The sequence below is a fragment of the Melanerpes formicivorus genome, unplaced genomic scaffold (genome assembly GCF_026170545.1).
Source record: "Melanerpes formicivorus ecotype bairdi unplaced genomic scaffold, bMelFor1.0.p_v2 SCAF_11, whole genome shotgun sequence".
NCBI lineage: Eukaryota > Metazoa > Chordata > Aves > Piciformes > Picidae > Melanerpes > Melanerpes formicivorus.
The window spans coordinates 5,806,790-5,940,453 of record NW_027142363.1 but is presented as its reverse complement, the minus strand read 5'-3'; the positions used below and the strand labels follow the sequence as shown (position 1 = coordinate 5,940,453).

General features: G+C 42.1%; 1 protein-coding gene across 3 annotated transcripts; it reads right to left on the bottom strand.

Moving 5' to 3' along the window:
- Positions 1-12,174: 12,174 nt before the first annotated feature.
- USP25 (ubiquitin specific peptidase 25) lies at positions 12,175-109,064 on the bottom strand. 3 transcript variants are annotated; one of them, XM_068144444.1, is made up of 27 exons: positions 108,921-109,064; positions 87,078-87,155; positions 85,770-85,914; positions 75,174-75,297; positions 69,101-69,263; positions 53,180-53,266; positions 47,707-47,844; positions 46,711-46,787; positions 45,564-45,637; positions 44,193-44,341; positions 42,438-42,565; positions 41,620-41,715; positions 41,165-41,326; positions 39,439-39,647; positions 38,694-38,764; positions 34,667-34,895; positions 33,637-33,834; positions 32,066-32,205; positions 28,896-29,009; positions 26,614-26,709; positions 23,076-23,254; positions 21,865-21,943; positions 19,836-19,915; positions 15,649-15,772; positions 13,799-13,994; positions 12,608-12,805; positions 12,175-12,485 (listed from the first exon to the last, which is right to left on the bottom strand). In XM_068144444.1, the coding sequence occupies exons 1-26, from the start codon at positions 108,963-108,965 to the stop codon at positions 12,633-12,635; spliced, it is 3,354 nt and encodes a 1,117-aa protein (XP_068000545.1). In that variant the 5' UTR covers positions 108,966-109,064; the 3' UTR covers positions 12,175-12,485; positions 12,608-12,632. The 3 variants fall into 3 exon arrangements, with proteins under 3 accessions (XP_068000545.1, XP_068000544.1, XP_068000546.1); XM_068144443.1 differs by having other exon boundaries at positions 12,175-12,805; positions 108,921-109,063; XM_068144445.1 differs by lacking the exons at positions 26,614-26,709; positions 28,896-29,009 and having other exon boundaries at positions 12,175-12,805; positions 108,921-109,061.
- Between the last annotated feature and the right edge of the window lie 24,600 nt (positions 109,065-133,664).

The following is a 133,664-nucleotide window of genomic DNA, read 5'->3' as shown; positions in this document are numbered from 1 at the left end:
ATTCCATCTCTCAGTCTGGCATTCCATAGCGACAAGCTGTTCACTTGAGGCTGACTACAGGCAAATTTGCTTGAAAAAAAAAAGAGCAAAGATGATCCATAAAAGAACAAAGTGTTGTTACTGCATGTGCTAACTCCATCCTTGAGTTTTGGTAAAACTCCTCTCTGAATATTCTGCAGTTGTTCAGCAAAGGGAAGTTACTGCTGCTTTTCAGTCAACCCTGTGGAAGTGGAACTACGGAAAAAGCTCAGCACCAGAAGCATTATGTTTTTCCTTCTAGTCAGTGCCAGGATTTGAATAGAGCAGGCCAGCACCTGAGAACTGCTGTCAGCCCTTAAGCTTTCCACGTTCAAAGTGACAGAAGTCCAGCAGCAGCAGGCTGAGAGCCATATGATGTACTGACAGCAATTCACAGAGTGACACAGCTAGCACAGTAAAGCTGAGCTCCGGGTAGCAGGTAGGACATCACCTACAGTCAGGAAAGCAGAAAGGAAAGCAGCAAGCACAGAGCAGCTTCTGTGTTGATTAAATCCATTAAATAGGAGCTCTTTGGCACAGACACTACAAACAGCCCAGTGCTGGCCTTAGTTCCCTAGCTCCTGAAAAGTGCTGTGACTAACAAACAGTGAAAAAGTATTTATCATGGCGAGAAAGAAAATGCAACAAGTCTTGAGACTTTATAAACTTCTTGTTGATACATGAAAAACTGAATGTCAGAAGGATTTTGGGGGGGGGGAACAAACTGACCCTCACTTCACTACAACCTCGTTTCAGGTAAAGAGCAATAAGGTCTCCCTGCAGTCTCCTTTTGTCCAGGCTGTGACAGTTCTAGGTTATGCCTTTAAGAAAGGGACAGTTACTGGAATGCTCTGGGTGAATGTTTTGGTGTAATAAGGAAAACAAAGATAAGTCTAAACGAATTTCATTGGTAGATTGGTAGAATGCAACTTTAAATTTTAGCAACCCCAGTTCCCTCAGCTGCTCTTTATAATACACGTGCTCTAGACCCTGCTCCAGCATGCACAGTGGAGTGCCATTTTTGCCTTGCACACATGGGACTGAGTGGCACAGAGAAGAAAAACATTGAGCACAACTTAAATTTCCATCAAGAATTAAAAAGCTGTCAACAACCTTCATCCACAAACTGTAAAATACTAATTGTACCTTCCAATACATCCAGAAAATAATATTATGCTGCTTTGTAGCTTTTTTGAAGCAATCCCTGGCCAGTCTCTTTCAGTACCCTGAAATGGGCATCTCTGGGTTTTGTGTAAAAGGAAGTTCTTAACTGTCTGCAGGATGAAGAAACGCAGTAATAGATGCCACAGAAAAGGCCAACAAAAGGCAAGACAGAGTCAAAGGAGAGAAAAACTCTTTAGGGAGAATTTTCTTTCTTTATTCATTCTCCCAGTAAAATTGTAGCTAGTTTTGCAAGTAGTAAGTGATGCAGAGGGTAGGAGCATGACCCCAGCCCAGTGTTACATGCTCAGAACCTGCTATTGTGCAGTCACTGCCAGAGCACCCCCTTCCTCCCCTGCATTTTTTGTCACAGCAGAGCTGGGCACCAGACATTTTCCCTGTTCTCACTTCCCTGTTCTCTGCTTGTCAGCCCTGCAAGTGGAACTAACAGCTGGCTGCAGTTTAGCTCAGTATATGCTGACATACCACTCTGGAGAGCCTATTTAAAAGGTTAATGACTTTTTAAATCCAATTAGAGAGCCTAATTAGCTAAAGTAATCTTTGATCTGCCTACCAAGTTTCAAACTAGGTGAACACAATAAAGATTAATCTTTTATTCCTTTTTTCAAAAGGCACCAAATAGGATGTTGGAGACCTTCCCAGCCACCTCTTTTTTTTCAGGTAAGCACTGCAGTGATGCCTTCTGCAGAGCAACCTCACATACAGCAAAATGTTCAAGCTACAGACTTTGTGTACCAGTGTCATGACTTAAGCATTGTGATGTTGACACTTCAACCCTGACAAGCAGATAGGGGATGCTGCCATTCATGCTGGAATATAGACAGAACTGCAGTTTTTTGAGCAGCTAGTGTGGCACACTGGGTGAAAGAAATGTCTCATTTGAATGGAAAATACCAGCTAAAGATAGGGTGCTTCAAATTATAGACATCAATTTGATTTCTTCACTCCAGTATCTCTGCAGAATTTTTCCCTTGTGAACTAGACCAAGTCAAACCACCATGCTCTCACTGCTGCTTCTTTACATGTATGCATTTCCAAAGAGCCAACAAACCTGTTACTAACCCACTAACAAGTTCCTAGTTAACCATCTTTAGGTATTGAAATGAAACCCTGTTCCACCATTTCATGAACTACTCTTTCTCTTCCCTGCTAGGCATCAGTAGTAGCTATCAAAACCAGCCAACCAAAACCCAACCAAAGAAAAAACACCCAACACCCAACGAATAGAATGGAATGGAATGGAATGGAATGGAATGGAATGGAATGGAATGGAATGGAATGGAATGGAATGGAATGGAATAGAATAGAATAGAATAGACCAGACCAGACCAGACCAGGCTGGAAGAGACCTTCAAGATCATCGCATCCAACCCATCAACCAATCCAACCCACCTAAACAACTAAACCATGGCACCCCATCAAGTCTCCTCCTGAACACCTGCCCAAACAAACAAATCCCAACCAACAAAAAAACCCAAGACCCTCCAAACAACTTCCCAACCAACCAATGAAAACCAAACCAAAACCCAAAACCAAACCAGAAGTATTTTCCTAGAAACTGAAACTTAACTCACCAAAACACAAGACTTCAACTACAGCTCCTAAAATCCTCCAGTACATGGCTATCCTGGATATGTCATTAGCACCCAGCTTCAAAGTAGAAAGATGAAATTCACAACACATCAGATTATTCTTAAAATTCATATTGTAATGAATTGTCCTCAATCCTGACATTCAAAAGTATCCCAGGGTCTCAGAAAGCCTCTCCAGTTCCCTAGGAAAACCTTTCCTAGGAGCTGGAACATCCTGCCCAAGCCATGGGATTGGTAGCAATCAAAAAGTGAATTTCAGAGCAAAAGGATCAGCTGGACAAGAGGTTGCACACTACCAGTGGCTGCCCATTTCAAAGTCAAAAGGCTGTTTAATATGAATGGCAACACTCACTACAGCCATTGGAACAAACCGCTGGGAGAAGCTGTGTACTCTGACAAAATACCTCATCACCTCAGGCTCTCTCTGCTAAAACCTACACCTTATTTCCAGCCCAAGAAAAAATGATAATAAATGAAAACATTAGTAACAATTCACATGAAGGCATCAGCAAAACCTGTAAAATCATTATTTTCCCTAGTTGCATGCACTAAGTGTCAAACAAAGAAAGTACTGTCCATGGAGCTTGTAAATATGCTGCTTTGCCTGGGCAGAGCAAAGCACGGCATTAACTGCTGAAAAATCAAAGGCACTTTAAAACACCTCCAGCTCTGCAATGACTCGAGTGGCTTTTGCGTTCATTCGAGAGCAAACCGTGGACAAGGTCCGCACAGAACCCCTCCTACAGACCTCGCCCGAAGAGGTGCGCGGCTGCCACCGGGGACCCCTCCGACCTGCAGCAGAGAGAGGAAAGTGCAACAATGGGCAAACCACCCTCTGCTCCCGCGGCCACCGGCTGGTACCTGGAGCGGGGCCGTCTGGGGGCGGCCGGTGACCGGCAGATGTCCCCCTAGCTGCGCGGAAAGGCCGCCCTGCCCTGGAGGGGACACCGGGCATCGCAGGCGTCTCGTCGGGCACTGCTCGCTACCCCTCGCACCGGGACCAAAGCCCTCTGAGGTCCGGCGGTGTGCACTGCAGCCAGCCTCGGTTACACGGCTCAAGAGTAGCCCACTCCTTTGGAAATGTCTTTGAGACAGGAACAAGGAAAGGAGAACAAAGATGCTATCCACACAAGTGCCCTCCCTAGGGTTGTGGCATTTGTCTGGTTTTACCTAATGGCTTCTATGTTCTTAGAAAAGATACTTAGCTTTCCTCATCTTAGGAGACACTGCATCAAAGGGCCAAATTATTTCATTACCTAATTAGGAAACACGGTTATGACTCTTCTCAGTCAGTGACAACTCCATCATTTTACATTTCAGTTAAAACAATTTCAGAAGGCACAAAGCACTACAGAGCCTCTTTAAGAAGTGCAGGCAACACAGACATGTCACTGTCCTTAGTGGGAAAGGTAAGAACAACAGCAAACAAACCCCAGTACTCTTTTACATGCCCAGTGCAAGGAATTTGAGTAACCAAACTAGACCAACAAAAAGGAGAAAGAGAGTAAATACTTAGGACACAGCAGTATAAATCTTTGTAGGCAAAGGACTCCAGTCTAGAGGTGGATACTGAAGCAAGAAATCATCAGTTCAAGCACCTCACAACCACCACAAAACTAAAATCACCAGAAGCTGAGAGTGGAACAAGTGTCTGCACTAGATACAATGACAGGTCTTAATTTTGTGATCAAAGGCGCCAGAGGTAAGATTTTTTTCTTCCAAAATGCAAAGAGAAATTGCATGTATTCCAAACACAACAGTGGCCAAAACAGACTGTGAGCACAGAAGTGCAGAGAGAAGTCTTTTGAGCATCAGAACTCAACTTAGACTTCTCAGAAGAATATTATGTCCCTCAAGAGAAGAGGGATTGTTAATTGACTTTTGTGGGGAAGGGCATTTTGGTTGGAATTTGGTGGTGTGGGAACCTGGAGAAGAGAAGGCTCCAAGGTGACCTAATTGTGGCCTTCCAGTATCTGAAGGGGGCCTACAGAAAGGCTGGGGAGGGACTTCTCAGGATCTCAGGTAATGATAGGACTAGGGGGAATGGAATGAAGCTGGAGGTGGGGAGATTCAGGCTGGATGTGAGGAGGAAGTTCTTCCCCATGAGAGTGGTGAAGCCCTGGAATGGGTTGTCCAGGGAGGTGGTTGAGGGCCCCGTCCCTGGGGGTGTTTAAGCCCAGGCTGGATGAGGCTCTGGCCAGCCTGATCTAGTGTGGGGTGTCCCTGCCCATGGCAGGGGGGTTGGAACTAGATGATCCTTGTGGTCCCTTCCAACCCTGACTGATACAATGATACTATGATACTAAGACTCAGCTTCACGGGATGCAAAACTTAACAAATCTGTCCAAACAAAAAACCTTCATAAGCAATTACAGAAAAGTGTGTGAGCCATGAAAAGTCACAAGACTTTCAGTTCCAAAGATCAACATTTCTCTCTAAATCCTACCTCTCCAGCACCTTCCCTAAGAAAGCATGAGGTTGACTTTAAATTGTCTCATTTAACATTAACCGCCTTTGGTTAAAACTAGTTTGAAAATGTTTGGGGTTTTCCTGATCCATATCAATGTTTACTATGTAACATTTACCTCCACCTTATGATCCTGAATTTTGTACAGTTTTAAAAAACCCAATCCCTCCCCATACTCCCATGAGTTTTCCAAGTCCTTAGCCCACAGTTCAAGTTTCACTGTTACAGACTAAGGTCACACACAAAATCTTGTTTCTTGTAGGAAGTCTGAAGAAATTACAGTATCACAGTATCACTAAAGTTGGAAGAGACCTCGAGGATCATCGAGTCCAACCTGTCACCACAGACCTCATGACTAGACCATGGCACCAAGTGCCACGTCCAATCCCCTCTTGAACACCTCCAGGGACAGTGACTCCATCACCTCCCTGGGCAGCACATTCCAATGGCTAACGACTCTCTCAGTGAAGAACTTTCTCCTCACCTTGAGTCTAAACCTCCCCTGGTGCAGCTTGAGACTGTGTCCCCTTGTTCTGGTGCTGGTTGCCTGGGAGAAGAGACAAACCTCTTCTAGACTACAACCAGGTAGTTGTAGAGGGCAATGAGGTCACCCCTGAGCCTCCTGTTCTCTGGGCTAAACAACCCCAGCTCCCTCAGCCCCTCCTCATAGGGCTTGATCTCTCCCTGCTGCCTGCATATCCATACAATACAAATGGGTTTAGAGAACTTTAATGCAGATAATGAGGAAGATACAGTCCCACAGTGACAGGAAATAATCTAGATACAGAACACAGATTATGAGTCAGCACCCACAGACGCCAACTCAAACCTCCAAAGCAAGACACAGCTGTTTTTTTGCTAGAAATGGCTTTTGACTGTAGTTTTAATAATTCAAGATGAAACACGAGGATCAGGGTAAACTGAAGATTATTCAGCATCAGGAACAGCCTCTACAGACTTCACAAACCTGGACAGGTAATGCTGAGACACAGTGCATGAGACACCCCTCATGCTTCTTAAGTGTCAGTTCAGAGAGTGCTTGGCTAAGTCAGTCTCAAAAAAACCCAAGTTTGGTTTTTCTTTAATATGTTAAAAGAGAACATGGAAAAGGTCTACAGTTTGAGCTATGCATAAATCTTACTGCAAGTCTAGGGAGATCCTCTTACCCCTCTACCCTGCCCTGGCAAGACCACATCTGGAATAACAGCATTCCAGTTTGGGGCTCCTAAATTCAAGAGACAGGGATTTGCTGGAGAGTCCAATGGAGAGCTATGAGAATGATTGCAGGACTTGGAACATCTCTCCTATGAAGAAAGCCAGAGAACTGGGACTGTTTAGTCTTGAGAAGGCTCAGAGGGGATCTTATCAATGCCTACAAGTATCTGAGGGATGGGCAGCAAGAAGTAGCAAGTCTCTTTTTGGTGGCATCTAGTGGTGGGACAAGGAACAACAGGTGCAAGCTAGAACAGAGGAGGTTCCACCTCAGCACGAGGAGACCCTTTATGGCGAGGGTGACAGAGCACTGGAACAGGCTGCCCAGAGAGGTTGTGGAGCCTCCTATTCTGGCCACTCTCAAAAAATGCTTGGATGTGTTCCTAATAAGTCCTTCCCTAGGTGTTCCTGCTTTGGCAGGGGACTGGACTCTGTGATCTCTAGTGGTCCCTCCCAGCCCCTAATATTCTGTGATTCAGGCTCTCAAACACTTAGTAGCTAGACAACATGTGTGTGGACAGTATTATCTGACCCATAGACCCTGTACAGGCACATATACCAGAGCAGTTCCAAGAAAACCACTCAGGGGGGTGTAGAGGTGAAAACCAAAGCCCACACTGCTCAGATGGAAACAATCTTGGTCTGCATCACTAACTCTGTCTAGTAGCAAAGACGTGGTAGTTAGACCAGCTGATGGTGATGCACAAACTAGAAAGCCTGGGAAGTGATTTCAATGGGGAACATGGGGCAGGGGTGGAGAGGCAAAAAAAAGACTAAAAATCTTTATTTGGGAGGTACTTCAAGAAAAATATGGAGCAAAAAATGAAGGCTTACCCTAGCTGTAACATTCATGATGAATCCATCCTGTGGATGCCATTCTGAAAATAATCCTTTCTCACTGCATGTTTCCCAGACTGTGGGAAAGGGATTTGGGTAGGTCATAACTAGCAGAAAGCAAATCAATGTGTTCTTTCAAAGTGCTGCCTCAAGCAGCTGTTCCTGAGCAGTGCAAGCCTTGTCCTGCTACTTACAACAAAGATCATGGTGAAGAAAAGTTCATAGTCAAGTCCAAGATTTGAAACACATGAGAAGAAAGGTGGAGCACATGTGTACAGTAGTGATGGCTGGAGCTCTGCCATCACTAAAGGTGTCTGCAGAAGTCTTGTGGATTTGCTCCCATAAGGGTAACAATGGAAACAGAAAAGCTGAATCAAGCAGGAATATTCTGCTGATGGAAACTCAGCTAGAGGAACACCAGTGCTATTTAGTTTGCCTACAAAGAAGATGCTTCTTAGGAATTAAGAATGTTTGCAGTTCCTAGCATCAAGCCTGAGATTTCAAAAGATCTTTAGGGACACAAAGCTGCACAATGAAAATTATCTGTTTCACTTGAGGGAACCATTCTCATTTGAATTCTACCTACTGCATTTTGGGGAAAGACCTCTGTGGGTAAGAGGTTTTTTGTATCTGTCTGAATATCCTCTCCAGAAGCCAAGTAATGTAAAGATGCAACTACTCCCTCTCTCCAATGCCATGACTGACACCCATTTTTCTTGCATCCTTCTAGACACAAAACCAGAGTACTATTTCTTTTTTTAATTCACAGTACACATATTGGAAAATGCTGCACAGAGGAGGCTATTCATGATATAGAGTGGTGCATTTTGTCAACATATTTGTGTTTAATAGAAGGCCTCCCACAGACATCTGGACTGAGTGGATTTTGAGAAAAAGAAACAGCACAAAATGAAGATCATACAGCAGTCACCATCTCTCTTGATAGACCTTTGTGTTTCTATGACATAATCAGGTTGTTTCCTGTGTGCTGCTGGTTGCGTTGGGTACCTTTCTGGAGATGCAGTCCTCACATGCATACTGGAGTGGCCTAAAAAGAATCTGAAAGGTATTTAATACACACATTATAAGGCTGGGTTGTTTGGGGTTTTATGGTTTTAATCCCTGAACATAGAAGTACATGCTTTTGATTGTGCTCAGCCTTCATGTTTTCTAGAGCAAACCTGCTCATTACCCCAGCCACTCGCTGCAGTTAAGGCACAAATTGTCCACAAAGCAAAGGTGACTTGGTAATAGAGGTCTAAGTCTCCCCCCTTGCTTCTGGTGTCAATTCAGTATCACCACATCTAAGAAGTACAAATTCACTCCATCAGTCCTCTTCGTCTGTTCAGATATATTCTGCTTCTACTCATGGTCTTCTGGTAGGCTGGAACTAACAGATCTGCTATAGCAGCTTTAACTAGAAATGATAAGATATTAGATACTACCAAATATCAGTTAAAGCAAAGCAGTAACAGAAGTCAGCTGAAAGGAAGACACATGGCTGGGGAGAAAACAAAAGAGCACATAAGTGAAAGACTGCAATGCTTTATGAGTCCTTCATGTTTCAAAGCAACAACTAGTAGAAAAAAACAACAAAACTCTTCCATTTAATTAATGGCAGTGGTGATTCAGTAGGTGTATTTGGATTAAAGTCCTGCAATCTTTGTGCTCTATAACATGAAAAAAAACGATAAAAAGAACACAATTTCCGCACCAAAGAGGAACATCTATTCACAACATTCAGTCACAGGTAGGCAAATGAACCGTACTGCTTTGCTGCCTCACACAGTCATGGGCACAGGTTTTGTGCTAGGCATCACAAATCCAAGCTCTCAGCTATCTTGCTGCAGTGGCAAAAAAGCAAGGTCTTAAAGAAAAAGCAGTACCTTGATAATTTAGCTGAAGGTTTAAAATTCATGCAAGATATATAAGGTAGTCAAATAGTAAACCACAAATTTATTTTTGCTCTAACAGACCTTCTCCTCAGTTCAAATGCAAAACCAAAACCAAGTTATTGCAAACGAATACACACGTCTCTTCAGTACCATCAGCTACAAATGGATTATTTTCACACTTAAGATAACCAAAAAGGCACAAGAAAAGCTGAAACAAAAAGAACAAGTAATCTTGTCCTTGATTGCTTCCTTTCAGTTTAAAAATCTTAGGTACACTTCCCCAGTGAAACACTTTCTTCTTCTTTTTGGTTTAGAAAGAGTGCCTTTCCCTTTGTCCTTGTCGTGGAAGACTACACAGATGATGAGGGCAACTTGGCTTCTGCGTGGCTGGAGGGGAACTTCCCTTAAACATCTTCCCAAACATTAAAATTCAAAATCTGTTAGCCACAGGGAAATCAAATTGCTCCTTCACTTTAATTGCTTTCACCATTACAGTATCACAGTATCACAGTATAACTAAGGTTGGAAGAGACCTCGAGGATCATCGAGTCCAACCCATCAACACAGACCCCATGACTAGACCATGGCACCAAGTGCCATGTCCAATCTCCTCTTGAACACCTCCAGGGATGGTGACTCCACCACCTCCCTGGGCAGCACATTCCAATGATGAACGACTCGCTCGGTGAAGAACTTCCTCCTCACCTTGAGTCTAAACCTCCCCTGGTGCAGCTTGAGACTGTGTCCCCTTGTTCTGGTGCTGGTTGCCTGGGAGAAGAGATGAACCCCTTCCTGGCTACAACCACCTTTCATGTAGTTGTAGAGGGCAATGAGGTCACCCCTGAGCCTCCTCTTCCATCATTGCAGAAGGCAAACAAAGAGCCTTATCTGTTCAAAACCTTGCTTAGAAATTAAGAGTGCTGAGTTTCTTGAGCTCCACATCAAAGTGCAACAGATGTAAAAGATGAAATTTTTACAATGCCTCTTAAACCATTTCATAACACACATTATTTTTCTTCCTTGAGAGGTGGCATTTCACACAGCAACAGTTTCAGACCTACAGAAAGGCTCCTGACTAGTAATGCACTAGCAAGAGTTCAGTATTCCTCTCGTAAAAATATTTGTTGACATAAATGAATACTTTGACAAATATTGAAATACTTTGACAATATTGAAAACAGAAGAAGCATCCCTAAACAGATTTTGAATTGAGGGTCACACTCTACTTACTGCATATGGTGAAGCAGCATCCCTCAAAAGGGAGCAGCTGTAAAGACTGACACGTACCCACTGAACTCTGCCACTCCTTGCATATGAGATGCCTACATTCATTCCCTATTATATCGTTGTGCCTTCTCCTACACTGTATTTCTCTGTGGTCTGAGCTTAATCACTCCTCTCTCTTTTATTTGTGGCTATTCAAACAAACAGCCAACAGTGTGCCCAGGTGGCCAGGAGGGCCAATAGCATCCTGGCCTGCATTAGGAATAGTGTGGCCAGCAGGAGCAGGGAGGTCATAGTGCCCCTGTACTCTGCTTTGGTTAGGCCGCACCTTGAGTCCTGTGTCCAGTTCTGGGCCCCTCACTTTAAGAAGGACATCGAAACACTTGAGCGTGTCCAGAGAAGGGCAACAAGGCTGAGGAGAGGCCTTGAACACAAGCCCTATGAGGAGAGGCTGAGGGAGCTGGGATTGTTTAGCCTGGAGAAGAGGAGGCTCAGGGGTGACCTTATTGCCCTCTACAACTACCTGAAGGGTGGTTGTAGCCAGGAAGGGGTTGGCCTCTTCTCCCAGGCAACCAGCACCAGAACAAGGGGACACAGTCTCAAGCTGTGCCAGGGGAGGTTTAGACTCGAGGTGAGGAGGAAGTTCTTCACTGAGCGAGTCATTCGTCATTGGATCGGGTTGCCCAGGGAGGTGGTTGAGTCATCGACCCTGGAGGCGTTCAGGGGGAGATTGGACGTGGCACTTGGTGCCATGGTCTAGTCATGGGGTCTGTGTTGATAGGTTGGACTCGATGATCCTCAAGGTCCTTTCCAACCTAAGTGATACTGTGATACTGTGAAACACCACTTGAAAGCCTGAAATGAAGGGGTGAGGGACGCTCCAATAAAACCATACAAACAAATATTCACATCTTTTACTCTTTGAACACAAAATGCTCTCTGTAAAGTTGGAATCAAAGTAGTGCCAGGTAACAGGAGTACCTAAGGGTGCATTAAATTGCTTTTTTTTCCCACAAAATAATGACTTCTTTTCATTAAAACCAGACAGTGTTTCAGTGCTACAAAACAAGTCCTATGGATCTTTTTTTCCTTTCGCTTCCAATAGGAGTTCCATGAGGACGGACAAATGATTTCTGAGATAGTTTGTTGCGACAGCAGGAACTCATTTCAAGGTAGGAATTAACAGAAGGTTTTATTTCTGGTCAATTACATGACTAAAATACCCATTTTTTTTTTAAAAAAAAAAAAAATTGATTAATTCTTAAGCTTGACAAATCCCCAGTTTTTCAAAACCTTTATTTCCTCTGCTTCAACCAGTTTCTAGAAATTTGGCTCTGAGGATGTAATATATTTCTACTCAAAATAATCCCCGCCCCCCCCCGCCCTCCCTATTTTTTTTCCCCCCTAAGAATAGAAGGAAGGTGCCATTATTGTTTTGCTTCAGAAGCCAGTCCCTACTATCAGAGAAGACCTGGCACAGCCACACACACATACATAAAAGTGTTCAGGTGCAGTATCATACAGATCAGATACAAAAAAAAAACCAAACCCCATAGTGTATAATACTTTTGACAGCTTTTCAACATATTCACATACAGTAATCTCCGACTACCTGTAACTGAAGTGGCCATAAATCCTGAAGAACCTCGTCTAAAAAAATGGAGTAACTCCTCAATAGGCTGTATCTCTTCTAAAAATACCCGTATTTTACACTACTATACAAGGTATCTGCTTGCAAACACAGAAGTAGCCATAAATAAAACTTTATTCTTTCATTTCATTTACAAGCTACCAAGTACCATGTATTTACACAGCACTGGACACTTAAAAGTAGTTTGCAGTCACAAAATGATCCAGGCAGCTGTTGAGAAAGTAGAGGATCTTAAGAGAAAAGCAAAGTAATACTGTAACAGAGAAGTGGCCAAAAAAAAAAAGCAGTTTTGCCATAATGATCGATCAGACTTGCATGTTGCATCGATTCGGGTGGAAACGACTGAGCGCCATGCGATTCTCAGCTGTGTTTGCAGTCTGGCTAAGGTTGGGACAAGTCATTTCTCTCTTTTTGCAGTTATTGAAATGAAAAAAAAAAAAGAAAAGAAAAAAAAAAGTTAAAAACTATAGCAGCAACAAGCAAACCCTGTGACAGGAAGGCAAGGTTTAAGAACTAAAAAAGTTTATACAATGTGCTCAGGAAGGTTGCAGAATTTATCTTCCGTCGGCTGGAGTTCGACTGAGAGACAACATGATTCGGGCGTATCTTTCACACAGTTCATGTGTGGAGTAGGAGGGTAACTTTGGCGGGTCATTGAAACCTTTGATCTCTGTAGAACAATCTAGCAGTTTTGGCAGGAAATCTGTCAGCTTTTCTTGCAAGTTAGCTGCAAATAAAACAAGAAAAAAAACCAAACATAAGCACTTAGAATAGAATAGAATGGAATTAAGCAGGTTGGAAAAGACCTTCGAGATCATCCGAGTCCAACCTATCACCCAACACCATCTGATCAACTAAACCATGGCACCCAAGTGCCTTATCCAGTCCCTTTTTAAACACTTCCAGTGATGGTGACTCCACCACCTCCCTGGGCAGCCTATACCAATGGCTAATCACACTTTCTATGAAGAACTTATTCCTAACATTCAGCCTAAACCTCCCCTGGTGCAGCTTGAGACTGTGTCCTCTTGTTCTGGTGCTGGTTGCCTGGGAGAAGAGACCAACCCCCACCTGGCTACAACCTCCCTTCAGGTAGTTGTAGACAGCAATAAGGTCTCCTCTGAGCCTCCTCTTCTCTAGGCTAAGCAACCCCAGCTCCCTCAGCCTCTCCTCACAGGGCTGTGCTCCAAACCCCTCACCAGCCTTGTTGCCCTTCTCTGGACACGCTCCAGCAACTCAACATCTTTCCTAAACTGAGGGGCCCAGAACTGGACACAAGACTCAAGGTGTGGCCTTGTGTCTGCATGAGCAAGTTTGCCTTTTTCTGTCCAGCACTGCCTTTGTTTTTTTAATTTCTAATTGAGGGGTGGGAAGAGGAGGAAGTTTCTCTGGGAACAATCCACTTTCTTCGGGTCTGCCAGCAAGAGCTAGGGTATACCAATTACTTGTAAGATGTTAATACAAATGCCCCTTCAGGTGGTGTAATAACACAAACATTTTTCCATCTGGAAAGCATGTTCCCTTTAAGGCTTAACCCCCCAGTGCAACACAGGGAAAAGCTCTTTATTTAAATGTGCATGAGAATGTTCAGAAGTCAGGGCAACTCAAAAGACACCAGGCAAGGCACAAAAGATGTAAGACTGAGTTCAAGGCACTGAAAACACCACAGCTATAGGAAAGGTCTGCAAGGGCCTTTTACCTTAATGAATAAATGACTTACGTTCCATTTCTTGTCCAAGATAGGAACACCAACGGTTTCTCATATCTTCCACAGCGACAATATCTTTTTCTTCCATTTCATCCACCAGCAGCAATGGCAAACACGGGACAATAAGCTCATTCATAATGATCAGGCCATTATTTACTTCCTGATCATCTCCTGATTCAAACAGTGCTGCAGCATGTTCATTTAGTTTCTTCATGAACCACCACAAGAAAGGAAAACCTTTAAGTACACAGCATTTCACATTCCACCATGCATCAGTTTCTCTTTGTTTTAAAGCACAGACTTACTACAAAGCTACTTAGTAATTTGCATTAGCCACATTTGCACTTTAACATTTCCATCAGTGATCCATACACTCTAGCAAACCATTTGGACTTGTGCTACCCCTCAAGACACTTCATGTGATACCTGCCAACTCAACCTTTGTAGCTCTCCTCTTCTGCTTTTTAATGACTGAGGTCCTGTCATCTGCTTTAGTTTTCTCACTGTTGCTAAGTGACATAATCAAGGAAAAACTTCCTTTCTTTCCTGATGATGCCTTTTCCAGCATTTGTTTCCCCCCCAAACTGTGGCAACAGGGTGAGTCTGATCACCAGACTGACTTGTTCCTACCTGGCCCAGAAATTATGGACATGAACACAGTATTTAAAATAATACAGATAATTGATTATTCCAAAAAACTGGAATAATGCTTTGCCTCTCAGTTTTTGCCCTTTTCTTCTTTTCCTTACACAATTCTAAGTATGAACTTGAGAAATGAAAGGAGTTTTTTGCTGGTTGTGGCACTGTTTTATATAGCGACAACACTTAGAATAGAATAGAATGGAATATAATAGAATTAACCAGGTTGGAAAAGACCTTTGAGATCATCGAGTCCAACCTATCACCCAACACTATCTAATCAACTAAACCATGGCATCAAATGCCCCATCCAGTCCCTTTTTAAACACCTCCAGTGATGGTGATTCCACCACCTCCCTGGGCAGCACATTGCAATGGCTAACAGCTCTCTCTATGAAGAATTTCTTCCTAACATCCAGCCTAAACCTCCCCAGCACAACTTGAGACTGTGTCCTCTTGCTCTGTCACAGGTTGCCTGGGATAAGAGACCAACCCCCACCTGGCTACAACCTCCCTTCAGGTAGCTGTAGACAGCAAGAAGGTCTCCCCTGAGCCTCCTCTTCTCCAGGTTAAGTAACCCCAGCTCCCTCAGCCTCTCCTCACAGGGCTGTGCTCCAAACCCCTACCCAGCTTTGTTGCCCTTCTCTGGACACCTTCCAGCAACTCAACATCTTTCCTAAATGGAGAGGCCCAGAACTGGATGCAGGACTCAAGGTGTGGCCTAACCAGTGCAGTGTACAGGGGCAGAACAACTTCCCTGCTCCTGCTGGCCACACCATGCCTGATACAGGCCAGGATGCCATTGGCCTTCTTGGCCACCTGGGCACACTGCTGCCTCATGTTCAGCTTGCTATCGACCAGTACCCCCAGGTCCCTTTCTGCCTGGCTGCTCTCCAGCCACTCTGACCCCAGCCTGTACCACTGCATGGGGTTATTGTAGCCAATGTGTAAAACCTGGCACTTAGATGTGTTCAATCTCATGCCCTTGGACTCTGCCCATCTGTCCAGCCTGGCAAGGTCCCTCTGCAGAGCTATCCTATCCTGTAACTTATGAACGCCTGCCCCCAGCTTGGTACCATCTGCAAACTTACTGATGATGGACTCAATCCCCTCATCCAGATTATTGATAAAGATATTACTTACTAATTTACTACTACTTACTAATTTGGTTAAAGCTATGCAGCAAGTTCAACTTTTGGAAACATACTTCACCCTTCACTTACTAGCAAACATTCTCGTCTGTAGTGAGATATCAGCTCTTCATCGTGCCCCCTGTATGGGCCTTTGGACAAGAGTTCTTTGTTATTCTGGTAAGCATAGATTAGGTAGAGCAAGGCTTCCATATAGCTGAAGTAAAGAAATAAAAGCATTAGATTGCAACACCCAGGTACCACCTGTTTCAAGGTTAACTACTGCCCTCTCCAAAGGATAGGTACTTACTGCTTTGACTGTAAGTCCATTCCTCCCCACCAATCCCTTCAAAATGTTTGGGGGTTTTGGTTGGTTGGTTTGGGTGGTTTTGTTGTTGGCTTTTTCTTTTTATCTGTTCTAGCACATCAGTTTGTCTTTGATGCACATTGGAATAATTTCTTTTATTATCAGGTGAGATCACTTCCACATGGAGTCTGATCCAAAGCTCACTGAATGGGTATCACCTCGCTCACTCCAAAAGAGCTTTGGATTAGCCTTGGGTATGTATTTTTATTCTCTGACTTAGAGAAACATAGTTATGACAGACAGCCACTGAAAGCAGCTACCCTAAACCCAGTTAGAAATCTCATTGTTATTTAAGCTAATAAATAAACAAACAAATAAATAAAAATCTAGGAAGAGAGGTTTCCTAATGGAGTAGTTAGAGGAACAGTGCACTCACTGATTACAAATGACTACAGGAAGTCATTGTTAAAGTTTAAACTACCAAAACCAAACCATCAAGCTGCTAAAAACTGCATGAGCACACAGAAAGCACATCTTAAAAATAAATGTCAGAATATTCCAAAGCAGACAAACTCAAGCCTTAACAGACAACATAAAAAGATGGGAGAAGGCTACTTGAAATAGCAATGGTTCCTTAAAGCTTTACCTTCTAATAGTCCTGTTTAGAACAAGATGAACCCCAACACCGCAATTCAGAATCTACCATGAAGCTGTTTCTTCCACCATGAAATCTACTCATAGCTTCTTGCAATCCTAAATACTTGTTGCTTATGGAAATTTAAGTACAGTCATTGTTGTCCAATTTTTTTGGTCTCAAAATCCAAAGCTATGCTTTTATGAAAAGTAATGCTCCTCCAAAGCACATTTCTTCTACCCATGAAAAACCTTTGCACTACTGACCACCAACACAAACAACCAGCTATTTAAAATCATTATTGTACATCCAAGCTCAGAGTCCTTATATATCTCAAGTGTCTGCAGAGTAAAGCTACAGTGTAAATTAGCTAACAGATTCTGTCTTCTCACACCTTAAGTGTATATAAGCTCCAGCCTAGGAAGCCTAAGCCTAAAATCACTGATGCTGCTCACAGAATTATGGAGCTTACTAGGTATACACTTTGGAAAAGATGCAGAAAGCATGGAATGCCTCAATTTTAGCACTGCTTTGAAAGAGGCATTTCAGTCAAAAGTAAAAAACTCTGCTGGGTTTCCAAGAAACTTTGAAGTAACTGTTAAGTTCTACAGTGCGTTCACTTTCCAGTTGCCACCACAAGAGTGAGCTGCAGGTAAAATTCTTGCTGAGGTTCATTAGCTCCCTGTGTTCATCTTACCCTTTGCAGGTTCCTACTCTATGGTACAGTCAGAGGAAATATGCTTGCAAAACCTTTTAATTCTCCGTCTGCAGCGAGTCACAGAATCACAGAATGCTAGGAGTTGGAAAGGACCTCCAGAGATCATCAAGTCTGGTCCCCCTGACAAAGGAGGATCACCTAGGGCAGGCCACACAAACACATCCAGGCAGGTTTTGAAAGTCTCCAGAGAAGGAAACTTCACAACCTCTCCGGGCAGCCTGTTCCAGTGCTCTGTAACCCTCACTGTAAGGAAGTGTCTCCTCATGTTCTAGCTTGTACCCATTGTTTCTATCACTGAGCACCACTGAAAGAAGACTGGCACCTTCATCTTGACACCCATGGCTCAGATATTTATAGATGTTAAGATCTCTTCTCAGCCTTCTCAAGACTAAACCATCACAGTTCTGTCTTCATAGGAGATATGTTCAAGAAAAAAGAAAGAGGGCCTTGCCAACCACCACAAGGGACTATGAGTGAACACTGAAAGTAGGCATGAAAAAGATAAACCAACCTGCTTCTTTAATGTTAATTCTGTGTCTGTTCAACACAATGCAATTACTTAAGGAAATCAGAGACCACCTGGATAAAGGCTGAGTTTTGGCTATAGGGGTCTAAAATCAAGACTAAAACTAAGAAAAGTTAACCAAGTGAAGGAGATAGTTTCTTTTAAAAGCCTCAAACCCATCCTGCTAATGAAGGTCATATTTCAATCATGAAAGTCTATGTTTTCACAAATGTTTTTGAAGCTACCTTTTTATGATTTCTGTGTTATAAGGGAATTGGAAGAGTATCATAACTTAGTCTCATTTTCAGAATAAGGGTACTGCCCTCAGGAGCATACAAGATGTTAAACTCAATAATTAGCTCAGCCTTTTGGGAACATGCAGCTGAAACATGGGTGCATAATTGCAGTAGATGCCTTAGGAGCAGGTCATCCCAGATCCCCAACTCAAAGCACTCTAGTCTTGACTGTCATTGTATTAAGTACCTCTAGAACCATTTATGAAACTGCTTTTCTTGCCAACTGGAGCAAATGCTATACTTCCTTAGGTGTCAGACAAGTCTAAACATACTGTAATTTTTACTTCTGACCAGTTAAGTCTGGTCATTATAAGCTTGTTTCCTGAATTAAAGGTATATCTGGTAACAAATGACTCACTCTAACTCTGCAAACTAATGGAAAACTACACCAAAAATGCTATTCAGTACAGAAGAGACACCTGTGCTTCCTTCCCTTCTCTCCCCTGGCATCATCAGAATAGATTATAAGAGATGGACTAGTGAAAAAAAGTCCATGACATTTTTGCCTCCTAAATGGATTGAACAATGCCAGAGTGTTTCTTTTGCAAAGAAGCCAGCTAATCTTCTGACCAACATTTGCACATAAGCTGGTTAAGCCTATGTACATACTGACCAAGTGGTATACTGCAATTTAGAGTATTGATGAATGCACTATTTGTTACATGGTAGCAACCAGAAGACAAACCAAGACTATGGGCTCATTGTGTTAGCTGTTATACAAAAGACACAGCTTGTCACAAAGACAAGGCAGCGCCTTCTACAATCAATTTTCATATTTTATTTGGGGCCTTTGTTTTGTGGAACCATACAGAAAAAGAGAGAGAAATAAGAAGCAATTTACTACACAACATACAGACATTACAAGAGTAAAATTGATTCCCACTATAATTTCCTTCCTTAGTTATACAGGAAAAAGCAGGGATTGACCACATAACTGTTTTCACAATCCAGAATTTGTATCATTTGATACAAAAAGCTTCATTTTCACACCACACATGTCAGCCACTGGATAGTCTGCAGCTAATTATTTCATTCCTTTGTCTGGGAATGGGAGGAAAAGGTAATTTGGAACAGCTCTGTTTCAAAGACTCATCTACAGGATGTTTAGAGGCACTGATACTGTAATCACCACCCTTGATGCACATGCAAATTTGAGGGAGAAAATAAAAGTAGCTGTAATGCATTCAGTACCTAAAAGTCACCAATTTTATACAGCCACAATTCCTGATAGTTGAAAAAGAGAAGAGAATGAATCACCACTGCCTCGTGGAGCTAAGAAGAATCAGTTATGCCTATGGTAATTAGGCATAATAAGTTTTCCTCAAACATGTTCTTTTCTTTCCTGACCTTTAAAGCCCATCACAGGTGAAACTGGCTCTGACAAACACAGAAGGCAAAACTTTGCTCCTGTATGAGACCCAATTAAAACCAGTCAAGATGGGGGCATGACTAATGGCAATTGCTGATGAAAGCAACTAAGTATATGTGCACTTACGGTGGCAGAGAGGAAAGATTTTTATGGCTGAGGGGAGACCCAGAGCACTTATGATTGGGAAAGGTAGAGGAACATGCGTGCATGTGGACAGTGCTCTGAGAAGAGTCCATGGCTTGGTAGGAGATTGGAAGTGGAGATTAATAGGAAGTTGAGGGGAAACTTGAAGGTAGATGCAAGACTGAAAACATTAATGGACTGAATAAATATTTAACTAAAATTAAGAACACAGTAAACAATTCTTAATTTAAAACCCAGCCTTACTTATCAATATTACATTTTGCCTTCCAATCACTCCACTACATTTGAGGTCTACACTACCACTTACCTCTTTTTTTGGAAAAACTCCAATCCTACCATGAGAAACATGGTTGTTTCCCTGAAATTTTTATAGTCTTGATGCCATCTCTGCATATAAGAAAGGGTACACAATGTAATTCACAAACATGAAACACAATCCTAATCTTTTTATTAATTATTAATACTTTTACACACTTAGTGCTGAGTGCTCCTAAGTGTCCTAAGTGTTAAGGATCCCTAGTAAGCTTGCATGTGGATAAACTCCACATGAATCCACCCTCCCTCAATATAAAGTACTAAATCATTTCTAGATGAGATTATTTTAACAGACTATTACCATTTGAAAGGGACACAAAGCATCTTCAGAGAACCACAGCCAAAATTGTTTAAGATCTTTGTCTTCTCAGAAATAGTTGAGAAGCTAATAGCCTTTTTCTTCTTTCCAACGTTACACTCAGCTATTGACTCAGGAAGTGTTAGAAAGCTTTTTCATACACTAAATGTTAAGCTTACCTTTCAGTATAAGAATGACATAGGAGAAGCCTGAATTCTTTATGTGCAAAGGAACAACTCAAATGCAAATCAGACTGTAGAGATGTCTGTACTGGAGCAGCAGATTTATCTTACTGCATCACCATTTATACAAAGCAGCTACTGGTACACTTTTTAGGTAAATGCTCCAAGTGAGAAGGGTGCTTTTACTGCAGGGGATTAGTACCCAAATTTCAATTGCTCATTAAAGATAAAATAGAGGACAGCACACTGTAATACATAGCCTCTTACAGATTGAGCACATAGAGTACTAGAAGTGCCTGGGAAAATCCCAGGTAGACCTTTGCTTCAAAATCTGTTCCCATCCCACGCTATGTCTTCCTAAGAGGTTTATCCAGTCCCTGCAAAGGCTTCTTCAAGCATTTACAGCTGAAACTCACTACATAGGACAAACACTGACAATCTTTAGTGAAACCAACCAACCATCTAGCTCAGGAGCTACAAAAGTGGCATACATCTGCAGGGGAATAGAAGACACCTCCCCTCCCCCACTCTTAAAACTAAGGCCAGAAATATTTATTCTACCTGTGCAATGCCATTCATAGAATGGTAAAATACTGAGCCTTGCACAGCTTTGCACCAGAAACCCCACTATGCAAGGCCTTTCCCTCACAGATTAGGGAGGACACACTGTAACGTGGTAACATCTACCGCAGGTCTTGAATCAGGTAATAAGAAATGACAAGTCATATTTTTCAGTGGGTTTGTTGAAAGAAAGATTATTCCCAAAGTCCTCCTGAAAAAGGTGTTTGGACCTAATAGGTATTAAGTGGTGCACTGCAATGTGGCTAGGGCATAAATATTCACTGTAGAAAGGCCTTAATGAACAGTATTAAGCATAACTTGAATCAATGCTAAACCAGCTACAGACTCAACTTTAAAAAGGAGATTAATTATTTTGACAAATACTAGTGATAATTATTTAATGTCTAAGATTAGCTCTTCCCCCCCCCCCCCCCCCCCCCCCCCCCCCCCCCCCTTTCCTAGTTTTTCCTATATAGGGGAGGAAAAATAAAGTGCATAAACTAGTTATGTATGATTTTGGTAAACAACAAAATCTGGTGCAGTAAGTGAGTAAGAGTGGCTGCAAAGATAGCTGGAGGAAAAGCAGAAAATATGCCTGTGACCCAGTCTTCCAGATGCGTAAGGCTGGGCTTAGACCACACTCATTCCTTCACTGTTAGCTGTTTTAGACAGAGAATGCCAGTTGGCTTATATGGCAATAAGATAGGGAACACTGCTAGAGACATTGAGACATGTTAAGCAGTATGTAGAGACCCAAACTTCACATTTATTTATAGCTCAGGTCACTGGAATTACAGATGTGGGGAAAAAAAGCAGCTTTAGATCAACTGACCAGAGCAGCTTTTCTACAAGTAAATTGTCCTTCAGCAACCAGTTTTAACTTCTCGGTGTAAGGCAAGAACAAATTTGAAAGGACAAAATTTATCTTACTGATAACTGTTTCACATTATAATTTCATTTAAAGCATAAAAGGTACTGACCTCATATTCCTCCATGTTTACTTCATCTGGCTTTATCATTTCAAGTTTAGCTTGAGCAACCTTCATGATGTTACGGCACCTTACAAAAAGCAACAAGGAATCGTGGAATACTATTAGAAAATCACAAAGGTGACACAAAGCAGCCTCAAGCAGTATAAGCTACAGCCTTATGCAAAACAGTATCAAAATGCTGTGGAAAATATGCTTTTCATTACAATCAGTAGGAAAGGGCATATTTTTGAAGTACATGTGATGGAGCACTCTGCTATTAAAGAATTACTTCTTGGTTTATCTTGCTAAATTGCCACATGACTCAGCCTTAAAGTTCAGATGGCTTGAGATTCCCCACTATTTACTTTGCAAAAGAAACATGAGAGGTTTATTCACTACACAGAAATCAGACTAATGTTCTCTACTTTTCTATGTATGTATTTATATGCATAAGTAAATATATGGATTATTGATTGGAAAAGAGACGCTGTCTTGCTTTCAATTAAGTTACCCATCTAGCTTGCAAGTCTATGCTGTCTGCTGCTGACTTTCAGGGTGGTGAAGAAATGAAAATTACACAGCCTTACACAGGGTTTTGAACAAAGATGCAGAAATCAATGTGGGATGGGATGGGATGGGATGGGATGGGATGGGATGGGATGGGATGGGATGGAATGGGATGGAATGGAATGGAATGGAATGGAAAGGAAAGGAAAGGAAAGGGATGGAATGGAATGGAATGGAATGGAATGGAATGGAATGGAATGGAATGGAATGGAATGGCATGGAAATGGAATGGCATGGCATGGCATGGCATGGCATGGCATGGCATGGCATGGCATGGCATGGCATGGAATGAACCAGGTTGGAAGAGACCTTTGAGATCATCAAGTCCAACCTACTACCCAACACTATCAAATCAACTAAACCATGGCACCAAGCACCCCATCCAGTCTCTTCCTAAACACCTCCAGTGATGGTGATTTGACCTTGTTTCATGTCAATGGAAATCCAACTTCTTTTTTGTTCTTTTTATAGATATTCTTATAAAGATTATACTTTTTACAAAAGGTACACACAAGCTATTGACTAGAAGGCAAAGCCAAACAAAGATAATAGCCTTCCCTCTATTACATGCACTATCTGAATACATTTGGACATCTCCACACCACAGAGAACGCTCATGAGCGCAATAAAATGAGACAGACAGATCTTTTTACCTTTCATCAAAGCTAAGGTTGTGATCTCCAAACTGCTCCAGTAATGTTCTTTCAATTATCTTCTTTGGTGCTTGATTTTGGATGAAGTAAACAATTGCATGACGCAAGCGGTAGTCACATTCAGGAGGCGGATCTTCCTGGGCTAATTTCAGCAAACGTGTGTATTCCAATTTAATTGCCTAAAGAATTTTAAAAACATGCATTATTCTTTCAGGCTTTTAATTCCTACATGTCACAGACAGGATAATTCATGTCTCATGGCCTTTTACATAAAAAATGATTATTTGTTTTTAATTACAGTTTGATGCTCCACCCTTCTGACCACCCAACAAAAGCACACTCTCCTCCCCCTCCAGACAAATGGTAAAGTTGTTGCTGTGTCTCCCTAACTAAGCCTGCCAAAATCCCAGGTACACCTTTGTTTCAAAATCTCTTCCCATCCTATGCTACATCTTCCTAAGAGGTTTATCCAGTCCCTGGAAAGGCTTCTTCAAGCATTTACAGCTGAAAATCAGTGTAAGATTTGAGACGCTTTAAAGAATCTTCTAACATTTTGTGAGTTAAAAATTGCACCTCTAATACACAGTTAAAATGCAACCATATGAATAAATGAAAGTCTACAGAAATTTTACTGAGTGTATATGATTTTGGAGACACTAAAAGGGGAACAGAAAGCATCTTTCAACAAAAATCAAATTGCAGGATTCCTAAAGAACATAATTCTTCATTATGAACAGTATTAGCCTCCTACAGGGCAGGACAAAATTCTCATTGAATATTTTAGAGAGAGTTTAGAGGTCATCAGCAGCATTTACTCTTCCAGCTCTGACAGCACATTAGATTTTTAATGAACATCATCTGTTATGTTCATTACATTTTATTCACTGAAACTAAACAGCAGAAACAAGAGTAACAAGAAAATAATTAGAAAGATTGTGACAAATGTCATTACATTCCATAACTGATCTCTCAAAATAGGGAGGTGATGAGATGGTTTGCTAACACTAGATGTCAGCTAGAAACAAGTGACTTAAGACAGTAGCTTCACAAGAGCAGTGTTTCAATATAAGATATGCACAAAGCTTGGTGCCATGGTTTAGTTGTTTGGGTGGGTTGGATTGGTTGATGGGTTGGACACGATGATCTTGAAGGTCTCTTCCAACCTGGTTTATTCTATGTAATATTCTGTGTAATTCTACATAATATTCTATGTAAAGTAAAGCTCCAAAGCAGACAGAAAAATATTCAGTATTTCAAATCCCTTTGTGTTGAAATACCTGGCAGCAGCAGGTAATGTCTTGACATTTAACTACCAGGAATTTGGCTTCCCATTCTCTACCAACACACATTTTGTTGCAGGAGTAAACACGTGGCTTATTTGTACAGGCTTAAACGCCAAGGATGTGGAGAACTTCAAACCAAGAGAATGGTCTGCCATAACATTTTAAAATACTAACCTTATGCATTACCATTAATAAGAAAGTTTGGGTGAACAGATTATAAATACCTGAAGTCACAGAGAGCTTCTACTATCTTACATTAGAAAACTAACATGAATAACTAAGCAATTAAACCCAGTTTATCAGGGTAGGCCAAAACAAAAACCAATTGCTGTTAGCCATTTCACTTTTCAGAAAGTAAGTAGGGGAAAAAAATCAATACAAATTCTGGGGTTTTTTATATGCATATTTAAACAAAATGGTATAGTACAGATTTGGAAATGCTATGTACAATGGGAAAATAGTGCTATTTCTTTACAGAAAACACAGCAAAATGGGGCAGGAGGAAAAAAAATTAGATGCTTTCATCTTCTTAATGTTATATGAAGCTCTTAAGGATAATATTCTGCAAGAAACTTACTGCTATTTCTAAAGAACAATGATTGGAAAAGGTCATTGATCAAGAAATATCTTAATGGATCTGTATTAGTCACATCTCAAGCCTGACATCTGAAGGGGAAATGAAAGCTTGGCAGTAACAATGTCTCTGTCAAATGTTTCCACCTGGGTTACACAAAAATAAAGACAGCATAGCAAAACCCCCACTATTTCCTGTAAACATGAATTCTACACAAAGCAAGCAGATGAAGAAAACCAGAATAGAATAGTATTAAAAATTATCACAGAAGCTATTACTGTAAGTTTGTAACATGAGATTTCATCCGATGCACTTCAATATATGTTCATATAATATGTTCATACTAATGTATTAATCAAAAAACAAAGCATGCTGCACCTCTTCTACACCACTACAAACATTATTCATCAAGAAACGAGTAAGGCTACCTCTCTACTCTAAGCTCTAGATTAGTATTAGAACATTCTCTCTCCAAGACAAATTGTCCCCCATGAAGTGGCAATGTTTAAACATTCAACGTTTCACCTCAGCTTTGTTTCGGTAGCTCCGAAATGCTGAACGCGTTATTTTGTGCTGCGTTTCTGTTTCAAAATGATCAAAACACCTTTCCTGTTTAAAAAAACAGTAACAACCCAGGACTGAATCTCAAACAAAATCCATGTCACTGAACAGCAGCTATGGCAGATGTTTCTCCATTCGCTGAGGGAGGCAGGGTTAACAGCAACAGCTCTGCCAACGAGTGCCAACAAGGTCATAACCTTCTCTGAGTATCCATTACAAAACCCCATACAAACACACTGAATGACAAACCTGTGAGATTTCTGGTCCCTTTCAAGGGCCTCGGAGAACTTTTGTTGGTAGTGGGGGTTTGTTTATTTTCCTTCTTTGTGGGTTTTTTTTGTTTGTTTGTTGGGGTTTTTCAATTATTTTGACAATTTCTTCGAGTGCAACTAAGCCGCAACAGTTACAACGAAAACAGACTGCTGCTTTGCAAGATTATTCCCCCTCTCCCGATCACATTTCACAGGATTTTACATGACATTAAAGTAATCCTGTTTCTAACACCCTCAAAATTCAGAAGATCACAAGCTAAAAATGCTCAGACATTTGAGGCAACTAACACATTTTAAAATCTGGTATCACTCTGAGGAGAAGAAAAAAAAAAGCCACAAAAAGCCTCATGTCTAAATTCCCTGCAATAAAACTCTGCATAAATAAATAACATTGATATCCATGCAGTTACAGAGAAGAAATTTAGATTCACTAAAACATTTTTAGCAAGCACAAAATCAGAACATGTCTTGGAAGTAAAAAAACAACTGACTGCACACTGATGTCCCAGAGAGAGAAATCTGATGTCCCCAAAGTCTAGTGAACATATGGCTTTTGATACTAGCAGGGGGAAAATAATACATATTCTTATTGATTACACATCTAGGTTTCATGATACATGCTACTATATTTAGAAAGCTACAATGCAGAAAGCTGCTGATATCAAGGTAGTGTACTGTTGAATTAACAGGGAAATCACTGCCTACTTCACAAGGGAAAAATAGAGGACTGGTGTCATAGATGAGTACATATAAATGCTGGAATAGACTTAATATGCATCAAAGGGCAGAGGGAGAAGGGGTATCTATACACAAGAAGTCAGAGGAGAAGTTGAAAATGTTAGTTGTACCTTAAAGAACCCTGCTTCTGGCCCACACCTGTCATAAACATTCCTGGCTTTACCTATAGCCATGATAATACCTTGCATGTTCGGGGTCAGCATGACCTGCCACAAGGGATTGAAGGTAAAAGTTTTGAGTGATTAATAATTTATCGACCAAATTCAATATGCTTATAGTCTCATGCAAGATAAAAAAAGCAACTTAATGCATGCATACATTGAAACAGCACATTTCCATACAAATGTGGTGTGCATATCCTGCAAATCACTCATGGCATGTGTATATGTTTTTGTTGGAACAACATATGATTAAAGGAAGCTTACACCAAGAAAAAAAGAAACAGGAAAAAAAGAAGAATTGATCTGTACAAATACAATTTAAAAGTTACATGGCAAAACTTCCCAGGAAAGGAACACACATCTTTCAGCATTAGTATCCATCTGAAACTGCATATTGAATGAGTGCCACTCATGACCACCCTTAAAAACCCCAAACAAAACAAAGTTTCCAGTAGAAAAATCACCCAGTCACACTTTATACATATTATATATATGGATAGATATATATATACACACACACAGAGCCTGCATTTTATGTATCTTTCTACATCAAAATATAGCACACATTGGAATGTGCTGCCCAGGGAGATGGTGGAGTCACCAGCCCTGGAAGTGTTCAACAGGGGTTTGGACGTGGCACTTGGTGCCATGGTTTAGTAGTCATGAGGTCTTGGGTGACAGGTTGGACTTGATGCTCTTTGAGACCTTTTCCAACCTTATTGATTCTATAATTCTATGATTCTATGAAATGCAATTGGGCTCTGAAACATTAAAAAAACCCACCCAAAATCTTAAAAATCAAACCCAAGACATTTTAATACAAAATCAGACATCAGTCACACATCTTATAGCTGTTCAGATCAGCTACATACAAACGATTTGATACATCTAGGTTACTCAGAAAGGCCTTTCCCCTTTGTTATCTGGGTGCAAAGACAAACACTCCATCACTCTCTCTGCCCAAGGTATAAGCAGCACAGCAACTGGCACAACAAATGATGACGAACCCTAAACTCTCTGGAAAAGTTTGCCACACATAAGAACAATATCAAATGGGGTGGAAAAAAAAGGGGGGGGGGGGGGGGGGGAGAAGGGGGGAAAGAGTGAAAATGCTTACAAAAGGAATGGGGAAATATAGAAGAAAGTTCTCATCTTCTAGAAAGATGATGGCATAGCAACAACCATGGAAAAAAAAAAGGAATAAAAAACCCCCAAACCAAGAACCAAACAACCAACCAAAACACACACACACAAAAAAGTTCAAGTTATAAGGTAAAGCTAAATCCTCATTTCTTTAAAGGAGGAGACTACTTGTCTGTGAGAAGACAAATTCAGTGTGTTGATGTCCATAAAATCTTTTTATACCCCATCCCATACTTTCACTTACAAGCAATGACAATTCCAGGGCAGAATGAGCTGAAATAGCCATTCTCCTAGGGAAGCAAAAGTTCCCCATAGCCCACCAAGAACACAGACACCTGAGAATAAGGGGCTGTATCAACACTAGCCCCAAACAAAATAAACATGGAGTAAGCAGATGTCAAGGCAGGACAATTTGGTGACCTGGTGTGTTGCTTTCTGCTGCTAAAACAGAGCAGTGGAAAATAATGTCTCTCAGGATAACACGGGCCTTTCATCTGTTATCAAGTAGTACCAGGTACAGGCACCACCCTGGGTCTAAATTGGGGAGGAAAAAGAATGTGGGGATTTGTTTTTTTTCTTTAACTTTGAAAGAGCCAGCTCCATATGCCATATCAGTTCCAGGTTTTTTCCATTTATAATTTAATCCTTGAAGTCTGAAAAGGTAAACCTTGGCAAATAAGGGATTGGACTTGAACATTAGCTTTATTGGACTGACAAGGAAGCACAAACATTAAGAACATCACTCATTATCCTGTCTCTTTTTAACCAACGTAGTAGAAGCCAGTCTATCAGCAGCATTTCAAAGGCTGTCTGGCCTAACACAATCATTCAACTTCCACAGCTAAGAAGACAAATATACCTCCAGTGTACATGGTACCATGCAAAGCGTGCCCAATTAAGAGGAGCCAGTGCTTTCCTTTTGTATTTCATTGCAAATTAAAGACATCGTTCAGGTTACGAATTGCTAAGCATTTAGTTCTGCAGAAATCTGTTAGGTGTCACAATGTGCAAACATGCCAAAAACTCTCGTCAGGCAGCGCAAGAAAGCACCGAGGAGGAGCGGTGCACACAACTGCAATCAGATGTACCTCATCGTCATAACCCCCCTCCTCTGACTGAATCACAAAAGTCCCTACATCGGGAATCGCCACCTCTACAACTCGCTGGTTAGGAGCTGGTTGAGCTGGGGCATTATCAGAGCTCTGCAGAAGAAAACCATGATCAGTATGTGCATGAGGAAAAAGAAACAAATGAATCAGAAAACAGAGGGACATTACGGGAAGAGGCAAACGGGGAGGCCGATCAAGTGAAACGCTGTGCACTGTTGGAGTGCTGAAAGGAAACACAAGTATCACATACCCTAGTCACAGCTCCTGCATTTATTTCAAGCAGTGCATTTTAAAATTAAGCCTTAACTATTAGAAATATTTTATTTCTCCTTCAGTGTCTAATTCCACCTTTACAGCTTTAGTACCCCATTACAAACTGAAGACAGTCATTAAAGAATAGAGCTATGAACCACTTCTTTTTTCGCCATTTCACAAAAACATTGCTGAATGTAGCTGAAATATTTGGTGAATTCCTACTGAGGGATGGCAGCAAGGCAAAGACCAGCATATCCTGACACTCTATGAAAGGAAAAAAAGATGGCCTGTAGCCATCAAGATATAGGAAAAAATATTTAAAGGTGCATTACATTCAACAGTTTGAGGGTTTTTAGAAGAGTGATTAGATGTAAAAATCAGGGAAAGATTATGTTAGTCACTTAAATTCTTGCTGTGTTAAAATAAGTCATAACCAACAATGGAGACAAATCTCAGCTCCTACGGTCTATCATTGTACAATAGCCAGGTTGTAATATTATAACATGAACTTTGACTCCAATCTAAGCCATGACAGAGTGCCATGTCACTTGTTTTGCAACTATTACAACAGTCTCATTTTTTTAACAAGTACTCTAGAAATACACAGTGTCTGTTTACACCCAGAACTGTATAAATACAAAGGAAAATTGTGCAATCAGAGGGCAGAAAATAGGACAGAAGGGTAGAAAATGGACTCAAATTATCATGTAGTGGCTAATCTACAATTCTGTTAGTTCCACATCCTGATGTTGGCTTTCCCTCTTCTAAAACAAACAAACAAGAGGTGGAGGAAAGGAATATATGCCTGCATGCCAGAATGTATATGGAAGTATAGCAATCAAAAAGCATGCCAATACACTGGGAAGGAAGCACGATTCTGCCTCAGTTAAACCTGGCATACAGAGAGCAGCTTCTAAGCATTAAAAGACTACTTTAACATCAGCTAGAAATTTGCTTTAGATTCTAACAGCTGAAATATATGTGTTTATAAACAAAATAGTTTGCAAAGTTTGAGATCTTTGGGTTTATTCATCTACCTTGTTGCAGAACAATGCAGTGAAAATACTGGGAGTAAGACAACCTGCATCTCTCTCACTAAGCCTATCATGATATTCCCCATATGGTTTCTCAGCCACAGTCTAATAAAGTCCTAACTTTGATAACTGTGCAAAATGTCACTAATGTAAGTTAAAACACCCCATCTGCAGAATTAATTCTGTAAGATCTTTCTGCATCCCATCAGGACTGGAAGCCCATTGATCCCAGAAAGTCCAAATGCTTTAGCTGGAGGTAACTGTCTTTAAATTGGCTCTCCTTAAGCTTTTGTGTGTTCTGGGAAACAAAAAGTAGTTAGATACCTGGAGTACTGTGTCCAGTTCTGGGCTCCCTGGTTGAAGAGGGATAGGGATATACTCAAACAAGTCCAGCAGAGGGCTATGAGAGGGCTGTCTTATTAATGTTTACAAATATCTGAAGGGTGGATGCCAAGAAGATGCTAGTCTCTTTTCAGTGGTACCCTGTGACAGGACATGGGGCAGTGGATTCAAACTGGAACACAGGAAGTTCTGCCCCAACAGGAGCAAAGACTTCTTTACTGTAAGGTGACAGAGCACTGGAACAGGCTGCCCAGAGAAGTTTTCTCCTTCTAGAGAGGCTTTCAAGACCCATCTGGATGCATTTCTGTGGGATGTGCCCCAGGTGATCCTGATCGATCTACGGACGTCTCTTCCAACCCCTACCATTCTATGATTCTATGATAGGCAGTCTCTTAAACCATTAGTTGTAGAGCATCTTTTCATCCAGGGTTAGATTAGTTTTCCCCTTGGCTCTCATTTCAGTTTAGCACAGAAAGCATATTTCTCTGCTCTCCTGACACCACAGGAGAGAAGGATGGAATATGTATCAGATGACAGACAACTTGTTGACTCTCACATTTTCAAAGGTTTTAAGAGAACATTCCTGTTGGCCAATGATATTTTGGGCTAGCCTGCTTTTATTTAATGAGGATTCATATCTGAATTAAGCAAGCAGGATGATTCAAATTTTGCACAGATCTGAATTGTCTGCATCTCCAGTGGTTACTAAGGGTGCCTAAGCAAGCTGCAGTGTATATTTCATATGTTGTATCCTTATGTTCCAAGACAGATGCATGTATTGCTTTAGAAACATTTACTTCTGTGGAAAATACATTGTTAATTCATCTATATATGATAGGAAAGCAGGGGGAAAAATTTGCTGAAAGAAAAATTTATCAGTATTAGTTTTACTAACTCATGAAGTAGTTAAATTCCCTTTTCCTCTTGTTATGTTGTGTTAACTGAAGACAGAATCACCCAACACTAATTCTTATACACATTCTAATACATGCCTCTGAATCACCAACCCCCCTCCACACTTCCATCAACTTGTGAATCTGCATAAAAAGCTACAGAATACTGCTAGAAAAAGATCTTAGTTTTGAAAGCTGCTTTGACTCCCCTAGGTCTTTCAAGGGAAGTCAATTAGAATCTTGTATTTCTCAGACGAAAGCCTGGATGTGTAAAGAAGTATTTCTCAAGTCTTTTACATGGAATATAAATGTTAACTCCTCAAAATTAAATGGAAACAGCCAATATTTTGAAAAGATGGTGGGCCCAAATACAACTATCACTGGAAAAATGCACTGTGACAAGTACTTTAGTCACATACAAAATATTAAGATGTCCTCTTTCTACTGCACTCAACTACTGTAGTACACATCTTCTGGATGGACTTTAGTGTTGGGACAGCCCTTGACAAAACAGTGATTTTTCAGTTCAAAGTTCACACACATGTACTCCTGTTTATCAGCTATTACACCATGTAGTTACACAACAAAAGCAAAAGCAGTATTGCAAGCTGAAAAATACCCTCACCGTATCCATTATAGCTTCTGGACCTCTATCTTCTTGTTCAGCTAAAGCTTTATTGATTGCTTGTATAGAATCTTCTTTTAAGTGCTTTGAAGTACCACTTCTTGATGGCTGCTCTAAATATTCTGGTTCTCCTGCTTGAACTTTGTGACAGAAATAAGATAACAAATGTGTGTGTTAACATAAGCATGAATACTCAATTGATTAGTTTTGTTTGGATCACTGCCTCACAGATAAGGTAATCCACACAGAAAATGCAGGGTAGGTCACACCATTCAAACACAACTTCACACCAGTCTGTCTCTCAAGTCATCTGGACCCATGATTTTTTATGAGGAACAACAAACCTAAAGGACTGTTAAGGCTCTTGAGTGAGAGGTGTTCATCAATCATACAGAGGATGACTGAGAACAAAGTTAAGATTCTGCTTAGACTTTCTGTGGGGTACAGACCCAATATATGGAACAGCCTACAGCCACTTGAGTGCCAGATGTGTTTTTCCTTTGGAAAATAATCAATACAGTATATTTTTCTGACTTAAGGGAAATCTCAGGGACTCCTGTACTTGAGGGCAAAAAAAACTGATTAGCATAAATAATGTCTTATATTCCTCACCCAATGAAAGCAAATTTTGGCAGATGAAACATTCATTTAGTACTTTCCATCACTAGCAAAAGAACTAGTCTCAAAGTGGTTTGTGAAGTCAAAACACACATGAAGTCACTGCTCCATAGTTTGTAGTCATAGGCAGGTATGAGAAATACACATTCAGTCTTATTAACTCAAAGCACTGCAATGAAATGTGGACAGCAGCCCCAGTACACAAATCCATCACATTATCTTCTACAAAACACACATACAGCCTTCTCCAATGGAGCCAAGGGTTGATATAACCTAAAACTTCACGGCTTTTTCTGTGTCAAAGCAGGCATGTATTTTACAGCCAGATTGCCAGTGCTCTTTATTAGCTAGGTTCCTAACAGTATTGGCCTCACTGTTGCTGCTCAGAGTCTCTTTCACAGTTTTAACACCCTCACTTTTCACCTGCTACTGCTAACTCTCTTCAATACATCACACCAAGTAAATTGTACTTCTCTTTAGATCTAAATTCTTTCCTAATTTAAAATGAGGAGGTAGGTCTTCCACTCAATCCCTCTGAATAGAAGATTACACATCACTTATTGACTATAAGAACTCTGTGAGACTGGTGAGATTTGTTTATAACTACCTATTTTAAAAGGCCAAAGTGGATATAGAAAGAAGAAAAGAGGAAAAAAATATTACTAAAAGCTAAGCACCACTGGGAGAGAAAAGGCAGAAGAACCAGTAAGGGTTTTTTTGTGGGGTTTTTGTTTCTTTGGGATTTGTATGTGTGTTTTGTTGTTTTTAATTAAACAAACCCACTAAAATAGGAAGCTTCCAAAATGGCAAAAACAGTTTACCTGTAAACAGTAACAGTAAACAGTTCAAGATTACACAAAGTAACCTTTTCTTCCCTTCTTCAACTACAAAATATATACAGACCTAATGATATCTGGTTCTATTGCTTTTACAAATTTGAAGCAGCAGCTAACCTGGAGCAGGTGAGGGTGCTGGTGCCCTGGGTATCTGAGATAGCAGCTTCTCCTGCTGTGCTTTCTGAGCAAGTTCTGCATCCCACTCCTCAAGTTCTTTCTCAAAACGTTTATTGTCTTCCTTGACATAGTCCCTTAGATCAGAAGGCAGTGTGTCCATTCCAACAAGGATCTGTCCTGTTTCTTTATTAAACTCCTCTGTAGCATCATGAAACATAAATTTCAAAAAGAAGGTATGGGAAAAAATAAAGTATAATCAACAAATTGCTAGAAACATCCAACACAGCACCAATACCCCCAAACTGCTTTCACACATTGAGTACCGTGTCCAGTTCTGGGCCCCTCAGGTTAGGAAAGATGTTGCTGCTGGAACATGTCCAGAGAAGGGCAACAAAGCTGGGGAGGGGTTTGGAGCACAAGCCCTATGAGGAGGGGCTGAGGGAGCTGGGGTTGCTTAGCCTGGAGAGGAGGAGGCTCAGAGGAGACCTTATTGCTGTCTACAACTACCTGGAGGGAGGTGGCAGACAGGGGGGGAGTTGGTCTCTTCTCCCAGGCAGCCAGCACCAGAACAAGAGAACACAGTCTCAGGCTGCGCCAGGGGAGGTTTAGGTTGGATGCTAGGAAGAAGTTCTATACAGAGAGAATGATTGCTCATTGGAATGGGCTGCCCGGGGAGGTGGTGGAGTCACCGTCATTGGAGGTGTTTAGGAGGAGACTTGATGGGGCGCTTGGTGCCATGGTTTAGTTGATTAGATGGTGTTGGATGATAGGTTGGACTCAATGATCTCAAAGGTGTTTTCCAACCTGGTCTGGTCTGGTCTGGTCTATTCTATTCTATTCTATTCTATTCCACAAGTTGAGAGCAATTGTTCCACCCACAACAACCCCAGTCTAACAGTTTCAAGTATAAACAGGACTTTCAGTGGTTACTAAAACCATTTAAAAATCTGGAAATCCACGTGAAAGAAGTTTGGTTTATCAATACATTCAGCTATTCTGCATCATGCAGGAAGTGTATTCATAATGTTACCTTGTATCAAGTATTGCTCCTTATCATTGATATACATTAAACAATATGCACTGGCATTCCTGTAGCCACCAAAAGAGTCCCGTTCCAATTCTTCCCAGGTTGATTTTGTCACAGAAATATCATTGTATTTCATCCACCGGCCCTGGTGGTGGTCATAAATATATGCCCAGTAGTGTCCTGCATTAGCTTGACCTTCATGAACTAGAACAGCGTGCAATCGATAAGGAACCTTAAAACAAACAAACAAAAACACCCAAATGTCACACTTGGCATCATTTAGTTCGTAGATCCTGCCAGCAAACAATTGTTAAACAGGATCAGAACACAACACAGAGAGGAAACAAGAAGGTAAAACCAACAGCCCATTAAACAAAAGAACTTTGAACTATTTTACTTACCACTAGTAGATACAGGAGACCTTAAAAACATTAGCAAGTCCATAGCACAAAAGTCTGCCCTGTTGTCTTTACTGTCACTTAATTCCTCCTTATTCCTACATTCTTTGTGTCTACAAAACCCCCTTAGATATGTCAGTGTCTTGTGTGCCAATGATTTGGTCCCATAAACCTGGTAAACTTGTCCCTAAAGTCTGGAAAGGCATATGCAAATTCAATGTAATAAACTCTGTAAGGTTTATCAGTCAGAGAGTTTATTTAAAGGAGTATCTGAGAGTTGAATATTTCCATTATTCAAAGACAAAATTCTTACATTAGAACAGAATTTCAGCTATTTTCCAATGTTTTACATATCAGTATCAGTAAAAGCACTAAGAGAAGCATGGACCACATGAAGACATCCTCTCCTCCTCTTGAGGCAGAGAGTTCTACTGTTTCTAGCATCAGTAGAAAAAGTATCCCATTAAATTTAGTTTCTAAGTAGTTAGAAGTCTGAAGAAGAGAGATGCATAAGCAGAATGAATGAGTGCTTCCTTCCTTACAAGTCTTTTTAAAGCATCCTAGTGATCAGCTCATCGTAAGGTGCCAAAACAACACATCCAACAAAAAAGAGAAAGTTGATTTTCCCCAACATGCACAGTATGTGTGAATGACAAAAAAGGATGAAAAACATGTAAGAATCTTTTACTGGTGTCAGTCTGGCCTGCAGAAAAACAGCCTATTTAATACATGGTGTATTTATTGCAAGTATCACTTGAGTATCACAATAATCAGTAGCCATAAATACATATGGAACTGTAACCTGAGAAACTCCTTAGAGTTATTTTTAACCTGATCATTTTCTTCCAGGCTATATTGCAACCCCCTTGGACTGTTGAGGTAACTGTACAGCAGCTGGAATCCAAAAGTCTGTCATCCCAGAGAGCAAACCACTCTGTAAATCTCTCAAATGCAAGAAGTACACAAAGAAGAAATTCTAGCAAATCCTTAAATCTGAATGCTTTGGAGTTTTAAACATCTGTTATCAAACCAGTGTGAGAGTCTTCTTAAAATAATTGCAAGCCCATCCATATGCACATAAATATATGCAGATCCTAATTAAAGAACAGGGAAGTCCAGGTAATGACCAGGCTGGACGAGGCTCTGGCCAGCCTGATCTAGTGTGGGGTGTCCCTGCCCATGGCAGGGGGGGTGGAACTAGATGATCCTTGTGGTCCCTTCCAACCCTGACTGATACTATCAAGTCAGGTCTCTGCAGACTTCAACAAAAAATTTCCTCACCCTAAAACTGGCCATGAAAAATCCCAGGTGAACTGAAATGATTTTATTTAAAACCTTGCTAGCTGGGTCAGCTTGAGGGCCCCTACTCTCTCCTCCAGCTGTCAGTCACCCATGGTGAGTGTCCAGGAAGATTTCCCTACAGAGGTCTGTGACTGGGGACCAGGCAAGCTTAGGGCCAACAAGCATATCTTGTGACAAGGCATTATATCAACACTCATTAACAGCACAGGGCAACACAAGTAAATAGCCAGCATCAAACTTCCTAGCTTAATAGTCATCAAACAGAAATGGGCTTTCAGCAGCCTCATCACATGTAGCTGCAGAACAGATGTATCAGAGCTAATATATCAAAGATGATGAATTCCCACAGGAAAAACAGAAGTGCCTCATTTCCCCAGAGCAAGTTGATGGAATATGATGGAAATAAGCAAGTGATGAAATCTAGTCACTCAGGAGGATGAGACAATATAAGAAACTCAGGAAGGTGTTTCATATGGCAATTTGACCAAGCTTTTATGGACAACTGTAGTTTCCTTAGAATCAAAGATGACACAAGGAGTAAATGAGGTGCTTCTTAAATAGTTTGTACAAACATTAGGAAGCATCCTGCAAGGACAGTATATTTTCCTTCAAAAGATTAGTTCTATGTACTCAGACCCTACCAGCTCACAAGAGAAAAGCTTTCAGTCCTACAACTGTATCATTCAGAGGAAAACATCTATCCTGTGAAACTACTGGAGAAGGGGAGCTATCCAATTGCCCAGACTCAGAGGTAGGCAGGGGAAAGCAGACAGCTGTATGCACCTGCCTCCTTCCTACTGTGCTGAACACACAGAGGAACACAAACAGCTGAGCTACAGAAGCCTTCACTTCTTGCCTGTGATGGGTTCAGTACCCACTTCAGTACCAAACAATAATTAAGGCACATCTCTGCTTTCAGGCATGGCACAGGAAGCCTCTCTATGAATCTACACTTGGAATCCATCTTCAAAGTCCTCTGTTTCTGGAATTCTGTTTCAAAACCAGCACCAACAAAAATCTGGTCTAGATTTTGCAAGTCTGCACAAGGACAAAGTGTTTTACTAAACAATCCCCTTTCTTCATTGTAATAACTGCTGACCTCACTAGCCAGAGGTATTTTCTCCAGCAACACTCAAGCCGACACAGCTAGGCTATTTGGATGCAAGGTGACGAAATTGCTTCTCTCATTTTACCATGAGACAACTTACCATGAGACAACACGTAAACTTCCTCCTGTAACATAAATACCAAGACAAAAAAAAAAGCATGCCTGCCAGTAGCAAGCTTAAAGAAAGCCATCCAGGCAAGCCTGCCTGAAACCCATAACATCAAGTCAGCTGCCAGGAACTATTACAAGCCAAGTACAAAATGAAAAGGTACATGAAGAAAACAGTAGCACTATTAGCCACAAATAAAAATCAGGAGCCTTGAATTCCCAAGTATCAATATAGAATCTGCAATACACAAAGGCAAGAAGCATCAAAGCAGAAACTTAATAGATTCATAGTATCATAGAATCAGTCAGAGTTGGAAGGGACCACAAGGATCATCTAGTTCCAACCCCCCTGCCATGGGCAGGGACACCCCACACTAGATCAGGCTGGACAGAGCCTCATCCAGCCTGGGCTTAAATACCTCCAGGGATGGGGCCTCAACCACCTCCCTGGACAACCCATTCCAGGGCTTCACCACTCTCATGGGGAAGAACTTCCTCCTCACATCCAGCCTGAATCTCCCCACCTCCAGCTTCATTCCATTCCCCCTAGTCCTATCACTACCTGACATCCTGAGAAGTCCTTCCCCAGCCTTCCTGTAGGCCCCCTTCAGATACTGGAAGGCCACAATTAGGTCACCTTGGAGCCTTCTCTTCTCCAGACTGAACAGCCCCAACTCCTTCAGTCTGTCCTCACAGGAGAGGTGCTCCAGCCCTCTGACCATCCTTGTGGCCCTTCTCTGGACCCGTTCCAGCACGGGTCAGATTCTTGTGTCTAATGTTTTGGCACCTTAAAGCCATAACATTTCCCAGCAATGTGGTCACACCTGAAGTTCTGTGTTTGATTCAAAAAGCTTGGTCAGAGATAGTACACATTTGGGCTTCTCATCACAAAGTTGCTTAACCTTAAGAACGTCATCTGTAAAATACCGGAATTTGTACATCTGTCTGTGCCTGACTAAAAGGTTTGCAAAACCCATGATGAACTGCCAGTGAAATGTCTCAAATGACTACATATAATTGTTGTAGATTTGCTCTGTCTTTAAGCAGTTAAGAACTTCTGGTGAAGTGACAAACAGGATCTATTTGAATTATCTCATGCAGACACTGTACTTACTTGGACCATTGTTTTGTCGGAGTACATCAATTCAATTGTCCGATGTATCCTAGATATACTCTCTTGTAAATCTGAAAGAAGAAGAAGAAAAAGAAGCTCTCTTCCATGAAGCTGCACATGGCAACATCTTTATTTTATCTCATTAAAAGCCAAACAAGGGTGTATTTCACATTTGGTACATCTGTTTACTTGTTTCCATGCCACACACTAAACCTTCCTGAATGACAAAGCAGAGTGATTGACAATATGCTGCCTCTTGTTTCCTAGAGCTCAAGCAAGCCCAACCCCACTGGAACTACTCACCTTGCTGCCCTCCGAGCAAAGGAACAGACTGCAAGCTCTACCCACTCCAGAAAGGCTTTGCTTAGAAACATGCTGAACTTTCTCTTACAGGAGAAGTCACTCTGCATGCAGAGCACTAGATCAAAGCATAGGCCCAGTCACTATCACACTGACAGCTGAGACATCTGCAAAGGCACTCTTCAGCATGGATCTCACCTCTGTTTCATACTACTCACCCAACACCACACACAGAAACCTGCACTGAAACACCCATGTATGCTTCACTCACTCAGTTTGCACCTTCAATTTACACACCCCCAGTCTAACACAGTCTCTAACTTGCCCTCTCATGTCGAAGTATGAAATACCAACCCAACAGACATCTGGACATTAAGGCAATTTTCCCCACTTCCACAAATCCTTTGCAACAGCAAACACACTCCCCTCCAGCTTGTGGCATTACCTCTAGTGTCATTCTCTACTTCAGTCCTCCAGCGATGTAGACAGCCCTCTAAGACAGACAGCTCTTCCTCAGTGATGTGCCTTGGTGCCGGATGCATGGGCAGGTCAGGAGGGATTCGTGATTGTGTGAATGGTTTGTGTATTACTGATCTCTGTACAGGAGATGTGCTTGGAACATCTGAAGAGGAAGGCCCCTGCTGCTCTATTGTGCTGTGTTCATTGAAAACACAAAATATTGAAAAAAGTGACACCATAAATGTAAGCTTTTCACCTGAAAACAGACATTTTAAAGGTAAGCATTTCTAACAGTGCAGTCCAGGGAAGGTACCACAGGGAATTACTATGGAAATTCTGAAAGCTCTGTGTTGTGCTACACATTAGCACAATAACAACTCTGGATGCCATTACTGAAGATAACGGGTTTGGATTGGCTCAGTCAGGCCAGCTTGCTTTACCTGAAATGCTGTTCAACATTTTCAAGTAAGGTCATGTAAGTATTTACAGCACACAAGAAATTTAGCACCAAACCATCTAAGCTTGTTCCAAACAAGCAGCCATCTTAGGAGACTTCTACAAGAGCAACAGAATATTCAAAATGAAAACCTGCTACAGACTTTTCTCTTCCCAGCAACAAGATCACCTATATGTAACCTATATGTAACCTATATGTACACCTATGTGTAACAAGAATCTAAAGATCTTTCTAGCAAGCCACTGACTTTTTACTTTGTGCGTAACATCATGACAGAGCCTGAGGAACCTGGCTTCTTCATTAGTTTGGAAAGTTCTGTGAACATTAAGGGCTGGCAAAGTCATTCCACTTAACAGGCTGTTGTGTTTCTGAAGATTGACAAAAACCTAAAGGTTTTTGCAGAACAAATGTCTATATGGGGAGCCTCAAGTGTATTATTTTTGATATGGTATTTCATACCAGCAATGGTAGCTTTCAAAAGTCTGTCTCTTCAATCATCATGATTTCTACTGGTATTTTACCAGTAAGACATCTGAAACATTTCTAAGGCTTTTAAGATTCATTTACTTCTCTTCTCTGAAATGCAGAGTTAATTATCTTGACTGGACCAGAACCTAGAACTCTACTTTTCAAAGTTAGGTACTGTTGTTAGCATCCACCTAGAGAAGTCCTATGCTGTTACACTCTAATAACTGTTACTAATAGTTACTAGCTTCAATAATAATAAAAACAATTTTATTGGACCTTTATTTCCCTGATATTTTACTCCAACTTTTCAAGTTCCTGACAAACTCAGTGAGCAATGTGAGCTGCAAAGCAGAAAAGAAGCTTAACTCTCAGGCAAAAATTACCAGGTAAGTGATACACCAGAAACCTTGAAGATCTGCAGCACATACACCTTGCCCATATCAGATTCTTAAACCACACACTTGGGAAGCAGTGAGTTCCCCAGATATTGTATTCATTTGGAATTGTAGATGGGATTGTGCTCTGTTTGAAAAATAGTAGTTCTCCACACCAAGACATTTTTATTAGCATAAGAGACAAATCCAGATTATTGACATTACTTATGCCTGTTGTGCTGAAAAATGCTTCTAAGAAGAGAGCAGAAACTTTATGCTATACTCCCTAAGAGATGCCTGATTTCATTAGTCTGGTGAACAAAGCAGTTAAATTTCCTCCCTGCTCAGCAGCCATGTTTGCATTGAGGGGGTGATTGGCCTCTCACCTTGGGAGAGCAGGAGACAGCCCTTACCTGGGCGAGGTCTGGACTGGCAGTGTGCCACTGGCAGGGGCACTAGCACCTAAGTCATCAACCGGAGATGTGCACACTGGCTTGCTGGAAGCAAACTCCAAGGCATACTGCAGGACATCTACCAAGGGGAATCGTTTAGGACCAGAACCATAGCTTAAATATCTGTTAACCATAAAACACATTAATGCCATGACTCACAGATACACAAAAAAAACCCACCACCAACAATCCACAACCAAAAATTTCTGGTTGGTTGCAACTAAATACAGCAAGACTTTCCTAGCATGTTTCATGCATCAGAATCACCACACTTACACACAGCTTCTAAGGAAAAGGATTCAAGAGAGATACAGAAGGAAAACCTAGAGCAAACAGTTATACACAAAGCATATAGCTGGAAGGAGATCTTCTATGTAGCCCTTAATATTATTTTCATTTAGAGTCATCTACAGTACCGTTCTAATCTCTGTTGTAGAACTGTGAGGTACTCTTTGAGTCTTTTGATTTCATCCCGTTTAATTCTTGTTATTTCTCTGTTTTTGTGCATATACCTGTGAAACAGGACGTTTAGAAAGAGGTGTCAGCCCACAGTATCCCAACACTGAAACTGAAGTCCATACCCATCAGCCATACCACATAATACTAATAAAAACTCATGCTCCCTAAAACCCACAGCATGTTGAAACAGTAAAACAGAAAACAGTAAAACCTCTTACAGCTTCTATAAGATGCTTCTCCCTCCATGTCAAAAGCTCTCTTCGTACCACAGATGATAAACACATATTAGAAAGCTTCCTCATTAAGTCACTTAAGAAGCAGCTACATAGCAATAGTCCTGTTTCATTATTTAGGCTCACAAATCAAATTCAGCATCTAACTGAAAGTTGTTGTGGTACTTCACCTCTACACAAACAGCATGCACTGGCACTGACAATCGTCTTCAAACCAGGCAGTCTAACTGAAACACCATGAAGCATCTGCCTTCTCACTCTCTTTCTCAAATGGGCCCACAAACAGTATGACTTCTTAAGAGTATTTTGCCTGTGTACAGAAATACCTAGCAATAAATCAAAGACTGAAGTGCAAGCAGGTTTTGGCACAAAGTAGTTCTATTTTCTGAAAGAGGTGAAAGTCATGAAAATGTTTACATGTCTATCTAGAACAAAAAAAAGTTTCTATGATTTAATAGATGAAATGAATCAGCAATTTTACCAAACTCACAAGACTTAGTTAATATTCACACTAGGACTTTGTTGGTAATATTATACTGTACCTGTCCAGATACAAAATTGGAGGAAATTCTAATTTGTTGTGTATCTTCTCTGGTCTCCCCAAAGCCTGGTTAAACTCAAATCTTGATAGTTCAAAAGTTAAGACAGGAGGAAGCTCAGTGAACCAGTGCTGGAAAAAAAGAAACCCAGAAAAGCCCACAATGAATGCCTTCCAGAGAGCAGAACTGCAGTAACAGCAGCACAGTACCTGCAGACTGACATATGCATGGGACAAACTGGCCTGAGAGGGTGGATCAGCATAATCTTTCTGAAGTTCCCACATTTCCTCTTCACTGTGAACACAGATAGTTTGTCACTCATGCTCCACCACAGCTCTTCAACTCATTTACAGCTATCTGCATCAAAGCAGAGCAGACTTGAGGGTTTCCTCCTTTCACAATTGTACTAAATGTGGCTGATGCCTGAATCTACCTGCCTTGCCAGCTGGCCTGCTCTCTGAACTCTTCAATGGTACTGAAAGAGTTGTTGACAACTGTATCAAGTGCTCTTCCCACTAGTTCCCTTAGACTCAAGTTTCTGACCCTTTCATTCACCTGGTATCACTCAAAGTTTGTAACAACCTCCTCTGAAACAGTACCAGCAACTACTGTGGTCTGGGTGAGACAAGTTCTCTCAGAGCTGCAAAAGTGATACTTCTTGAAATCTTTCTAAAAACCTGTCCTGAGGGTTCTGCTCATGTCTCTGTCACTGATAATCCATCCGTGGACCAACCCAATCATCACTTCATCTGAGGTTTTGTTGTACACTCAGTCGAGATCCAGCCTTAGTCCTCACTTCATTCCTTACACAGTTTCTCAGCTACAAGACAAGTTTAAAGATTTCACATCTTTAAAACAACTGCAACGAAACATGAGCTCTGTGAAGAGAAAGTAGCTCAACCTTTACAGGCAATGGGGATTCCCCTATTTGCACATCAATAACCCACAAGCTGATTATTAGAGAGAGCTCTGCCAGAGAAAGATGATGGGTCTGTACAAGCATGCTTGCAGTAAGAGGGGATGTTTCAGAATACATCACCTTGGTTCTACAACTGCTATCAGTCCAATTATCTCTTCTCCCCTAACCTGTGACTTCTGCACAAGAAATCTCATTCATCACTTCATTCCAACATCATACATTGTGTACTCCACTTGACGTGGCTCCATCTGAATCCCTCCATCCATGCTTCCAGTGTGCTCTGACAACAGCTCTCCAGGGAGAGCAGCAGTCCATAAGAGCAAGTATTGTCTGTCTATCACCATGAGCAGCAAGGACAATTGCCCATCATAGGGAACCAAGAGGACACTGGGGAAACATTAGCAAAAAGGGGAGAGGGAAGGCGGCTAGGGTGCTGAGGAGTCACATGACAGAGGCACAGAGGAATAACAGCAATGCTCTAAAGCAATGGTCAAACACACAAGCTCATGGTTGCTGTTTACAGCGTGACACAAGCAGCAAGTCAGTCAAGCAGTGGTCAGCTACCACAGGACACTACACTCATGACCTCTCTGGAGACTAAATATCAGACAGCAGGTGGGAACCAGCCTGTGTCAAATCACCACTGTGGGCACTTAACTGTGCCAACTTTTAATAAACATGAACTTTGTATCATATCAAAAATACTCCAGATGCTCCAAAAGCCATGCAGACCTCTTGGTTAACAATGCAGTTATGTCAGACTTCAGAACCTGAATAACAGCAAGTCACATAAACAACCATGAGCCACAAAGAGAAAAAAGCAGAAGCAAACAACTCACCTCCTGACCAGACCTTGCAGAGTTTTCTGAATGGAGTGATTCAATTTCTCCTTCAATCATTGCAGCTTCTAGGCACTCATGCAGATCTTTGAAGCCATTAACTTGGAGTGGATACTGGCCAAACATTTCTGTGTTTTCAAATTTTTTACCTACACAGAAGAAATTAAACAGTTGAGGTTTCAGGGGGGAAAAAACCAAACAAACAACTTGAAAAAAAACCCCTAACAATCCTACATCACCTGACCTGATCTACTGACCTATTCCCACATTTTCTTACTGACCAATTATAGGTATGAAAATGGGTTAGTAGAAAAATTCACTTGAACACAATATTGCAAATGAATGTATTTCACTCTTCAGCCCCTTTTTATGCTTCTGCATCTATTAGCAATATGCAAACCTCAAAATACCTTGGCACCACAAATGCATGGGAAGCTTTGCACATACAAATCTAAGTCCTTCTGCAAATAGCAGTTCGGTAATACAACCCTACACTGAATCATCAAAGCAAGCAGGAGTGCTGGCATGAAAAAGCCCTTTGTGTGAAGTACATTCTGCAAAACTGATTTCTGTCCTGAGAACAGAATTATAATTCAGTAACAGTGAATAATGATGGAAGTTCTAACATGAGGAGAAATAAGGGTGACAAGTGAATTCAACCTACAATTTCAACTTATTTCTTATTTAGATATACCCTTCCAGGCTGAGGAACAACCTGTAAGCACCTTTGAAGATTACAGCTGCTTCATTCAAATGCATCTCAGCAGTCATTCACTACTGGAAGGGGGGACAGAATCATCAACATCACAAATGCTTTTCAACTGCTGGTCATCTAGAAGTAGAGAACAATGCAGTTCTGCAGATCTACTCATTATATGCTAATAAGATAAAGGGAGGCTTGTTGTCAGACTTTTCCTCCTCAGTACTCCCTCCAACACTGCTCTTGAGCAGGTCTGTACTGACTAGTCTTCAGCTAACTGTACTTTTAACAGGGTGAGTTATCCATACCAGAAATTGTGCCAAACAAAATGCAGTAACTGAAATTTTTGGTTGTATTAAATGAAGTAGAGAGACTGTAAGAGACCTGCTCAATGAAGTATAGTAACTGGTCTGCATTACAAAAGTGGCAGAAGTGCCATGACAATAATTCCTTGCAAGCCTTTTACTCAGCATCTCACTGTAACCACTGCATCTCCCTGCTTTCAGTCTCGTATTCTCAGCACAAGCCTTTTGTCACAGAACAAATACATATTCCCCAAGTATATTTCTGAAGAAGCAACTAATATGCTACAACTGCATCATTCAGCCGTGTACAGAGACAAGTACTGACCAGACAGGAGCACAGAAGTCCAAGTTAATTCAGATGCATACCTTCAAGTACACCTACTGCTAGAAATCGTCCATAGAACAACTCTACCATTGGGTTCTTTGGTTTCTCTCCATCCCTGCAAAAACAAAGTGTGTTAGTGCAACAAACACAAAGTCATGAACTACTATAAAACTACATCCAGAATATTCTAAATTCATAATGGAAGCACTGCCTATTTTACTCAGTTACTGTTCATGCCCTATGAGGAGAGGCTGAGGGAGCTGGGGTTGCTTAGCCTGGAGAAGAGGAGGCTCAGGGCAGCCCTTATTGCTGTCTACAGCTATCTGAAGGGAGGTTGTGGACTAGTGGGGGTTGGTCTCTTCTCCCAGGCAGCCACCAACAGAACAAGAGGACACAGTTTCAAGCTGCACCAGGGGAGCTTTAGGATGGGTGTTAGGAAGAAGTTCTTCACAGAAAGAGAGATTGGCCTTGGAATGGGCTGTCCAGGGAGGTAGTAGAGTCACCATCACTGTTTAAGGAGAGACTGGATGAGGCACTTAGTGCCATGGTTGAGTTGATTAGATGGTGTTGGATGATAGATTGGACTTGATGATCTCAAAGATCTTTTCCAACCTGGTTAATTCCATTCTATTCTGTTTATCTTTGCACATTCTTCTAATGACAGTAACAATGATTCACACACTTGCAAGAGATATATTCTGAAACTAAAGTTTTAGAAGTGCTTAATTCTGGAAAAAAATAATAATCTGGTTTAGAGAATCTAAGTGCTTAAATTGCACAGAGATGTCCTGCAACACTCAAGAAACACTTCTGCATTATTCAGAAGGCAGTTTGTAGCTCTTCACTTATACAATCAAGTATTTACGTCTGAAGAGAAAAAAGAGCAAAGTTTGGACACATTAAAGCATAAGACTGAAAAGCAAAACTGCATTCAGTGTTTGGTTATATATTTCACAAAACTGTATCTCTACTCTTTTTATACTTCAGACTTCATTCAGCAAGCTTTCCAACATGAAGGCGAAGAAACAAACCCCATGAAAAATCGAAGGTATCAGCACATATGGAAAAAACAAACATGAACTTAAATAACTTATGGAGTTGAATTTGTTCTGCCCATACAGTGAGAACTGGAATTTTGGTTGTTTGCTTTGCCTTTTCAATACACAGAGCTGGAAAAAAAAATCTTACCTCTCTTCTTCAGCTTTTATTTGGAAGGCATCTTCTAGCCAGTCTAATAATTTGTGTGTAAATTCACTAACATCTTGCTGTTGAGAAACATAAAATCATCAGTGTATGTTCATGTATGTAACAGAATACCATGTACAAAACCAGTGTAGCAGTACTCCTCTCCACAGGAGCTCTAAAAGCACAACAGCACATAATTGATTAGGTTGTAAAAGACCTTTAAATAAGTCTCCCACCAAACCATGTCTAAGACTATGCTATACTACTATTTTCTTTTCTTTCCTTTCTTTTTAATGGGTGACTCTTAGAGCACACTAAGGCTCTGCTGCTCGTCAGCCATTACATTGTCCTGCGATCCTTGTTACTTGGGCTCAGTTTTCAAACCATATTAGTCCAAAGGCATCTTATGAAGCCCATTGTTCAAATGCCTTGGTACCTAACAAGTGGTGACTAACATTGCTTTGATCGAGCACTAAATTCAGCATGCAGTTGTAGTTAAAACATCTCAGCCACAGAACCTCATATAGGAAAAATAAAGCATCTGGGGAAAAAAAAAGGCATTTCTCAGAAGACCAAAATGCACCTACTATTATCTAGATAAGAATCCTGAATATGAATATCAAGCTCCTCCACAGCAGTGTCTACACAGACAAACAGGATTGTGCCAGCCGTGGATGTACTGTTAGAACTCTTTCCAAAACCACAGCCTTAGAAGTTAATCTAAACCCTTAAAGCAAGAATGTGGGACTGTTAGGTAATTTGTAAAATAAAAGGCATAAAGTCTACTGAATAAAATAGTCATGATTGTCTGGAATTATTTTACTGTCTTTGCTTTAATTAATTTATAAAAGCAATTAGCACACGATACTAGAGGAAAAGTTCAAAGAATGAGATAATTAGAAGTTTCTTTTCTGTGGACACTTTGAATTTTTGTTGTCCATTGCCATCTGACTCTACAAAAACATAAATAAGCTTGAATGAAAAATACACAGAACTTACCTGCTGTGAATCATTTGATTTAAAAGCATCTTTAAGGATTTCAACTGCTCTTGAAGGGTCAACGTATTTTCTCTTCGAACCAACTAGAAGTGCAAACAAGTACCTCAATTCACGCATGAAAGGCAGGTTCCTATGCTCCTGTATTTGAAGAATTAAAAATGCTTAACAAAATGGTAACTAAGGTCTGCTTCACAGAAGCATTAGCCAGTGAACTAAGCATGCATATATGATGATGACAGGCTGGATAAGCTTACTTGCAGTGCTATCGAGGTAGTGTTGCCTGCCTTTCACTTGTCAGTATTACAAAATAAGGTAGTTTTCTAGGTAGGAAATCATATCTCTGAAACTGAAAGCTACCTGAGACCACATGTAGATATAGTAGTTTAACTTGAAATGGGGCTGTATGGACACATGGACATGCTGAGTTGCATTTAAGAGAGAACTCTCTATTTCCGAGCCTAACAAAGCCTAAAGTCACACAGTGAAATATTATGCACTGATTTTATTGAATAGAATAGAATTTAATAGAACAAACCAGGTTGGAAGAGACCTTCAAGATCATCATGTCCAACCTATCAACCAATCCACCCACCTAAACAACTAAACCATGGCACCAAGCACCCCATCAAGTCTCCTCCTGAACACCTCCAATGATGGTGACTCCACCACCTCCTTGGGCAGCCCATTCCAATGGGCAATCACTCTCTCTGTATAGAACTTCTTCCTAACATCCAGCCTAAACCTCCCCTGGTGCAGCCTGAGACTGTGTCCTCTTGTTCTGGTGCTAGTTGCCTGGGAGAAGAGACCAACATCTGCCTGTCTACAACCTCCCTTCAGGTAGTTGTAGAGAGCAGTAAGGTCACCCCTGAGTCTCCTCCTCTCTGGGCTAAGCAACCCCAGCTCCCTCAGCCTCTCCTCATAGGGCTTGTGTTCCAAACCCCTCACCAACTTTGTATTGACCTTATTATTCCCTATACCTCTGGCAGAATTCCTTCTGAGCATATGGACTGCCAAGTACCTTTTTAAGTTTATTTGAACTGAAAACTAAAATTACAAGGTGTACACAAATCATTATTACTTCTCTTGACAAGAGTCAGTGAAATAGCCTGCTCTCTTTTCTAGGTGTTTTTTTAAGTGTAATTCCTGGAGAATATGGAGTTCTTTTTCTGGCTTCCAGGAGTCAGGCAGAAGAAATACTGTCTGCCTGTATAAAGCAAAGTCAGCTGAAACACAGATCTGTCATACCATAGATTAAACCACCAGTTATAAATGCTGTGGAGACTGGGTATCACTCCTGCCCCTGAGCAGATGACAAATACTTGTGAAATTAAAACCCATATTAATATCCCTTTGTATTTAGAACACAGTACCATTCAAAGGCAGCACAGATTTCAGGTGCTGGTCAAACTGGAATTACTTGATGACAAATTATTTCACATCCTCAAACAGAAGACTCGTTTAGTTACTCCTGTGTCAATCCAGTATGTACTAAGCTTTTTGGTACACAGAACCTGTTTTATTTTAGCTCTAAAAATTGTGTAGAGAACTGAGAAATGCTCTGCATTAATAGCTAGAAAAATTACTTTCAGCTATGCAAATTGCCAAGTTCTACTTGCTCTCCTAGTCCACCTTGTGAAACAGCTACCATATTGTAAGCAGTGTTCACAGAAAAGGCTGAAGACTTCATCAAATGCCACTTGGATTAGACATTAAATCATTGTAATGGAAGAATAAAATCAGACTGACGTTTACATATTTAAAGCAGTTTGCAACAACAAAACAGAATTGTGTGATTTTTTTTTTCCCCTTACTATTTTCACTAAGTAATCTACTAGAAATTCTTAGGATTTCAAGTTTTAGATACACATTTTATCAAGATGCTTAAGAGGATAACTTAAATGCATAATATAGAGATGACTGGCTACAGAATGCTACAGATTTCACCTTTCTTTTGTTAAATTTACCAAACAATTTACAACGATTGGTGTGTAGCTTTAGGTTGAACATCTGGCTACTGATGTCAATATGATTTCTCAGAACAAAGACACTTATAAGGCCTATAAACGTTCTCTAAAGCTAGAAAAATCCTTGGTTTTGAGAAGGCTTGATGTAATGCATTAGGTATGATCCTTGGCAAGGTTATTTGGGTATTACCACAAGAGTGCTTGGTTAAAATAGAATAAAATAGAATTAACCAGGTAGGAGAAGACCTTTGAGATCATCAAGTCCAACCTATCATCCAACACTATCTAATCAACTCAACCATGGCACCAAGTGTCCCATCCAGTCTCTTCCTGAACACCTCCAGTGATGGTGACTCCATCACCTCCCTGGGCAGCACATTCCAATGGCCAATCACTCTTTCTATGAAGAACTTCTTCCTAACATCCAGCCTAAACCTCCCCTGGTGCGGCTTGAGACTGTGTCCTCTTGTTCTGGTGCTGCTTGCCTGGGAGAAGAGACCAAGCCCACCTGGCTACAACCTGTAGCTTCAGGTATGTAGACAGCAATAAGGGCTCCCCTGAGCCTCCCCTTCTGCAGGCTAAACAACCACAGCTCCCTCAGCCTCTCCTCACTGGACTTGTGCTTCAAACCCCTCACCAGATTTGTTGCCCTTCTCTGGACACGTTCCAGCAGCTCAACATCTTTCCTAAACTGAAGGGCCCAGAAATGGACAGAGGATTCCAGGTGTGGCCTAACCAGTGCTGAGTATAGGGGCAGAATGACTTCCCTGCTCCTGCTGGCCACACTATTCCTGATATGGGCCAGGATGCCACTGGCCTTCTTGGCCACCTGGGCACACTGCTGGCTCATGTTCAGCCTACTGTCAACCTGTAAAATCTTCAAAATCTTCAAGTGGATGCAAGTCAGTCCCCAGGACAAGATAGAGTTTCACAAAGAACTTTCACATTAAAACAAATGATCACAGCACAGCATGTGGATCTCAATCTGAGTGCATACGAGTAGGTGCACAAACAGAACAAGAAAAAAAAACAGGAGAAACATTTAAATAAAAACTAGGTGGAAAGTTCATAATATAAAACATTCTCTGATTTATTACCTATTCCACATGAATAAATTTCTTAATACACCGCTGTTGGAGCAATTCATGACTAAGAAATGTTTCTAAACCTACTTGTTTAATACATAGCGAACATTCATTATTGTCAATCAGTGTATCAGGACATCAGCATAATCATCATGTTGAAACAGAGGGAAGGATGTGCTAACCTGCAGCACAAGAAGCCACTTCCTCTGGCTTCTTCCTGTGTCCTGAAGATATCATTGAGGCCAAATATTTGACTGGTCTCAATGCAAAAAAGATCTTTTCACATGACAGCAGCACAAGATAAGACAACAGGGTGAGCAAAGAAGCTTGCAATAACTACAGGGAACCATATTTGTTGCCCAGATGGCAAGTGAGAAACCAAGGGATCAAAATTAATAGCAAATGAAAAAGAACAAAACCAGATGGCATATTTTAAGTGTATGCTCAAGTTTAAAATCCAGCAAAACAAAGTCCATTTTGCTGAGGCAAACAGGGTGGAGTTGTTTGCGCTTTTCGAAGTAAAAATTTATACCAATGACTTGTGGATCAAAAATTTTACATCTGAAACCATTAACAGCATTTGAACTCAACATGTTGATTGGAAAGGACAAAAACATCTCACTGTGCCATCAACATTCCCTGCAGTACAACCACATTTCAATTTCAAATCAAGGGTCTGTCATAACCTTAGCATTAAATTCTACTTTCCACCAACTGGCAGAACAAGAGGACACAAACCAAAGTCTGCAAATCTGAAACTAAAAATCTGTCTTTATTAGGAAGAGAAATGTAACCCCATGTAGTGTTCATTCACATGCAACACTTAATTCTAGGTTAAAAATAAAAGCAAAACTAAATTGAGATAGTCTTAAAAGCAAGTAAGCAGAGAGAAGTCCGTTCCGGGGCTTGCCTTTTTTTGTCAGCTGGGAGCTTACATTACAACTTTACATCAATTTATCTCTACTTGCTTTCACCTTATAAAGAAAAAAACAGTACTAATTTTGGGGTCACACATGCTTTTTTCTTCTATTTGCCTAAGTTCCAGCTAGTGAAGTCTTGCCTTTTCTCACACTGTGCCCAAAATATGTTTCAGCACTAAGACAATCCTTTTGCAGCTGCAGACAAGAGAGATGAGAACACCAATTATTACTGCTATTTAATTCCAAAGTTTAATTTAATAAGAAATGGGTGATGAAACTCATGACAGCTCAGAAGACAGTCCTGTGAGGAGTGGCTGAGGGAACTGGGGCTGTTTATATTCCAGAGGAGGCTGCAGGGAGACCTTACTGCTCTCTACAACTATCTGAAAGGAGGTTGTAGTGAGGGGAAAGAAAGTCAGTCTCTTCTCCAAAGTTACTAGTGATAGAATAAGAGGAAATGCCTTCAAGCTGTGCCAGGGGAGGTTTAGATTGGATATTAGGGGGAAAAAAACTTTCACTGAAAGGGTAGTCAGGCATTGGAACAGGCTGCCCAGGGAGGTGGTCAAGTCACTATCCCTGGAGGTGTTTAAACGACATGTAAACCTGGCACTTTGGGACATGGCTGACTGGGCATAGTGGGGATGGGTTGATGATCTGACTTAATGATGGTGAAGGTCTTTTCAACATTAATGATTCTATGACTGATGTCAGAGATTCTCACTAGCAGGCTTGCAAAAAGAAAGGTTTCTGCACAAGGTTACTTGCCTACTGTCACCACTGCACACACCTTTAACATTTCATGGTCAGAATTTCAAAAGGCATTTGGCTGTTACTGTCAGTGCTCGAGCAAGACATCTTCCAAAGACAACAGTTTACTATTATCTATAGTGCACCACCTCTTAAATGCCAACTACTTTTTATACCCTGAAAACTGAAGGTGAAGAACACTGAAGAATATTTCCAAAACAAATGATATGATGAATAATGTAGTATTTTTTATTTTTAGACTGACTTTCTGCTTGACATTTCCATACAACTCTCTGATAAAGCAAGACATTATTCTCTCTTTCTTATGAAAATACACCTTCCTTATTAAAATACACCTTCCTGTCACTCTCTTGAGCCCTATTTCCAAAGGGACAAAAGGAAACTGTGTAAATTTTGGACACATGAAAGTTCACTGCTCTGTAAGCCCTTGCTAAAAACTAGGAGCTCAAATGCCTTCTTCCTTTCTGATACGTAACATAGAAACCAAGGTGTCTTCTCTTCCAACCTGGTCTATTCCATTCCATTCCATTCCATTCCATTCCATTCCATTCCATTCCATTCCATTCCATTCCATTCCATTCCATTCCATTCCATTCCATTCCATTCCATTCCATTCCATTCCATTCCATTCATGTATGTCTCCTCAGAGAGATTGATGAAGAACAAAAACTGGGTCTGTTTTGTGCCTCTGTACATGACCATTCAGCAAAGGGCAGTTGTTAGCTGCTGATTTTACCTTTTGATTTCGGGGTAAGTCTTGAGCATTTGCAGGAGGACTGAAATTCAACACTAGTCTTCGAAACTCCAGTAGGTTAAACAATGACTGAAAAGGGGAAAAAAAAAAACCACAAACCAAAACAAGACATAAGTATATATGTTTAAAGTTTAAGCGTTTTCACAGTCAATTCAGAATTCTTCCAAACACCCCTTAGTGAAATAAATGGAACATTAGACGTATGCAGTGCTAACACTTCATGTCAGAAGCCAGATTATTTCACTTAACTTGGCTAAAAATCATTTTCACACACACACACAGAGTATCACGCAGTATCACCATGGTTGGAAGAGACCTCAAAGATCATCAAGTCCAACCTGTTCACCACAGACCTCATGACTAGACCATGGCACCCAGTGCCACATCCAATCCCCTCTTGACCCCCTCCAGGGACGGTGACTCCACCACCTCCCTGGGCAGCACATTGCAATGACAAATTTTCAGTAGAGGACAAATATTTTTTCCACAAAAGCAGCTGAATCAAAACTCCACTTCTTTACACTTCATCACAAAAAAAGGAACCATTTTCAATGACAGCTTAATTACTTATTAAAAGAACTGCATTAATTGTATAAATGTCAGTTTTCAAGCTGAAATTCAAACCTCTTTAGCCATGTAAAATTCATCTTGTAGCCTCTGTCATCTACCTCCTCAGAGAGTGTGCATTTTTGTGTGCACAACTTAAATGCATTTAAAATTATCCACACTTGTTGCATCCTGTCTACTCCCCCCTTTATTGTAGGATCTGAATTATGTGAGTTGAAGTAAGAAAACTGGGTTATAACCCATCTCTGCAGGTAAGGAACTGATCACATGCTCATTTTATGGAAAAGAGGACATGAAAACAGGTATCTACAGTCAAAGAACTTCACAGGGTTACACAGAGCCTGGAGCCAAGCGTGCAAGAGCAAGATGACTCTGGGTTGCAAAAATAAAAGCCCAAACTGAAGTCCTCAGCACTTGCGTAACTGCACCATGGCTTTTCTGTACAGGCAAAAAGCACTTAAACTAAAGGTCACTTCATTACCACACACCAGCATCTTGACAAAGAAAGGGCAGCAGGCTAGGTCTCAAGTATTTTAAGCATGCTCATCAGAGAAACACAAAGATCTCACCTCCTGCCTAAACCTTTTGGTTTTATAATCTACAATTAACTTCTTTTTCCCCTCTGTTGATCACATATTAGCTATTTATTTTGGAAAGTTAGTTTGCCTACCCCAGCAACTGACTCTGATCCAGCAACTTGTCCTACATAGGTGAAGGCTTAAGTCACAGACCATGGCAGGCTTAATAGGATTTCAACCCCCCAGTGTTAAGAAAGCAAAACTCAAATTGCATTTCTTCTAACCAAAAAAAACCCAACCCAAATAGCAACAAAAAAAACCCAAAAGCCTCCAACCAAGAGCTTTCTGGTCTTGATAAATCAATACAGACAACTGAGTAATCTTTTCTTTGCACACATACTCCCCCCACACACTTTTTTTATGTTATGCTACTCAAAATGTAGGTTCCCCTTTCACCCATCCTTTCAGAGAAGGGAGATTAAAGCAGAGTTGTTTACTTAGTGAAAGCACAGAAAATGTTAATATTTAAATCAAGTGTCATTCTAAACCTTGATACTAATGGAAATAATGTCTCATGATGTAACTGCATTCCACTGGTGGATTCTTCATCAAGCAAAACATAGCAATGTCTTATGTGCAAAATAAACCAGCTGCTGAAATGTAATGTCTAAAGACTTACTCTGCTCCATAATTAATCCAAATTCCACTCAAGTGCCAAGCTGCTGAGCTGGCCAATTTCGTAACAGATATACATGAATCAAGTACAGAAGACTGTACTAAAGTTCAGAATTTTTGCCTGGCACTCAACCCACAAGTTTTTCACAAGAACTCTCTTCCTTTAATCCAGAGCTTGAAACTGTGAACGTGCAGGTCCATGCTTTACTAAGCTGAACGAACCAAACTGATTTCTGAAAGCTGCTGAATATAATCAAGAGGATTGTCTGAGATGCTCTCTTATAATTTCCCAATGTAAGTGTAAACAGGTAACTGTACCTGAGACCGATTTCTGCGCCCAAAGATAAAGAGATATAGAGACAGGGAACTACCAGAGAGACTCCAAAGGACGGCTACAAAGATAAAGAGGGGACTGGGGTACCTCTCTTACAAGGAAAGAATGAGACACTTGAGGCTCTTTAGCCTGAAGAAGACAGAGAGGTGATCTTATCAGTGCTTGCAAACAAGTGTCTAAAGGGTGGGTATCAAGAATATGGGGACAGTCTACCTTCAGTGGTGCCCAGTGACAGGACAAGGGGCAACAGGCACAAACTAGAACACAGAAGGTTCCACCTGAACACATGGAAGAACTTCTTTGAGGGTATTGGAGCACTTGAACAGGCTGCCCAGAGAGGTTGTGCCTGGATGAGTTCCTGTGCAGCTGAATTCAGGTGAATTTGCTTTGGCTGGGTAGGGGTGGGTTAGGAGCTGAACTGGATGGTCTCCAAAGGTCCTTTCCAACACCTAACATTCCATGATTCTGTGAAACAAGCTCACCTAAGCACTCACAGCAGCAGAGATCTCCCACAGCCAACCACACAGTGCTTCAGAAAGGGGCTATGCAAAACAATTCCCAGTTTGCTGAGCTCTCTGTTGACTAGGCTCCATACATGCAGAGTAGGTGACACCATGGAGCAGAAGCTGTTCTTCTGTAGCCACCTAGATACAAAGCAGAGACTGCTCCTGGCCTGATTGCAGACTGCTGGCCCCAGGCCAAAGCACTGGCCTTCTAAACACGTTGCATGGGCAGCACTTCATCTCTTACCCACTTGGCTTCAGCTACAGAAAAGTGTCAGGAATCCCAGAGCAAGAAAGCAGGCTGGATCTAAAAGGTGGATACTTCACATCTACTGGCCTTGATCAAATATTTGAAGAAAATGTACCAATGCAAAGTATGCAAAACTTACACATGCAAGAAAATATTCTAAAAGCTGTGGGCTTCCCCCCCACCCCCAGTATACTTAAACCCATTTAAAAGCTGTCATCTGGAAACTTGGCCAAGCTAAAGCAAGTTGTATCAACACAATTTATCATGAAAATTAACAGATTTTTAGAACACCTGCCTCCTAGTATGCCAGTTTGGAGGCTAAACAAGATAGTAAAAATAAACAACAACAAAAATCCAGTGTCAATTTAGGGAGGTCAAATATCCTGTGGCTCTCCCCTGCTACAGGTGGTGATGATGCAGACATATTTTCTGTCACGTCAGAGAAAGTCAGGCAGAGCTTCAGCCTCAAGACTGCAAAATACTAAAATCATTCACTTTTCTAAGTATATATATAGAGTCCAAATACAGAATATAGAATAGAATAAACCAGGTAGGAAGAGACCTTCAAGATCATCGCATCCAACCTATCATCCAACCCACTTAATCAACTAAACCATATAAACTGTTTTGGTTTCACCTGAAACACCCTAATTGTCTCTTTTCCCTCCTTAATGCCTAAGATTATCAAACACAAGGCCCTTGGCAGAATTTAGGTTGCCTGAGTAAAGTATTAATTCCTAGCATTCAAGAACTGAGATGCTGCCTTAATACTCCAAGAATCTAAATTAGTCAGCATATTAAGCCTATTAAAAAATTGGCATGCAACACAGATCATTAAAAGCCATCAAGCAGAGTCCTAAAATAGTAGAGTTACTGGCATCAACAATACTTGGAGAGTAGGAAAACAGGACTTCTGCATTAGATTAAAGAAATGGCCTATCAAGCTGCTACACAAAGCTTCAGCCAGGGTCTCTGATAGATTCTTGCAAGTTCTGTAAGCACAGGGGACTAAATATATCTTTCAGTAAGATGCATAAGAATCTTTTGTTTTCCTTGACTGGCAAGTTTGTGTTTGTTTCCACCACTGAAAACAAAGAAAAGAAAAAAAACAACCTGCCCAACAACTGGGGAATGGTTAATATTGATCACCTTTATGTAAGCTTACATGGAAACTTTGGTTTCATAATACTAAGAACAGAGCTATTTTCCCATTCAGATCACAAAGGTTAAGCTTGGAAGGAAGGATCTTCAAACTGTTCTGTGAACCATTTATTAAAGCAATTCAGACTACTAATTCTAGACCAGTCAGTAAGATCCCCAAAACATTCTCATTTGGCAGAAAATCATCTAGGATGATTAAGAATGAATCTATTTCACCAGTGTTGTAATGTAGAAAATCTAAACTTCTAAGGTGATAAGTAAGTAAAATGTATTAATGAACAAACAACCCCTCAAAAATAGCAGTAAAACCCAAATCACAGTTACTAATGAGGCTTAGTAAGTAAAAATAACAGAATATCTATCTACTGGACCACAGCTGGAACAGTGCCATTGTGAAATGCATTGCAGGTTTCTCTCAGAGAAGTCCCCAAACCCCTGCAATTTCCCTTCCTGCAGCAGGCCTGTTTGATGGCTCCCTTTCACCGAAGCAAAGGGCAACAACAGGCAAGGATGCCACGACTCGTGGAGTTGTGCATAACAAGACCTGCATGTCAGCAGCCAGTGCTGGTCAGGAATTTGTCTGGATTAGTGCAAAGGCTTGAGATTTAACAGGAGAAAAATACAAAACCCAACTTCCATTCTGGCAAAGAAAATTTAGGAAGAGCTTACTTTGGCTAGTAACCAAAACCTAAGTATATCTTAACAGTACAGCTTGAAAAGCAGCTCTTCAGCACAGGGAAAGAAAAGTGTGCATTCCTAGGGAGCTTCTAAATAAATTCCTCCAGGTACTGGCATTTAGCTAAAGCATGGTCTTGTGTAAGTTGAAAGATTATATATGCATTAACATTATGCAACACCCATTTGCCTCATTTAGTCATCCGAGGCCTTTAATGCATTTCCAATTTCACATTTATTCGGGTTTTAAAGCCAAAAAGCAGAGAGGCCATGTCTACCTGCATTTTGTACAGCCAGCAAAGAGCAAGCATGAAGAACACCTTATTAAAGTTCAAAAAATAGAAAGCAAAACCAGAGCTTTGCTATATTATTAAGTGTATTACTTGAAAGGCTTTGCCTCTTCCAACATGACAAATTAGACTTAGTCTCTCACTTCACTTTATGAAGAGTTTTGGTGCTTTACTGTATATAGAACTAGTTTTAGTGGGGTAGATGAGACACATTAGGGTTAAACTTTTATTCATATCAATAGTCTACATCAAGGAAAATGGAGAAGTCTGTGGAATGGATGCTCACACTGCACACATTACCATATGTTCCTTCCAGTAAGATGAAGAACTTGAAAATTGCTAGTTATATTTGACATGCTGAGAGTTCAAACTAAAAGCACTCCCAAACAGTACACTAGGCTTATTACTGACTTAACACTCCTGCATGGCTCACATTGAATATTAGTGTCCAGCAGAACTCCATATTGCAAAACCATGAGCAACTTCACTGGCAGCTAAATTCACTTCTTCACAACTTTCAGGTCTTTTGAACTTTATACCACTAATTAGGGAGAGTCACTTCTCCCTCCTCTTTAGGGCCTTCCCCAATTTTTCTATTTACTGATCCATTTTATATCTTACCTTTCATTTCTGCTCTTGAACCTACTGCTCTCATAACAAAATCCATTAAATAGTTGGTTCTTGGAACTGCACTGACCACTCTACTGCACTACACTCCCTTCCATCCATCATCTCCTTGTAACTCACACTGGAGCTGCCTCCTACTCCACCTGTGCATGTGTTATTCACAAAGTGGTAAATCCTGTTTTCAAAATAGAGACTAATGACAGGCATTAAATGTGGTCATCAGGCCTATATTTGAGCCTTTGCATGCACTGCATAGCAGTAAGTCAGTAAACAGAAGCATAACAAGAATTCTTCCTATAATGCTTAAACTCAGAGGAGACCATCCTGCTGTCTACATCTCCCTGAAGGGAGGCTGTAGACAGGTGGGGGCTGGTCTCTTCTCCCAGGCAACCACCACCACAACAAGAGGACACAGTCTCAAGCTGCACCAGGGGAGGTTTAGGCTGGATGTTAGGAAGGAGTTCTTCCCAGAAAGAGTGATTGCCCATTGGAATGTGCTGCCCAAGGAGGTGGTGGAGTCACCATCCCTGGAGGTGTTTAGGAAGAGACTGGATGGGGCACTTGTGCCATGGTTTAGTTGATTAGCCAGTGCTGGATGACAGATTGGACTTGATGATCTCAAAGGCCATTTCCAACCTGGTTAATTCTATTCTCTTCTACTACACTTGAAACTGACTGCTGTTAGGCATGCAAATTAGTTCAAACATCTTACAATGCAGAAAATAATTATTCTAACAAGACCATAGAGAATTTAAAATATATACTTTCTCTTAAGCACACAGTAGCCCTGTTTTGACTTCTACCTTTTAAAGAAAAAACTAAGGAAGTCACACAAAAAAAAATCCTGATACTGTTGCTTTCCATACACTGAGAATTTGGCACAATCAGAACCAGAATAAACCAGAATAAACCAAACCAGGTTGGAAGACCTTCAAGATCATCACGTCCAACCCATCAACCAATCCAACCCACCTAAACAACTAAACCATGGCACCAAGCACCCCATCAAGTCTCCTCCTGAACACCTCCAATGATGGTGACTCCACCACCTCCCCAGGCAGCCCATTCCAATGGGCAATCACTCTCCCTGTATAGAACTTCTTCCTAACATCCAACCTAAACCTCCCCTGGCGCAGCCTGAGACTGTGAAGCTTTCCTGAAAATCCTCATATTCAGGATAAAACTACATGTAAAGAAGTGGGGAAAAAAAAGAGACAAACACAGCTTCAGAGCTGTGACTTGAGCAGGCTCCTGTTCAAATTTCATTGTGAAATGTATAGAAAGTGGAGTTTCTTCTCTCTCCCTCCAGGAACACCGAACTCCTGAGGATAGACAGGTAGGACGCTGTGTGTCTGAACTTCAGCAGACAACCCCACATGTACAGTACTAAGAGAGGAAAACATTTAGCATTTTCAAAGTCACAGAGAGATTACATGCCAGATCTTAAAAGCTTTGATAAGTACCTCAAAAAAAAAAGACATTATTTATAAACAGTCAACCTATCAGCATTCCAAACTGCCGAAGACCAAGATATAGAATACAGTTTTAAGCTGTTATGTTTCGCTTTTCCAAAACCCTAACGTGTAAGATGGAGGAAGATGGAAAAACAGCTCTCCTACTATTTGATCTAGAAAGTCAAACTAACTCAAACCCTCTAGAAGACTGGGGTTAAGCCAGTATTTTAAACAAACAGCCTCCATTTAGAAAACATTTAATTGTTTATAGCAACAAACTGAGAACATTACTGCAATTCAGAAGACCGATAAGTATGTGTACAGAAAAATTCACTCCAACTTTCAAGTCAACTTCAAGTCAAGGAAAGAATACTTTTCTTGGCACACACTAAAAAAATGCTGTTTATCCACTCCTCTATTTTATGTCCAAAGCAAGGAGAAAAATAAATAAATAAATAAATAAATATCCTGTTAGGACATAAAATAACAGCCAGCCTTTCCTTACATGGTCAAAGTTTTCCACTTCTTGCCTAAATGCAGGAAAACATGAAGCAAGTTTGTGCTACAACTTTAAATAACACATCTAAACTATGCAAAGGCACTCTTAAACCTGGGAATTACACATAGGATCACAACATGTATTCTGTATCCTTTAATTAAATGGTCAACTATTTACTAGTCAAATCCAAGGCCACCAGCCACTAAAGCTTTCTAACCCTTCACAACAGGAACTTCATGTTACCATTTAACACTAAATAAAAGGTGAGCACTTGAAAAGAAAACAACAAAAGGAACCCAAGGGAACTGGAGATGACAAAGAGGAACAAAGAGCAGGAAAAGGAATGTCCAGTCAGCAAATATCACAGGATGACTAAACTTGGAAGTGACAGGTCGATCTTTACTCTAGAAGGAGACAGAGAGACAGAGGGAGGGAAAGCAAGAAACTAAAGTTCCAACATAATTGCTCCTCTGCCCATGAAACTCTAGGCAAGAGTTTATATCATGTTTCCACCCCAGCCCTGCCCCACTCTGTTCCACAGAGAAAATAGTGAAAAGAAAATATTCCATCCATAAGCATTTTAACTCAAATGAAGAACTGTGCATTAAATGCTCTTCTCTGTGCAACCTTTCATTGTGTGCCCAGGAAAGCAATGGAGCCATGTACAATGTGTGTCTGTGCATACACATATATACACACCCACACAGAGATACACACATGTAATTCATATTACACAGTATCAGGCTTTTTAGTATTAATGCACTACTACATCATCCATCACAGGTTGGACTCAAAGATCTTTGAGGTCTCTTCCATCCTTGGTGATACTGTGATACTGTGATACTATTCCTTCTATTCAACATAAGTAGGAAAAGCCAAACAATGATAAAGTTAGATACTTGTGCTACACTGATGCAAGGATGGTAAGAACAGTAGCTGAGGCACCAGCTGTAATGAAAATACCTTTGATTCTCACCCATCAAGCTGGCTAATTTCTTCCCAGAACAGCTAGGATCAAATGAAATCCTAACCCCAAATATGCTGACATAAGGAAGGCAAGAAGCTTGTTCCTAAACACAGTGTAACAGTAAAATGCCAGAAGTGGTTGTACAGTCCCTGAAAATAAAACACAGTTGTGGAGATTTATGCTTGTAAGACAGTAGCTTACTAATCCTTTGTTCTGCAAGCTATGTACGGCTGGGGGTGGAGGAAAAGTCTCATTTTTGAATGGCTAACCAGATTCTGACAGACTCCCAGAGAAAATTAGGGTGGAGATGCCAAACCCCAGCTGTTATTCTGGAACAGCTTATTCAGTAATGAGTTTGGGTGGAGCTACAATCCAGACAGGCCTTTGGGAAGTCATGACACAAAGGAAAACACTGAACCTAGTACTTTAAGTATGGAACTGGGAGGGGGAGGGAAATAGAGCAGCCATCTACACTCCATATTTCCTCTGATTCCATACATCCTTTCTTACTTCCATGGGAAATTTATCTTAGTGAACTGTGTGGATAATAGAAACTAAACAACCATCTAGTCAGTAGCTTCCACAACACCTACTTCATAGAATCATAGAAGGGTCTGGGTTGGAAAGAACCTCCAAAAGTCATCTAATCCAACCCCCTCTGCAATAAGCAGGGGCATCCTTGACTAGATCAGGCTACCCAGAGCCCTGTCAAGCCTCACTTTGAAGATCTCCAGGGATGGGGTCTCAACAAACTTCCCAGGTAACCTCTTTCAGCGTTCCACTACCTTCATGGTAAAGAACCTGTTCCTAATAATCTAAATCTGCTCTTCTCTAGTTTGAAGCCATTGCCTCTTATCCTATCACTACAGGCATTTGTAATCAGCCTCTCTCCACCCTTCTTGTAGATCCCCTTCAGGTACTGGAAGGCTGCTCTTAGGTGTCTCCAGAGTCTCCTCTTCTCCAGGCTGAACAACCCCAGTTCCCTCAGCCTGTCTTCATAGCAGAGGTACTTCATGTCCCTCCTCTGGACTCACTCCATCAGCTCTGCGTCCTTCCTATATTGAGGGCTCCAGACCAGGATGCAATATTCCAGGTGAGGTCTCACCAGAGCAAAGTGGCAGAATCACCTCAGTTGATCTGCTGGCCATGCATCTGTTTCAAGGCACAAGTACTGCCAGGGCATCCTCACACATGACTGAAAATCTACTAGGTACTCCAAGAGACAGTTAAGTCCTGCACTGCACCTTAAAGCAAATCACCTGGGAGACAACTTGCACAGTCATCCATATAGACACAATTCCAACAGCACATCCACATCTTACAAGCTAACCACCTTCTACATCCTATGTCCTGCAAACCTGTAACTCATGCTCAGCACTGACACAAAGCAGCTGCCTCAGAGGCTCAATAAACATCTTATTTATAATCCATTTCCAGAATATGAACTCTTAAAACCAAGGAAAAATAGTGAAATTTCTCTTTTACAAGGAAGACACTGAAATCTACTGCGAAAAATGAAGTGAAAAAAGAAGTAGGATATTCAAGTTTTGGTTTTTTGAAGCACTTGGTATCTTAAGTTCTATTTCAAGAGCAGGCATAGGTAGTTATTTAACACATCCAACTGCCGGGTTCTGCACAATGGCCACAACCCCATGCAGAGCTACAGGCTGGGGTCAGAGTGGCTGAGAGCAGCCAGGCAGAGAGGGACCTGGGGGTACTGGTCGATGGTAGGCTGAACATGAGCCTGCAGTGTGCCCAGGCAGCCAAGAGGGCAAATGGCATCCTGGCCTGCATCAGTGTGGCCAGCAGGAGCAGGGAGGTCATTCTGCCCCTGGACACTGCACTGGTTAGGCCACACCTCGAGTACTGTGTCCAGCTCTGGGCCCCTCAGTTTAGGAAGGAGGTTGAATTGCTGGAGCGTGTCCAGAGAAGGGCAACAAAGTTGGTGAGGGCTTTGGAACACAAGCCCTATGAGGAGAGGCTGAGGGAGCTGGGGTTGCTCAGCCTGGAGAAGAGGAGACTCAGGGGTGACCTTATTGCTCTCTACAACTACCTGAAGGGAGGTTGTAGACAGGCAGAGGTTGGTCTCTTCTCCCAGGCAGCCAGCACCAGAACAAAAGGACACAGTCTCAGGCTGTGCCAGGGGAGGTTCAGGTTGGATGTTAGGAAGAAGTTCTATACAGAAAGAGTGATTGCCCATTGGAATGGGCTGCCTGGGGAGGTGGTGGAGTCACCATCATTGGAGGTGTCCAGGAGGAGACTTGATGGGGTGCTTGGTGCCATGGGTTAGTTGTTTAGGTGGGTTGGATTGGTTGATGGGTTGGACACGGTGATCTTGAAGGTCTCTTCCACCCTGGTTTGGTTTATTCTAAATAAATGGTTTATGAGAAAACCCTTTTTCATAAGAAGAGCAACATTCAAACATCCTCCTAGAAATATTGTAAATCCTAATAAATTAGGAATCCTCCTATGAAGGCCTATATTCAGGTGAAATCCTGTCAAAAATGTGAGTTTATTACAAGTTCAAGTGGGAAAATTGTTGGGTGACTTGATTTGTTTCTTGGCAGGTAAAGAAGCGAACATGCTTTAATTTTGGTTTGATATATTTTGGGGGGGGCATAGTTTTACATTCAAGTTATTATCAAGTCAAAAGCTTTCAACAGCACAACAGACTTTTAGAAGTCAAACTGTGGGGAAAAAAAGTTACTGTTTGTTCTAATGATGCCAAATAGAGCTGTTGAAAGAAAAACTTGCCTTCAAGCTAGCTGAAGACAGACTCTTCTTTCCCCCTATAGAAGAGGATGACTTCCATATGTGCATGTTTTTCTAACACTCAAAGAAATACAGATTAAAAGGTAGTATTTCTAGCAGTGTTTAAATCTTGATATGGTTTGCTGTTACTCACTGCAAGTATCTTAAGGAATTTCATGCTCAGTGCAAATAGTCAAAGGCAGTCATTAATGGTCTGTTGTAAGTGGTAGCTAGAAAAACAATAGACATTGCATAAGGAAGCTGTCAAAATGTCAAAAGCTTTTCTTTTGATCCTGCCCTTAGCAAGCACCCCTTAAATAGAAGGATAAGAAAAAAGTTTCTCTCTCTGCACTATAGCTTTAGATTATATTACACAATATATCATTGCCACTGACAGTAGTTAACCTTTAGATGTTGTTGACCTATGTGATGTGTCAGGTTTCAACAGACCCCTAAAGAAAGCTTCAAAATACTCCTACATAGTCAGTTGAAACCAAGGAGTCAATCTAGCCTGTGGAAAAATAAGTATGGTATTAGCTAATGCTCAAAATTATCAGGCATTAAATTGCATGCAAAGCCTGGTTGAAACTTAACATCTTCCTGGCTAGCAGACAATACTAATAACCTACATTTTCAGCCAACTAGAGTTACAAATCTTCCAATGCTTTACTTCAGTTATCTTCTGTAAAGCTAAATAGACAAGTTTTACTGTCTGTTAGGATCAAGCCATTGCAACTCCAAATGCCAAAGATTTTCACACAATATGGGTGGTGACTCTAAGAACTAGATAGCCCTCTTTAAAAGACATTTTCAATGAATTATGGTGCATATTAGGTATAAACAACTTGAGATCATGGGTCTGACATTGGTTTTTATATTCTCTAGCCTCTGCTCTTACCTCTGTGGTTAAGGAGTTAAAAAACAAGTTTCCTTGTAAACATTTGTTTAAATATTTGCAATTTTCTATGCAAAAATGTTTCTTTTAGAGAGATGCACACACACATAAAATCAGCCATCTGGAAATTTGGGACTGCTATGGACATAAAACCCAACTGTGTGATAGAGAAGGCAAAATGCCACATCATATCAGCTTCAGAAAGAACTTCATGGAAATGAAAATGCTTCTCTGTATTAGCACCAGGCCAACGCTTCTGCTATTGGAAAAAGAGCTCTGCATGTAAAGAAATCAATAAAGGAGGAGAGATGAACAAGGAAGACATCAAAAGATTTCTGAGAAAGAGAAAATTCAAACACCTGCTAGAATAGAATAAAATAGAATAGAATAGAATAGACCAGACCAGACCAGACCAGGTTAGAAGGGACCTTCAAGATCATCGCATCCAACCCATCAACCAATCCAACCCACCTAAACAACTAACCCATGGCACCAAGCACCCCATCAAGTCTCCTCCTGAACACCTCCAAAGATGGTGACTCCACCACCTCCCCAGGCAGCCCATTCCAATGGGCAATCACTCTCTCTGTATAGAACTTCCTCCTAACCTACAGCCTAAACCTCCCCTGGCACAGCCTGAGACTCTGTCCTCTTGTTCTGGTGCTGGCTGCCTGGGAGAAGAGACCAACCTCTGCCCGTCTACAACCTCCCTTCAGGTAGTTGTAGAGAGCAATAAGGTCACCCCTGAGTCTCCTCTTCTCCAGGTTAAGCAACCCCAGCTCCCTCAGCCTCTCCTCACAGGGCTGTGTTCCAAACCCCTCACCAACTTTGTTGCCCTTCTCTGGAGCCGCTCCAGCAAGTCACAGAAAGGAAAGGATCTTAAGAACGTAAAAAAGTTGGTGGGATAGCAGGTAGTAAAACCAATAAAGAAGACTTTCCATTTCATTGTCTACAGTGTTACCTAAGAATTACCTGCAGATAAGTAAATCCTGCTCATTAAAAGAGATGCAAACAAACAAAAAAACAACCTATCACCAAAAAAACCACCCAAAAACCAGAAACAAAAAACTAAACCCACAATGCCACACTCAGCACCAAGAGCAATCCATTGTATGTAATCTACTTGGATTTCAGGTAATTTCTGAATAAATCATCCAACTAAAGCTTTTAATCTAGCAATTATGTGGTGAGGCACAGACAATCAGATCCAACCTGAATGGAAATTACTGTAGATTCACAAAATCTGGGCTGGTAAGCAAAGTTCAGAAGTGATCTAGAAAAGAGAGCAAGCAGCAAGATGACCAAGCTTGCTCAGTACAAAGATATGCAACGTAGTAAAAACAAAAGCTGGCAAGGATGAACTGATAGGATCATATAGGGCTGAGTGACTATGTGGTAAGAAAGCTGAGCTCCACAAAGGTAAGTTAACAGTGAGGTACATGGTGGAAAGTGACACTAACATTTATAGGAAAACCTGGCCACTAATCTAACTAGTGTAACTCAAAAGTCTGCACACATAACTGATAGTCCCTTGAAAGTATCAGTTCAGTGCAGAATAAACTAATTAAGAAAGGGAGGCAGAATGAAACAGAAAACATTACTACAGAAGCACAGGCTAATTCAGCTCAGAAGGAACTAACAGACATCTCTTGTCAAACTTCCTGTGTGCAAAGCAGGAAGGCCTGTGATACCACGAGGCTGCTCAGGGCTTTTTCCTGGCATGTCTTAAAAGTCATCAAGGTCCAACAGAATCTGTACAGCCTCTCTGGGAAGCCTCCACTGCCCATTGAATAAATGGGGAATAAATGCTTCTTACATCCAGCCTGAATCTCTCTTACCTCAATTTACTTCCATTAGCTCTCATCCTCCCAATATGCACTGCTGTGAAAAGCCTGGCTCCATCTTCACAGTGGACCATCCCATATCTTCCCAGACTGACTTTCTGGCCTGTCTGCCTTTAATCAGGAGCTTCTTTTGATTCTCCAGGACTTTTCAAAGATGATAGAGAACAACCTTACTAAGACTTCCCCCCATTCTCTCAGCACCACTGAATGCAGCTCAGTGGGTCCTGTGGATTTATGCAGGTAGTGTCCTTGAGTAATTTCTGATTCTATCATAGTATCAGTCAGGGTTGGAAGGGACCACAAGGATCATCTAGTTCCAACCCCCCCTGCCATGGGCAGGGACACCCCACACTAGATCAGGATGGCCAGAGCCTCATCCAGCCTGGGCTTAAACACCTCCAGGGATGGGGCCTCAACCACCTCCCTGGACAACCCATTCCAGGGCTTCACCACTCTCATGGTGAAGAACCTCCTCCTCACATCCAGCCCTCACATCCATCCAATCCTTAACCACTGCTCAGAGTTCTCCTTGCCAACTAAACACTATGGTCAGTTCTTCATGCAATAGGAAGCACACCTATGGAATTCCCACCCAAAGGAATCCATGTATGTAAGAAGTATACAAAGTTCAAGGAAAACAGTACATAAAATAGAGGCCCACTGTAGATTACCAATTAAAATTGCAAAGGATTAAGACAATCCAAGATGAAAGCATTTGGTGGCTAGCAAGGGCTTTAACAGACCAGTACCATGCATATTGTTTGTACTCCTCTGCAAGCATCCATTTGAGGAAACTGCTAGGCAGAATGTTTATCTGAATGGACTCAGCCTGAAGTACAACAGCCATCAGTATGAAAGTAACAATATGACTTTATTTGAAGTGCTTCAGCCTGACAGTAATTTGTTAAAAATGAGTACTAAATGTTTCGATTCCTCTCAAAATGTCAAACTATGAAAGGCTCTAATAGGCTGAATTTGCTTCATGAAGACTAAAAATAAATTTCACCCTGTTGTATTTGAGTTTCACCCACAGCTTCCTGTGGATTTGGATGCTTTTTGAATATATTTATGGATTATTTACAGAAACACATACAGACTTAGCAATCACTTCTTTAAAACAAAACCCTCTTAAAAGATGGATTCATAAACTCCATTTACAATGAATGATCAATATGAGAACATTAGATTTCACAAGACAACTTGCAGTGCTAGTGCTGCTCATTTCTCTCTTGACCCTATCTTTGAACAAGCAAATTTTAACAAGGTAGCTTTTAAGTAAGCTACACAAAAACAGACTAAGAGCACACATATTGGCTGGAGTAGGGCAACCCAAAACAGACAACTGCATCCACATCAGACCTTCACCTCCCTCCTTCTATTAGGTGTTCCCTTTTTTAACCCTTCTCAGCTATTTCTTTACAGCTATTCTAGCAAGCACCCTATAATTGAGGGTCTCTCATTTCCTCTACCTACCTCCATAGTTAGCTATCCCCTTTCAGTCATTTGCATGTGCTCCTTTCAATATACAAGGTCTGTTCCTCATCTGTAATCCAATTCTCATACATTTTTAGGCGTCCACTATTGTCATTCATGCCAGCATGAGCTGCAGACACTCAGGATCTTCAGAGACTCAGCTCCCTGTCTTCAACAACTTTTCAATGAAAAACATTTTGAAGCTTCACTTAAGTTGCACTACAGCACTTTCTGCACATCAATCAGACATATGGATGAACACGGTAAGAGATGTAAGAAATGAGCAATGCTCAAAGCCACCTCATGGAATGGCCTAAACTTTGCAAGTAAACAAATGCCTTAAAGTTATCCACTTAAAATAACTCACCTCACAATAAACACAATTAATAATATACACAGCTAACTGGAGAGAGTGCTTACCTGAATGACAGCACTAAACCAGCACGTGTTGCCAACATTCTTTAATCCTACTGGGCAGTTGTCTTGCCGCTTTCGATCGTAAGGATTTGGAGAGTCACTCCATATCTCTGGATGTGTTCTTTTTAAACTTGCTTTATTTTCTGCAATACTGGCTTCTAGAACTCTTCAGGAACAGAAGGGAAGGAAAAATGTGAGAAAAGGAAAAAAAAAAGGGGAAAAAACCCCAACAAAAACCAAACAACAAAACAAACCATAACAGAACACTCCAAGTTCTAATACAGACATCTTAAATACAGCGTTCACTAACTTACTGAGCTGGGTTTTAAACTTATATGCAGTAATATCCCTTCAAAAGTAAGATGTTATTTTACTTTTTAGCTGCTACAGTAATTCCATTAAGTTCTGGAAAATGGTATTAGTGAGTGGGTTAATCTGTGAGAGCTGCAGACAGGTAGGCATAAGAGCCACGTCTGTAAAGCCATCGATTATTTAGGAGCAAGATTCAAACAGGGTAGACAACAATAAATTTTAGGGAACACTACTAGTGCAGTGCTTTCACCTGAAAATGGTTTTACTGGCACAAAGTCACCAGTATGTATTTTACTGACAGGAAACCAAAGCTAGCTATGCAACTTTCAAAAATGGAAGGTTTTTGAGTTTCCATGTTTGAAACTTCGGCAACTGTATCCATCAGTTTACACAGCAAGTAACTACTGTGAGTCCTGGAAAGACATCTCCCCACAATGTTTCAAATGCACCTAGCAAGTTAATTGTACACTTCAGTGATCCCACTCTTTGCAGGAAACTGTTGCTAGGTGAATGTCCATATGCTGAATGTCCGTATTTCACATGTCAGTAAGACCTGATGCTCCCAAACTCACACTTCACTCGACACAGTATCTCTATGTATGCACATATCCTTAGACTGGTGACAAAGAATACCTTAAAGGTAATTTGTGGTAGCCACATATTCTAAGTAGCAAGGTGGAGATCATATTGAGATCATATAATAATGGCTCTAACTCATAACCAAAGTTACCTAGCATGTAGTAGTACTTGCACTACTGACACAGCAGTCACTATGCCAAATTATCTAGTCCAATTCTCACACAAAAGGCCAAGCTGCTCCTAGCTACTACATTCATCAAGCAGAAGAGTTCAGGAGCTGCATGACAAGCATCTAAGCACTTTAAGTAGCATGAAGACTCAGTAAACATAAAAAAGGGCATGCTTGGGTTGGTATGAAAATGTGGAGATCCCAAAGGACAAAGTTTGAATAGCATAAGGGCAAAAAAAAAACAACCAACAACCAGAAATGTGCTGTGGGGGATGGAGGACGGACCAAAAAGGCCACAGAACAGAATCCCTCAGTTTCCCAACTGTAAAGTTTTGTTTCAAGCTACACTCTTGTCAAAGTACTAAAAGATGTTTTACAAGATATACAAGAACTATGAAGTATTAAATGAGTTTACTGGACACCACTGTTCTGGGGACATCCTAATTTGTGTAGAAGCACTCAGAATCGGAGTGTCAGTACCTCTCTCAGGCATCAACTAAAACTTGCAGTTTCCAACATTTAGATTTTGACAGATAGCCTTGCAAGCAGCTCTGAAAGGATAGGCACATAAACCTCTAAGATTTTCTGCTTTGACAGCTTCTCAGAGAGTGCACAGGGACCAAACCAGACTCTTCAGCAGCCGCTAGTTGTAAGAATCTTATCTCCTAAGGGAACCCCAAGACGTAAAGAAACAGACCAAGCTCTTCTCCCTTCTCATAGATACCACCTTTCAAAGTGTTAGCTGACCAGTGTGTATCTGCTTTGAGAGTACAACTCATTTGATGGGGACATTAAAAATTCATTCAAACCCCCCCCCCCCCAAACCAAACCTCATGTCATATATATTTCAAATCATTCCCATTCAAGTACAATTACTCCAACTCTCATTTACACTAAATTGAAGGGACCTTTAAAGCTGACAGACTGTGACAGACTGGAATAAATTTAGAATTAATTATCTTGCAACATGACTACAGTATCTACTTCATACCCCTTATGTTTCAGGGAAACAATCAAAACTTTACTGCAAAATATTTCAAGATTTCCATTTCAGAACAATAAATATTCTCAAACTGAAACAGCTCCCTGACCCCAAAGGGCATTACCATTTATCAACTTAATTACCTAACATTTCTTCCTTGTGCTGTTATTTCTTTTGAAGGTGAAGGATTTCCACATTTCTAGCTCCACTTCAAACCTCTTTTCATGTCTTAAGCATCTTATTCCCAAAGCTTGATGGTATTTTTCCTTAATTTCATTTAGAACATTTATCTGTCCTCAGATAGCACATGCAATAGCTGCACACCCTATGAGCCATATTAATTTTCAGCCATAATGATACCTGTGATGCAAATTGAAATAAAAGCAAGCACAGTAAACAGAAACCTAAATATTAGCTCAAAAGCTACAGAGTGTATTAACTAATGTAGTGAGAACACTTCTTACACAATAATTTTCTCTATATTCTATTCATACAGTCCTAATTTAGGAGACAATCTTGGCAAAGAATCTTACACACTGCTCTCATAAAATGAGTATCCTTCCAAGAAGCCAGTATCAGGATTTAGCAGTTCTGATTATGCAGCAGAAATGCCCTCTTTGCAGCCCACACAGACCACAGCAGCAGTTGCTAGCAGCAGAGCTATAAACTTCCTGCAGGGTACAGCATTTCTGCAGCCTCATAGGTCCAAGACTTCACCACCTCCAAGTGTTGGAATCTTGTTTGGAAGGAAACTCCAGAGTGAAGGTTAGTTAATGCCAGGCTTTGCAAGGGACATAAAAGCAGCATTTGATTTCTCTCTGTAACAAGCCGGGTACAGCCACACGGCTTTAGAAAGCTGCCTGAATGGGGCCAGTCAGACAATGCAATAAGCCTTGGGCAAAGTGAGTCTACAGCACAAAAGTTCAGCCCACACATTTTGGGGAAGTTCACTAAAAATGCTGCAGAAAAGCCTGCTGTGGCAGACTACTCCTCTAAACCAAGGAAAGGTCTTTATACTCTAACTGTCTTGCAACTGGACATCTGGGAATATCCCCAAACCTACATCCCTCCCCATTTTTAATCTATACATATGATGCTTAAGTACAGAACAGAGTCCCCAGAAGTTTCAATTATCATGTTTGGAGGTTGTGCATATCTTTACACACTTCTAGTTTTGGTTCTCATTTTAATACAGCTACTGCCCTAGGCACAATTCAGGCCAGTTAGTTTTCCCCTCTAGTCACACCTTGGCAGCTTCCTCTATGAAGCCCTTTATAGCCAGTTGCATTCTCCTTTAATGCATGAAAAATAATAAAACCAGATAATTTTCCTGTTAGAGAATACACTGATCATGCACATTTCCCTGCAAGATTTAACATGAGAACAGTGAAAAACTTTAAGTGTGCCTTGTATACGATGTTCAGCTTGGACACTTGGCTATTTCATCTGCCCTCCTCGCAACACCTAAGCAGTAACCGCATCTGTCTTCACTAAGTAGCACAAGTAAATTACATTCAGGAAGCCAAATTCTGTGCACATTACAACATTGATTATACAAGCCTAGAAACTCCATTAATGCTTCCTTGGAAACCTTAACAAAAATCAGTGCACATTAAGTTCCAAAGCACTACGAATGCCTTTGAGAGAAAAAAACCCAAACCAATACACAAACCAAAAACCCACAAACCCACCACCTTCACACCAAAGACTGCACATGTCCTACACTGTTCAAATGAAAGATTTCCATAGTTTGATTTAATTATTATTAACTTCCTATTTGGTCTCTGTTTCTTTTTTAACCTAGGGGGGAAAAAAACAAAAGTAAATGGCTGCAGCTTGCCTTGTTTACAACCACAGTGTTCCACATTTTGTTTTGAGAAGTCTTGTACAGATATTGTGCTTTCTCTTGGAATGCCAACATTCTTCTGCAGGGTGTTAACTACAAAGTACTTGAAATTTTTTGATTATTTTTTTTCCACAGCCTGAAGTTCTGTCATTAAGGAAGCTGACTGAACAGCTCAGATCAAGAACTCAAGAATTCAGAACTTCCTGTATTTGTACAGCTCAGCTATAATTTGCCATCAGCTCAGGGTGTATCTCGGTATGTAGCTGAGCTGATCTCAGTGCTGCTAAAATCCCAAGATTCTCAGTCTTCTCTGCCTCCACTCACAAGCCAAGTCCTATTCCCCTTCTTGTGCCATGATACATTCTGAGTCTTTCAGTCAATATTTTTGTAGGGCTTTCAGAGAAAAATTCATGCAACAAATGCTCAAAAGAATACTACATCAAGTAAAGGAAATGTGGTAGGGTGTATAAGCCATATCCCCCTTGGTAGCAACAAGCTCTTAGTTTGGCACATGCTGTCATATGTTATCTTGCCATCATATACACAGCTCAGTTTCATCAGAAGACCAATATTTTCTCTGTATATAACCAAACATTGTCTACATGTCTTTGCACACACAGAAACAAAATAGCAATCTTCAGTATTTTCTGCCACCAGAAAACATAACACTATCATTTAAGGAGAATGCACTTATAGTTATGGACCAAGCAGGTAAGACCAAAAAAGCCTTTTTAATCTGAGAAGTGAAAAAACAAAGTCTACAGGCAAAGTCCTTAAGCTTTGAGGCTCTGGAGGAGTGAGCACAGCAGAAGCAGTCAAAGCTTATAGAAGGGGGGGGGGGGGGAAATCCATATCCAGAAATAGGTCCATCTTTCTGAGTGCCTGCCTGAATCACAACCCTGTCATTATGACAATTGTGCCTTTCAAGAAGGAACATGCAAGAGCTGAACTTCTGAATCAGAATGGGACATAACTTCCACCACAGTCTTGTACAATGCACATGCTCAGGTCTTAGCTTAAAAAAAATAATTAGAAACAAACCAACCCACCCCAACCAAAACACAACCCCTTAAAATCTTTTCCCTATTGTTACTGACAATATAAAACCCTTTCAGCCCACCTTTCTCTTCTAAGATGCAACAAGATGGCTTTCACAATAAATGATGGGAGGGGTATGTTTATTCTCACCATTACTACATGTGTTTTTCAAGAGGGAAAAGAATGTGACCGTGGATACAGTAACACTCTCTACATTCTCAGAGCTGAACTTTTCTGGTAAGCCTTTTAGCCTGTCACATGCAGTGAACTGAAAAAAAGAATTATGGTGGTGAATGTCTCCTGTCTAAATTTTTTTTCACATAGAAATTAGTCCTTTACAAGGAGCAGTACTTAACCTTCTAACACAAGGAACACATCATTGTCCTTTTCCTCTAGAACAAGGCGAGCCTCAAATCAGTGAAAAAAACTCCCTCCCACACAATCCTACACTCTGCCTGAGCTCAACTCCCAAAGGTTTCATAATATATCTATGTACATAAACACACACTGTGCAAAAAAGTTGTTGTAAAACCTGATCAAAAGGAAGCTTGCAAACTCTGATCACATCCAAGTTGAGAAAGTTACAGTCAGAAAACTTAAAGTAGTTAACTTCACTCAAAGCTTATACATCCTATTTGTTAAATAGGTTAATAACAGTTTATCAGCTAAAACACAGCAGCTGCTCTTAGAACACACAAGTCATAGCATTACTAGCCCCTTCCTCAATCTCAGCCTTAGCATAAAGGTAAGAAAATGTTATTGTAAAATCAACACTGCAAAAAATAAAGAGACAAAGAATTTATTAGCTTCTTCATTAGATTTTTTTTTCCCACTGCTTTTTACCTGATACCCAAGAAAAAGTTTTAGGCCCTATTTAAATATGGTTATATATCCTCTATCTCCATCCACTTCCCCCAGTATTTAAACAAATACATCAACATGAAACATACTATTAAATCCTAGCTCACAAATAATAGTCTATTTTCCAGGGTAAAACATACAATACATGAAAGCAATATCCTGAATCCAGGTGTATCAGTAGCACAAGCAAAAGTAAACAAGTTATTCTTTGTTAAGTTAAAAGTTAAAAAAGCAATACAGGCCAATCTCCAAGTCTTTAAGTTCTGCTTTATATAAGTTGTTTGTTTACCTGCTAATGGCTTGTTCCTCATCTGTTATTCCAGTCTCCCTGAATGCCCTGTTTGATTCCTCCAAACTCAAGGCAATTGCCCTCTGAAGATCATCTTTATCATCTCCAGTGAGATCAATCACATCTGAAAAGCAAAACTATCTTTCTCAAAATTAAAAGTGAAACAGAATGAAAGGCAAATCTTACTGTAGAGGAGAGAGAGCCCATGTGGATTGCTGAGCGCCATTCCAGTTCACCCCTCCTGTATCCTGCCCTCTCCAAACACTAACCTCAACAGCTCCCTTCCTCCTCTCTGAGCCAGATAAAAACCTCAGCAGCTTGCTCTTCCTAAGATATGACAGGCAATAGGCTTCTTTCCTCCTAATGTCCTTAAATTGCACAAAGCTATGGGACACACTTTTGAATCCATGGTTTCTGAAAGCCTTCTTAAAGCAATACACTGAAATGCATTACTGAAAAGCTATTATAACCATGCACTGAAATGCACTGAAAAGCTATCATAACCAGCTGCTTGCAGGGAACACATGATGAAGACAACCTTCTCTCTAAGAGGATACCTTAACAGAGCACAGTTGTTTTCCTCTCCTCACAGAGGAACATGTGCAGCTTTCTCAGTACAGCTCCAAATTCTACAAGTGTTCCTGTGCACTGGTGAACCAATTACTTTTAGGTGGTTTCATAATGTGAGAGTTCCTTACTTAACCTAATTCTTTTATATTTTGTCTGTGCATCTCTTTTCTGAACATACTTAAATCCAACTTCTGTTTACTGGAAGTATCCATACTTGGGCACATGGGGAATGCTGGATAAAGTACCCACCAGGTAAAGAGAATTTAAAAAGATAGTTCTGCCTTCCTCTCCAGCTCCCATTAGCTAAAGAATGAGATAGTAATGTCCCTCCATAAACCTCCTTGTTTTCTAAAGGCAGCAACAGCACTCCTCCTCCAAAGCAAGGAGAGATTTCACATCAAACCAGAACACAAATCACCCTTCCATCGGGCACAGCCATGCTTTCAGAGCAGCCAGGGCTGACACGAATGTTCCTGCACAAGACCTTCAGAAAAGCCAAGATCTTTGGTTACTGTGATATCAAAGGCCTAAAGTTTCATTTTGCAAGTGAGCCAGACAGAAAGAGAAGGGAAACTGCAAGAGACTTATATAATACAGGACAGATAGGCAGACAAAGGATTGCCTGGTTTCAGTCTCCCACCTCCAAGGCCAAAGTTTGCTGAAGAGCTATGAAAGGCACTACTCTCCAGGCTGGAGTTTGGATATTGGAATCTAAAAGACTCTGGGAGAAAGAGATACAGTTTTTAAATTGATGACTGCTCACAGACAGAGATAAGCAGTTTGTCTCCATTTCTCATTGCACAGGCCAGCTCAGTTACTTACATCCAAAGAGCTTCTTCACCTGGCTTCCAACTTTTCTCCTGGATGGGCTGGCTCACAGAAGAGAGCTTTCCCTGTTTCCCTGGCCGTACTTGTTCTGTGACATTTCTTATTAGATTGGAACAAAACACTGAACTTACAATACAAAAGTCACTGCCATAGTTGTGTATGAATAGAAAATGAGATGACTTGTTCTCACAGAAAGCTGAAGTTGAAGAGAAATTCTTTAAGAAACTTTTCTGTTAATGCCAGCCTCTTTAAAAACTTGTTTTCAACTCAGCCCTGCTTCCTCCAAAATAAAGATGGTTGAACTGCTGTTTTATTTAGTGAGCCTTTAGTGAGCACTCTTTCCTGCTTCCTTTGCCCAAATAAACTGGACAATCTATCACGACCTGGAAGTATGGAAAACCACTATGATCACAAAAACAGCACTTCACAATGTTATTATGTCTTTCATAGTTAGCTCAGCAGATCTTCCAACACAGCACAAGGACACTTCAACTCAGACACCAGAAATTCTCTTTCAGAAAAGCTAAAGCAATTGCAAGAACCACCAGCAGAAGTCTCATTCAGAAGAGTTTGGTACTATGAGCAGCCTGGATCACATGCAAGAATGGCTCTGTCCTACAGGCTGAGAGCAGGAGAAAAGCTAGAAAGACTGACCATGAAGAGAGGATCCCATAACCAAACACTACCTGTTACACTCCAAACTGTGGTGCTTACGTTGTTGTTTCTACCCATTTGCAGATCATCACACACAAGCACCTAATTTCTACTGGAGACAAGCTGTTTTTCTGAAAGCCTAATAGTGGCCACAACTGAAGACTGAGTACACCTCAATCCAGCAGCCACAGATGCTGATGAGTAAGTACAGAACTACTCCAATCGCTTACTCACAGAGGGGAATATTCCTTTAGCTAGTCTTTAGCCAGGTATGAGTGATTAAATTCTTACACAACAATAAAAAAGAAAGTTATTATTAAAAAGGAAGCTCCTTGACATGGAAAGTATTTTTCAGTAAAGAACTGGTAACCTAGCTGAAAATGTTGTGATAGCTCCCACTATGATACAAAAACCCACCCCAAAAACACCTAAACCAACAACTACCAAGGTCAACTTCAATTCACACTTTCATTAAATTACTAAACTTCTTTGCACGTCTCCTGCTCCGAAATCTTTATTAACCTATACCACCACTCTGTGTGTTCAGAGGTTATTACCATTCCACTTGCTTGCAAAAGGCTTAGCAACACAAGTCTCCTTTGGCAAGTTTTTTGGAGCAGGCAATACAGGATTCTCTTTAGAAATATTGTTTGCACATACACATCGCCCCTGATCTACATGAAAACAGACAATGCAGTGAAGATCTGCTGCCAGATACTACCACAGCATGCAAATGGTGCAACTCATTGATGTCACAGAGGGTTTTACCTACTATAACTCAAGTCAAAAAAAATAAACAATCTAAATACCTGCTGAACTTACACTCTGCAAGCTTTTCATTTATAGCAAATGTAAAATAAAAATGCTTTGGAGATTTAGGCTAACATATCTGGGCCCCTCAGTTTAAGAAGGACATGAAGACACTTGAACATGTCCAGAGAAGGGCTACAAGGCTGGGGAGAGGCCTTGAACACAAGCCCTATGAGGAGAGGCTGAGGGAGCTGGGATTGTTTAGCCTGGAGAAGAGGAGGCTCAGGGGTGACCTCATTGCTCTCTACAACTACCTGAAAGGTGGTTGTAGCCAGGAAGGGGTTGGTCTCTTCTTCCAGGCACCTAGCACCAGAACAAGAGGACACAGTCTCAAGCTGTGCCAGGGGAGGTTTAGACTCGAGGTGAGGAGAAAGTTCTTCACCGAGCGAGTCATTCATCATTGGAATGTGCTGCCCAGGGAGGTGGTGGAGTCACCGTCCCTGGAGGTGTTCAGAAGGAGACTGGATGTGGCACTTGGTGCCATGGTCTAGTCATGAGGTCTGTGTTGATAGGTTGGACTCAACGGTCCTCGAGGTCTCTTCCAACCTTAGTTATACTGTGATACTGTGATATCTTAGCTCCCATTTGCTTTACTTGGAACAGGAACAAGGTCTGTTTCAGCATCTCATCTGACACAGTAACTCATTAAGCTACAAAAGTTCACCTATGACTTGAATCCTAAACCACAGGATTACAAGGAGATCTCAACAGAAAGGCGATCTCAATAGAGGCTGTTAACAGAACAGAAGCTGCTAACAGGAGGGGGAACCATCTGAGACTAAAGTCTTCTTTTCAAAACAGAACAAACAAAACCAACAAAATCAGCTTGTCTGCACATCTTGCATTTCAGTCAGTTTGCTATAGATTACTCAGTCAAACATATACTAGATGAAAGTCATGCAGACTTGGGTTTTGTTCTGTTGTAAAATATCTTCATGCTCTGTCAATTCTTAGATGGGGATTTTCTTTTAATGAAAAGATGTGCCATTTTCAGACAGCTGTCCTACAAGTATGATCACTTTGCTGTAGAGCTGCCAAACAGAAAGGGACCTGGGGGTGCTGACTGACAGCCGGGTAAACATAAGCCAGCAGTGTGCCCAGGTGGCCAAGAAGGCCAATGGCATCCTGGCCTGCATCAAGAACAGTGTGGCCAGCAGGAGCAGGGAAGTCATTGTGCCCCTGTACTCTGCACTGGTTAGGCCACACCTTCAGTCCTGTGTCCAGTTCTGGGCCCCTCAGTTTAAGAAGGACATTGAGACACTTGAACGTGTCCAGAGAAGGGCAACAAGGCTGGGGAGAGGCCTCGAGCACAAGCCCTACGAGGAGAGGCCGAAGGAGCTGGTATTGTTTAGCCTGCAGAAGAGGAGGCTCAGTGGAGACCTTCTTGCTGTCTACAACTACCTGAAGGGAGGTTGTACCCCGATGGGGGTTGGTCTCTTCTCCCAGGCAACCAGCACCAGAACAAGAGGACACAGTCTCAAGCTGTGCCAGGGAAAGTTTAGGCTCAAGGTGAGGAGAAAGTTCTTCACCGAGAGAGTCACTGGTGACTGGATGTGCTGCCCAGGGAGGTGGTGGAGTCACCCTCCCTGGAGGATGCAATAATGTGTGCTTCTGGTAGATACAATGCAGAGTTTGACATCTTCTGTAATTCTATAAAACAATTTTAAGTTGCAGATTGAAATTTGTGACAAACATACTAGTGCATATAGAGTAAGTGCACACTACCTGTCACAGAATGGCCTGGGCTGGAAGGGACCTCCAAAGGTCATCTGGTCCAACCCTCTCTGCAATGAGCAGGGGCATCCTCAAGTGTATCAGGTTGCCCAGAGCCCTGTAGAGCCTCACCTTGAATATCACCAGAGATGGAGCCTCAACTACCTCCCTGGGAAAACCTCTTCCAGTGTTCCACTATCCCCATCTATCTTTCATTTCTAAACAAATTCTTATCAGTCTGTTTACTCTGGAAGTTTCTATCATTATTTAAATAAATGGTTCTTACTTGGTTACTGCCCAGGTCATTAAAATAATTACTGTGTTATTGACTTGTTACTTATACCAGGAGGAGCCAGAGAGTAGGAACTTCAAACTTAAGTAGGCTGGGAAACTCAGTATGAGGGACAGATCTGCAGTAGCAATTAAAGCCAAGGACAAGCAGTAAGCAACCACAGTGATGCAACCACTGGTATGGGGAGAGGAAGATGAAGGGGCAGACCTGATGGGCTCAATGGATGGACACCAAGTATGGAAATGCAGCAGTAAGGCTCCCTTGTCAACACATCAACAATACAGCAAGGAAAAAAAGAAAACAGATAAAGAAAAAAGAAGGAAGGGAAAAAAAAGAATCAAAAAGAAAACTAGGTTGACACTCCATCAGTTCTGTTTAAGCAGAGTTAAGCAAGATGCCATATTCTACCATCTATTCTGTGATGTAAAACATCATGATGGTCTTGGGCTCCTAAGTGAAAAAGAATTTAATCAGGTGTATATGCCAAATTAGGTTAAAACTGGATAGGCAAAGCATGCACAGCATCCCAGCAGCTGCACAGACAACCTAAATGGCTCTCCTGACAATAAAGCTAGCAAAATGTTGGCCATCACAATCTTGCAGGAATTTCCTCATGTCATATGATGGTAGCACCTTAAAACTGATAATGCTGACATTGGCAGGGATAGCTAAGAGCAAGATAGTCACGGAACAAAGGAACAAGAGACTCTCCAAAATGAAAGGAGGACCTCTAGCTACAAGACTCCTGAAATTTTGAAGCAAAGGTCCTGCCATGTAAAGCTGGAGACACCCCTAGGAACCTCTACGGAGATGACAAAAACAATGCCTGACATACAAGGATACATTCTGAACACATAGTGATAGCTGAGGTAAGGTGACAGAAGAAGCCAGTGTTAAATTCTACTCACAGAAAGAATGAAATGCACAGCTATAGAACAAGGACTGATTAGGACTAGTGGCAAGAATGACCTAGGAGCTACAGCTGATTGCTGTTCAACCTACAATTCACATCATCACAGTACCAAAGAAAATATGAAGTCTTACCCCAAGGTGTTTAAGCCCAGGCTGGATGAGGCTCTGGGCAGCCTGATCTAGTGTGGGGTGTCCCTGCCCATGGCAGGGGGGTTGGAACTAGATGATCCTTGTGGTCCCTTCCAACCCTGACTGATACTATGATACTATGATACAAGGTATACTGTCAGAAGTATATTGTCAGAGTACTACAGGGACATTTATGGATATTCATCCATTTCTCCTAAAAACTCAGATGAAATCTTACTGTTTTTGAGTTCATCAGAAAGGCAGAACCATTAGAGAAGGTCTGGTAGAGAGGAAAAATATTAATAATAGGCACAAGACTATATGATACATTGCCTTCAAGGATGCAACACTCCCTCTGAGACAAAAGGAATTAAGTGTACTATAACCTCCACAGGGGATAGCACAAAGAATAAAGAAATTAACCTAAAGCAAGAAGGACTTTATGAGTCTAGAAGGAAGGACAATGAGCACCAAAACAGACTACCCAACAAACTTTTCAGAGTCTCAAGAATGGCATGTCTATTAAGAAATGTTATACAAGCATCATTGCAGGAGGTTCTAGGGGCATTGGAAAAGGTTAACTGAATGACTTTTGAAACCTACACAAAGACTCAAACTCTAAAAGAGGAGGATACAAAAAGCTAGGTCCCCAGCAGCAATGAGGTCTACAGCCCTCAAGCTCTATGTGTGGCATGTTACAGACACATTGTGCTACATCCTTACAAAGGGGCTTGAGTTTTCTGTTTCAACTTTAAAATATGCAAAGGCTAATAATTGAGGTTTTGTGGAAAAGAAATATGAATCTTGCCTTGACAGCTAGTTCATTTGAAAACAGTGCAACTACAGTATGTATCTTTTCTTGATTCTGCTGCTGCCTTTAACCTTGGGTTCTCCAAGTTACTCAAACACAAAGAAGGAAACGGATGCTTAGTAAGGCAAGAGGTTACTGTGCAGCCATAGATGAAAATGCACTGAACTACTTCAAATGGGAAAAAAGTTTTCTAGAGAAATCAATAAATTGAAAATATTTCCAAAGTACTACACAACTGCTTTTCTTTTGCTTCAAGTGTAGGGCCTAGGATACATGCTACTAAGCATAACATTGATGTGGCCTTAGATTAAAAGGTGTCCATTTGTGCATTGTAGCCCTACTGCTTAAGCTCTTTCTGCTCACCCACAGACTGCAGATAGCAAAAATAATAAAAATCCAAGAGTGTAACCCCACCTCTGCAAAGGGATCAGACAGAGCATTCATCACTCCTAGTGTACAGAGTTCTGCTTGCAGGTACTCTCACATGCCATTTTGGACAGGATAAGGAGGCAAGCATCATCAGATCCTGGGCTGCATCAGAAGTGTGGCCAGCAGGTTGAGGGAGGTGATCCTCCCCCTCTACTCAGCCCTGGTGAGACCCCACCTGGAGTACTGTGTCCAGTTCTGGAGCCCCTATAACAAGAGGGATGTGGAGGTGCTGGAAGGTGTCCAGAGAAGGGCCACAAGGATGATCAGAGGGCTGGAGCACCTCTCCTGTGAGGACAGACTGAAGGAGTTGGGGCTGTTCAGTCTGGAGAAGAGAAGGCTCCGAGGTGACCTCATTGTGGCCTTCCAGTATCTGAAGGGGGCCTACAGGAAGGCTGGGGAAGGACTTCTCAGGATCTCAGGTAGTGATAGGACTAGGGGGAATGGAATGAAGCTGGAGGTGGGGAGATTCAGCCTGGATGTGAGGAGGAAGTTCTTCCCCATGAGAGTGCTGAAGCCCTGGAATGGGTTGGCCAGGGAGGTGGTCGAGGCCCCATTCCTGGAGGTGTTTAAGGCCAGGCTGGATGAGGCTCTGGCCAGCCTGATCTAGTGTGGGGTGTCCCTGCCCACGGCAGGGGGGTTGGAACTACATGATCCTTGTGGTCCCTTCCAACCTTGAATGATACTATGATACTATGAATAACGCTGCACTGATCCGCCCTCACTTTGATAGGAGTAAAAGTTATGCAAGCTCATTATTATTTTGACAGCTACTGAAATGTTGTGTTTGCTAAGAAGAGAAACCTGGTTCCTTCATACCTTCTAACATACAGAATTTCAACTCTTGCAGCTGAACAACTACTGTTGCTTTTGGAAGAGCCAGTGCACACTGCAGGCTAACTGCTGATTGCTAAGGTATATCTATGCTTCTTATTTTACCCCTTAACTGAGTAACCATTTCACAGAAATGTAGTCAGTCAAGCTCGCAGAATACATTTCATATACTTTTATGCAAGGCATTCATTCAAATGCCTTTGTAAGTAGCCAGAAGTTTTATGTGACATAAAAGATAATTCTGATATTTAGCTGTAACTCTCTGTCATATGGATGACTTAATGTGGTGGCACTGCAAAGCTCAGTGAACCACAACATTTTAAGCTACAAAGGCACAGAGGTGGTTAGGCAGTAAGGAACAGTAAAGGTGAGTTACAGTTATCTTCATGTAATTATACCTACACAGAATAGTGACAGAATCAAATGTGAAAGCAAGGCACTACCACCAACTCTCTACAGTTACAGAGAACTAACTGCTATTAGTGTTCTTTGCAGAATGAAGCATTGATAGAGCTGTCATTGCTGAGCATGTCCTCCTTCTATGCCCATCCTTCCATTCTTTTCTCCCAGGTCATCTGCTGTCTTTCATGATACTCCCTTACATGACTACTTACTAACTAATGTTAGAGCCCTGAAATTTGTCCATTTTCTGAGTCCTGATTTTTTTTAATGCATAATCAAAGTAATCTCAGGCCAGTAGATCATAACAGATGAACTGTAGGTCTCTGCAAGAAGCTTTCACTAGATCTCCATGGGGAGGAAAGGGAGCCTCTACAACTGGACTGATTTAAACCTTGTTTTGCTGCAGGTGTTTAGCTCTTTCCCCAAAGTCCTCAAATGTGAAGAAAAGTTGTGCAAGATGTTTCAGTTTAACTAAAACAGCAAAGGCTGGCACAAGGGTGTTTATCTTTGTTACCAGTAAGGACCTGACCAGACATTAAAAGATCTAGTAAAATAATCATAATGAAAAGAAAAATAATTAAATCTGCTTTTTCCACAGCAATTGGCTTTTCTTCATTACTGACTTGTGGTGATATGCAACTGTAATGAATATGGGTCTCCCTTCAGCCCTCCAGAAATAAGAACTCCAAAATTCAGATTGGAAATGTGCAAGTCAGGACTTACTCACTTTAGTTTGCCCATCAGTCATGGGTAATGTAGACTTTGCAGGCTCGATTCTTCCCTCTCCTATCCCTTGTCACCTCACATTTTCAATATGGTTGCACAGCACAGTAAATGACAGTGAAACCTCTATTAAATGGGATTACTAAAACAATCTAATTAAACACTGACCACAAGAGAATGCATCTCACTGCTCCACTGCCATAGAAGATCTTAAGCGCTGGAGACTATGACAGCAGTGCTAAGATAATGACAACAGTCTGCATTTCCTTAATGGCAATTTGCTGACATTGAAAAGTAAATAAAAAGTAGGGGTTTGTATACTTCCATCCAACAGAGGGGGGAAAAAAACCACTAAAACAAACCAACAAAAACCAAATCCCTAAACCACCCCCTACATAACTTAGTGGAAGGATAATACAACTACCTGTAATGAACTCAGGGCTTTTTATACAGGGTTACTACTAATACCTAGGATTAAAATGCAGTTTTCAGATCTGAGATGTTGAGAGCAAACTCACCTCTAATTTACAGATAAAAAAGAGAAAGAAATGTTTATGCCCAGGTGCCAGAGACAAGAAAGGTAACTGTACTAGTGACAAGAAGATCTAACTACACTTCTTTACAACAGTACCACCCTAGTCACTCCAATGTCAGTGAAACAACAGGCAAAAGAACAAAAATCCTGTGGTGGGTGAAGCTCAATAATTCCACTAGTTTAATAAATAATGATATTCTAGATCTGTGTTTACAATGTTAGAATGCAAATACAGTATGGAGAAACTCAGACTGTACAGTAATCAATCTCACTACTAAACTTCCTTGGACTTTTTTTCTTTAATGCTCTTTCCCACATTCATGTGCACAACACATTTATGTTTAACATTTTTAGTACACTCTTCTCCCCATAAACAGAACTATGCTCTTAAGCAAAGGAATACAACCTGCAAGGCTCAGAGAAATGTGTCTAGTATCACCTAAATAGAATGGTTTCAAATTGGGTAGATTTAACTATGTTTCACACAAAATACCTACACCTTTACTACGCAAGGCACATCTAACCTCTTGCTTCTCCCTTTGGGAAAATCATCCACAGTAGAGAGAAGCTACTCTCAAACATATTAAGACAGACATTCACACACACTTTTCCAATTTTGTTTTCACAGAGGAGTGCCCAACCTTTGCCTTTATTTACTGCATGACCCCAAAACTGCCTCCTAAAACAGAAAGGAGAAAGAAAAAAAGGGAAAAACAAGATGGAAACCCCAGTAACTCACCCTCTGATCAGTGCAATACATACATGTAAAAGGTAATGCTTAAGGATAGTTTGAATAACAACAATGATTTAATAAACAAAATAAATACACTGAAATAAGGAAAGAAAGAATACATAATCATCTAAACATTGTCAAAGCAGCAGGTTAACAGTCATCTCAGGCAAGTTTTTCCACTTCCTTGCCTTTAAACTAAGCTTATGAAAAGAAACAATACCTACTGGTGTCTGCCTGACTGCCCACGCTGATGTATCTGTCATTTCCAGGAAGGGCTGTTTGATAGTAAGTTGCCTCTTCTAGCTGGGGAACCTTGGCGTTCTTCGCAGTGAGGAAAGCCACAGCCAACTCCAGATTGCCATTGCTATCCTTTAAGCATCAACAAAACAATAAGTGAAAGCCCCCTCACCAGTTGTTGATTTTTCTTAACAGCAAAGGACATTACAAGCAGTTTATATGATCCGTGACATATCGTATTTTCAAGTGAAATACTGACCAGCAAAGCAAGTTTACCAACTTGATGCATTCTGCATACCTTCCTATTTTAAACTAAGCCAAACATACAGTGTCTGGCAAAATTTACTTTGATGGAATTCCACTTATTTCAGAAAAAAAATTGAAGTACTGTGGTGTAGGTCAACTCTTCCTCCCCCACTCCAAGCATTATCAGTACACTCTCACAGGCTTCAACAGCAGTCAAGTGAATTCTTCTGAAAGGTCATCATTTCATTTCTCAAGCCCTCTGGAGAGATTGGCTTTTGAGGGGCAGCTGTGTACATATTTATGCTGAACCTAAGGCAACAGTACACATACATACACACATGACAAATTCACTAACCCCTCATTTACCAAACATAAGTGGCTAGCAAGCTCTGCTTTGAGGGAGAGGAGGATTTTCTGTTACATTTCTATATATAATTGGGGGAAACCGAATTTACAATGTTTGAAAAGAGTGGTGCAATAGCAAATCAGCCAAAGGCAGCGAGTTCAAGGCTTGAGCCTTCGATTACAGGCTAGTTATTCTAGGCTGTTGAGAGTAGCTCTCTAATTCTGTTAAGTAATAATTGTATTATTTCTAGTATTCAGTGTCAAAACAGTGAAGTGGCATCTTTCCTTGTGGCAAGATTAAGAAATCCAAAGTGAAATGGCTCAGATATTACCACAACTGGTTTGTAGCTAGAGTTGGTTCATTTCTCACTTTAAACTTGGACCTGAGCAGTAAGTTTTGTACTACCAACAGCTCCAAGGTACCTCAAAACACTTTATCAAAAGGCTAAAGGCAAGTCAAACCATTCCTGTCTTTTAATTTTTGGACATCAGAGTAAATTTTGTATCAGTGTTACAACAGACTGAGATTCCTTCTACAGTGAAGAAGCCATGAGTATTACTATCTTTTTTTTCTCCTGAAACAGTTCTATCCAAGCTGAGAATGGAAGGAAGGTAAAACAAAAGTGTGAAAGGATGAGGTTTTTGGCTTTCACAGGCAGCCAAGATGCATACATTCAGCTACAAGTCAGACATATCCATCTTACCTTTAGTGCCTGTTGTAGTACCTGGATGTCATTGATACCAGTGATCTCCCTCAGCTGATTTAAAAATGTTTGCTGGTGCTACAAACAAAAACAGATCATCAAAGTAAGAGCCAAATAACAGTAAAAGCAATTCTTTACAAGAGTATGCTTCTCTACAAACATTAAAGGTATTTCCATGTAAGATTTCTCTACCACAAAAGGGTATTCTATATCATAAAAGGGCATTCTATATCACAAAAGGGTATATATAGCCTTCGTTGTTCAAGTTTGTCTTCGTTTCTCCAACTTGGGCACTTTGAATTCTCAAGTGTAATGGGTTGGGTTGGTTGGTAAAGGTGGGTAAAGTTATTTAAATGACTAATTGATGATGGGTGACCTTATCCAACACGGTTTAAGAAGCCTATCTAAAGCCATAATTGGCCCTCCTGAGCAAACAAAACTCCATAGCTTGGTCTTCAAAGGAAGCAGGAGAAATAGATGACTAAACTCCCACTAAAACCAATTTCTTCGACTCCCAATTATTATCAACTCCACTATTTCCTCAACATACAAAACTCCCAGCCATTCCAACCTCACAACTAAGATAAATATTTGTCTTTACTGACCATATAGGTGTTTTAAGAGAATCCCTGTAAAAACCTTCACACACAAGAGAGCTTCTCGAGGCCGAAGCAAAGCTTTGGGAATTAGTCTTAACCCCTTTTCAAGAACAGCGGAAGCCAACTCTTCCAAATCACAACATCAGTGAGAATCCAAGTAACACTTCAAGTTAGGAAAGAAAATGAGGTTCAGGTTTTCTAAATAGTCACTTCATAAGAATTTTGAACCTTTTGTTTTCCCTACAACCCCCTGGTCCCACTCCTGTTTAGAGCCAAGAGACGATTCCCTCCGTTCACGCTCAAATACCACATCACAGAAGCAAAAAGCAGGCATTAGGCTGGAACAAACCTTGAACTCCAGTTAACCATTAAAACCATCTTAACCACTAAACCCCTGAAAATACAGAGGGCTGACCATTGTTCTGTACTAATAAATTCCATTCTTCCTGGGGCTGATGGGAAAAGGAGAAAAGCTTGGTGGCATCTGAAAGTGGTTTTTCTTTGTTGTTTGCCCACCACATCCTGAACTCAAAACAATAATTTCATCTCTAATGAGAGAAGATTTTGAAAAGTACAGGGTTTTATTTGGTAGACAAAAAGCATGTTTGCTATCAGTGGCAAAAAAAAAAATGGTCTCATCTTACTATACAAATTCAATTAAACAAAAAAAGAAAACTGTAATTGCCCTGCAGCTACTTCTAAAATGCTTCTCTTTAAGACAAATTATTTGGAATCAAATATTCAAACACCCTTATTCTCTCCTTATCAAAGCTTTGTAGAGAGAAGGAAATTAAGAGCTGCATGAATGCTGAATTCCCCAGTGTGAAATTAACCTGGCAGGCACTGCTTCATGCCCTAATAAGTTGAAATAGAAGGCATATAGTTCAGGATGTTTATGAATTACATACACAGTCTTCCCTTCATTTATGATCCTAAGGGAGACTGCTAACAATCCAATTGGCCTTGCCTCCCCCCCCGCCCCGTCCCTAAAACCCCTGCTATTGGCACAAGAAAAGTGAAGTGATGCGGGAAAACAAACTCCCACTCTATCCTCATCTCTCATTCCCTCATTGTTTACTCTCTGCATTTCACAGCACTGCACAAAGGCTGGACTTGTTTCCCCCTATAAAGTTGCTTGCCTGCCCCTGGGTCTGGCAAGAAGCAAAAGAAAAGAAATAAGACAAGTAATTAAAACAGCATTAAAAGTGGCAGGAGCAATTTAAGGGTAGAACACGGCATCAAAATGGATTTCTTTTTGTTATTTGCTACCAACATGGTCGTTAATAAAATGGGAAATATTTTCAGTATAAATTATTATGACAAGGCTTAACAAATTTCTGTGTCTTCCATAATGTACACAACACTTGGAAAGGCTGACTGAGGGATAGGCACTGCTCTTACCGATTGAGGAAACACAGAAGGGACATAGTTTACCAACAAACAAATCTCTTAGCAGTTCATAGCATTGGCTGCTAATTTATGAACACAGCTGTGACTTATAAATGTAGGCATTTGTAGTTTTTATCCAGATTCCAGCATTCTGGTGTAGAGCTGCTGTTCAAGGCCCCCTGCCCAAAGACATACACATGTAACAGATCAGAACCAGGCCCAGTGCTACTCCTTTCCCATTAAGATATGACTTAAGACCAAATGTTTAAGGCATTCAGATCCAAAATTTCTAACTGGTAATGAAGTGAACAACACAGAGACTCCATAAGCATCCTAGTTAAAAGTGAGAGAAATGAAGAGGAAAATTAACAGACATCCTGGATACCTTAAATGGAGCTGAACTGCTTTGGGACCACAAGTACCTAGTTCAGATGTTACTGCCTTTTCAGAGGAATGTCAACAAGCCAGCAGTAAACTTTCACTGAGTCATTTCAAATCACACAGAAGTTAAAGCACTGTAATACACTTCCCTTCCTAGAAGAAGGAAGGGAAAAGATAAAAATGAAGAGTGTAATCTCTTCCTACTCAATCAATGTGTTCTCTTAATACCTGCCAACAGACTAACAGGTTTTCAGAAACAGTTCTGGTAACTGCATAAGCCATCCAAAAATCCCTTCATGCACCGTTCAGCTGGTGACCTTCTCTTCCATGCATTCACCATTCTCTCCTCATCCTCTCACATCTGAATAAATGTTTATAAGCATCTGAGGGCAGGACAAGGGGCAGAGGATATAAACTACAGCACAGGAAGTTCCACCTCAAACTGAGGAGGAACTTCTTCACTGTGAGGGTCACAGAGCACTGCAGCAGGCTGCCCAGAGAGGCTGTGGAGTCTCCTTCTCTGGAGACTTTCAGGACGCATCTGGATGCATTCCTGTGTGACCTGTGCTGGATTCTATGGTCCTACTCTGACACGGGGGTTGGACTTGATGATCTTTGAAGGTCCCTTCCAACCCCTAACATCCCATGATCCTAAGATAGAGATGAGGATCTTTTCCATGCACAAGCCTTTCTTGCAAGTGTATGTTTAACTTTCCTGTTTTTCTCCTTCACTGTCATACTGATGATGCTGTCACCCATGAAACTATGTTAAGACAGGTAATTCTATGTCTTTTCACTACAAATGACATTGCAGGCAACTGCCATCAAACCCTTTCCTCATTCATTAATCAGGAGTCAAGATTCAGTTTTCTTTCTGCTTTTCAATTCACTGATGAAGTTTATGTAACACAATCATACCCATATTCAGAGAGCTGATGTTACTTAATTCTTGATGGAACTTTAATGTAGTGCATCTTTCCTGCACTGCAAAAGTCAAAGTGGGTAGAGCTTACTTGGTTTGAATTCTCCTCCTTTAGTATATGCTACTCTGGCATACAGGGTGGTTTAAAACAAAAAGGGAAAAAGAAGAAAATATTCTTTTACTATTACCAGTTACTGAAGTTTGGGCATCAATTTCTAATGCATCCAATAAATGCAACAGCAACTAACATTCAATACATCTGATTACATCTACCCTTGAAGTTTTACTCTTCCTGGAGCTTGGGCTGACTTCAGCTGAAGTGGTGGCAGCACATAGATCCCCCAAGGGTCTGCAAACACTAATGTAAATATACTTAAGAATTATGATCTTCATTCATTCAACAGTACCCCAAAGAGCTCATTTTACACTAAAGCACAGCTAAAAAAAAACAAGGCACTGGCATACTAGTTTTTAGAATGCTTTTTAATATATGGTAATTAAATCAGGTCAGTGAGGGAAGATTCAGAACACAACTCTGAGGACTAACAAATATGTTGCCATCTTTTTTTAGAACCAGCTCTTCCATCATTCCCCCTATTTTTCAGTGCAATTTAACAAGCAACCTCTCTTTCCAAAAGCAGATCCAAAAAGACTACTCTGGTGAAACAAGGTGCAAGCACTGATGCCAAGAAATCCACTTCAATTCTTTTGAATCCTATTTGCCTGTACCCACATCTTTTTGCCATCCCTAATGCTATAGCTGTCCTGAGATTCAGCTGCTGACAGCCCTCAATCCCACCACATCAGGCAGCTATCAGTCCCCCAGGGCTTTCATGCATGAACTGTTCCCAGCCTTCTCCCTTCCTGTCTCTCCAAGGTATGCAGTATGTATGTCCAAGCTTTCAACTCTTGGAAGATTTTAACTAACAGGAAATTCTCCCATTTTCCTGGATGGGAGCCAAATTTGTGCATAAGGAATGCATGCCCTTACTTCCAATGCTTTCCTTTTTCAGCCATTCCTTCCTTCCTCTCAGGAAATGCCCAATTAAGATTATCTGGTTTATAACCTCACACAATAGCAGATTCAGTAGCTGTGCCAGCACTAGTGGAACAGAAAAGGAGCTACACTTATCTGTTCAGGAAGATACTGTGCCCAAATTAGTTTCACAACAGTACTGTAAACGCTGATAACATATCAAAACCAGCAAGAAAAGTTAAATTACACAACAGCTTTTTTGGCCAGGGTAAATCTCCAAAGTTTACTGATTCTGAATAACACTGCAGATAAATTTGGGGGGAGGGGGAACAAAACAGCCACCTTTTGATCTGTTTCTTTTCTCATATCTGTGGCTTCTGAAGAAGCACATGGAAGTTCTGGCTTTGCTCATGGCCACAGCCAAATATTTGTGTTTGCAACACAAGCGTTTTCAAACTTAGGAGATAGAATGACCTTCGTCAGTTTCAAAGCACAGAAAAGGAGATGGCTCAACCCTTATGAGGAGAAGAGAGGGCCTAGTGCCTCACCACACAGTTTAAACAGTACCCAGCAAAAATCAGCTGTGGGAATCCTGTCCTGCCAGGGATGAATACTTGTGCTACAGACAAAGAGGGGGGAAACTGCACATGTTAAGAACAGCATCCTGACTCAGTCCCTCCACACAAAACCACCTTATTTTACTTGCCAGTGCAACTCTGATTTATAAGAGCTATTTGTTGGAGGAAAATTTGAATGCCAATGCACAAAATGTTTTATATTCAAGACAATTCTAGTGTGATTTTACCTGGAGAGGACCTGCTCATGGTACAAGCTACAAACAAGCAGCTAACAAGCTAGTTTCCTGAAGTTATGTTGCTGTACTGAGAACACAGAGATTAGAGGGATGTAAACCTCTAGAAAAAGGCTTTAAGTTTCTGTGACAAACAGACAAAGTAAGAGCACACTAAAGACCATCAATTACTTCTGTGGATGTCATTTTCTGCCACATTACTCATATCTGCCATGAGCAGTTCAAAGGCCCACAAATACTACTGAGTATTATGGCTTCCAGCAACACAGATGAATCAGTTGTCTTCTAAATGAACTGTTGGGCAGGTTCCAAACAGGCAAATAAAAAACTACTCTGTCCACAAAGATATTAAGTTGAAACACAGGGAGAAATGGTCAGCTCTAGAAGGCTTTGTTGCATGCCTTTGCTGTACTCAAGATTTTCCTGTGCAGAAAAAACATACACATCAATATGTAAATGTAGAAGTGTGTATATGTGTGTGTATATATATATACATATATATTTAAAAGCAAAGCACAAAACCCAAATTAAATCTCTGCACTGAGTTTACAGTGTTCACTCTTATAGTACATCCTAAAGCACAGTGGAATTAGGTTCCCTTTTACTGGTATCTGCTAACTGGGTTTCCCTTTGTTCAGTCATGAAAAGAGAAACCTCTTACATGACATCCTCTAAGAAAGCAGGTAAAGATGTATTTTTATACATGCACAAATATAAAAATAAAGGCACTTCAGCTTTGGCTTGGACAAAATCACCTGTGAAGAGCAAAAGGACATGCACAGAGACTGTAGATTTTCACTCCAGGACTCTCCATGCTGACTGCCAAAGCCTGCCAATTACAGCAGCAGCTTGTATGAAGTGGTAATTACACACCTGCAACTGGACTGAGAGCAGACTCGCTTCAAGGAAGCAAAAGGACACGCTGTACAACAGGAATCTTTCAACCAACCACTACCTGGACCAAATATCAGTTTAATGGCACAAAGGCCTGAGTGCATTTTAAACCACCCTCATGATTTCTCACACCCTCCTCTGTGCAATAGAGAGATTCCCAGTGGTAATGACAGCAGCTCTAAAAGATTCATTAGCTGCCACAAAACCAGTGAGTTCTTTAATGTAACTGGATGCAAGCTAAATGTCACGTTGTATTCACATGGCCACAGAAAACATTGTATCTCATAAAGCTTCCTTTGGGTTCTCACACACTCCAGTAACTGCAGCTGCTCCTACCTGAAGCCGATGTGGGATTAGCTACTGGGGGCACCAGCACACGGTACCTGTAATCTACATATGCAAATCAGAAGGATTCCAGTGAGTCCATTCATGGGCAACATCTGAGTAGTGCCATGCCCCAGGGGCACACTCCAGTCTTAGAATCATAGAATCATAGAATCAATAAGGTTGGAAAATATCTCAGAGATCAAGTCCAACCTATCACCCAACACTCTTGGTTCACACCCTAGTCCCACCTCAACGCATTGAGGCCCTCACATCAAAAACGCTGCCAAGAACAAGCACAAGCAAATTAAAACCACTGGGCTCAATGACAGGTGACATTATACAGATAGAAAGGAGGATGACAACTATGCAGCTGTGTGTGTATATATCACACCTCACTGCTTTCAACTGTAAGTTTCCTTTTTTCTTCCGTGCACAGACACTTGCCATCATGCCTACGTTATATTCTACAGTGTCTACCCAGGAAGCACCACCAAGACATAAGCTTTCTCCTTACAGAGAAGGCTTTTGCCCAAAGGATCAGAATTTTACTGTAGTTGCTATTAAAAATGTCATGTTGAGTGTCTTTTAAACAGTTCCTGAAACCTTGTCTTTCTGAGGTCTAAACAATGATGCTGAGATCCACATTTTAACTTTCCCCTTTGAGATATTTTCCTTTGCATCTCAAAGTTTGACCCACCCCACCACACACAAGGTATTTTGGCTCATACTTGAGATCTTTAACAGTCCTTTCATCACTTGTTTATTATATGTCAGTGGAAGGCCAAGACCTACCTTTCAACTGCAGAAGACAGTCTCACCAGCCCATTCAAGTGTTTAGCTTTTTTATGCAGCTTTGGTGGGTTTTGGGTTGGTTTGTTTGTTTCTCCCAAATAGCCATCATGACACTCTCACCCTGCTCTGCACAACACAGAAGAGCTCCCAAGAAAACAAAATCAAGCTATCTCCTCTGTTCTCACTTTACTGCTGTGATATTAAGGACAACACCTGCAGGAAAAATACAACCAACTCCAGAGGCTGCCAAGGTCCTCAGATCCCAACCTCTGCAATACTTGCAAGCAATCAAGTTTGAAGGGGCTGTCAGACAACAAGCTGTGTCTAACAAGTCCACTGTTCCTCCCAGGCTATGATTCCTGCTAGTGCTGGCCAGCCTAAGCTGGTGTTGCCAGACACTAGCCACTCCTCCCTCTGAAGTGTCACTTGCCTGAACCACCTGAAAGCCAGACCAGGCTCTCAAATCATCAGAAAGTTGCTCTTTGCTTTTAATTAATTTTCTGCTGACTTAGTGAGAGTCAAGGGTGGAACAAGGGAGAGAACAAGACCAAGATGAGGCCTATTTCCACTGGACTAAACTGTTGTGCAGAAGCTGTCTTACAAGAATGAAATGGGTTTCTGCTAATTTTAATCCTATTTTTATCCAGTGAGAGAAACTAAGCAGGGGGGAAGCCTTCTGCAGCCCTCATCCTACTTAGGCACTACTGCTGAAAACTTACACCAAGAAGATGTGCATATATCATAGTATCAGTCAGGGTTGGAAGGGACCACAAGGATCATCCAGTTCCAACCCCCCTGCCATGGGCAGGGACACCCCACACATAGGTATGTATGTATGTGTGTGTGTGTGTGTGTGTGTGTATATATATAAATTCATAATTTAACAGGGATCTAATGCTCCTGGTATGCCTTGGTGCTCAAAGCTGCACACCAATTAACTCACACACCCAAGCCCACCAGCTGAACCCCTGTATGCTGTTCTCCACTTCCAGGTTTAAGCATTCACATGCAGGAAGACTTCATTTACTGCAACTGTTACTGGTATCAAAGACCCCACCTCACTTCAAACACCTCCACTACACATCCTAGTGAAGTGACACCAGGGAAGATTTCATACACAATTTTTTCCACGCAAAAGTGAGACTAGCACAGCACAGAAATCATAAAGAAAAGGTCTATCTTACCAAGAGTTCCTGGTATTCAATAACAGGGTCACATCTGGGCAAAGGGCTCAGCTGTCTACTTTGAGGAGGATGGGGGGGTGTTAGGGGAAATGAGAGAAAGCCTTTCAATGAAGCCTTTTCCATTTAGACCAATTTAAAGAGAAACAAGAATGAAAAAATCACTACACTGATTCCCTACAGAAATGGGCCTTGTAATCACAGAGTGTGGACATACCCACACACACTCACCTTCCTGTCTCTTCAGACCAACAGCCCTGGTTGCCTGACACCACCTCCAGCAGCTCAGCCCAGCCCCAGGGCTCAACAGCTCCGGCAGCACCCCTGGGCTCCAGAAGCTGTACCTAGCAGTATGGCCAGCTCCCATGCAGCTCCTGATCATGTTGTCTGCTGCTGCCCACTTCCTGGGCTGAAAGAAATTAGGTGAGACCTACACAGAGGACTAGGGAGGAAGAGCAGAGGGGAGCAGCTCAATCCCACTGCAGATAGGTCTTTCAATGATTAACTCTTCCTGAAGCCTCAATTGAGCTTCTTCACCCCAACTTTTAAACTGTGGTACATTACCAGAAGAAATTCCACCAGAGAAGTTATGCACCATTATTTGAAACATGCAGTAAAAGTATTGAAGCTTATCCTGCCCCCTACTAACCATTTAAAAAACTCCTGTGAAGAGACACAGACTGTGAACTTGGGGGGAAAGAGGGATCAATTAAGCTCTGCAGAAGAACATGACTACAGACAAGGGTACCCTAAAATCCAGGGCAGTATCTAAGAGGTTCCCTGCAAGGTGACAGGTTTCTGACAGCAGTGCCAGAAGCTGCTGGCATGTGCTGCATCTCTGCAGAAAGCCCACTGGAACACCCCAGTCTGCCAGCCTATGAAGGTCAGCAAGCAGCTTTCCTCTGCATTAGGTAATAACCTCAACAGACACATGCAACATTAGAATTCAAATGAAGCTCAAACACAATGGAGACACTACAGTATTTAAAGAGGTGCTGAGATTTGTTCCATGCCATTTTACTACCTCACAATCAAACACTAGATTCAGCAGTGCACTCCACAGAGGGCCACAGACACTTTCTCAGCCATTTTCTTTCAAGGAGAAAGAGACAAGCTTGAGAATCTTTGGGTATTTTTTCAAAGGGACCTTGAATTACCCAATTTTGAAATGCACATTTGCTCAGCTCCCAGGAAAGCTGAACATGTATGTCCTCTGATACGGGAAGACATGGTCTCCAGAAACCTATGACAACTTCCAACAAACAAAATTTCCAGCTCATTTCTATTCAGTAAGGTCATGAAGCAACAGTCTTGCACATCTTTGCAGGAGAGAGCAGGCAGCTGCAGGCAGCTGCAAACTCCTTCCTACAGCAACACTGCAGTCTGTACACTGCACACACACCCCCTCAGCCAGCACTAGGAAGTTGGTAGCTGATTTACTAGTCTTGAAATCGACCCCAGAAAAAAACTTCCTGTCAATATTCTAATTGTGGCCTTCCAGTATCTGAAGGGGGCTACAAGAAGGCTGGGGAGGGACTTCTCAGGATATCAGGTAGTGATAGGACTAGGGGGAATGGAATGAAGCTGGAGGTGGGGAGATTCAGGCTAGACATGAGGAGGAAGTTCTTCACCATGAGAGTGGTGAAGCCCTGGAATGGGTTGTGCAGGAAGGTGGTTGAGGCCTCATCCCTGGAAGTGTTTAAGAGCAGGCTGGATGAGGCTCTGGCCAGCCTGATGTAGTGTGGGGTGTCCCTGCCCATGGCACGGGGGTTGGAACTAGATGATCCTTGTGGGCCCTTCCAACCCTGACTGATACTATGATAATGTACCAAGTTTGCAAGAGCTGGTACTGGTGATGATGGGGAAATGTGTTTATCTTTACCACAGATAAATCCAGAGGTCACTCAGCACTGTGCCCAAAAAAGCAGCACAGGCAGCTCTAGGCAAGGGGACAATTATGGCCAATGCAGGGTTGTCATAAGAAGATGCTCTATAGCTTTCAGCACCAAGTCCCATGAAATACACACAAGACTAGGGAGAACTTTTCAAAGTAATTAAAAAAGTTGAATATTTTTTAATTGCCAAACAAGTAAAGGAACACAGAAAGAGGAGACTAGTTCTAGCATCCCACTAAAGGAAAGAGGGGAAAAAAAAGAAGTTGTAGTTAGGTTTTTGAATTACAAAAGCACCATTACCACCATTAAATAATTAAAAGGTTCTAATGAAAGAAAAGAAAATGGCAGTGGAAAAGTCTCCCAATGACAAGAGCATGGTCCTCAAACAGGTGAGAAATTGCATGAGACAAGCAGAATATGAAGAAAGATGTCAAGTAGGAACACAGTTAAGGGAAAAGAAGGGGAAAATAGAAGGGAAACAACTCTGCAAGCTGTCCAAAGGCTACTTGGGGTTGTTTATTTTTTAAGTTTCTCAGAAAATAATCATATAAGAGAGAAAGTTTTTAAGCTTGTAAATATTTTCCCATGACTCTGTGACACTGAGACAAAGCAGAAGTCAAAATACTGTGTCCAGTTCCAAGCCCCTTAGTTTAAGGACATTGAGACTCCTGAGTGTGTCCAGAGAAGGGCAATGAGGCTGGGGAGAGGCCTCGAGCACAAACCCTATGAGGAGAGGCTGAGGGAGCTGGGGTTGTTTAGCCTGGAGAAGAGAAGGCTCAGGGGAGACCTTCTTGCTCTCTACAACTACCTGAAGGGAGGTTGTAGCCAGGTGGAAGTTGGTCTCTTCTCCCAGGCAACCACCAACAGAACAAGAGGACACAGTCTCAAACTGTGCCAGGGGAGGTTTAGGATTGAGGTGAGGAGAAAGTTCTTCACAGAGAGTTGTTGGCCATTGGAATGGGCTGCCTGGGGAGGTGGTGGAGTCACTGTCCCTGGAGGTGTTTAGGAGGAGACTGGATGGGGTGCGTGGTGCCATGGTTTAGAAGTCACGAAGTGCTGGGGGACAGGTTGGACTTGATGACCTTGAGGTCTTTTCCAACCTTATTGATTCTATGATTTGCAAAATACAGAAATGCTTCCCTGTCATATCCCAAGATCTTGGGGAAAAGATGAAACAGTATTCCCTGCCCTGAGCACAGCACTGATGCCCAGGCATTTGAGAAAGTGTTAAAAATTAAAAAGGTGTATTTCCAGCAGCTGTGGCCCCAGGAGAAATTCCTTTTTCAGAGGAATAAAATGAAAATGAACACAAAAGGAAAGTGGAGTAGGAGTCTGCTCTTGCCCTCTCCTCCTCCTCTGAATGAAGAATGCCACTTGCCTGTGCATACCCTGCCTTTTCCAGCTGCTCACTTCAAAGCCCTCTCAAAGCACACCAAGCATACACTGCAACGTAAATTAATTCTATTTTCCATTTTCACACTGCAATTTATTGATTTTTCCCTTAATCCCAGTAAAACCACAGCTAAATCAACTGGTCAGAATCATTTATTTATTTTTAATTGAAACTTTATTGACATTAAGAAAGAGACATTTTTAGGTTAAGAATAAGAATGTTTCAGCACAGCTGTCTGACTTCTCCTGAAGTCAGCAGTGAGCAGAACCTGCCTATCACAAAAGAATCATACACAAGCTCAAGTGTAGTATTTACTATTCTTCAAATACAATAGCAGGTATTAAATCTATCACTGCAATCCACAATTCAAAACTTCTGCTCCTCACACTCAGACCATCCTGTTGTAATTAAAGACCATGAGGTACAAAGCAATGACACATCAGTTGGTAGGAAGGAGCAGCAGAGGCATATGATGCCACTGTATCACATTCATTTCAACAAATTCTGCCCAGACTAAGGTAAGATGGAATGGAATGTGCTGCCCAGGGAGGTGGTGGAGTCACCATCATTGGAGGTGTTTAGGAGGAGACTTGATGGGGTGCTTGGTGCCAGGGGTTAGTTGATTAGATGGTGTTGGATGATAGGTTGGACTTGATGATCTTGAAGGTCTCTTCCAACCTGGTTTATTCTATTCTGTTCTAAGATTGTAGCCAGGTGGGGGTTGGTCTCTTCTCCCAGGCAACCACCAACAGAACAAGAGGACACAGTCTCAAGCTGCACCAGGGGATGTTTAGGCTGGATGTTAGGAAGAAATTCTTCATAGAAAGAGTGATTGGCCATTGGAATGTGCTGCCCAGGGAGGTGGTGGAGTCACCATCACTGGAGGTGTTTAGGGTGACAGGTTGGACTTGATGATCTTTGAGGTCTCTTCCAACCTTAGTGATACTGAATACTATAAGAGACTGGATGGGGTGCTTAGTGCCATGCTTCAGCTGATTAGATGGTGTTGGATAATAGGTTAGACTCAATGATCTCAAAGGTCTTTTCCACCCTGGTTAATTCTACTCTAAGTGACACTTAGTCACTACTCTAAGTGTCAATTAAACTTAAATAGCCACGGATCATGCCTTGAAAACACTAATACCTCTCTGAAAAGCTTTTGCTAAATACATTATTCTTGTCTACATGTGTTTACTGTACAGATTAACAATACCTCATGGCTAATTAAAAAAAAGGGGGAAAAAAGCTTTAGTCCAGGATATTCCAAGGATAACCTGCATTTGCTTGACAAGTAAACTTTGATAAGCTTGATTATTGCCAAAGAGTTGATAACAAACATTTTAAAACAAACGTTGTGTGAGGTGTAATATCTTTTTTTACATGAAGAACCCATCAGTTAAAATAACACAGAAATCTGCTATACACAAAAGCATCAAGCCAAAGCTGTGTGTTTCAGAACAACCACCATTGGAATTTGTGGTTTACATATACAAATCTGTGTCAGGTGATGTTTCCAGGCTTAACGTATTTGCTCTACAGCCTACAAGCTGTTTCAGGTCTTAAATTCTTTGTATTCCATCTCTCTAACATCCTTACTTCAGAGCTTAACACTGTGGAGACTCAGTGCTGTCAGCCTCTTGTAACAGTGGTGTTGCTGGTCAAGTCCCATTGTCAGGGAACATCATGTTTCAGGAAAACGTTCATGCTAATGGCTTTAAAGGTGCTCTTGAATTTCATCCATTATGGCAAAGAACAGCTAGTGGCATTTTCAAAGGAAGGAAAACTACAAAACCCAGCTGAAAACAAGTGTCAGTGCCCTCTCATATTGCAAGAGTCCACATCTAAATAAATCTAATATTTTATGATTTTCAAATGCTTGGAATCAGTGGTGTTACTAAACACAGGAAAAATCAGTCCACAATTAAACACATAAGAACTCACAAAGCCTGCCTCAGATGACTGCAGTCACAACATGGTGTGTCAAGCTGTCCTTTATACTTGGGTTCCAATTCTTCCTTCATAGCATGGGAATCTCAATACTGACTCAAAATGTAGCTTAACATCTCATTCACACTAAACCCTAACAGCACAGCCCATGCACCACATTCACCAGGAAAACTAATATGTGGCATAGCATTATTAAAACCATCCCTCCACCAGAAGATACAGCTCTGCAGCTATCAGCAGAAGGTAGTACAACACTTCTGCCACCCCAGATCACAAGCCAGTGTACTCACCCTAAATAGGCAGGCAAGAAGGTGTAAGCCGTTGAAGCTAAGAGAGAGACTTGCATTCCCTTTACTCACTTCTGAAAACGAGGATGGTAATGCAGAGCAGAAAGGTGGTGTGGACAGAATTAATCAAAAAGAAGTTTCATAGAAATTTTTCCATTGATGGTCTGCAGAGCCCTTTAGTCTATTGCAAGTTTTGAAGTTCTAAGGAAATCTAGTGATAGGGACTTGAACACCTCTCCTATGAAGGAAGACTCAGAGAACTGGGGTTATTTAGTCTTGAAAGAGAAGGCTGAGAGGGGTGTTAGGGAGTTTATTTGAATTTATGATTAAGATATTAACAGCATGGCCCTATGAGGAGAGGCTGAGGGAGCTGGGGTTGCTTAGCCTGCAGAAGAGGAGGCTCAGGGAAGACCTTATTGCTGTCTACAACTACCTGAAGGGAGGTTGCAGCCAGGTGGGGGTTGGGCTCTTCTCCCAGGCAACCAGCACCAGAACAAGAGGACACAGTCTCAAGCTGTGCCAGGGAAAGTTTAGGCTGGATGTTAGGAAGAAGTTCTTCACAGCAAGAGAGATTGGCCACTGGAATGTGCTGCCCAGGGAGGTGGTGGAGTCACCATCACTGGAGGTCTTTAGGAAGACTGGATGGGGCACTTGATGCCATGGTTCAGTTGATTAGATGGTGTTGGATGACGGGTTGGACTCGATCTCAAAGGTCTCTTCCAACCTGGTTCATTCTATTCTAATATTAATAAAATATTAGTAACTTTTTTATTAATATGAACAAATTGCCAAAACTTATCAATGAGGTTCAATGTATGGCTACAATATATATCTGCAGTGGGAATGTACAGTATTTAGGCAATACAACAATTTTTAACAATTTAAGCAAACTGGTAGGAATAACAGGGAAAGATTGAACCCCCAGGAGCAAAGGGCACTCAACCACAGCGGGGGGTGGAGACTCAAGACTCGATAAGAACCCTTAGGCCAAAGAGGCAATGAATTAATTACTCACAAAAGGTTCTACCCCAAAGAGGGGAGTGCTGCTGCTGTGTATTAGCCATTGAGGCTCTTGGAGCGCTCTCCTGTGCCAGGCACAGGTGGTTGCCGGCAGGGATGCCACGTGGTCTTGGGGCTGGGCTGGCTTCAGCAGGAGGTGGGCTGTTTATGACGCTATTACTGTGATGGGCTCTTGCTTTGTCCTGGGTAAACTGAGGCATGGCAAAATTCTAGTTGCAAAGGGAAGCAGGCTTGGCATCAGCTCCTAAGCTCATGGCTTCTCTAGCTTGCAGTGAGTAGGCCTGGGGCTTTCATCCCAGGCTCTGGACTGGGCAACTCAAGGCAGCTTCAAGGAAGGCAGGTTCAAGCAGGCAATTCAAGCAAGGCAAGACAAAGGCAACTAAAAATTAGCCTGTATATATAGCTTGCCTGAGATTCAATTGGGCCAATAGGGCAACTGAAGCCCCCCCAGAGTTACCCAATGAAAAGGGGTTCTGCCAGGCTGTGGCCATAAAAGTCAGAAAGATAGGCCTGGTCAGGCAGCAGTGGCCAGTACATGTGCTCTTACCACAACAGTGAACTTGTTTACCAGACACGTTAGGTCCTGTCCCTTTGTTCCTTTTCCCACAGTAACCTGACTTCCTGCAGGAAGGAGGTGGGGAGAGGGGGACCACATCTAGACACATCAGGGTCTGTCTGGCTTTGTGCTGGGCCCATTTGGCCCTACCACGACAAGGGGATCTTATCAACATCTGTAAATATCTGAAGGGTGGGTGTCAAGATGAAGTGATAGTCTCTTTTTGGTGGTGCCCAGTGACAGGACAAGGAACAACAGGTACAAGCTAGAACACAGGAAGTTCCACCTCAACATGAGGAGACACTTCTTTATGGTGAGGGTGACAGAGCACTGGAACAGGCTGCCCAGAGAGACTGTGGAGGCTCCTTCTCCAGAGGCTTTCAAAACCTGCCTGGATGCATTCCTGCGTGGCCTGCCCTGGGTGATCCTGCTTTGGCAGGGCGGTTGGTCTCGATTATCTCTGGAGGCCCCTTCCAATGCCTAACATTCTGTGATTCTGTGTTAAAAAGTGATAAATCTAGCACTGAGGCCAAAAGCCCACAATACAAGTAGAAATGTTAATGCTGTAAGAAAGCAACATTTCAGATGGTGATTGTACTCAGCCATTGCACACACTACAGCTGCTAGCCACTCTCTCTGCAAGCTTGGCTGAGGCATGTTGGCACAATACAGCTTATGACCTTCATATTCAGCACAGCACTAATGTAAGTGATATCAAAAAACCAGCCATTTCTCAGAACACATTGTTGTCAAATCAAGTTACAGGCATTCACAAACATTCAAAAAATGCCATTTGCCAACCTGATGCAGTGAATAGGAAAAAGGATCTCCATTTACTTGGCATAAAGCCTGAGTTCCTAGCATTACAAAAGGCATACCCCAACTATCTGTGCAGCACTAAAGCATATCCCACCACCTCATCTTTACTTCAGTCCCACAGCTTTAGATTCCTTTTGCACTGTATTTTCTCCCTTTTTTGAAAAAATAAAGAGTGTCATTCAGTACTTAACTACAAAACAAAAAATAACAAAAAGATGCAGAACTTTTTACACACAACTCACTATTGTGGTTCATAGCACTGCCTTTCCCCTGTTAATGGTATTTGACCAGCTATTAACCAGCACTTTGCATCCCACCTATTTCACACTTAGCTCTCTGGCAGAAGTCAAACATTAGTTTAATTTAAACTAATCCTTAACTCCAGCCAAGCAGTTTTCACTCTTGACAGATACTGACTTCTTTAACAGCACCCCAACTGGTGAAGTATAATCACCAGCTAACAGAGGCAATCTTTATTTCCTAATGATTAATTAATTAATAGATAAAAAAGAGTGAAGTCTCCCTTGAATTCATAAAACCAGTTTGAAACACATTGTTACAAGAGCCTCTCCTACATTACTCACCTAATACTCTGGGGCTCGCTATTGCATTGTGATGCTAGGAGTCAACAGTCCCTCCATGTGAGAAGCTAAACACTTTCAAAGCACAGGTGTCTGCCTGCGAAAGTAACACAGTAACACAGCCACTGGGTTTTGATTGCTAAGTTTAACACAGCCATCTAAAACAAACCAAGAACCCAAAACAAAACTAACAGCAAAACACACTAAATACCAAGAAAAAAAATCAACACACACAAGCCCTTGTGACTTAGTGCAGCCTTCCCCATCCTGACATAATCACAGACGATTACAAGAGAATCAGAAAGTGAAAGTGCTCAGGATAGTTTCGTTTCCCAGAAAAGCTGCTCCCACACACGTGGCTTTTCTACTCAGTGAAAGTAGGAAAGACTTTCCTGTTTTGGTCCAGGTCCTGGCAACACACACCACCACCCCACTCAGAATTTTAAGAGCTCTGTTCTTTAAGTGCATGAAGTCGGTAATAAAAGAAAATAAAAGCCCAAACAACCAAGCAAAACCAAAAATCCTTTTAAAATCATTTAGTCCTACATGAAAACACAAAAGTGAAGGCACTGCTCTTCAGTTTTTCTGTTACTTTTTATGCTAAGGAGTATCAGGACTGTCACACTTGGCTCCAAGCTTTTGCCAGATGACCAGCTGGGAAAAGCAAATCAGCATCTTCACTAGAGAAAGCAAAGAGCAATAAATCATAAAGGAACCCCAGAGGCACCCTTAGGTGCCTCTGTAACTCCCCCATCACGGGCACTGCCAGCAATGGCTGTGAGGTGGTGACTGAACAGGCGGCCGGTTTGCAGGGAGATATGCAACCTATCCTCATTACGTGACCTCAAATGCATTTCTCACATTCAAGAGGACACCTGCACGTTGGTCAGGAACAGGAGGGGCTCTGGCCACATGAGAGCAGGAGCCTGCAGCCTCTCAGATCCACTGGGCAAATGGTACATCAAACAACCCTGAAGTCGACTGATCAAAAGACAGCTTTTCAAGGCTGTATCTCATGAAGGTTTTAAAGGCTGTATCCTATAAAGGTTGCCACCTATTGAGATGAAATATATATATAAAATAGCACAGCTCCCAAAATACCTTCCCTGCACACCAAGTCCTCAGTAGACACTCTTTGCAGCCACCCCCTGACATTCAGGACTGCGTTAACATCTGTTTCAAATGAACAGGATGAGCAGAGCAGAAGCAGACACATAAGCTATCACAATTTTTTTCCTTAGAACACCTAAAAAAAGAGCAAGGGAAATGAAGTCGTGTTAGACCTTGCTTTAAGCCATGCATCATTTCAAATGGCAAATAGCCTTAAAGATTTGTGCTTCTTTTAAAACAAACAAAACAAAAACCCACCCACAAACACAAAAACACCACCACAAAACCCAGCTGAACTGACACACCTAACTTTGCTCTATTATTCCTTTGATTACACTACCAATATGCTGCTGAATCACAGGTCTGAAATAACAGCGAGTGTGGGAAACCAAAGGACAGATAAAATAGACTTTAAATCCACGTATCAACCAACATTCAGTCTCTCTCCAAAAGCAGCAGAACTTGATAATACACACTGCTGAGAGGCCTGCTAAGAGTCAGCCTTTAAAACATGAATTCTTCAACCTGCTGTTCCAAGAGGATCATCACAGTAGTTAGGGCTGAGACACTGCTGAAACATGCCTGACCTCCCCATATTGTTTCTTCCACTTGCTAGAAAAATCACTGTTCACCCCAAACCCTGTTGCTGAACCTGCTTTGTAAGGGACATTAACCGTGGGAAGGATCTGTGCAGCATGAGGGCAGCCTGAGATGGTTTTCCTCTGGAAAGAAAATTGACATACATGGCACACCTTAGCTCCTTGGAAGCAAAATGCCTGACAAAAGCAGATTTTACTGGACAGAAATACAAATAGAACACAAGAAGCAGCTACTTTGGTTTTTTTGGGGTGGGTTTTTGTGTGTGTGTGGTTTGGTTTTTAACTTTGCAGGCAATTTGCCGTTATTTACAGGCTTTATTCTTAAAATGAACATCAAAACTAACCTAATGACGTTAGAAGCACACACGAGCAGTGAGCATGGAGATTAATTATCTGCTTCAGAGGATAAAAGCTTACCTAGGAGTCAAGATGACCAGCAAATATGAAAGAGAAATATTTCTTTCCACCTAATCGAAATGCCTTAACTACACCATAAACTAAAGATAGCTTCAGTGGGAAATGGGTTGTTTGTAGTTAGAGCACTTATTAATACAAACCTACATCTCCAAGTACTGTTGAAGTTTGACACATACTTCCTGTATGACAGTAAGAAAACATCTGATGAACAATGTTAGGAACCACAGTTCTGAATAAGGTATGCTGACTTTCTTCAGACTAACAGAAAACAATCATGACAAACTTTGAGGCTTCCAGAATAAGCTCTGGTTATTTGTGTAGCATGGGATTTTCCTTTTTTTGAGGGAAGATGAGGCGTTAGTAGCATGGTAACCTCTCCACCTTTCAATCACACATCAGAATGGAATAGAATGGAATAGAATGGAATAGACCACACCACATCACACCACACCGGAAGAGACCTTCAAGATCATTGCGTCCAACCCATCAACCAATCCAAACCACCCAAACACCTAAACCATGGCACCAAGCACCCCATCAAGTCTCCTCCTGAACACCTCCAAAGATGATGACTTCACCACCTCCCCAGGCAGCCCATTCCAATGGGCAGTCACTCTTTCTGTATAGAACTTCTTCCTAACATCCAACCTAAACCTCCCCTGGTGCAGCCTGAGACTGTGTCCTCTTGTTCTGGTACTGGCTGACTGGGAAAAGAGACCAACCTCTGCCTGTCTACAACCTCCCTTCAGGTAGCTGTAGAGAGCAATAAGGTCACCCCTGAGTCTCCTCCTCTCCAGGCTAAGCAACCCCAGCTCCCTCAGTCTCTCCTTATAGGGCTTGTGTTCCAAACCCCTCACCAGCTTTGTTGCCCTTCTCTGGACTCATTCCAGCAAGTCAACCTCCTTCCTAAACTGAGGGGCCCAGAACTGGACACAGTACTTAAGGTGCAGCCTAACCAGTTCACCATTTTTCTTCTTAAATGCAAACAAGGTGAAGAATGTTAAAGCTTGGCATTCAATTCATTATTCCTTAGTCTCCTTAAGCAGAGAGATACCTACTTTGGAGTCAAACAGTATGTTTTTGCAAAATATTCTCAAGATTGGCCTCCCCTCTGTCCCAGTATGCAAGCAGGGATAAAGTGGGTCATAAGGCATGTCAGATAATAATCAGGTAATGCAACAGAAATGGAAAAGAAAATCCCTGTCATGAAAAACCCTTGCTGGACACTTCTACAAGTACCCATTATCCGTAGATGCTGATCAGAAGTTTAGAGCTGCCACTAATTTCAGTTCTTACTGCAGCGTGGATCACCACGGAATTTACCACAGCCAACCCTTGACGGTTAGTCTCGATTTTAAAGGGAAACATTTCTGAACCACTGACCTGCAAGCAGCAGCTTAGCTGAAAACTGCAACATACATTTTTCAGACTTCAGAAAGTGCCAACAGGCAGCTCTGACTAGAGTCATCTGGTATTATGAAACAGAGTATCTGATAGGATAAGGGATATTAAGGAAGTGAACCATCAACAACAGGTTTTGTAGAAGATAACCTTGCTCGCTAAAGCTGTCAGCTGCGCAGCAGCAACAAATGAAGTTGTTGAACATAGAAGACACACACATACCATGAACCCTGCCAGCAAATCTCTGCTACATTAGCCTGCTAGCACAGCCCAACTGAAAAGATTACCAACTGAGGAAAAAAGCAACAAAATTAGTCTGTTCAGCCCTTCCCTTCCTGCTGAAGTGGGCAAAATCAGTGCTAACTACTTCCAACTATGATAGCAGTCTTTGGCAAGCCATGCCTATACCTCCAAATGAGCTTCCTGAATTCAAGTTGGACCATTTTAAACCATTATACCTGAATCACCACGTTCTCACTGTACGCTCTTAAGAGTGGAGCTATCAAACTTCCACACTGACTATACAAAAGTACAAATATCTTCATCCTCTTATAAAAATATTGCATGCCATAAAGAATAAAACCCAAAACACAACAGGGAAGAACAGGCATTCAAGTCAAGCAAAAAAGAGCTGTAGAAGGTGTCCTTTTCTATATATAAACATTTTTCAGCAATTCCTGGTGCACAGTAAACGCTGCCATGCACTTAACCTCATTTCATGATGCATATTAATACAAGTCCCTTAATCCAGCACTTTTTCACTCCAGCAAGAGCACGTCACGCCGTGCTGTGTGTCACACGCTGGAAATAGAGTTCACCTTTAGCAGACACGGATGCCGGCAGCGATCACACCGTGCATGTGCGGCATCTCCCGCCCGGCCCACGGCTCACACCGGCCCGCGGTCCCTATCAGACACTGGGGTCCCGGTCCTGCAAGTGCAATAGGCCCGCTCGGGGGCCCGGCGCCGTCCCAGTCCGGGACTGCCCCTTGCTCGCCGTCTTGGGGAGCCATGGGTCTCCCCCGGACCGCGGGGCGCTGGGAGAAGGATCCGGTGCGGAGCGAGGCTGAGCCGGGGCCGGGGCGATGGCTGCCCCATGCCGCCCGGCCGCGCCCCTGCGCGGTGCCCAGCCCGCCGCACACCCGCCGCAGCTTCGCGGTCGCCCTGGCCCCGGTCCGGGGCTAAAACGAAGGGGGCCGGTAGAGGCCGCGGCGCAGGTTAGGCCAGACCCCGCCATCAGCCGGGGGAAGCCTCTCAGGGGCTTGTGAGGAGGCGGGGAGGCTACAACCCGGTTGCAGCGGGGGAAAAGTTGCCGGCGGGGCGGGGGCCGGGTGCGGGGGCAGCCGCAAGAGGCGCGCAGGGAAGCAGCGGCTCCAGGAGGGGTAGGAGCCAGGCCCGGGCAAGGCCGGCGGGCAGGGACGCGGCGAGGGGCGCACAGCCAGCTCCCAGCCCGGGCCCTGGCGCAGCGGGCGGGCCCTCGCGGCGGGCGCAGGGCGGCGGGCTAGGCTGGGCCGTGCCGGGCCGTGCCGTGCCGCCGTCTCACTCACCTTGGCGGCGCCGCCGGGCTGCAGCACGTTCTGCTCCACCGTCATGGCCCCTCCGCGGCTCCCGGCTGCGCCCCGGGCTCGGCGGGCGGCGGCGGCGCCGTGCGGCAGCGGCTGGGCCGGGCCCAGGCTGGGCGAACGGAGCAGGAGGAGGCGACGGCGCAGGAGGAGGGGCGGGAAGGGGAGCACGAGTCACCGCCAAGCGGGCGGGCCGCCGAGGCGGACGGCCGCCATGGGGCAGCGCCGATCCGCTCAGGCCCCGCTGTCACTCCCGGCGCGGCCGCCCCCGCCGCCGCCCAGCGCGCTCGGAACGGCGACCGCTCCTCCAGCCACGCCCTCAGCTCGGCCGGGCCCGCGGCAGCGCGCCTCGGCATCGGTTCCCCAGCGGCGCCGCCCCGCGCACCTGCCGCGGGCGGAGCCCGCCTGCCGGCGCCGCCGCGACTTCCCCTTTCGCTCGCCGTCGACGGGACTGGTACTGCGCTGCCCCTTTCCCGCGGTATTTAGACCGGCCGCCTCCATCTTAGCGGTCGTGTCCGTCCTTGCGGGACAGCGCTAGCCTAGCACTGGTCCCAGCAGGAGAGGCCCGGTCCCGCTGAGCTACTGGGTGCCCCGGGCCGCACCGCCTGGGAGGACCTCTCGTCCTCCGCCGGCTGCGGGCTGCCCTTCGCCCGCGGCAGGGGCAGCTCCTTCGCACAGCGTTCTGTAGAAAATCGGAGTTTCCCCAGTTCTGCAGCGGCCGCCCAGGGAAGCCGTGGTCTGGTCACGACGGTGAAACCCAAAGCGGCTCGCCTCTTACGGAGAGCAGCACCACGCCCTGGGGATGTGTAGACCGGGTGCGAGTTACTCCCAGGGCTCAGGAGCTGTGGGTGGCCTGCCCTGCCGTCATGCCGGTCTGGCAGTCAGCGGTGTGTTTCGGCTTCGAGAGCCCGACGCGTTCCCGCTTTCTGACCAGTTCCAGCGCGGGCTACAAATATCGACAATAAACCTTGGCACCGAATGGCACTTAAAGTTCACAGAATCACAAAATGTTAAGGGCTGGAAGGGACCTCAAGAGATCATCTAGTCCAACCCTCCTGCCAGAGCAGGGTAAGCTATACCAGATCACACAGGAACGTATCCAGGCGGGTTTTGAGTATCTCCAGAGAGGTAGACCATCCCTCCCCACACCCCAATCCTGCTGCGCTGCCTGTTCCAGTGTTCTGTCATGCTCACAGTGAAATTTTTTCCCCTCATGTTTACATGGAAGCTGCAGATCTTCCTCTCTCCGTTTGGGTTTAACAGAGTGAGCTGTGAGGTGATGGGATTCAGCATTCAGATTAAACGGGAACATCCTGAATGATTTAACTGTTGAATAAAATATGGGCAGGATTTCAGGTCTCAGCAACTCTCAGTGAATTTTGGCATTGCAGATAAATGGTATTAGGAACGAGATTCTCCCCCTGTTGCTCTGCTCTGTGACCTCAAGAAAAAGAAGTAAAAGGACTCAGTTCCTAGAATCAGCACAAGCAGGGAAAAGCCAGCCTTGTGAAGTTCTGGGATTGCTGGGCCATTCAGAGTGCATTTAAACAGAAGCAGGTGCAGAGCTGCAGAGGAAGCTACATTTTGGATACGTGCACAAATAATAGTAGGTGCAAATAGCTGCATCCCAGGTTGGCTTCTCAAGACAAGGAAACTTGGTCTGTAGCAAAAGCTGAGAGCTGCATGTACTGATAGCCCTAAGTATCTGGAAGTCATGAGTTGGGACCTAATACAACAAAATGAATTGTGGTTACTGCTTGTCTATCATCACACAGAGGCTTATATTTACCAGTCTGTAATTCAGTTCCCCCCCTTTTCCCAAAGCAGAGCAGGAATCTTTAAAGGTGAGATTATCAGTTAATACTGCTGCTGCAAGACTTGGGACTTCAAGTAAAACACTATTTTTTGCACAGCTCCTGACAACCTGCAACTGTTGTCTTATTTCACTGTAGCTTCTGTGCAGCAGATGTTGCAGTCTGATCAATACTTGCTCTTCTAAAGTTTGTTGCTCATAGATTGTATCAGGTTTAATGGTTTTTGCCTTACATGCAGCAGTATACAAGGTGATATTTAAAATTAATGTTCCCAAAGGATTTATTGTGTGAGAAGTAAGAAACTTTGCAGATAATATAATGAAATCAGAAGTAGCTTTTAAATTACTTTTGGGGGGAGGGAATAAGATCAGAAATTATCTCTGCTCAGACTGATGGGTACTTGTAAGAAAGAAAAAAGGAGTAGACTGGGAATTATTTTAAGAAAGGTTTTCTGTTGCACAGAGTGCTGCATCAATTCCTCTGTCCTCTTACAATATGCTTTTTCTCATACAATGTTAAAGCTTCCACATTGGGTTTTTCACATAGGCCACACTGTGTTGAGATTATTTGAATCGGTGCTTATATTGTTTGAAAATGTTTGCTGCAATTTGAACTAAATATATTTGGCTAGCAGTTAGTTTTTCAAGTCTTTTCTCTGTTCCATTTAACTCAATGGAATAGCTTCCCCAAGAGATGGAAAGTTGCCATAAAGAAAGTGTTGGAAAGAAATTTTACTTTTTGTCTAATTTACTTCCAGTCAGGGCAGGATGACAAAGTACCATCCATTTAGAATAGAATAGAGTAGAATAGAATAGAATAGAATAGAATAGAATAGAATAGAATAGAATAGAATAGAATAGACCAGACCAGGTGGGAAGAGACCTTCAAGATCATCACGTCCAACCCATCAACCAATCCAACCCACCTAAACAACTAAACCATGGCACCAAGCACCCCATCAAGTCTCCTCCTGAACACCTCCAGGGATGGTGACTCCACCACCTCCCCAGGCAGCCCATTCCAATGGGCAATCACTCTCTCTGTATAAAGCTTCTTCCTAACATCCAGCCTAAACCTCCCCTGGCACAGCCTGAGACTGTGTCCTCTTGTTCTGGTGCTGGCTGCCTGGGAAAAGAGACCAATATCCACCTGTCTACAACCTCCCTTCAGGTAGTTGTAGAGAGCAATAAGGTCACCCCTGAGTCTCCTCTTCTCCCGGCTAAGCAACCCCAGCTCCCTCAGCCTCTCCTCATAGGGCTTGTGCTCCAAACCCCTCACCAGCTTTGTTGCCCTTCTCTGGACTCATTCCAGCAAGTCAACCTCCTTCCTAAACTGAGGGGCCCAGAACTGGACACAGTACTCGAGGTGCAGCCTAACCATTTGGGTTCCATGAAATTCCTCCCTTCTTCCCTACAAAAATACCACTTTCAAGGTCTGTTCCCCATCCTTATTTTCTTTACAATAATACAAAAATACTGAGCAATCCACTCTGAGGCGGGGATTTATCACTAAAATACTGACACAGTCTGACCCATAGCCATGCAAATGAGGATTCTGTGATACATATGGTGTTGCTGGAAACCAGACAGAACACTAGTTGAAGCACAGTGAGCAAAAGAATAGATTTTGTACCTTGTCAGAAAACACCTGACAATTTGGTCAGAGTCATAGTTTAGAAACAGCTCTTGACATGATGACATCAGTTTTTCTTAGTATCTTCAATATATTAAGGAACTATTGTTTCTGAGAAAATTCTAAAGGCTGATTACTTGGTTTCAGCCTTCCATTCTTTTCTGCCTTCAAATCTCATTGCCTGGAGCCCAGAGGAATTTTGTATGAACCAAGCAGAGAATTCAGCAAGATAAGAAGTCAACATCCAGAAGCTGTCACACCTGCACTGATACAGCATAAAAAAGAACCATAAAGGAGTCCTCCTTTCTTTGCTTACATAGTGTGGTCCTAACTCCTACAGAGCATTTCCTATGAAGTATAGTATCTGAGACAGGCTACCTTAACAAAGGTTCCACAGTCTTAAATTTCTGAACTCCTGTTGCTGTTCTGCAGCGATTATTTAGCTGTCACAAAGCCATAGCTGCAACCTTTTTCTTTCTAGTCTTAATGCTGGTACTAGTGCACAGAACGAGAAGCGATGGCAGGCTGCGTGATAACATTCGCTTGAGTCACAAGAGCTGACATTTATTTGTCTTTTTTTATCTTTTCCTGTTGCTTACACTGTTGATTATGAGCTGGGTAATGCAACTTTTATATCTTAAATAGTATAAGGTGTAGCGACATCTATTTTACCAGAAGTTTATCATATTTCCTCTTAGCTGTACCTCACTTGGAACAATCTTACATGGTAATGTTAAACATTTGACAGTGCTTTGCAAAGCCTCTTCCTCCAGCTCCTTGGTCCCCTCAGCAAGGCTGCCCTTGTTTGCGTGGTCTTCTTGCCAGCAGCATTGGAGAAGAGATCCACCTGAAATACAACCACAGCCTCCCCTCCCCCTTAAACCAGTTTTCTTCTGCTAGATCAGTTCCCCAAAATGGTTCACTGACTGGCTGCATGAACAGCTGTGCCAGCCCAAAAGAGAAGCTGACACTGGCTCAGCGATGATGACTGTTGAGCTTCATTTCACCTATTTCTTAAATCAGTCATGTGTCTTTCTGATCTGCAGACCGCCTGTTGGATGCAAATTGAGTTCCTGCTCACTTGGCTCCTTGTGTTCCCATTTTTGTGATGAGCAAACAAAACACCAGCCAACCACGGAACACTTTAGTGCATGTTTTATTGTATACAGAAATCATGTACAGCAAGAAATAGCTCATTGTTTCCCTCAGTTTTCAATAGGCTTGATTTTGTCTTTAATTAAGTACATCATTTATTTAGGGAATTAATCATACTGTGGCTACATTGGTTACAGCTTGGGAAGCACAAGTCAGGACTTCCTGGTTTTCCTCTCCCAAATGTGTAACCTACTACACTGGCCATGGAGAGTCACTGCTTTTAAAAGTTACATAAATGCTACAAAGGCACAGCTTCTGTAATTAACCCCAGAGAACAGTTTCTCTTCATTTGCATTTATAAAACCCCTTTTGGAGGACTTGCACTTAGGCCTTTTTGCTTTGTAGTAAGTAGTTCAGCTACCTGAAGCAAAATCACTGCCATTCAAGAAGCTTTTTAAGTACAAGACATTTTAAATCATAATGTGACAATTGCTGTCTATGTCACTGGTAACCATGCAGATATCATCTCTGCACTTGCACTTGTGGGTTACTCCACAAGAGAACCAAACCAAAAACTAATCCAAGTTGTAACTTAGGAAAGAGTGCAATCATTGTTTGCTAGCCTTCTGAACATATAAAAGTAAAACTAAAATGATATGAATGTAGTTTTTGCTGGTGTTCAAAACACAAGCTCATAGCCCATCATTTATGTGTCTTAAATGGAAGGTCCCGTACCTGTCAGTTGCTTCCCGACATGCCTGTCCAGCTATCTTCTAAAAGGTACAGGCTACATTTAATATAAAAAATCTGAGATTTAGTGTCCTGAATCCATATAACTGCAGCTGAATTAATCAGGAAGTATGGTTTCTCACAGAATTTAGTTCAAGTGGCTTACATTTAGCCTTAGCCATCTTTACAATGTATTTAGTTCACAGTGTAGAATCATAGAATCAATAAGGTTGGAAAAGACGTCAAAGATCATCAAGTCCAACCTGTCACCCAAGACCTCATAACTACTAAACCATGGCACCAAGTGCCACGTCCAATCCCCTCTTCAACACCTCGAGGGATGGTGACTCCACCACCTCCCTGGGCAGCACATTCCAATGGCTAACAACTCTCTCTGTGAAGAGCTTGCCCCTCACCTTGAGCCTAAACTTCCCCTGGCACAGCTTGAGACTGTGTCCTCTTGTTCTGGTTCTGGTTGCTTGGGAAAAGAGACCAACCCCCTCCTGTCTACAACCACCCCTCAGGTAGTTGTAGACAGCAATGAGGTCACCCCTGAGCCTCCTCTTCTCCAGGCTAAACAACCCCAGCTCCCTCAGCCTCTCCTCATAGGGCTTGTGCTCGAGGCCTCTCACCAGCCGCTGAGCAGTTCAGGTTTGAGTTCATGTACATTCCTCACCTGGAGCCTAAGCAATTCCAAAATGCTGGGAATGCACAGAACTAGCTGCTTGCTTTCTCCTAAGAGGTGTAAATGATCTGTTGTAAATAACCAAGCCAAACCAAGTGTCTTTACTTTCTGGACCACACTTGCACATTGATAATAGGTTTCACAAAGCTTTCCTGAGAGGCAATGAGCTTTTTCCTGTGGGGCTGAAGGTTGAGTTAGAGCTCAGCAACGAGTTCTAGTCCTTCCAGTGTGCACTACCCACAGTTTATCAAGCAACAGAAAGTTTCAGAATTTTTCCTGAAAATACTTCTGTTTATCAGTGAAAGGTAACTGACTTAAAGGAGCACATTTCACAACAAATCATGAGTCCTGATCTTTCTTTTTCTTTTTAATCCTTCTTTAAGATAAAATAATAATTAACACTCCCCATTTTGGGTTTCATCTAATGAATTTTTCCCCCTAATGTTAATTTTGAAACAATTTCAGCTTAAACATTAACAATTTTTAGCATCACAGTTGTGTAACAGCTATTCAAGGTCTAAACAACCTGCTCTGGAGCCAGTTCTGCAGACTTTGGTTTTTTTCTCTTTTAATGTTTTTGATTGGTTTTGTTTGTTTGTTTGTTTTTCAATAGCAGAACCTCCTGCAAAGTAAAAAGTCACATTCTTGTTTCCTATTTGTTTTCTCATTCAGTTTTGCTCTCTGTCCAAGCAAATGCTCATTGAACATAATGTCAGACTGTCATACCTCCTGGAGTTGTTTCCCATACGTGAAGTCATGTACAGGCATGCAGTCTTCCTTAATTAAATGATGACAGACAATTGCTTCATTAATCAACAACCTTACATCTGTTGGTCTGTATGGATGTACAAAGTTGCTCTTCATCAGGATCCTATAAGCCACAGATAAAACTAGAAGGCAAAGCTGATGGGTCTAGTACAAAATCCACAGTTTTTGCCTCTGTCATTTGTATATAATGGTCTTATCACCCATAATCTACTGCTCAAAGCTAAAGGATCCAGATCACTGAATTTCATGTTTTTGCATAGGCGTTCAGTTCCTAGGGCAATATCAAAATGCCTTAAGCTTCCTGCCCTAGGTGTGGAAGGGACTTGGATGCTTCAAACTGGGATCACAGAATCACAGAATCACCAAGGTCGATCCACTACATCCATCAGCCTAAGACTTGTTAAATTGCTGAAAGAGGTGTGGACCTAATATTCTACCCTTACTATGGACTGGGAAGCTACTTTTGAACACGTGGGAAGCTGCTTTACATAAGGATTCCTGTTTCACAACTGAAGCTTCATTATTCTTGCTCACATCCAACCATGCCACTTCCTTATCACAGCATGCTCTACGGCCTCCTCCTCTGGCTGCTCTGGAATGAGGGGAATGTTGACACTGAACTGCCTGATGGCATAGGAGGAACAGGGCACCCACATGTTCCATCTCCTGGGACAGTACTCCAAACATGAGCTGATTAAATATGGAACAAACATCATTACCACCTCCCTCCCTGGCTGTATTTTTAAATGTAAGGATCCAGGGCTGCTGTGTGTCATGTTGATTCATCCCCGTCAGCAGGTTCAAAGCATAGCTAACAAGTGGTCTAGGGGAAGGCAAACTGGGGAATACCTCTGCTTCCCTTTTAGGGAATGTTTCTAGGCACTCAGTCTAGTGGGTGGAAGCACACACACACACAAAGACAGCTTCCTCAGCACTTCAGCAACTTTTACCAATGAAAATTTGCTCATCTAAAAAATGAAGTTGGCTTTGGCTGTTTAAAATTTTGCTTTTAGATCTGCATTTTCAGTCAACCCAGCTGCAGACAGGTAGCTTGCTACACAATATGGTAGACATTAGTACAAAGGTTACTGTATTCAGCCCCTTAGAACCATTAAGGAAAGATCAGACAGTCCCTCACAAATGACCATGGCCTCCACAGCAAGACGTGATTACAGCTTTTGAATGAAGCAGACTTTGAGGATTTGAATAGGATTTGGTAACACTTTTTGCAGCATAAAGTTTTCATGCCCTCAACCCAGCAAACTGCTGAGCAGTAGGGATAGTAATTTCTTCAAAATAGACTGCATGATTGCTAATGTTATGTTGTCTGAGAGGGATTCTTTCTCTTATGTTCATTTATAGGATCATGGCTCCTTCATTTGTTTGAATAAATGTCAGTTTGCTTTGTATCTAATCACTGACAGTAAGACATTCTATGTAGAAATTCAAGTGGATGCAGCACATTAATGACACACGTGCATGGTCAGGCACATGCCCTGTTTTATTTTTTACCCATATGTATAGAGGATTATTATTTATAACTTTTTTAATCAGAAAATAATTGATTTCCCATATTGTTCCAATGGCCCTTGGCATTTGAACACAGTTATTGGCTGCAACAATAGCAGTTTTGTAAGTCAGGAGGCATCTGAGAAAACAGAAAAGTATCTGTTTTCTTTTCTTGTCACGGTTTTAACCAACAAGAAGCCTTTCCCCCCCTGTATTTTACAGAGGAATGCTGACACTTGCAGCCTGGTTTTATCTGAGCAGAGTGTTCATTTCAGAGATTAAAAAGTTAACATTTTAAATAATTAATACTGGGGAGGTTGCCTACCAGAAAGAAAGGAGAAGAAAGGTTTTAAATGGATATAAAATGGCACTTTTAAGACTTTATTTCTACTGACACACTCAGAGAAGCACTGAAGGGAATGTGTGGCTGTTGTCAGTAAGTGCTCTAGATATAGCTTTAAGCAACCTCCAAATAAATAGGTAACTACACTGTGTATTCACATGAAGGACAATATTTGGCTCCAAGAGTACAGCTGGCACCACAAAAATCTGTCACTTTATATGTTCTAATGAGATTTCCAGCCCAGCTTGTGCTGAGACGACCAGCTGAAAGCAAATTCATTTAATACGCCCAACATTTAAAGCTCATCTTGTCACTATGGCTCTTCCTCATCACATTTGGTTTATAAAAATGAAACTCACCTAACTGTAAAGTCATCTTACTGACCTTCACTACTACAGTATCAGGCACAGCAGACGCCAAGCCCTTTAAATGTTGAAGCATGGACAGCTGGGGTGAAACACAAGACTTAAAGGGTGACACATTAGATAAACGAGAGGCTGATGAGATGAGATGGGGTCATAAATTTCATTAGTCACACTGTTTGACAAATGATCTTCAGTGGCACTGCCTTCTTTCTCAGTGGGGACTTTTCATTGATGATCTTTAGCAATGCGTTGGTAAAACTTTATTCAACTCGTTCCACTGCTGCACGCTGGTTACACAGCCCCGAGGAACACCACTCTTGGGACATGCTTTGCTGGCGTCAAACTCAACTTTTGTGCACAAAGACAGGAGTGCTGCACCAGCTAGGAGTCCATGCTACACAGCCAAAACAACTTGGGGAAAGGAAAGAAGAGTCCATGGCTTAAAAAAGAGAGGCAGTGACAATAGACAATGATTTGGGGGAACGTGGGGGCAGTGGTCTCATCAGAAACATCATGGACTGATTGACAATGAGAGCTGCTCTGAACAGCAAGTTCATTTGCATTTTATTGAGGCATGCTACACATGCCTATACTTGGCAATTTAAAACAAGTTCAACATAATATTATGGAAAATCAATGAAGTATGACTCCCAAGTCAAAAACACAAGGGAAATAGTTATTATAAAAACAGATAAAATTAAGACAATAAAATAATTCATCACATGAGCAGGATGGGAATTGATTATTTAAGCATGAAGGCAGAGACCACTGAGAATGTTTTTTAACAGTAGTTGGTCAGCATTACAGGTAGGTGAAGTCTCATACATTTAGTTCAGTGGTCCATCTAGAAAATGGAGACAGAGCTATTAATGAGGGCTCACTCTATTTTTGTTAACCAAGGCAGGGAGATGGTGTGGCTGAACAGTACTAAAGGATGGCAAAACAGTAACTGTAGAAGGACATACTCAAAAGCAAGGAGGTATTGTGGGGAGGGAAAAAAAACCCCAAACTACAGTGAATGCAGCCACTGCTCTGCACTAGGTTAGGTTACTGGTGTGGAAGTTCTGCAGCATGCAGCCTGGAGGTGGCCATATTACAATGTCTCACAGCACTCTGACCCTTTACAAGCACACATCTTCACTGTGTAAGAGAAATCACAATGCTGTGCTGACTGAAATATGAATTCCACACACATCATGGCAGAGCACAATAAACCGAATTCCCCATCTCAGTACATGTGCATCTGTCATAAGGTGAAAAGTTCAGGGAAACACACCTTATAGCATGTGCAGGGGGTTTTATTGTTTACTTGCTTGTTTTCTTCCAGATCTATGATAAAAGTGAATTCAAAGTATTTTCTACTCTAGGTGACCCTGGTCTTTACAGGGAAGACACATAGGTCACTGATTACATCCTGTGTAAGGCTCTGTGATTCAAAGGGTGTGTATTCATTCATATCATGAAAAGAGTTGAGATCTTTGCTAGGGGAATTCAGTGGAAGGAAAACTTTGTCTCTAGGATTCATACTTAAAACCAGGCTGAATGGACTGCGGAGTCAGCTTTGACACAAGCACTCACAGATTTGAGGACTCAGGTGGAAAAGTCCTAGATGAAGACATTGGTCTTCTCAGAATCAGCATTGCTTGCTATGATCCATTCTAATTTTCTTCTTCAAGCTTGAAATGCTTTTGAAAGTCATCTAAACAAATTCCTGAATGATATGGCTCTATTGACATGCATATCTCTCAGCTTTCACAGTTCACCAGGAGAATTACCGAGGGCCAAATGAGTCTTGTACCTTTCAAACTCACTGCACACCTTTCTCTAGTGGAGCTTGGACCCACAACTTGTCACTCAGCTTGCTTCACTGCGCAGCAGAGCGTGCAGGGTAGTAGTCTGCCTCTTACAGGAGTTAGTACTTATTTCTGTCTCAGATGCTTGCAATTGCAGATCTTTCAAAACTTAAGTGTCTTCCCTCTTCTAGCCCTGCCAGACAGACATCCTTATGACAAAGCAGGAAGAGACAAACTAAGGAAGTAGATGGTATCAACTCATCTATTATTACTGCTCAGGAAGTTGCAACATCTTGTGGTTCTGACACAGCTATTACTGCAGCAGTGTCAACAGTCTCAGCTACCGTGTTGTACTTTCAGTCCATCTCCTTGGAGAGGCTGGGTGAAGCACGTATCATGGCTCAGGGGCAGACATGGTAAACTAACTACCATAGGTGGAACAGCCCTGTTCTGGGTTTGCAGTGAAGCACTGCAGCCCAATGCCACAAGACCAGTTCTACTGATCAGAAAGCACAAAAAAGAGTGACTGGGAGAAATGGCATCCTGGTCTGTATCAGTAATAGTGTGGCCAGCAGGAGCAGGGAAGTCATTCTGCCCCTGTACTCAGCACTGGTTAGGCCACACCTTGAGTCCTGTGTCCAGTTCTGGGCCCCTCAGTGTAGGAAAGATGTTGAGTTGCTGGAACATGTCCAGAGAAGGGCAACAAAGGTGGTGTGGGGTCTGGAGCAGATGTAAAGATAGACCTAAAATTGAAGTACAAGTGTTGAATGACTGAGTTGTTTTATGTTTGGACACATTTCATTCTAAAACTATAAAGAATGGTCCTGCTGTCCTTCTTAGATACATAATTGAATTAATACTGGATATATTTAGTTTTCAGAGTGCCTTTCCCATGCACAAAAGCCAAAGTAAGATAAGAATATTCAGGGGAGGATCTTCATAAAACCCAAAGCTACGTTCAGCAAAGCATTGCTCATTTAGACGGATTACTTGAGAAGTGCAATTCTAGCTTTAATGTGAACTTTACATGTATGATTAAGGTTCTATACAAATAGCTATATTAGATCTTGAACTTTACTGTGCAGAGTCTGCAACCTGATTGTTCTGGTAGACATGATGGGCCTTGTTTTACTAGCCTGTTATCTGTACAACTCCTGAGCTCAAAACAGCTTTGCGTAGTGTAGAAGGGAGGTGATCCCTCATTCCTTTAAATGACTAAGTTACTCTGTCATGAATCTAGTGCATACAAATTAAGATGAAGGACAGGATTCTTCATTCCACCCACAAGAAGGAGTAACTCATTTGAACAAAGACATATTTCAGACATAGCTTGAAGGGCATTTTGAACTAGCACAGACATGTTCATTTAGTGACAAACACTCCTAAGGTCTATACATTCCTTCCTACATGGTCTCTTATGAAGGAGAATTCTAGCTAATAAATTTGGCAGACTGGATTTCTTCAGATGGGATCTCTTCTTACAAAGTGATGTGGCACAAAAAAAAATCGGCATGTACAGGAAGTACATCAAAATCCCCAGAGTAGAAAGAAATCTGGCCATTAGATGGTTGTTCTCTTCAGGCCTTGCTACATTCAACGCACAGCGCGACGCTCATTGCACAACTACTAGGTGCACAGCTTTTCTTTCATGTTTTAATTTCCCACATAGAAAGAAAACCTAATGAATGGGCTCTGCTTCCTTCACACTAATAGCCTCTGCCTCCACCAATACTTTTTTCACTTACAGAGGTTCATTATAATAATACGATTTCCCAGCTGTCTATGGCCATCACTGTCCAGTTTCCAGTAAGGCCTGTGGCGTGGCACTCCACGGTGACATATGAGATGTAGTAGCAGCTCATCTGACATGGTTTTGATTCAAAGGTAATACCCAATTTCAAATAGACAAGTCAGCTTGAGCTCACAAGTTGTCAGCATGCAGAAAATAAACAACAGCCTACACTTTAGGTAATTGAGAGTCTCGTGCTTTGCAAAAGCATAACTACTTTGAGACCATTAATATCTACAGCTTGGGAATATTTCTTCAGATAACTTTCAGAGACAGGAACAACTAGACTCTGTGCTAAAGCCCCTGTCTGAGGAGCATGTGGAGCAGGGTTTCCAGAAGAGAATAAAATAGAATAGAATAGAATAGAATAGAATAGAATAGAATAGAATAGAATAGAATAGAATAGAATAGAACAGAACAGAACAGAACAGAACAGAACAAACCAGGTTGGAAGTGACCTTCAAGATCATCGTGTCCAACCTATCATCCAACACCACCTAATCAACTAAACCACACAACCAAGCACCCTATCAAGTCTCCTCCTGAACACCTCCAGTTACCTTCAGGTAGTTGTAAAGAGCGATAAGGTCACCCCTGAGTCTCCTCCTCTCCAGGCTAAGCAACCCCAGCTCCCTCAGTCTCTCCTCATAGGGCTTGTGTTCCAAACCCCTCACCAACTTTGTTGCCCTTCTCTGGACTCGTTCCTGCAATTCAACCTCCTTCCTAAACTGAGGGGCCCAGAACTGGACACAGGACTCGAGGTGTGGCCTAACCAGTGCAGTGTAGAGGGGCAGACTGCAGATTGCAGATTGCAGATGTAGATTGATGGTTTTAATGAAAGAGAAAATTATTCAATCTCAACTCATAGACACAAGAGAATTAAATTCTCCCAAGCCACTGCTTGCTTTAGTGGGGACGGCTTGAATGTAGGACGAAGTTTTACACAGAGAGTGATTGCCCATTGGAATGGGCTGCCCAGGGAGGTGGTGGAGTCACCATCACTGGAGGTGTTTAGGAAGAGACTGGATGGGGTGCTTGGTGCCATGGTTTAGTTGATTAGGTGGCGTTGGGTGATAGGTTGGACTTGATGATCTCAAAGGTCTTTTCCAACCTGGTTAATTCTATTGATTCTATTCTAGTCTAGTCTAGTCTAGCCTAGTCTAGTCTAGTCTAGTCTGTTCTATTCTAAAGATCCCATCTACTCTATTCATCATGCTTCTTATATTTACCTAAGTTTACAGTTCCTGGACAGCTTGTGTCCACTCAGAACAGAAGCATAAAATTATAGCAGTTGTTCTGGAAGGCCTTAGTTCAAGACTACTTTAGTGGCTTCAGTGGTTATTTCTCTAAAAGTATTTGTAATTTTTCCCTAGTAGCTATTTATATCTGGATGAAAAATGCATGGGAAAAATAAAATGGCCAGGTGTGCTCAAGTAAATGTTGAAAATCCATGGGACCACTGAATGGAATCACTAAGTGAAGAAACCTCTTCCTCTGCCTTCAAGTCTCTTCCCTGTGAGAGACTTTTAAAGCTCTCATTACAAAGTAGAAATAAGGAAGTTCTTTTGCATGTCATAAGTCAAATGCACTGTAAAAGCTGCTCTTGGATGCAGGCACACCTCTGATTAGTGATGGAAACTTCCAATTTTGTTTATGTGAGCCTGTACTTTAGTGCATTAGGTTCCATCTCTGCTAGGAAAGGGGCAGTGAAGTTCTTGGCAGCAGTTTTCTTAACTGATAAACTAAAGCCACAAGATCAGTCAAACTAAGGGTCTCTAAAAGGATTGCCAATTTACACATAATCACTGTACCTTAAAAGGATTAGTCATTCGATGTGTGACTCGTAATTACCTTGAGAAGTGATGGATCATGGTTTGTCTTGGTCCAGGGCAATCTCTCGACTTACCAGACTCAGTTAGGAAGGGGTGCACATACAGCACTTCTGCAGTGTTTGAAGAGATTTTATTTTCTGCTTAAGTGATCCACTTTCCCCTGGATATATGTGGCCCTCTCTTTGTCATGCAGACCTGCAACTGTGCAGAAATGAGGATGAGGTCATCAGCAAAGCTGTGATACATTCATTGAGCATGTCATTTCATTTAGCCTTAAATAAATTAGATGTTCTGCAAAATCTCACTTACTTTAAATGTTAGCCTGGGACTAAATGAGAAAACAAAAACATGAACCACTGATCACAGCAAATAACCAGCAGAGCCACTATACTAAGAAGAGCCAGTAGCCTTCCAACAGGAAGAATGATGACAGGAAACAGAACTTTTTCAAGAATTGGATTCATATTTTAGAAACTGCTTCTGCAGGACTGCAGGCCTACAAATCTCATCACACTCACAGAACACAAGAAATCTCACTGAAATTTTGGTTCCTTGATTAAGGTTTCTGCTAGGCTGTTCTAGACACACTCAGTATAGACATATGCTGGTGAGGGGTTTGGAGCACAAGCCCTGAGAGGAGAGACTGAGGGAGCTGGGGTTGCTTGGCCTGGAGAGGAGGAGGCTCAGAGGAGACCTTATTGCTCTCTACAACTACCTGAAGGGAGGTTGTAGCCAGGTAGGGGTTGGTCCCTTCTCCCAGGCAACCAGCACCAGAACAAGAGGACACAGTCTCAAACTGCACCAGGGGAGATTTAGGCTGGATGTTAGGAAGAAGTTCTTCCCAGAAAGAGTAATTGGCCATTGGAATGGGCTGTCCAGGGAGATGGTGGAGTCACTATCACTGGAGGTGTTTAGGAAGAGACTGGATGGGGCAGCGGTTTAGTTGATTAGAGAGTGCTGGGTGATAGATTGGACTCGATGATCTCAAAGGTCTTTTCCAACCTGCTCTATTCTATTCTATTCTATTCTATTCTATTCTATTCTATTCTATTCTATTCTATTCTATTCTATGCTATGCTATGCTATGCTATGCTATTCTATGCTATTCTATGCTATTCTATCCTATCCTATCCTATCCTATCCTATCCTATCCTATCCTGTCCTGTCCTGTCCTGTCCTGTCCTATCCTATGCTATCTACAGGTTCTTCCTCATGCCTACAGAAAGGAAAAGAAAAATTATGCAGGAACGATTAAAACTAAACCAAACCAGACCAAACCACCCCCCAGCCCCACTCCCCCCAGAGAACACTGGGATATAATGACAGCTATCATACTACCCAACTAGTATATTAAGATTGATCCATTCTCTTCTCAGCCAGATCTGTCGCCTGACCTACCATACACAGCACTGCTCAAATGTTAACTTTCATGAAGTTAAATGTTCAAATCTATTTTATCTGACACCCCTATAGATTTCAGCTCTTGCAGGAACAATTTTTGAGTAAATCTGTTATTATTTCCCCACTCTTTGTCATGAGTTTTCATGATGCTGTCAGTGTGAGTCAGCAACTACAGAATTATTCAGCACAGAAGGACTGGCAATAAAGCTCTGTGAATTTTTCTCTTGAATATCTGTCTTTGGGCCTATTCTCTAAGCATATGGAATGGGAACCACTGCATACTGCAGTATGCCAACACTCTCAATTGTGATAACCGAGGAATTGCTGTTATTTAAGTGTAACGTTCAGGGTCATTTGACATAAAAGAAATGTCTTCAAGCAAGTTATCTATCTTGGCACCACACTTAGCTTGCTCTACTTCATCTGGTACAGTAAGAAATCCATCTGATGGTTTTAGAGATCTCCACTGCTGAGGCTGAAGGCAGTGATCTCAAAGATGAAACATTTGAATTTCTCTTCCAGTTAGCTGAGATGAAGGTGAAGGTTTAACTTACAGGAACTGAACTTTTATACCAGATGGACTTGGACTACAGAAATTAAATTCTACCCTCCTAAAAGAAAAGCACATCCTACTCTTTGAATTTGTGTTACTTTTGTTTTGGAATGAGAGAAAAAGAAACAGCAAAAAGACTCTCAAACCACACCAGCAAGGGGTGGCAGTACATCCCAAACCCCTCCCCAACTCACAGAGCTGGGCTGGGGGGGAAACAGAGAAGTGTGGGAAAAGGGAGCAGGGGAAGGTAGCTCCCCCTCCCCAAGGCTGTGGTTAGTGGATGCACATGAGCCCTTCCCCCCAAGCTACCTGCCAGACACAGACACCCCCATGCTGGGGAAAGCCTGGGCATGTTTAAACAGAGGAGTGGTGGTAGTAAGCTTTCTACCCTTTTCAGCTTTTGGGATACTCCAATCAATACATCCAATGGGATGGCATTCAACAAGTCCAAGTGCCGAGTGCTGCACTTTGGCCATGGCAATCCCATGCAGAGCTACAGGCTGGGGTCGGAGTGGCTGGAGAGCTCCCAGACAGAGAGGCACCTGGGGGTACTGATTGACAGCCACCTGAACATGAGCCAGCAGTGTGCCCAGGTGGCCAAGAGGGCCAATGGCATCCTGGCCTGCATTAGGAATAGTGTGGCCAGCAGGAGCAGGGAAGTCATAGTGCCCCTGTACTCTGCATTGGTTAGGCCACACCTTGAGTCCTGTGTCCAGTTCTGGGCCCCTCAGTTTCAGAAGGACATTGAAACACTTGAACGTGTCCAGAGAAGGGCAACAAGGCTGGGGAGAGGCCTTGAACACAGCCCTGTGAGGAGAGGCTGAGGGAGCTGGGGTTGCTTAGCCTGCAGAAGAGGAGGCTCAGGGAAGACCTTATTGCTCTCTACAACTATCTGAAGGGTGGTTGTAGCCAGGTGGGGGTTGGTCTCTTCTCCCGGGCAACCAGCACCAGAACAAGGGGACACAGTCTCAAGCTGTGCCAGGGGAGGTTTAGGCTGGATGTTAGGAAGAAGTTCTTCCCAGAAAGAGTGATTGGCCATTGGAATGGGCTGCCCAGGGAAGTGATGGAGTCACCATCTCTGGAGGTGTTTAGGAAGAGACTGGATGGGGTGATTGATTGGTGCCATGGTTTAATTGATTAGATGGTGTTGGATGATAGGTTGGACTTGATGATCTCAAAGGTCTTTTCCAACCTGGATTATTCTATTCTATTCTATTCTATTCTATTCTATTCTATTCTATTCTATTCTATTCTATTCTATTCTATTCTATTCTATTCTATTCTATTCTGTTCTGTTCTGTTCTGTTCTGTTCTGTTCTGTTCTTCTTCATTTAACTTACCTCACATAATTTCAGTGCAGTTTTTGGATAAGACTTTTGCAAGTGCTGAGTACCTTGCATTCCTCTGAAATGGCAACTTCTGATACATGAGATTTGTAAAGAGCCAGTCTGTGATACTTGATACAAATCTTGCTACAGGCTGTAGTGACTTGTTCCTAAAAGATTAACTGCTAAAATAAGGCTAGAGCAAGAGCAGAGACATCCTGGTGAATCAGGATGCCTGGCAATGTCCTCGGAGTGCCGCAGATCAGATGTCAATACTTGCAGCGTTCAAAAGGTCTCACACTCTCTGAAATAAAACCTGGACAATTCCACAGCTCTTCCAAAACTTCAGCCTCCACTATGGGGTGCTTGCTGTCAAATTATTTGCCCCTTGAGGAATCAAATTACAACCCTCAAAATCTATATTTGAACCCTTGCTGCCACATAATCAGGCTATTAACACTGTCTCCTCACACATTCTTTGAGCTTTTGGACAATTCCACAATTACTACGCTCTGACTGGTGTTAAATTTTGGAGTCATTTACTCTGTATTAATTACACCATGTGAGAGTGTGGTGTGACTGAGCTCTTACTAACATCACCCATGGCACATAAAAGATGAATAAGGGTCTCAGTGACAGATAACTGTCTTTTATGCCACACTCTGGCAAACAAGTGGTAGTCCTACAGGTGATTTCTAAACTAGAGAAGGAAACAACAGCTAGCTTGCAGTTAGTGTTCTCTTCAGCTTTAAGGTGTGCTCAAGAGAGAGTATTCACCACCATTGGAGGGGTTCAGGAGGAGACTTGATGGGGTGCTTGGTGCCATGGGTTAGTTGTTTAGGTGGGTTGGATTGGTTGATGGGTTGGACACGATGATCATGAAGGTCTCTTCCAACCTGGTCTATTATTCTATTATTCTATTATATGACTATATAAAATCAGATGATTTGCTCTGGCTCCCCCTACATTTGACTTTTGTTCCTTTTATTATTTATTCCACCCTGCCTGTCTTGGGGATGTCTCCTTCTCTTCTTCAGGTGAGAATAACATCAAGACGGACTAGGAATGACATGTAATATCTAGAATATAAAAAGGTGAGCTCAAAAGTACCAGACCTAAAATTACTCTTCACTGCTGCCTTTGTTCCTTGACATACTTCAAGCAGAAAATACAAGCACTTAATGTTTCTCTGCTCCCAACTAGTGAATTTAATAAGAATGCTGGAGTCCCTCTATTTGATTTTCTGAGATGGTGTGAAGAAGAAACACTAAAAAACAGAACAAAACAGAACAGAACAGAACAGAACAGAATAGAATAGAATAGAATAGACCAGACCAGACCAGACCAGGTTGGAAGAGACCTTCAAGATCATCGCATCCAACCTATCAACCAATCCAACCCACCTAAACAACTAACCCATGGCACCAAGCACCCCATCAAGTCTCCTCCTGAACACCTCCAATGACGGCGACTCCACCACCTCCCTGGGCAGCCCATTCCAGTGGGCAATCACTCTCTCTGTGTAGAACTTCTTCCTAAACCTCCTCTGGCACAGCCTGAGACTGTGTCCTTTTGTTCTGGTGCTGGCTGCCTGGGAGAAGAGACCATCATCTGCCTGTCTACAACCTCCCTTCAGGTAGTTGTAGAGAGCAATAAGGTCACCCCTGAGTCTCCTCCTCTCCAGGCTAAGCAACCCCAGCTCCCTCAGTCTCTCCTCACAGGGCTTGTGTTCCAAACCCCTCACCAACTTTGTTGCCCTTCTCTGGACTCGTTCCAGCAACTCAACCTCCTTCCTAAACCGAGGGGCCCAGAACTGGACACAGTACTCGAGGTGTGGCCTAACCAGTGCAGTGTACAGGGGCAGAATGTCCTCCCTGCTCCTGCTGGCCACACTGTTCCTGATGCAGGCCAGGATGCCATTGGCCCTCTTGGCTGCCTGGGCACACTGCAGGCTCATGTTCAGCCTAGGAAAAATGTGATGACTTTTTCCTCTCTGTGCCACTTTCATATCACGTCCTTTACCTGTAAAATGTTTCAATATTCATGTAATATTTTAATAACCAAAGGAACTCTCTAACCCATCAATGATTACTTATTAAGATGCAAATCAATGGTAGTCTCTGATCTTCTAGCAGAGCCTGAAAGCACTTTCTTAATTAGTCAGGCTCCATCTAAGATCTGAAAGGACTTCCCTCATTGACTTTAAAATTATCTTCTGTATTCACATTTGTGGTCAACAATAAAAGGCAAGAATCACATAGAAGCCATCAAAATCATATGACAATTTTTAATTGTCACTAAAAATCTCCTCAACAACAGAAAGTGTGAATGCTTTGGTGCAGTTGTTTAAGCAGTATTTCATAAACTGATTCTGACACCTGAATTACTTTGGATGCTAAATGAAAAGTCTAGCTGTTCATTAGGTGAGTTTTTCTTCCTGCTTGCTCTCTCACCACTGTATAGGTTTTGCAGCATCTCCCTTCATCCTCATATATTTACCTTGTCTATAAAGCATCCAATAATGAATACATGATTACCACATCTCACCTGCTACTGTCATCATATGGTCCATAACTAACCTCCAAAGTGCTTTGTTGCTGTATTTTGAGTAATAAAATTGGCTTACCTTAGCTTACTTTAATTTTTAGAGAGCTTGCTTTTCATAGAATCATAGAATCAATAAGGTTGGAAAAGCCCTCAAAGATCATCAAGTCCCACCTGTCACCCAACACCTCATGACTACTAAACCATGGCACCAAATGCCTCATCTAATGCCCTCTTGAACACCTCCAGGGATGGTGACTCCACCACCTCCCTGGGAAGCCAACCAGTAACAGGTTAATAATAAATCATTAATATTCCTGACTCTTTCATACCTTATATTGAGCAGAACTTTGCTAAGGCAAACATATGTCTAAGTTCAAGCTGGGGGAGAGCTGTGTCATGTGGTAGCAGCTTTATTCTTTTCTGCATGCATTCTGGAAGGCTGAGCAGGCATACTGTATTACAGGCACATCAGGAAAACCCAAGCAGGGTAAAATAGGCATTGGCACTTTTTGTGGTAGAATCAAAGAATGCCAGGTTGGAATGGACCTCAAAGGATCATCTGGTCCAATCTTTCTAGGCACTAGCATGCTTTGAATGAGAAGGCTCAGCATCTTCTCAAGCTGAGTCTTAAAACTGTCCAGTATGGGGGAATCTACTACTTCCTGTGGGAGAATATTTCAATGTCTAACTCTTCTCATGGTGAAAAGAGTCTAATTAGAATCTCCCCAAGAGTAACCTGTACCCATTACCCCTTGTCTTTTCCATGTGATCCCTAGTAAAAAGGGAGTCTTCATTTTCTTGGCAGCCACCTTCAAAAGAGCGAATGTCCCAAAGAGCTTGCACATACATGCTGCTCCTGATTCAGTACACTTAACTTCCAGAGTAAATTTGCAATTTACTCAGCTTCAGCAGGACTGCTCAGTATCTTAACCTTGAGCCTATGGAGATGTGTGTGAAGGACTCTATCCAGCCAGACAGACTAGCATGAAGGATTTAGATGAGCTAGCTCTCTGCTTATGCATCAGACTAAGGCAGTATTCTAATGGCAGCACAGCATTATCAGAATATTGCCTCACAAATCTGATGTGTTCTAACTTCTGAATAAGATAGGTCAATAACCATCGGACTACAGTTTAATTTTGCTACATTTTAGCAAAGATTTCATAACCTGGCCAGGGCAGTGCTCCATCATCGGTCTCTGTTGACCACCCAGGTGACAGAAGGTCCATTTTCCTTGTTATGTCTCATGCTCAAATTTTCATTCCAATTCCTTCATCAGCAGGTCAAAAGTCTGCTTCACTTTCCACAGAAAATAAAAACATCCCTGACCTCAACCTTTTCACAGCAGTCCAAATGATCTGACTTTGGCAGTTCTACCCAAGCTGGAGGGATGCCTTACCCCGGCATCACTTATGGACTGGAAGCAAAGCAAAGGTCAGAGAGTGCAGCTCCCCCAGGAAAGGAGGTGAATGGAACATCCACCTTCCTTACGCCCAGCTTGAGGTCCCACCACACCCATCAAGCATTTGAATTACTTCCCTGAGCCACATCCCCACTTCAGACAATGTTCTGCCCAGGTTCACTGCTCTGGGTGTTCAGGTCAAACCTTGGGGTTTGCAATAACTGCAAACCAGCTAAATTTTGGGGGGTTGATAGATTTTGCTGACTTATTTCTTTGGTAGTGGGTTTGGATTTTTTTATTCCATTCAAGGTTGTTTCTTTGGTTTTGTTTCTGGTGCTGAGAAGATTTATGCCACAGCTACCTGATATTTCTTCTCTGCCAACTCTTGTTGAGACCCCTTCAAGAGAAAGTCCAACAGAGGGTTACAGGATGATGAAGGGATTGTAACACCTGTCTTAGGAGGAACAACTGAGAGAGTTGGAGTTGTTTAGTGTGGAGAAGAGATATCTGAAGGGTGTCTAGAAGAAAGGGCCAATCTCTTTGCAGTGGTGCCCTGTGATAGGACAAGGGCAATGGATACAAACACAGGACGTTTTCTCAGCACAAGTAAAACGTCTTTACTGTAAGGGTGACAGAGCACAGGGACAGGCTGGCCAGAAAGGTAGTGGAGTCTTCTTCTCTAGACTTTCAAGACCCGTGTGGGTGCACTCGTCTGTGTCCTGCCCTTGTCTCGCACGGCCCACGCCGCGGCGCGGCGGCGCCACCTGCTGGGCTCGCCGCGGGCATAGAGATGCAGGTGGCGGGGCCGGGCTGGGCCGAGCTGGGCCGAGCTAAGCGGAGGCTGCCCGCAGGGGGCGCTGCTGGCGGCCGGGCCGGGTCTCGCTGATCGGACGCTGCTAGTGGGGGGCGCTGCAGGTGGCGGTGCTGCTCCGTCGGCAGCTGTCGGTGTCCTCTGCGCTATTGATGGCAGCTCCAGAGACGGGCAGCTGCCCTGTGCCAGGCGGTGCCGGGCTCCGCATGTAGCCGCCGTGCGGTACCGGCGCCGCCATGGGACACCGCGAGGCTCCCCGGCGCGGCTGACCGAGGGAACGGCGTCCCCAGCGCCCCCGTAGTGCTTCCTTGCTGCGAAACCTGCCTCCGGGTGCGGAGGAGGCGTTCCGCCGGCTGCAGACTCCCCGGGCCGGCCCTCCCTGGCTGTTTACGGCTACAGCCAGCTTCTTTAAGTGGCTGGTTGCATTGGTACCTTTATGCTGCCATGCAGGTCAGGCATACACAGGAGAGTCACAACGGGTTGGGGATTTTTTGAGAAGCATTCACCTACCTGTCACCCACCATAATGTTTTCCAGACAAGGAAAAGACAATTTCGAGAGTATTTTTTTCCAGTCAAGCTGATAGTCTTCTCAAAATATTACACAGTGTTTGGCTGGATTAAATGTGCAGGGCTAATCAAGACTACAGTGAGCTTGTTGAGTATATGAACCTCGTAGCTCTTGTCCTCCTTCCTTAGTAAGCAATTCCTGTAATTTTGTGATACAACTTAGCAGGCAATGCAACTCTTCTTGGCACTAACACAGACTAGCTCCTCATTTTCAGACATACAGTCAGTCACAAGAAAGGATCTGGTTCAATGTAATCACAGCTAAAGAAAGAAGAAAACTCCATCCAGTAAACAGACTGACTCCAAAGGCCAAGCTAGAAATACGTAGTACCTTGTTCTGAACAAAAAACTGATGTGCCCAAGCTAGAAGGCAACAGCAGGGTATTCACATGGTGAAATGGAAGGTGAGCCTATGGATTTGTGCATACACATGTGTGTGTTGCAGGCCAAAGGTAAGAAAGTGGCCCTCACGGGAAACTTAAAAGAATTGTGCCCATTTGTTTTACAAAGCCTGAAGACACAGAATCATAGAATCAACAAGGTTGGAAAAGACATCAAAGATCATCAAGTCCAACCTGTCACCCAAGACCTCATGCCCACTAGACTGTGGCACCAAGTTCCACGTCCAGTCCCCTCTTGAACACCTCCAGGGATGGTGACTCTACCACCTCCCTGGGCAGCACATTCCAATGGCTAACAACTCTCTTAGTGAAGCACTTTCTCCTCACCTTGAGCCTAAACTTCCCCTGGTGCAGCTTGAGACTCTGTCCTCTCATTCTGGTGCTGGTTGCCTGGGAGAAGAGACCAACTCCCTCCTGGCTACAACCACCCTTACAAGAGTGAGTTTTCTGCTTTGACAAGAAAACAGGCTAGGAAATCATCTCTTTCTTGCAGTTTAGTGGCAAATATTTAGCAAGAAGCCCTTCCAGCTCTTTAAATTTATACAAACATCAAACTACAAAATGTGCTGGAGAACCCAACTGTTGCCCTGCTTATACGCAGGAATGATCTCGCCTGAGTACCGTTTAGAAAGAACCAACAACTACAGAAAAGGATGCAGACAAAAGAAGAAAGTAATAATAATGGAAAAGCTATAGTGGGGGGCATGCATATTCAGGAACAGGAAGTTTGTATTTCTTCCCTGTGTAAGAAGCTATTTTATTTCCCCCCTTCTCTTAGCTCTAAGGAAAATCAACAACAGTTTCAATTGTTTGTGAATGCCACAGGAAAAAAAAATGAAGGCATGGAAGTCAGGCAGGATGGAGAGCACAGAGCTCCAACGATTAGAGATGGGTTAGTTTTTCCTGTTGTAATAAAACAAGAAGTTTTGTTTCTTGACAGGTATAAAAGCATGTTGCTGTGCAGTGGTGAGGGTAAACCAGGAGCTATCAAAAGCAATCTCATAAACATTTTTATTTAACAACAGCCTGATTCAACTTCCTGGTTGGGAAAAAGCTGATAGTAGAGAGAGTTATTTTTTCTTTCTTTCTTTCTTCTTCTTTCTTTCCCCACAGTGCCCTGAAACTGATCTAATAATTTCTTTAAGGCATTTGAGAATAAGACACCTGCCTGATAAGGGCCATTAAGGTAATCTCCTCCTCATTTATGCATTTAACACATCCAAGTGCCAGGTTCTGCACATTGGCCACAGCAACCCCATGCAGTGCTACAGGCTGGGGTCAGAGTGGCCGGAGAGCAGCCAGGTAGAGAGAAACCTGGGGGTACTGGCTGAACATGAGCCTGCAGTGTGCCCAAGCAGCCAAGAGTG

Coding starts and splice junctions, on each gene's coding strand:
- USP25 (XM_068144444.1), bottom strand. CDS start 108,965: ATGACGGTGGAGCAGAACGTGCTGCAGCCCGGCGGCGCCGCCAAG. Junction 23,255..26,613: donor CAGAAGCAGGGTTCTTTAAG/GTACAACTAACA, acceptor AAAATTCTTTAG/GCAATTAAATTGGAATACAC. Junction 21,944..23,075: donor AACCTTAGCTTTGATGAAAG/GTAAAAAGATCT, acceptor GCTTTTTGTAAG/GTGCCGTAACATCATGAAGG.